Genomic DNA, 144,179 nt, shown 5'->3' on the forward strand with positions numbered 1-144,179 from the left:
TCTGCCGGGATCAAACTCAGGTCATGAGCAGAGAACTTGGACTGCAGGACTGCAGCTTTACCACTCTGCGCCACAGCGCTCCAACTGTCATTGTAGCTAGTCCTAATATAAGGTGTTACATGGATAGTGGGGTTTGTTTTTGGCTTTCTCTAAGGCCTTCCATGTCACTGTACTTACTTCAAAAGGAGAGTTGTTGTTCCATTATAGAGCAAAGAAGAGATGTCTTGCCTGCTGACTCTAAATAATAAATTTATAGATGTGGATACTAATTTTTCAAAAAACACTTCCAGTTGATTTCTTTCTTCTGATTTTTTCAATACTGTTTTCATTATTTTTCCTCAACCACCGGGCAGTCTAATTAGAATAAATGATGTTAGTCTTTAAGATGTCCCTGGACTGTTGTTTTATTCTGCTGCTATAGACTTACCTGGCTGCCCATCTCGAATTACTAGGCTTGCCAAATTCATTTGTTGTGGCAGGTGATCTTCCACTATCTCATGGATTCTGCCACAGCTTGAACAAACAGAAGGGGGTTAAATGGGGAAGTGTCATGTGTGTGTTGATGAAACTGCTGGCAGAAATGCAGAAGTGACATCACTGACACTGTGGGATTGAAATCCTCAAGAGCTGGTGATCCCCTGCCAGTGATCTTGGGTGACCTGGCAACCCTACTGGTGACCAGAAGTGAAGTCAACAAGTACACAACATCCTTTTTTCCCCATGTCCTGCTCCCACGAGTCTCTTGGGAGTTGCAGACATGTGCCTAGAAACCCTAGGAATTATCTTTTTGAACTTCATCTCTCCAAAGAGAGCTGGTTTGGTGTAGTGGTTAAGAGCAGTGGACTCTAATTTGGAGAACCGAGTTTGATTCCCGACTCCTCCACATAAAGCCAACTGGGTGACTTTGAGTCAGTCACTGTTCTCTCAGAGCTCTCTCAGCCCCAACCTACCTCACAGGCAGTGTTCCCTTTAAGCTGAGTTAGTGTGAGCTAGCTCACAATTTCTTTAGCCTCCAGTTCACACATTTTTGTCTCAGCTCAGGAAAAATGGCCCTAGAGCAAACTAATTAATGCAGTAGCTCACAACTTTCAGTGCCAGTGGCTCACAACTTTCAGTGCCAGTGGCTCACAACTTTCAGTGCCAGTGGCTCACAAAGTAGAATTTTTGCTCACAAGACTCTGCAGCTTAGAGGAAACATTGCTCACAGGCAGTGTTCCCTCTAGGCTGAGTTAGTGTGAGCTAGCTCATAATTCTTGTTAACCTCTGGCTTACACATTTTTGTCTCAGCTCAGGAAAAATGGTCCTAGAGCAAGCTAATTTTTGCTCACATGACTTAGAGGGAACATTACGAGGGTACCCATTGTGGAGAGAAGAAGAGAAGATGATTGTTAGGTACTCTGAGGCTCTTTTGGGTAGTGAAGGGCAGGGTATAAAACCAACTCTTCTTCTTCTTCTTCTTCTTCTTCCTCCTCCTCCTCCAGCTGAGAGACTTGGTATCTGAATACTCTCTCAATTCCTAAAAACGTCCTTATGTGAGAATCTCATTTATCAAGCGAAGGCCTCAACAAGAACAACTTTTATCAAGAGAAGCCCGCCCCCCCCCCCCATCAACAAGATGGTCTCATGCAATCCTGTACCTGCAGCCCTAGTTGGGTCATGGGTAGTATGAAAGAGAACCAAGAAATGGAATTGTTCTAAATTATGTTAGGGCATAATAAGGCGATCTTGTGAATGTCTGCATAGCTGATGAGGTTTTCAATGTTTATATTAGTTCTATAAAAATGTGTATTAACTTTTTTTTTAAAGAGTGGTTATTATCCTATGGCCACAGTTTATGGCTAACAGACTGACTCTATATTTATCACTTGTGAATGAGATGCTAGAATATCACCACAAGAGGAGGCCTGCTTTGAGAAGCACCATGGCTGATGCTATCATGGTGGAGGAGCCTTTACTGCCTTCTGTCAACACCTAAGCAGTGAGCAAGGAAGTAATATGGGCTGTCAGTGATGTGATCTTTTTGCTGACATTTTAAATCAAAGCTGCTGTCTGCAGTATGGTAGTGATGGTGGTGGTTGGGGGGCCGGTGGGAAATCCCCTGACACCATTTTGGTTTTTCTTCCTTGAGTAAAGAATAAAGGCATTCACATCTCCAGCACTGGCTCAGTTTTTTTCTGCTGTCTCAATAACGTTCCTTCATGTTAAATTGCTCTCTGCCACGGCACTTAGTTACTGCAAGCTTTATTGTTACTACTAGCTTAATATTCCTAAATGATTGGTCCATTTATTATTTTGATGCCAAATTTCAAGGTAATCAGCTGTTTTGAGTTGGCTGTTCTCAGTTCTGTGTGTGTGTTTTACCTCAGGGAGAAATAACTAAAGAACGTTTGTTACTACTATTTTTGGTGAGGGGGGAACAAAAATAGGGGTGTAGAAAAGGGATAAATTGTGCTGCTTTGGACGGCAAACGAGGTCTACATTTCAGGATGCTTCTCTATGTTCAGTGTTCCTGTGGGGGGGGGGGAGGTACAGCAAGAGAAGAGGATAATGATGATGGGTTCTTTCTTCTTCATGTGTTACATTTCTATTGACAGGAAAGTTTTTAATGAAAATAGCCACACATTTTGTTAGTCATTAAGGCGCTACTGGATGCTTGCTCCCTTCCACTAATAAAGATTGCAAGCTGCGCTGTTAAGTTTCTGTGCTGTTAGATTTTTCTAATTTGTTAGAACTGAGAAGGGGGATCTCTCAAAGTGAAATAACATGTTGCTTTCAGACTGGACAAAACCCAATCACTGCTAGTGATAATAAAAATCTTTAAAAGCAACGGGGCAGCTAATGTGAATAAAGGCAACCAGTGAGGTGTGAGGTGAGAGAGGGATACCACATATTGAACTGTAATATATGGAACCATAAATGTGTTTTTAAATATTTAGCAGTTTACATCTAGTCACTAAACCATGGACTCCAGTCCATTTGTTGTAATTCCTAATCCTGGTCTTTTTGGAAAAAATAACATCCCAGATAGGCACATAGAATCTAATCTTTTTTAAAAAAGTTTTTCAGATTAAGTAAAAACAATTTCCTTTTTATTCCCCTAACCCCTTATACCAGGTGTGAGGTGTGTTCCCTCCCTCCCTCCCTCCCTCCCTTCCTTCCTTCCTTCCTTCCTTCCTTCCTTCCTTCCTTCCTTGTGTATGTGAGAGAGAGAGAGAGAAAGCACAGGTCTTGTCAGATGAATCTTCCCCCTCCCAAAAGTGGGCATATACAGGAAAGCTTATACCTGGAATGAAACATGGTTGGTCTTAAAGGTGTTCTCTTTCTTTCCACTTCCCTCCCTCTCCAAAGGAGGGAAGACAGGTTTGCAAACGCAGCAGCAGCCCGGTGGAGGAAGCAGGAGAGAGCGTGTGTTAAATGGGTACCTTGCCACCTGCAGAATCCACTTCAATAATTCCACGATAGTTTTCATTAGGGCATTCAGAATATTTGAATTATGATTATTATAGGAAAGGAGACTTTTAGTATAATGTAGCCATAGAATTCTGATTCCAGGTCATTGGAATTTACAGGAACTATCTAACTGTCTGTGTCTATTATTCTCTTTTCAAAGCCCTGGCTTTTACACCCTTTTGTAGTGCGTACTGTCTTATAGGATAAGAAACCCACAGAGCTTTGCAGAATTTTCTTTAGAAAATCCTTTACATCATGCAATGCAGATTAATGTTTACATCAGTCAGTGCTTGTGGCAAGTAATCTTATCACACATGTCACTAGCCAAGAACATGTATATTGCTTAGGTGAAGCCAGAATCTTCATTTGTGAACAGAGGAAGCCTCACACCAAAGGGATGGGCTGGGCATGTTTAGAAGCAGAAATGAAAGTTGTCATATTGTAGCAGAAGCTGCATTTTTTAATTTTGAAGATATTGTAGCAGAAGCTCCATAAGTTGCAGCTTGTCTAATAGGACAAAATTTATCACCATATATAATAATTTATGACTACCACTTATTTACTGCTTTCAGAGAAAGGCATTTAAGCTGACTTTTCATGTTCCTCTTCTAGTCAGAAATTGTTCATATGGATAATCATTTGAAAATTGCATCCTTTCTTTCTATTAAGAAAATAAATACAACTTTGGTTTTGTGGCAACTGCATCCAGGCAAAGACAAATATAGAAGATTTCACATAAAGCCTGCAGCTGTTCAAAGCACCTGAGAATTTCAGCATCTCCGCCTGCCTACTCAAAGTTATCAGGTATCCTCAGGAAGGAGGGATGGTTTGGCACTCTTATACTTGGATTAGGGCACCAAGGATAAAACAGCTTGCCTCCCACTTTTTCACACTGCCAACTCAGAGAAAAATAAGCAGGAGTGGGAGTTAAACCCAATTCTCTTCAGAAATGGCACCCTCCCAAAAGCAACATTGTTGAAATGTGCGTAATTCATAGTAATTTATTTCATGTTACTTAAACTTTTGTTAGTCAAGGGAAGAAAAAAGAACTGTGCCTGGCAATGAATCCCTGCTCCAGGTATGGAGGGTTCTGGGCAGAATTACCTCTGGTGAGCCCTCCATTTCTACCACTCTCCCCCCCCCCCCACTTTCACTCCATTTGTTCCTTTCTCATTCGGATAGAGGCAGAAGTAGAGGTGTGACAATTTGGGGCTGCCATAGCTGATAACTGCCCCTCCCCCCTAAAAAGCTGTAATGGTCAGTAGAGATAGCAGCAGATACAATGACACAAACAGAAGAATTGCAAAGTGGATAGCCATGTTAGTCTGTCATGGCAGAATAAAATAGAAGACCAGTGGCACTTAAAAGACTAACAGATTATGAGACAGGAGCAGTTGAGACAGAAAGATTTTGGGTTTTTCTTTTACGCTGAGAATTTATACTTGAAAGATTCATGATGGAATTCACACCAAACCTCCCTGCTTCAACTCTACCCCACCTTGTAATCTTCCCATTATGATTTCCCTTCACATAGCTGAAGAAGAGAGCAGGGCTCACAAGACCTCATATTGAAATAAATAATGTTAGTATTTAAAGCTTACTGGACTTTTATTTGATTTTGCAAACAGGAGTAAGAAACAAGAGAATGGTTGTTCCCTTTCCAAGCTGCCATCTTGTTTGTTAGCCCAGGTGATTCTGGACAGGCCCAAACCTTCCATAGTCAGAGTAGATAGATAGGCAGCATTAGCTGCAGGCACTATGCCAGGGCGGCTCAGAGGTTGATGGTGGATCATCTCCTGAAGCTTTTGGGTCTTGGCAGCCACCCAGTGAGGCTATGCCTGCTCTCTGACCACTTTCTACCATTCCTTACCTTTTCCATGCACCTAGATTGTGAGAAACAATTGTGGATATGTATGGCCCTGACTGGATCTACATGTTTTTTGAGGGGTGGGGGGAAATTAAAAAATGACAACCCCTGATGGGCGATTCTTTTATGGTCCCAAAGAATACAATGGACTCCATACCCAATTTGGTACCCCCCTCCATTGGCGCCCGGGACAAGTACCCCCCTCTGCCCCCCCCCCAGATCCGGCCCTGGCCGCTGATAAATTAGTTCCTACTATTATAATTAGAAACAGCAGCAGCAACAATAATAAGAATTATTTAATTGATGCACTTGGTTTTTGGGTTGATAGTGAAATTTCTGGTTTCTATCTAGCTTAAATACAAATGGGCAATTTTTGAAATTTTTTTGAAAGCATGATAGCAAAGGTAAAGTATAATCTTTACTTTACACTTATGCAGGGGTTTTTTTGTAGCAGGAACTCCTTTGCATATTAGGTCACACACACCTGATGTAGCCAATCCTCCTGGAGCTTACAGGGCTCTTAGTACAGGACCTACCGTAAGCTCCAGGAGGATTGGCTACATCAGGGTGTGTGTGACAATATACAAAGGAGTACCTGCTACAAAAAAGCCCTGCACTTATGTTGCCTTTCTTCCGTTTTTTCAGAGGTAGAAAAATAACTTGATGAATACATGTACTCACTTTATACTGAGACAGACCTGTGTTCTGTCAAGGTCACTACTATCTGTTTTGATTGGCAGTGGCTCTCAGACTCTCAGGTCAATGTCCCCGACTCCATGATCCTTTTCCAGCTAAAGATGCTGTGGATTAGGGCAGGTGGTTCTCCTGGGATTACAACTGCTCTCCAGATGGCAGAGTTCATCTGGAGAAAATGGCCTCTTTGGAAGGTGAACTCTATGGCATTATACCCTAATAAGATCCCTCCCCTCCCCAAACCCTACCCTCTTCAGACTCCACCCCTCAGATCTCCAGGTATTTCCCAACTTGGAGCTGACAACCCTACTTGGGGAGTGAACCTGATTCAGAATGTAAGCTTTCATGTGCTCTAAGCACACTTCATCAGACGAGGAATCCAGCACGTTCTGAATAAAACTAAATTGGTCTTAAAGGTGCAATTGACTCCTGTTTTGTTCTACTACTTCAGACCAACGGGGCTGCCTACTTGGATCTACCCAAGGCAGGAAACAAGGATTAATAAAACATCATAAAGACCAATAAAATGCAATGTTTACAAAAGTTTTGACTGTATGCCTCAATTTTACTGTGCTAATAAAACAGTAAATATCTTGGTTCCTAGAACTTGTAAAATAATTTGAAACACTTAAAATTGAATAAAACTTTTTAGCACTTATTTTAGGATTGGGTTTAAGCAAGATTCCTATGTAGAGTATTTGTAACTAGAGTGGATACAATGCTGGGATTGAGCAGGATTTTATTCTTTTTTGTTTTTTGCAAAAGCAATAATATAACAATAAAAAACAGCAAGATTAAAAACAGTTTTAACATTGTCAGCTATTATGACATAAATTGCAGCATATTAAACATCAAGATTAAAGTTTTGCATGAGTCTTCTTGGCAGCCAATGCTTAGAGTGACACCATATAGGTGTCATAATGATCCCCAGTCAGATAAAAGATTATTTTTTTCTGCCACTGAATGCAGGACAAGCCTAGCTAAAATGGCTACAAGCAGCATGGCCCTGGAAACTGAGTAAAGGTCACAGGACAGGACACAGTGAGGAAGATCCTCCAGTTCCAGGGCTCCACAGATACATACTCACTGGGCAGCTGGTATATGCTGATAATGGTCAACTAACATGGCAGTTGTCATTGTCTGAGGGCTGCAAAGGCTTCTCTAAGTTTTCAGAAGGTGATGCTGGACAAATAGGAAGCTCTGGTGTGGTTCTGTCTGAGCCATGGGGAAAATCAGGAACTAATAATAGTGCACTATCAAATGGCATCTGTATTAAATATCTGATCCTGAGTGTTGAGTCCATCCAGAGGAAAGCCTTTGGCGGGGGGGGGGCGTCATAGCAGAAAAGCCTGTGATAACTGGCAACCCCCAAAGGTGTCAAGCTGGATAAAGCGCTGCCTAGAAAGATAAGGGAGAATTCCTCAACTTTCCTCAGTAATTAATTAAGGCAATATGAACATGAGCCCTAATGGAAGACAAGTCAGTTTCAGCTCACAACAGGGCAGCTGGAGTGCCATGAGGCAAGATCAAGATTCTCCTAAGTAAGTTTTGTGTTATCTCCAGGCCTGATACAATATTGTTGTTCTTGGCCCTGTACAGGGGTTGGGCAATGACTTTACTCTGGTACAATTCCAAGGTGAGATCTATCAAGAAGTCACCTGTTGAGCAATAGAACTTAAGGATGGCCCCAGTCGATCTTGCAGCTGAGGACTTTGTTATTGCCAAATGAGCCTTTCAAGAAACATTATCTGAGAATGTTACCCCAAGGTATTTAAAGCTGCAGCACTTATCTAGTGGAGTATTGTCTATATGCCACCAGAACTTGTGTGGCTTCTTTCCAAAAACCATCATCTTGGTCTTAAAGTGACTGATACATAAAAATTCTTATTTGCAGAAGTTACTGAGCCTGTGCAGCATCTTCATAAAGCTAACTTGTGTTAAGAGACTACAGAACCATGTCATCAGCATACAGAAACATAGATACTTTCTGTTGGCCAAGTGAAGGTGAGATAACCTCTGGGCCAGTGTTCCCTCTAAGCTGTGGAGTCTTGTGAGCAAAAACTGCACTTCATGAGCTACTGGCATTAAAGCTGTGAGCTACTGCATAAATTAATTCGCTCTGGGGCCATTTTTCCTGAGCTAAGACAAAAATGTGTGAGCTGGAGGCTAAAAAACTGTGAGCTAGCTCACAGTAACTCAGCTTAGAGGGAACGCTGTTCTGGGTCTGTCAATCTCACCACTCTATAATAGAGGAATAAGTTAAAGATCAGGGGAATTCTGCACCCCTGGACTGGTGCTCCAGGACCGGCAACACCCTAGGTGATCACCTAAGTCACCTAGTCTGTGATCACAAGCAGGGCTTTTCTTTTTAGCAGGAATGCACAGGACAGAGCTCTGGCTGGCTTGGTGTCAGGGGATGTGGCCTAATATACAAATGAGTTCCTGCTGGTCACAAGTATTTAATATTTGTGACCAAAGGTTTATAACTTTAGTCTCTCTCTCACACACACACACTCTCCTTTGGCACCTGATCTCAAGGGAAGAATTAACTCACACAGAGACTGACATGTGACACACCCTCACAATCATTAATCAAAGATATAGGTGCACTATGTCTTTCCCCATTGTGCTGGAGGGGTGATCTATGGCTTCTTCTGGCTGCCAGCAAGGTCTTATTCCTGGCACAAGGGTTGCTAATGCAAATAAATTAGCTGCATTAGAAATGACAATTTCTGTATCACATTTAATCCATAGATTACTAAAAGCCTGAAATTTGTGGCCTATAAAGGAAGATGTTCTGGAAGTTCAGTTGCCATAGCAACTGCTCTATCCCATAGCTCACAACTCAGTTTGTAAATCCCTTTCTGCTCTCCAGGTTAATGTCTTTGCAAAGTGAAACTTCTTGCAAGATGGACAGTGAAATAATTGGATGAGAAGAGGAACTGAAATGCTGGCTGTGGTTCACTGCACATTTGGAGAGGGACTGAAATGCAAATCTAAACAATATCTGCAAAGGCTGAAATATGTAATTAAGGCATTGCTGGAAAGAGTTTTAGGAGCCTGAGGATATAGGTCAGTGTAGAACATTGGTAGAAATACTTTATAATGGCACAGAAATTGTGTATAGAGAAACATTTTGAGGTGGAGGATACATCCCAAGGTTATGAACATTTTACAACTCAAAGGACAGTTATTGTGCAAGCCTCCTTTAGTGCAGAATGTGTCTGATAAACACAACATTTCTTACCTTCCTTTTAGAGTTGCCAACTCTTTGGGAAAACCCTGGACATTTGGAGGGCAGTGTTTGGGTAGGGTGGGGTTTGCAGAGAGGAGGTAGCTAGGCATTTCCTTCAGAGGAACTGATCTCTGTGGTCTAGAGGTGAGTTGTAATCCCAGGAAAATTCCAGGAGAACTCCAGGGCCCACCTGTAAGTTATAGGGAAAATATCATATAGGCATCATAAACCCTAGATTAGGAGTTGTGTTGAGGATACAATGGAGTATGGGAGAGCAGTGTTGTAAATTGCTTTGGATTCCCATTGGGAGAAAGGCAGGGCATAAATACATAAATAAAAAATGAACAGTGTGCAAAGCGTCAGATCTTACAGAGATCTTTGTTTGCAGGGCAGCTCCAGTCTATGCAGGATTACTGCTGACTGCACTTCCCATATATCTCTGATGGAGAGAAGTACCAAAGTGGAGAGAGAAGTTGTACCAAAGTGTATGAACAAACATGAACTGTGGGTGATCATAATAGAACTTATTTGAATACACATTCTCTGCCCTAAAGAATCAGTGTCCGACTCCTAGCATGTGCTGAATTAGACTATTTCCCTTACATGTTTCACCTTGAAGATAACCAGGGCTTTCGTTGTAGAAAATGGCCAGCAGGAACTCATTTACATATTAGGCCACACCCCCTGATGTCACCATTGTTTCACATAGGGCTTTTTTGTAGGAAAAGCTCAGCGGGAACTCATTTGCATGTTAGGCCACACCCTCTGACATCAAGCCAACTGGGACTGCGTTCCTGCTCAAAAAAAAGCCCTGAAGATAACACTTGTCTTCTGAAATTAATTCAAGTCAGTAAAAGAGCACATCAAGGAAGGCTGAAGTCCCTTCCACATCAGGCATCCCACACTTGGGAACCAAGAAGAACCTGCAACTTATGTCTGCTAGCTCTACAGGCTGGGCACATCAGACCCAAGCAATGCATGTATGAACCAGCCCCTCAGCAAAAGAAACCATTATAGTAGGACACATGCCCGTTATTTCAAAAGCTACTGCCACTATCCTTCTTTTACCCTCAGCATCCATACATCAGGGCTAATTTTTGTGCAGGAAAACATAATTGGATAGCCACATATGACTGATTTCCTCTCATGTTTCATCAGGCCAAAGCACATTTTGCTTTTGAGACACCCTCTTTGTGATGGCAAGAGTTTGCCATCCAAAAGCCTTTCACGTCACCATAAACAGTTCTAGCCATTTAGATATACTTTTGGGTCCAAAAATAAGCTGGCATAAGGATTTTTTTAAATTATCTTTTTTAAAAAAAGGTTAACTGGTTTTGAAAATAGGCACATTTCAAAATGGAAGGGGAAATGTATTCCTATAACCAATACTTCCTCTAAGCTATGGAGTCTTGTGAGCAAAAATTCTATGTTGTGAGCTACTGGCATTAAAGTTACTGCATAAGTTAGTTTTCTCCGGTGCCATCTTTCCTGAGCTAAGACAAAAATGTGTGAGCTGAAGGTTAAAAAACTGAGCTAGCTCACACTAACTCAGCTTAGAGGGAACACTGCCTATAACCCTCTTCCATTTACAAAGCGAGAGTATTGGTTGAACATTTTAACTCATTTTGACATAGCTGTTCATGTCAGCCATGGGGAATACCTTGTTCAGTTAACCTGGCTGTTGCTGTATGGGCTGTTCAGCTACTACTGAAATAGTTCAGCTACTATTTAATGGAAATTCACCCAGTGGCTGCTGTTCAGGGCCTAGAAATGGGCATTTCCTGTGTGCCCTCTGGGAACATTTGATTCTCCCGACCATAGGACCACAGCAGATGCACAAGTTATCTGGGAAATGTATTCTGTTGCTTGCTTATCCGTGGACTGAAAGATTGTAATCACTTTGTACTTATTTGGCTGTACAAGGGTAGAGGGGATACAAATCTGCAGATAAACTATATTACAGTCAAGGGGCAGGCCTTGCAGGGCGGGTGTTACCTTTGACCTCGACAATATCTGATGTCCCTTTGTTACTAAGAAAGGAATGTAACCCTGTAACCCTGCAACATTCAAGGGTGACAAAAGAGTGTTACTCAGGGAACCAGGGAAGTGGTGCAGGCATGTAGCTTAATGTTGCCTAGCAACTGCCAAGAAAAATGTGAGGTTCACTGCAAGTCAAGTTGAGAAGATATTGGCAGACCCTTCCTCCTGGGATGATGCCTTTGCACAGGAAAGTGTACTTGAGTCCTGGGATTGTGGTCCTAGCATATGCTTTCAATGCTGTTGGCAATATGCTTCTATCTAATATCTATCTTTAATCAGTCTCCCTGCATATGCATGAGGGTTTGTGTGTGTGTGTGTGTGTGTGTGTGTGAGAGAGAGAGAGAGAGAGAGAGAGAGAGGCTCCCAGTGTTGACCTGAGTAGTTGAATTGCAGTTGAGTTTCTTCTTTGGACATAGGCAGGCCCAGTCTTGCTGCAATCATCCCATCTCACACTGCTTTTGTTGGGGGTCCCCTTAGCAGCCCTGTAAAGAGTCTTGGAGACAACGTGCCAATGGAATGCATGAAACTGGTCATACAGCTCAGGGCTATTGTTTCAAGCCCTTGGAAAACTTAGAGTGACTCTCCTTTCTTTAGTTACAGTTGGTTAACTCCTTCCAGCTTTTTCTTCACTTCCACAAGCATTCAGCAGTTTTGTTCAGGGAGTGAAAGAAGAGTTTCTGATACAAATCGCATGACGCTAGAAGCACCATCGGCTTGAAAGTGGGTCCTGTTGAGTCCTGGGGAATTTAATCCTGAGTAATGTGGTTCATGGTGTCAGCAGAATGAAAAGGCCAGAGAATAACGATGAGAATTCAAGAAAATAGGTTTATTTTACAAGAAAGCACAGCAGGAGAAGCGAAATATTATGAAATTAGATAGTAAAGATCACAAATTTCAGGGACTTTGTTTTTCTAAGATTTTGGAAGGCTGTATCGGTTCTTGAGCTCTGTTTATCACATGGAAATATGTTTTACACAGCTGTATTATTCTACCCTTCTTTTCCTGTTTTACTCAACTAGACTAATCTACCCTTCTTTTATCGTTTTCCTGATTTTTATAGAACACAGTTACCAGTGCATACAGAGAGGTAGAGAGTGAGCGGTAAATTGGCATACAGTACAGTGAAGATGTTTGACGGGTGCACTGCAAGGACCAAACACTAATAACAAGCTTAGTTTAAACCGTCACCATTTGTTTGGATTGAATTCCAGGGGAAAACATAGTGAAGCAAATAAATATATTAAAATTGGAGATTGTTGTGTAAATGTACCCATTTAAAGGTACAGCTTCCTCAACTGACTTGCATTTGAGGTCTGGTTCTTGATGGTTCAGATTACAAACAGCCCTGCAAAGTCAATTGATTTTTGAGGCTGTTACTTGATGTACTGAGAGAACATGCTACATGTTATTAACATTTGCATGAAATGGGCAATGTATTTTTTGAGCTTTGGTAGACTTGAGTGACTCTGACCTGGTTGGCCACCCCAGCCCAATCTCATTAGATCTCGGAAGCTAAGCAGGATTGACCCTGGCTAATACTTGGATGGGAAACCACCAAGGAAATTGAGGTTTGCTACGCAGAGGGAGGTAATGGCAAACCAACTCTGAAATCTCTTGCCTTGAAAATCCCATGAGGGGTTGCCCTAAGTCAGCTGTGATTAGAAAGCTGGTTTTGTTGTGTGTACTTGTTGAAAACATGCACATTGGCCCCTGTTCACACAAAATGGCAAAATGTTCATATCAGGCAGGTTGCAAGAAGTGTGCTTTCAGACAGAAGCATCAAAAACTGAGCCCTGGCCTGGATAGCCCAGGCAAGCCTGATCTTGTCAGATTTCGAAAGCTAAGCAGGGTTGACTGTGGATGGGAAATCTCCTTGAAATACCAGCAGTCAGAAGGACAGACTCTATTCAGCCACCTCTCTGAATATCCTCCAGGCCCCCATTAGGGGACAGTCACCAGAGGTCACCATGACTTCCAGGTGCACACACACCTAATATATACAAAAATACCCCCCAAAAGTTTAAAAACTAAGGACTGAAAAGGGCTGGTATTGCAGTTGGATCTTTCAGGAGAATCCTGTTCAAAGGTGCAGAGCAGAAGACTAAAACCTATTGCTTGCCTATGAAGCATGGCAACCTAAAACTTTCTAGTGGTTTTTATTAATAATAGTGTTAGTCAATAAATTAATATTAATACAATCAATAGCAAGAGCTGGTACCATCATGTTGATTAAAGTAGACTGGTACATTTAGTCTGTTATTATGAAGGGTAATGCAAGGGTTCTGATCAAGTAGGAAGAACTGCATGTGAAAATGTGTATGTGCAAGGATCGTTTTGTAGAAAAAAAAGGTGGTGGAGCTCATCCAGGGATTGTTATGCAGCTGCACCTACTAGGCTTCCCAATCCCTAGGTCCCAGCGGGGGATCCCCCGGTTTTACAGGCTTCCCCCCTCCCCCAGCCAGCTGGCCAGCGGGGGAAGCCCCACCTCCACAGCCATTATGCACCTCCATGAACGATTCCCATAGGGAATGATGGGGAATTGATCCACGGGTATCGGGGGCTCTGGGGGGACTGTATTTTGAGGTAGAGGCACCAAATTTACAGTATAGCATCTAGTGCCTCTCCCCAAAATACCTCCCAAGTTTCAAAAGGATTGGACCAGGGGGTCCAATTCTATGAGCCTCAAAAGAAAGTGCCCCTATCCTTCATTATTTTCTGTGGAAGGAAGGCATTTTAAAAGGTGTGCTGTCCCTTTAAATGTGATGGCCAGAACTCCCTTGGAGTTCAATTATGCTTGTCACACCCTTGTTCCTGGCTCCGCCCCAATGACTCCTGGCTCCACCTCCAAATTCTCCTGGCTCCACCCCCAAAGTCCCCAGATATTTCTTGAATTGGACTTGGCAACCCTAGCACCTACTATTCAATGGACAAGGTGGGAAGGAGGAGGTGGAACTGTCAGAAAGCTTCAGGAGCTGCATTCCTGTGAGCTCCCGCTGAATCCAAGGCCTGTGTGTGTGTTTGTGTGTGTGTGCATCATGTCCTCCACCTGAACGTCTAATCCAGGGGCTGGGGCTAAAGACTGACAGTCTCTTGTTCAGTGACATTAATGGAACAGAGGGGGAAGTGGTGTGCTGGAGTCAGCTCCAACCCTGCAAACAAATGGTCAGTGTATTGGGTGTATGTTGAGAGACACCATGGTGTAGTGAGATGATACTTAACCTGAATAGATACAAGTTCAAATACCAGCCACAGTCTCTCATTGTCCTACTTCTTGGGGCTGCTATGAGGATAAATTGGAAGAAGATAGAATACTATATGACCTCCTGTTGATTCCTTGGGAAAAGGCAAACAATACAAAGGCTAGATTGTAGTTACTGGATCATAGGACTGCCAACAATCTGGCACAACCTGGAGATCTCCCAGAATTACAGCTGGTCTCCAAGTGACAGATCAGTTTTCCTTGAGAAACTGTTTACTTTGGATTCTATGGCATTATACCTCTCTGAGGTCCTTCCCTCCCCACGCTTTGCCCTCCCCTGCCTCCAACCCCAAAGTTCTTGGAATTTCTCAACCTGAAGTTGGCAACTTTACTGGACTGAGTTTTCTGACCACATGATGGTCATGCAGCCCCCTTCCCTGGAACAACATAAACATTTTCCTCAACCCAGCAGAAGAAAAAGTAACAGCAATTCAAGGGAGGAAAAAAATTAACTTAATTTGCAAATGGTTTAAAGCTGGATTTTTGATCTCCTACCATTACAAGCTGTTGGTGTGTGAAAATTATGATGATCAAGGGTTTAGTGTTAAACATGGAAGTACTGTCTCTTGCTTCTGATACTAGATCTAAACCTCCCCCCCCACCTCCAATGTCCTGCATCCGCTCTGGTGACTTAACACTCAGCAATTGTGCCTTTGTTGATAGGTCTTGGGCCATTAATAAAAGTCACTTTATAATTAGAGTGGGCTTTTCAAGTTTGGAAAATAAAATAAGGAGCCTAGAGCAGCAGGCAGGAAGTGAAGATGGCATGGGGCAGGGGAGGAAAAACAGCAAAAGAAACCCCAGCCCAAATCAGTAATAATGAATGGCTCAGAGAGAGCAGCCCTCTGCAGAGATGGATTTGCTCCTCTGCTGCTGGAGGCCCAGCAAAGGCAACCTGAGCTGGAGAGAAAAGCAGTGTCGGAACAGAGCTGAGGTCGTGACACTTGACCTTTCCATTCCTTTTCCTCTTTGAAACCTGATTATCTCTATTTTAGGCACATGGATGGGGGAGGAGCGAGGAAGCAAGGGCAGCTGACCCTGGCACACCAGGCACTCTCAAATTTTCGAGCCCACTGTAAGCTCATTGTTAATGAGGAACTCTTGAGTTGCTCCCCCGCCCCCCAAACAAGCTCCAGCTGCATCAAAAACTATAGTCTGGATTCCCAGGTTTGCTCCTTGTACTCTCTTCATGCCCCTCAAATAATCTTTTGCTTGGTGTGGGGGGGTGGGGGGGATTGCATCCACACATGCAACATTAAAGCAACCCATTAAATGTATCTAATTTTCAGTTGGTCTCTCAATCTTGAGTTTGTCCAGCCTCACAACAACCCTAGGAGGTAGGTTAGTATTAACCCTATTTTACAGATGGTGATGTAAGGTTGAGGAATGAGTATGGTGCAGTTGTTAAGATGCTGAAGTAGGACCTGAGAAAGCAAGGTTCTAAACCCACACTCTCATCCCTAAAACTCACTGAAGCTGTGATCACACACACTAAATAATGCACTTTCCAACTGGATTTTGCCAGTTCACACAACAGTAAAATCCAGTTGGAAAGTGGATTGAAAGTGCATTATTTCATGGGTGTGTGATTGCAGCTTGGCTGTCCTTGCACCAGTTGTCCTTAGCCTAGTCAACTTTACTTGTTTGTTTATTGATTTACTTCACTTCTCCCCTGCCTTTCTCCCCAGTGGGGACCCAAACCTGCTTACATTGTTCTCCTAACCTCATTGCATCCTCACAGCAACTCTGTGAGGCAAGTTAGGTTGCATGTGTACAGCTGGCCCAGGGTCACCCAGTAAGCTTCCACAGCAGTGTGGGGTTTGAACTTGGATCTCTCAGATCCTGTGGAATTACATCCCTACACTGAACTCAAGGTTCGTGCATCTCCTCTCTGATGTTGCCATTTTCACTCATTCCTCCCTCTCGATACTGACCCCTGCATCATACACCCTCCTGGGCAGCCGGGGGGACGGGACATTATGGGGCTGCAGTGAGAGAGGGAAACTACAAAGTCCCATTTGGTGAGTGGTGCTCCACTCCCTCTTAGTTGGATGCCAACTCATGGTTTTCCCAAAGCAACATAGACACATTTCTTGGAGAAAGGAAATGATGGCTAAATTAACTTATTCATTTAGGGACACCGCTCCAACCTTCTGTACAGGTATCTCCAGCTGGATAAAGAACCTTAGTTGCATATGGTTCTCCTCTCCAACAGTCAGCTAGTGTGAAAGCCATTCTTAAAAGTTCAGCCCTCCTCCTTCCCCCTCCAAGCAGCTGATTGGCAGATTGTGAATCTTTTGAAAGGGCTTCTTGTACATAATCCCAACTCCTTTCTTGAACTGCGGTGTCCATCAGAAGTACATACATGCCAAGGTGGAGGAAATAGCCAAGTTCATCAGGAATGGGGGATCATTTGGAGACACTAAAGTGAGGAAAAAGTGGAATGAGATTCACTTCTTTAGTAGCAATTACTTTAATTTTTATTTATTTATTTATTTATTCGGGATTTATATCCCGCCCTTCCCACGAATGGCTCAGGGCGGGATATAAATCCCGAATAAATAAATAAATAAATAAATGGCTAAAGGAATCTAACTAGGAAAAACTTGTGCAAATATAGTCATTCCCTCCTACACCACTTTGTTTGGAATCAGGTCCCATTGATTTTGACTGGGTTGAAAGTTAGGTAGGTTTGTTTAGAATTCTAGCATCAAACCTCACCATTGTACTGCTTTTCTTGTTATTTAAAATAATCTATGGCTTGGTTTACCATTTCTGAAAATCAGGCAAGTCTCCATGTTTCAACAAGACTTCAAGTCACTAAGGTTGCAATCCTAAGAACACTTTCTGAGGAGTAAGCCCCATTGACTAAAATCAGACATTTCCAAGCAGATTTGCTTAAGTTTGCTGGCCAAACCATGTGGATATGAAACTATGTATGCCTAATTTTCTAGGTGATGATACTTGGCCCTCCCATGTGCTTGAGATGACTAAAAAAATTCAACAGACCAATGAAAATGGAGCCCCCAGACCTTACAATGATTCTCCATCCTTGATTTACAGTATTTTCTGTGATGGTATATTAAGATGCCTTCTACTCTTTCTCTCACACAGGCACACACTTTATTTAAAGTAAACTAGATTATGGGCAACCACTTCTAGCTGCTGCTTAGCAACAAACCACTGAGGATGCCTATCAATTCTCCATTTATAATAACCTGAGACAGACCTCGTTTTTCCTGTTTTCCCCTGAGAAAATTCCCTCACCCTGGGCTCTGTAATAAATGTGGCATAGCTATGCATCCCAGTACATGGCAGGAAAATATTGCCATGGAATAATTTTCATTGCTATTTGCTGAGAATTGCCTCCCTAGCTGTTGAAAGGCTCCTTTCCTTGTTTTAAACATGTAATAATTCATCCAGTTGCTGCAGATCTGAAAGTCTACTGAAAACAAAACATCCTAAAAAGAGGCCCTGGGCAACTAAAAGGGCATTGTCAGTGCCTCTCTCTTTTTTTAGGTCAATAAAGATTCTCACTTTGAATTAATGATAGGTTATGATGTAATATAATGGACCCTCTGAGAATTTCCTTTGGCCTACATTTTTATCAGTAGCCACAGTGGCAAACACACCTGATTTTGGTTAAGAGACAAGGATCGACTGCTAAGATTGTTTCCTCTCTGCTACCCTCTAGTGGCCTGGATGCAGATAGATCAAGACATTCCTGAGAAACAAATCACTTCCAAGACTGCCTTCAGTGCACAAAAGGCTGCAGCTTACAGCACCCTTCCCTAAGGAAGTCCAACAAATTGGTATTCAGAAAATGGGCAAGGAAGCTTTGCTGTTTTCCTCTTGGGATGGAAACATTACCTTCCTGAGGATTGTTTCTCCCATGGTTGACCACAGCATTGTGTTGACCCTGACTCACACCTTCAGGATTCTTTTGGAAATTCTGCCCCCCACAGGCTAGACTGGGGACAGCAAAAGGCATGCTTGAGCTCACACAGCAGAACTAGTTGTTAAATTAGTTGAGACTTTTGAGCTTGTTCAGCTTTTAAATAAGTGGCACTATTTCTCACTTTCTATTAGAGCAGCTACAAAGTCAGCTTTCTTTTATATGAATAACAAAACAGCAGCAGAGTTACATAGGCAAATGAAAACCCTCAAGGCCTGTATACTTTGGGTAACCTCTTGCAAACTACTGGTCACATGGTCTACTTAATCCCCCCCACTCCATCCCATTTTGTACTCCAGGCACATAGCAAAACAAGGTTTAATGAAACCCTTGATATCTTCCACATTTTTTATCCCATCCTTCCTTCAAGGAGCTCAGGATGCAGATTTTGTGCATGGGTTTCCTTAAAGGGATATGCTGAAAAATAATGACTACTGAGCCCACATCACCCACGTTAAATTTTGCAGCTGAGCAAAGATTTGAATCCAGCAAAGTTGGTGGGCTGCAGGGAACCCCCACCCCCACTATTTTGTTCAGAATGTTTGGCCAGATGTGGAGAGCTCTGAGGAACCTGAAAGCTACCTTATGGTCCTGTGATATTTTAGGAAGTCCTAATGAAAAACAATTATATAACTTTTTGCAGGTTTTGAAAAAATGAACCAACCTGAATATCTGTTCTGGCAGCAAAATGTTACATTTCTACCCACCTGTATCTATGATAGTTGAAAGTCTGCAACTTGTATGTGAAAACTATCATTTTATAGAACGATACCTGTCTACTAAACACCTTTGCAATTACAAGGCCACCTATATTGCAATGACAGCTTTCAGGCAAAGTTAGTGCTCATAATGGCAAGATAATGTTTTAAATTGTTTCCTTTTTTGATGTGTAGAAGTATCATCCTGCACTATGCAATGGGTCCAATAAATTTAATTTTATCTGCAACTAATCATCTACAAAACAAAACATTTTTGGAAAGAGTATTTGGTCAAATCTCCATTTATATATGGAATCAATGGGACTGCATACAGAAATGGAAGGGCCTCCAGTTTAACTGCTTTTTGAATGAAGCTGCGTGATTTCTAATTAATAATACTTACATTTTTAAAAGAAAGGTTGTCCAGGTGATGTTGGTGCAGAATTTTGAATAGATTTATTTAAAATCCCACTGTTAACAAAACTTGACACTTTGCCAACCCTGAAGAACCATAAGCAGCCATGCAGTCTTAGGACTCCATTTTATTTGGGGGGGGGGGGGAAAGCAGACATCTCATCACAAGTAGTTTAAAAATCCAGACCATTGGACAACTGAGCTATCACAATACTAACAGCTAGCAGCAGCAAAACAGATACCCCTTAGGGATCATCCAGTGTGGATCTGTGTGCCATCCAGTGCCACTGTGTTCACTGGGAACAAAAGAACTCCACTGTTCACCCAGCAACATTCTTTTCCCATGCAGAGATTTTACCCATTTTGATAAACACACAGATACTTCCATAAATACTGAAGGCAACTTAAAATTTTAAAATAGTTTTAAAGACACACAGCTATATTTTACCTCAGGGACATCTGAGGGAGCAGGATTCAATCATTTTTACAGTGAACAGTTTCACACTAATGCCTTGCCCCTTTGCTTAAGACGCACTCAGGTACAGTATTGGAAACAAGCATGCCATGAATCTCTCATTCTTGCTTAACGGTACTGAAATAACTGGATGACTTCACCAACATAAAGATTAAACACAAGGATGCATCTTCAATGATTTGAGGGACCTGGTCGAAGAATCAGGCCAAGAGTTGGTCCCTGTCTCATCCATACAGTGCATAGGATAGACTATAGTCTGTCCAAATGGCTTCCTGCAGTTGATATGGGAGTGCCTTAAAGGGTGGGAGCCCTTCTAGATATTATACATGTTTCTGGCGGAGTTCTACAGCATTATATAACTTTTTGCAGGTTTTGAAAAAAGGAACCAACCTGAATATCTGTTCTGGCAGCAAAATGTTACTGCATGTCTAAACATGGCAGTTTGGCTGCAGTAAATTGCAAGCCCCTCCCCCTTCACCAGTGCACCTATAGAGTCACAAAGCAGGGGATTTTTTACAAAACGGAACAGTTTGCAAATCCCATATGGACGGGAAAGTGCAAGGTAGCTGAATATTCTTTGCAACTCTATCAAAAAAGTTATGTGCAAAGTAGGTGGCCTAAGGGGTAAAAGTTCAACATTAAAAAACACCTTAAGGTGCACAATAATTTTGTAAAATAAATTATACTAAAGAATATTCTCCCATCACACACACATACGCTATATATTACATGTGAATATTTGAACTAATAATCTATATCACACGTGAATGTAACAAAACCATTGGCAACAATGGATGGCCTCAAATGTGAATTTCCCAGCTTTTCGAGTTCTACCCTTCTCTAATGAGAAGGAAATTTGCATCATAGGTTAGGTTCAATCACTACTTTTAATCAGTAGGCACATTTTCTTATATATTAAAATTCATACCAGGGAAGTTTGTCATAATTCACAATTTTATAATATATAAAACTCATGTTTGTGCTTTTTAGATTTAAGTCAAGTTTTCTATAACACTGTCTCCAACAAAACCCTTTAATTAATATCCTCATTCATTCCGGATTTTGTACAGAAAACCATTTAGTCTTTTAAGATTTAACAAACCGCTTTGAACAACTGATCATTTGTACCTTCTTGAACAACAGACAGTTAAACTTCTTGGATAAGACTAACATAAAAACACGCATTTCAGTAATTTAATCTACAATTTCTATCAGTGTTCATCTTCTCTTACACATATACAGATTTTTTTGGTAGGTGGGTCAGTTTTTCCAGTTCCAAGGAATACAGAGGTCTCCATCCTGCAGCACCGAATAGAAGTGGGAAATGCAGAGACGCATGCCTTGCAGATAGGGCAGTGACTCTTCTAGCAGTCTTTTGCATGAACGAATCATCTGCATGCTGGAAACGCTAGGCTCTTTGTACAGCTGGTGAAGGGAAAACTTCTCTGTGGAAGCCTTGATCAGTTCTTTTTCAAGCACCATTAATCTGAAATAGCATCCCCCAAGTAATAAATAAAATGCAAAATCAGTTTATGTTTTGAAGTCTGTCTCCTACTATAAGCTTATGTTCTAGACCCTACCCCTCCTGCAAACCAACTGTTTGGTGAGTGAATGCATAAAAATAGGTATACAAAGGTGCAGGGACTGGGGTAAAGGAGCATTTTAAGGATTTCATAGAAGGAATATCTCTGTCTCTGCTCTCTGGGGCCAGCTCAAATGCCACTTAAGCCATGTTTGGGGGGGGGGGGAAAGGAACAAGGCAAGGCTGCATTGGGGCAGACTGGGACTGATGCCAGCTGGGGAATATTCCATTCATTCTTCCCTGTTTGGGAACCCAGAGCAGTTGAGCAAGATACAAACAAGCTACCAGGGTGCTTGGCATGTTCTAGAAACAGAAGGATGTAACTGGTTTAGTTGATGCTCACTTTTTACATGCTTCTTTGTGGAGCTCTCCTTGGAAACTTCCAAAGAGGTCAAGGATGAACACAGGACACAACATGAACAGTGTGTCTACTTACTTTTCCTTTCTTTCCAGTTTAGCTCTTGCTTCTTGGGCGTTGGTGATGATAAACCATTGGAGGGCTGCTGGATCACAGACTGCTGGTATGATAAAATGCCCAAGTTCATGCAGCCTTGGAGCGTACCTGTCACTGCAGTTTGGAGAGTGTAAACGTGTTAAAGACAGCACAAAATAAGCTGATCTTTGTTCCTGAATTTATGGATGTTAACATTAGGTTTTGTTCTGCACATAACCTGGAAAAGAAGTGTCTCCTTTGTCATTTTCTGTCAGTGGGTGAAGACTTTTTCTGTTTCTTTGGTGTTCCCTCACTATTAGCTACCCTCCCTGTTTGTGCATTTTATGCATTTATATCTTATGTATTCCACAGTATCTTTTATTTAATTGTTTCAACTTTTAAAAATGTATTTGTATTTTGAATGCTTTTTAATGTATCAAATATTTGAATGTTTGCTGGTTTGGGAACCTGAACTGAGTGGAAAGGAGGGGGAAAATGTTTTAAATAAATAAATTGGTTTGTCTCCTTCAGAAGATGTGTCACAATTGCTTGCATTGTGAAAGAGCAGCTCTTTAAGTCTAAAGCTGACATATATTCATCAGCTGGTGCTCTCTGTGCTGACTATATTTGCCCAGTAGTGAAAGACGTCCCCCAGCTTCCAGGCTGTTTTTAGGCAGAGCTGACCTTCAAAGCCCTCAATGACTGGATGATACCTGCAGCACCACCTTCTCCCTTATAAAACTGCCTGCTGATCAAGGTCATCCCTGGAAGCCTCGCTTTAGGAACTGCCTTCTCCAGAGGCACTGAAAGTTGTCCCTCAGGGTCAGGACTTTCCCCATTTGGGCAGTTTGATTACAGAATCTTCTCCACAAGCCTGATTACCAGATGTCTACACTGCCATATTTAAAACACCAGACAAAAACTTCTCATCCGAAGCCTTCGTTCGGTTTTAATTTGGACTATTTAATTACTCATTCACTGCTTTAGTTTGGGATTTTTATTATTTCAAATTGATTTAAAATATTTTGATGTATGCCACTTTGAATATTCAGTTAACAAAGTCAGGATGTGTGTGCGTGTGTGTGTGTGTGTGTTTAATAGTGATCTCAAGTGCCAAATGTCTGTTCTTTAACCTGTCTTGAGTTGTTTGCTGAAAATTTATATGCGAATGGTTGCGTAATTCCAACTACTTGAATACCTTTTGGATCAAGCTGCAAGTACTTATTTTTTTCTAGCAATGCAACATTTTTGTCACTCAAATTATTCTCAGTAAAAAGGGGGGGGGGGTTGCTACTGGAAATAACAATTTCCCTTTCCTAAATAAAGAACTCTCCCTGTGCACAAGCATCAAGTGTTTCTGTGTAAACACAGCATGTATGATTATTTATTCCAGGGGTGACCAAAAGTAGCTCTCCAGATGTTTTTTGTCTACAACTTCCATCAGCCCCAGCCATTGGCCATGCTGGCTGGGGCTGACGGGAGTTAATAATAATAATAATAATAATAATAATAATAATTTATTTTTATATCCCGCCCTCCCCGCCAGGCGGGCTCAGGGCGGCTAACAGACATGGGAGTCCCATGATTCACATAAAACAACATAACAGACATGGGAGTCCCATGATTCACATAAAACAACATAACAGACATGGGAGTCCCATGATTCACATAAAACAACATAACAATTTAAATATCAGTTACAAATAAGTTATTTAAAATAGATAAAACATATAAAATAGGTGCTAAAATGTTGTAATCATGATGTACACAAGATGGCTAGGTGTCTGCTCGTTAGTTAATCAGGTTCTATCTCGAATGCCAACTGAAAAAGAAATGTTTTGCAAGCCCTGCGGAATTGGTTCAGGTCCCGCAGGGCTCGCACCATCTCTGGAAGGTCGTTCCACCAACGAGGGGCTATCACCGAGAAGGCCTGCTCCCTAGTAGCCTTCAACCTAACTTCTCTTGGCCCAGGGATTGTTAGTAAGTTCTGGGAACTAGACCTCAGTGCTCTCTGGGGTACATATGGGGAGAGGCGGTCCTTTAGGTAGGCAGGTCCTCGGCCATATAGGGCTTTAAAGGTGATAACCAGCACCTTATAGCGAACACGGTATACAACCGGCAGCCAATGCAGATTCCGCAGCCCAGGCCGTGCAGGCTCCCACCGTGGTAGTCCCTCCAGCAGCCTGGCCGCCGCGTTCTGGACTACCTGGAGTCTCCGTGTTCGGTACAAGGGCAGCCCCATGTAGAGGGCATTGCAGTAGTCTAACCTCGAAGTGACCGTTGCGTGGATCACAGTTGCTAGGTTGGTGCGCTCCAAGAAGGGAGCCAACTGCCTCGCCCTCTTGAGATGAAAGAAGGCGGATCTAGCAGTGGCAGCTACCTGGGCCTCCATTGATAGGGAGGACTCCAGTAGCACTCCCAGGCTCTTGACTTTGCGCACTGGTACCAGTGGCGCACCGTCAAAGGCCGGTAAAGTAATCTCCCCTCCCGGTCCGCCGCGGCCCACGCAAAGGACCTCAGTCTTCGCCGGATTCAACTTCAGCCCGCTCAGCCTGAGCCAGTCAGCCACGGCTTGTAGTGCCCGGTCCAAATTTGCAGGGACATCACCAGCCCGGTCGCCCATCAATAGATAGAGCTGGGTGTCATCTGCATATTGATGGCAACCCAGCCCATACCTCCGTGCAATCTGGGCAAGGGGGCGCATAAAGATGTTAAACAGCATCGGGGAGAGAACTGCTCCCTGAGGCACTCCACAATGAAGTGGGTACCTCTGAGACAGTTCCCCCCCAATTGCCACCCTTTGTCCCCGACCCTCAAGAAAGGAGGAGAGCCACTGTAAGGCTAGCCCCCGAATTCCTGCGTCGGCGAGGCGGCGGGTCAGCAGCCGGTGGTCGACCATATCGAACGCAGCCGATAGGTCTAGCAACAGCAATACCGCCGAGCCGCCTCGATCCAGTTGTCGTCGGAGGTCATCCATGAGGGCGACCAGGACTGTTTCTGTCCCATGGCTCGGGCGGAAGCCGGACTGGCATGGGTCTAGGACGGAAGCGTCCTCCAGAAATTCCTGTAACTGCACCGCCACGGCCCTCTCGATAATTTTGCCTAAAAAGGGCAAATTTGAGACCGGCCGGTAGTGTGCCAATTCGGCCGGGTCTGATGACGGTTTTTTCAAGAGAGGGCGGACCAATGCCTCTTTCAGGGGTGTTGGAAAAACACCTTCTGAAAGGGATCGATGTATAATATCCCGTATAGGATATCTTAATTCCTCCTGGCAGGCCTTAATTAGCCAGGAGGGGCATGGGTCCAGGTCGCAAGTCGTGGAACGTGCAGTGGCAAGAATTCTGTCGACTTCCTCCAAGCTGAGCGGGTCGAAGCAATCCAGAGTTAAATCAGAAGACACGCATTGGGCTTCGAGTCCACTTACTGCCTCCAAATTGGCGGGGCAGTCCTGGCGGAGCGATTGGACCTTGTCCGCAAAGAATTTCGCAAAAGCCTCACAGCCAATTTCCAATTCCTTAGCTTTTGAATTGCCTTGAGGCAATGTAGTCAGATTCCGAATTATTCTAAATAATTGGGCTGGGCGCGAATTTGCAGATGCAATCCTAGCCGCAAAGTATGTTTTCTTTGCGGCCTTGATTGCCATCTCATAGGACTTCATAAACTTCCTATAAGATGTTCTAATCGCCTCGTCACGAGTACGTCGCCATTGCCTCTCTAGCCGTCTAAGCCGTCTAAGGCTGGCGTAATTCCGGGGTATACCACGGAGCCAGCTTAGTCCGAGGTCGCAGAGGGCGCCGAGGTGCGATCTCCTCGATGGCCCTAGAGAGCCGGCTATTCCAGGTCTCAATCAGGCCATCGAGGGAGTCGCCAGAGGGCCAGGGGTCCCGCAGAGCCATCTGGAACCGTTCCGGGTCCATTTGGCTCCGCGGGCGAGCCATAATCGGCTCCTCGCCTAAACAGGTTTGGGGGGGCATATTTACACGGGCCTTGAGGGCGAAGTGATCTGACCATGGCACTACCTCTGCGGTTATATCGCTCACTACAATCCCGGCCGCGAAGATCAGGTCTAACATGTGTCCGGCCTGGTGGGTGGGGGTTGCAACAAATTGAGAGAGTCCCAGTGTCGCCATGGAAGACACTAGGTCCGTCGCCTGACTAGAGGACGGGTCATCAGCATGGACGTTGAAGTCACCCAGGATTATCAGCCTTGGGTGCTCCAGCGCCCAGCCTGTCGCCGCCTCGAGCAGGGACGGTAAGGCGTTGGCTGGTGCGTTAGGCGTACGGTACACCAGCCAAATTGCCAACCCCTCTTCATCCCCCCATGCCAGACCAGCACATTCAATGCCCTCAATCTTTGGGGCCGGGAGCGCCCTGAAGGAGTAAGCCTCCCGTGCAAATAATGCCACTCCTCCCCCCCGCCCGCTAGTCCGCGATTGGTGGAAGACCGAGTAACCTGGGGGAGCTGTTTGCGAGAGGGCCACTGTATCACCCTCCCGGATCCAGGTCTCGGTCACGCAAGCCAGGTCCATATTCTGCTCGAGCATAAACTCTCGGAGAATTGAGGTCTTATTATTAATGGACCTGGCGTTGCATAGCACCAATGACGGAGGCGGGTTACTCCTGGTCCTACTACCTGTCACCCTTGGGATGGGCCGCAGATTCGAGGGGGGCCGAGCACCGACTTGTCTCTGTCCTCCTCCCTTATAATATCTGCTCCCACCGCCATACCTCCCCCTCCCCAGGAGCACCGGAATCCCTGAGCCAGCCATTCCTCGCTGGCAGCAGCTGCAATAAAACCACTATCAGGCTGGTATCTAATTGCTCACCCTCCTCACTCCGTCTAACTAAACCCTAATTCCAATTAACCCCAAAACCCCCCTCCAATTCCTTATATATATTTGATAATGAGTTGATTCCAATAGCAATTAATTTACCCCCTCCCTGATTCCCATCAATTTGCTAAGCAAAAAACATCTGGAGAGCTACCGTTGGTCACCCCCGATTTATTCTGTGGCAGCCCTCACATCTCATGCTGTGTCATGCTGGAGAGAAATCCCTGCTCTCAGAGTGCTTCTCAGATATGTGCAAGGCTGCTCTTGGAAAGGAAAGAGCTAAAAAGCACTTAGATGCAGCACTGCAACCACGGCCAAAATAAATCTGTAAGCTCAGTCAATTGTTGGACAAATAAGGGGGGGAAATGGTCAGCCTCAGGAACAAAGCCTATTTTTGTAGCAACGCACCTTTCCAGTATCATATGTAATCCACGCAGACTGCGAGGGTGAAATGGAAGCCTGCTATTGCGCACTCTGTTATAAAAGCCATCTAGGACAGCATAATACTCTTCCAGGGTCAGCATTGGCTGCAGCTCTTCGATGTATGTTACTTGGATGCCTCCCAGAAGATGGCTTACACGGTCCTCCAAAAACAGCAGTTTCCTCTGAAGTGCAGAGTAACTTGGCAACCTCTCAAAAATCTGCACACATTAAAGAGTTCCTTAAGTACATGACGAAACCCAAAAAAGCCCCTAACCACTGATTTTTTAATAGATGATCTCAGCATTAAGCTGGCAACAGAAAATCTAATACAGTAGCCCTGAAGAACAAACATGTATCTCAATCACTCAAAATGTTTTTATTACCACTGATTATTGTTCAAGAGTATTTAATGCTTAACTCTTCAAGAGAGATGGGTGAATGCTGGCTTGGTTCCCACAAAAAATCTCCACTGATGGAAGGGGTTTTCCTCAATGGAGCGAGACTTTACTTTCTTCCCTCCTCTGTCCTGCCACTGCCCCAAAATGTGCCCCAAATGTTGCTCACAATATTAATGAGCAGGGCTTTTTTTGGTAGAAAAGCCCAGCAAGAACTAATTTGCATATTAGGCCACACCCCGATGCCAAGCCAGCTGGAACTGCATTCCTGCTAAAAAAAAAAAAAGGCCTGTTAATGAGTAGATGATGAGAGTACAGAAAATTGTCCTCGTATCTAAAATGAAATACTGAAGGAGAAGTTCAAAGGAAGATTTACAGTCTCATAAGTTTACAGAAAGATGGGCTTTGCTTATAATGTCATGGAATGATAGGTTAAAATGCTTGTTTCCTTTTTAAAAAAAATGGAAATGAATAATTTTATTTGTCTTGAAGGTGCTACTGGGCCCAATTTTGTTCTACTACTACAGACAAACATGGCTACCCATCTGAAACTTTCTTTTGTAACTTTCTTTTATATTTGTTCTCCCTTTTCTTTCCTTGTTTTTTTTAAAACTGTTTCCCCAAATGCTGGTCCTGGTGGCCCCTGTTAAGAAAAATCCTACATTGGCTCTACTCCGTAGTCTAGACCAATGCTCCCTCTAAGATGTGGAGTTTTGTGAGCAAAAATTCTGCTCCATGAGCTACTGGCATTAACACTGTGAGCTACTGCATAAATTACTTCGCTCTGGGGCCATATTTCCTGAGCTAAGACAAAAATGTGTGAGCCAGAGGCTAAAAACCTGTGAGCCAGCTCACACTAACTCAGCTTAGAGGGAACACTGGTCTAGACCATAATCATAACTGCACAGTGCGTATACTCTTTCCTACACCACAGTGATTAAGTACTAAGCAGTACTAATGAATACAAAGCCATCATGTTAGCTGAAAGGATGGCACAGATGCTAGCTTAGCAGTGGACAAGAAGCCAGGAGCCAGTCATGGAACCATGCACTTCTATATTCTCCACCTCTTGGGAATGAATCTTGCTATTCTACCTTCAATACAGTTAAGAAATACATCAACACAGATCTTAGCCACAGTTCCTGTTTTAATCCAGACTTGAAACTTATGTATTCAAGAACTGGTTAAACAAGAACCTTGGTCAGTGTTAACTGCAGTTAGAGTGTCACAGATCAATATGTTTTATGGAAGGAGGACTGAAGGCTTGATCCTCTGGTCTACTCCTGATTTCTTAACTAGAGCTAGGAGGTAGCTGGCCAAACGTATGCACTATGATAGTATATTGTTTGATCCACAGCTATAGAAACTTATGTAAGAACTGATACCAAGACTATGACCCTCTAAGAGCATTATGCTCATCAGAACAAACAGCTGCTGGTGGTCCCTGGCCCCAAAGACATCTATTTAGACTCTACCTTTTTGGCTCTGGCTCCAGTCTGGTGGAACACTCTCCCAATAAGTGAAATCAGGGACCTGCAGGATCTGCTTCAGTTCTGCAGGGCCTGTAAGTGGAGAAGTTCTGCTGGGTCTTTTGTTGAGGCAAAGAGTGTCCCATTGTTCTGGCTTCCCCCACCTTCTGATAGCTTTTAATTACTGGGAGGGGGGGGGAGGCCCACTGCCCTTTTTGATCTTGGGCACTTATAGACCTGGAACCATCTAGATTTTCTTAAATACTGAATTGTAGAATTGTTTTATTGTTTTTATGTTATTTATGTTTTAGATTTGTTGTAAGCCACTCTGAGCCCTGCATACAGGGAGGGCTGGGATATAAATCCAAATAATAAATAAAACAAATAACCATTTTCTGGACAAAATAAAAACCCAACATGAAGTATTTGGTTGTTTCATTATATTTTAGATTTGGCACAAATAACCAGTGCAGAGGAAGTGTTCATGAACAAACATATATAATGCTGTAACTCCACTTTCCAGAAGCAAAAGACACCATTTAATTATATTGCAGATATAAGTGCCAGGTTTTTGGCAACAGGTTAACTGTTGCATGGCCATCTAGTTCAGTAACCTTTAATTGCCAACTTCCTCAAAGTTTCCCTTTTGCTCCACAAATGCATGAATACTTGCCGAGTGTCACAGCAAAACAAGCTGTCTTTCACTCCCCAGTTCTTACTTTGGTCCAGTGATGGTGAACATCCATCGTTCCTAGCATAACATGGCCTGTTGCACTCATGCCTGAACGGTCCGTGAATATCACTGTGCGTCCTGTTGGAAAAGGGATGGCATATTAAGTCACTATCCATAGCCATTTTATTTGTATTTTCACAACAGTGTGAGTTAGCCTAGGGATTCCCAAATGTTTGCAGTGCATCTCCTGCTGGAATTGGGCATCTCAGTGTTCCCCTCTTTCCTGTGACTATATGCAAGAAAATTAGCTAAAACCAAATTATTGTAAACTGCTTGCAGTCATCCAAAAATATCAAATTATTTATTTTAAATGCTTATACCTCATTTTTCTCCCCAGTGGTGACCCAGGCTTACAACATAATTCAATCCCCTCCATTTTATCTTCACAACCCTGCGAGATTGGCAAGGCTGAGAAAGAGTGACTGGCTCAAGGTAACCTAGGAGTGGGAATTCGAACCCAGGTACCCCATATCCTAGTCTAACACAAACTACTGTAGAGAAGGCAGCCTTGCAGGCATTGTGTTGGGCTTTCTAGCATCGTGAGCTCTGCCCCGAAGGAAAAAACTATGCCAGATCTGGAGCAGTTTCAAGTTCTGAGCTACTGAATAGTTCTGAACTATTATCTGATAACAACATTCTCTATGAATAAATTGTACAAAATGACAGCAGAAAAATATATACCTTTTGCATTCCTTAGTGCTTCTGGGCTCTGCTGAGCCAGCCGACTTAGACTATGCAGCTGGCTACACCGATGTGCAATGCCCCAGCTCCTCTGCCATCTGAAAACAACCCACAGGAGGCCTTTTTAAAAAACCTCTCTAAAAATTCTAAAAACAGTGTATTTAGACACACAAGATGAACACACAAGGCTGGCCAAACAGATGGTGTTAACAGTCAACCAGGGTGAAATTCTTGCAGGTGTGATCTACAAATACCTTATAGGAGCCAACAGTTCAAATTGATTTTTTTTAAAAAAAAAATGTGTATGTGATGTTGCACAGTGACACTGCGGAGAGTCAAAGAAGAAAAAAAAATATTTAACCCAAAAGGAAAGGGTAGTGTATATGAGACATTTCCCTATGTTTGACTGTGTAAAGCTTTCTTACCAGAAACAGCAGCATCTGACGCCTCAGGTCCTTAACCCCATGGCTACAATCCTAGGCAGGCTTACATGGAAATAAGCTCCAGTGGGCACAATGGCATTCCCAAGGAAACAAACACAGAATCCAGCAGCCAGTTGTTACATTTTCCTAGCTAAGATTAAGCTAGGCAAACTTATAATTAACTGCCAAAATAGGCAGGGCCAGGCAAAGGATGCAGAGTCCCAGGCCCTTCCTCAATCACCATAAAGCACTAAGAGTCTTGTGTAAAGAAAAGGCATTGCCCAGCCTGTTTTTCAAAAGCTGTTCCCCCCAGCTCCAAACTGAGAAGCTGCTTTGGGGATAAAGGCAAGAAGTAATAATACACTGTTTTGCCTCCTCCTTCCCCTAAGCAATTTGTGTGTGTGGGAAAGGGAGTGAAATATATGGTCTTGCCCCCACAATTCAGAGTGATCCACACATGATCCACAAAGTGGCCCCAAACAGCATCATTCCAACCATCTTCCCAGTCCAGGGCTCTAACTATAATCCCACAATGGATGCCATTTGAACTGAAATATGGGCTTTTATTTAAAGTTAAATGTGGCTAGTATCAAAAAAGCATCATTAAGTTCATAGTTGGTTCCTGGCTTCATTATTTCAACCATTGCGACCTCTTAACACTGTTGTGATCCTGTGTCTATTTTCCTTATAAAATCACCAAGGGAGCAACTTCCTATTTATTGCCTAATGCAGAGTCCCTGTGCTAGGAATATTGCATGCTCAGGACATGTGCACAAAACCTCACAGGAAACACCAAGTCAAGCAAGAAACCCTTTTGAATCAGAGGCTGCCACCAAATGTTACATATTTTTACTATATACTGTGGCCTCAAGAGAACACACATTTTAGGTCTACGTGAAATAAGTCTGCCCATCTACTGTGGACTGTACTGTTCTGTCCACCATGTGTCCTACCCAGACATTTGGTTTTTCACCCAGTGCCGTAAAGTTTATTTGTTACCTAATATCAAAAAGCTGCAGCTGATGCGAAAGTTCACCTTTCAAGCGGTCCAATTCTTTCCGGAGTGGCAAACTATTATTCAGCTTCTTTACTGCACTCTCTTCATTATTACATAACCATGAACTGGGGAAAAAATAAGATGGATCACCACGACATTTTTAAAAGCAGCAATGCTGCATAATTAGGGAGAAGATTAAGTTACTGCTTAAAAGCTTGTTACTGAAGTGCTCAAACATATTAAAAATGGCAAAGAAGGAGCAGAGAATCAGCTGCTTTTCTGGAGAAAAGAAATAATATTCACACAGTATAGAAATGTGAAACATTCTTCTGATACCCAGGTATAGTTTTTGAGGTTTGTACCATTTTGTTTTTCTGGTGATTTTAGGACACTTGTATGAAAAGGGGAGACACAAACACAGTTGCTGCCTCAGCTCTTCTGCCTTTAATAGCAGCCCAAAAGGTGAAATAAAGCAGAAATAAAACAGGTGAATCTTTTCATGTGATTCAGTTTTTCTGCACATTTCTGCTCCAGTTCCTGATGCTTAAACTGCTGTCGGAACACAGCTAATAAAAATAAGTAGCAATCCATACCATGTTCATTACGCAGCTCAGGAGGTTAAATTACAATTTTCTATTCCCCTTCAAATTGCACATGTAATATGTCCTATTACAAAATGTATAGTGGATCTTCTCTATTTATTTTGTACACTATTATCCCTTTCCTATGCAAGGAGCTGAGGGAGTCTGACATCATTCTCTTCTCCTCTATTTTGCCTTAACAGCAGAGAGGCAGAGAACGTCTGGCCCAGTGTCTTCTAGCAAACTGCATGACACAGTGGGGATTTCAACCTGGATCTCCCACATATCAGTCTGACACTCGAACCACTACATCCCTCCAGACTGATGTACTCTTTCAATGCAAGACACAATCTGCTCCTTTTCAAAAAAGACACCCACCATGCTATCCGCTAGCGTTAGGAAATCACTACTTTTTTTTGCTTCCCACACTTTTGCATCAACATCTGAAGCACTTTCTCCTTCCATAAGCCCCTGTGGGCCAACTACAGTAATCAGGCAGTCAGCTGTTAGCTATTCTACCACTTGAGGTGGCCTGTCCAGGCCTTTTCCATCATGGTTTCGGCTCTGTGGAATGGACTTCCTTCTGGGAGATCTTCAGAAGGCACTGCAAGGTATGCCTGTTTGCCAAGGTTTGTGAGGGGGTTTAAATGGCAGGCATATTTTACGTGTGTATGGGGGGGGGGGGAGACATTTAGGGTTTGCTATTTTATTTTTGGTTTTAACTGAAAAGATTTTTAACTATTATTGTAAGCTGCCTTGAACCATGAAGAAAAGGGGCCCCTAAATGTATTAGTAAATATTCTAAAGCCTTTAGAGGACCTAGATCACTCTCCTCCTGTCTTTCCTTTTCAGCCTTCTTGCCTGGAAGCCAAAGACAGGAGGAAACATTGTATTGTGAATCTTTTGATACATATATTTGGGTACTGGGATATTGTTTCCTAAATTGCAAACCCACTCCAGCTAAACTTAAGAATACTCCCCTACTTTCCCTTTATGGGGCATCATACTGATCATTGTTGTATGTTTTAAAGGGCTTCCAAGAAACCCTTTCTTGCTCCATTTTGAACCAGAAGTTATTCTATTGTGCAGCTGGATACATTGTATAGTAGATAACAAAAAAAAAGCTATGCAGTAAGAGCCACACTTCTGCAATTGGGCACATGGAGTTATCAAGGAGCAAAATGGCTTCTTAAAAATAAATAGATGAGAAAAAGCAAGATTAAAAGAAAAAGAAGATGAATATTGCCTCTGCATGTAGGTTAATTTTCCTTCCTTCCTTTGGATTGGTGCACCAGAACTCTGGATTAAGGAGAGATGTGATGAATGCTAATAGTATGGGTGTGGAGAAGATTAAAATACGTATACTATACTTTTCTCTTCAAATAAATCCCAACTTGAATGGTTTAAGATTTAATAGCAAATTAAAGTCTTTCCCCCCATTTTTGGATGATGCTAAATCAAACACAAAACACTTGTTAAATAAAAAACAGATACCTCAGAGTTGTTTCCATCCTCTGAGCTTGTTCAAGTTCTTCCTCAGGATCCTTGAACCCAGTAAAAGAGTAATAAGTCTTGTCCCATCTGATAGGCCTTCGTAATGCACTTTGTGCTCCCCGGTTAGACAGAGTCTCCACATTGCCATATAAACTCTGCACATGCTCAGTAGATAAGCTACAGGAGTTCAGGACATCCAATACTGTGCTTAGTAGGTCCTTGGTTTGCAAAGTAAAACTGACTGCTCGAAATCCTGCAATGCACAATCCCAGAACAAGGCAACCGTCAACAGAGCACGATTATATTATTTTTATGCTTGGTTAACAACCAGTGCAAATCCAGCTACTGATTAATCTCCAGGTGAACTTCAGCCACTAAGCTCATGGACAGACTGGCCTTTTAACTTACCAGGAAAACTCCTGGTGGGCTTCTGACAGTCAGAAGCAAGCTAAACCAAGTGGTCCCAGTGTTGCTGGCAGTGCTGCAGAAGCTTCAACTCAGCAACGAGAACAAAGGTGAAGGCTCAGCCATCTGAACCAGCATTGCAGGGGCTGCTGGGCTCAGCAAACTCCTGGGCTGTTTTAGAGAACAGATAAGAACAAGCTGGGGACCCACAAGGACTCATATATCATTTTCTCCTCCTCTCACTGTTTACCCTTTTACTTCCCTGCAAGTCCCTAGAGCCACTCCCCATTTCCTACTTCTGTCTTTCCTTCCCACCCACAGAGCAACTGCTCCCCATCTTCAGCTATATTTATTATCCATTTACTTCATTTATACCACTTTATCCATAATGGAGATCCAAAGGCGCTTACATCATTCTCTTCCATTTTCTCCTCACAACAAACCTGTGAGGTAGGTTAGGCTGAAAGTGTGTGACAGGACCCAAGTCACCTAGTGAACTTCCATAGCACATTGGGAATTTGAATCTGGGTCTCCCAAATCCTAGTCTGAATCCTAATCTCTACACCACACCGGCTACTGTAGGGTAGCTGATGTTGAGCAGTAGTGAGAAGTTGGATGAGTTATGGAACTCATGTGCTACCAAGTCATGTGGTGCTTGCTGCTGGCCCTGATGAGTCTCCCTCAAAGGCTGAAACAGCTTTGGAAAGGGATCTTCCTCTGCCTTTTATTGACAGAAATCAAGGCAATTCACAATACTGTTGCCTAGCAACAGCCACTGAGGGTACTGGTTTTCTAAAGCTGTAAGTACTCCTCCTATTATTGTGTGTGTGTGTTTTGATTCCCAAGTGTTTTTAAAAATATTTCAGATTTTTCTGCAAACCTGGGGCTTTTCTCAGATTTGTAAAATCTCCAGTCTCTGTATTCAAGTATCCACAGCTGTGAACATGTTGAGAATTAGGTATACTGATATGTCTTCAATTAATTCCCCCCCTCCCAGTTATTTGATTTTTTTCAGTCTCCGCTCACCCAATCGGTCTTGTGGCAACTTACAACATTAAACCCAACAAGGTAAAAACAACATAAAACAAATGAATATATATTAACATAAATATTAAACTATTATTTCAATTAAATATGTAAATATTTCCTACAATAACACTTTACTAAAGAAAACATGTAAAACAGAAGATGGAAGGAAATATTTCACACTTTTCAAATACCACAACAGCACCTTTAGACATCAGTGGCTGCATGATTATCCCAAGTCCATACATTCATTTTCCTAACAAAGTTCTATTAGTCTACATAAAAGCAGTACTGAAGTTTTATGTATTGTGCTATGGCAAAAGGGGAAAAATTATATTATACAAACTAACTTGATCATTAATTCTAATTTAAACAACAACTCCTTTTTATAAAAGGAGTCTTGATCATGGTTTAGGGCCTACCGATTTCCATGATGCTCTAAAAATCTCCATAAGCATCTTAAAAGGTCCAATGCTCAAGAGTTATGAAAGGATCATGTACAATTTAAATTCAGAAGAGGAAAAGAAACTAAAGGTAACAAAAATACCTGAAGTTCCAAATGATTCTTGGACATCTGAAGGGTTTTGCTCTCTCTCTCGTACGTAAAAAGTGAGTTGGGTTGGTTTAAAAGAACTGGAACCTGGCTTCTGGAGATTCTCCAAATACCCATTTAACCTCTTCAAAGAATTTTCATTGACTTCCTGAAAATAAATCACCAAAAAGAAATTACCAAGGATTTTAAAGCAGGTATTCCAGAGGGTAACAGTGCTTGTTCACAACAAGTTTGCATTGTAATATATTAACATGTAAACAACTACTCTGTTTAATAATATTTTCTTCAGTTGCATCTTGTAATTTTTGTACGGTCCATACTGAATATCCGACAGTACAAGAAAGGAACAATGCAATGAAGATCGAATTTAAATTAAATTACTTGCCTTAACTGTGTGACAACTATGAAATTCAGAAAACACCTTCCATATTAATTTCTTTGATACAGAAACCCAGTGTGTTACCAAGAATTCTCGTGAATGTCCCAAATGCACACAAGGCCTGCTGGACTGCACTATGACCCTACATGGTCAGAGAATACATTAGAAAACACACAGAACACACATCCCTCTAACCTTCGTATTCCAGGATAAGGTCTGTAAATAAGCTTCCTTTCAGAGAACCTTGCTGACACATATTCATTTTTTCACTGAGAAGCCCCTCATAAGCATCCAATGGACCCAAAATGTAGCACAGTTTGAAAACCACCATGATAACATAAAACATATTCAAGTTTGCTCATTTTTAGAGTACCACACAGAAAAGCAAAGACCTAGATATAATTTCAGGCAGGAAGTCACAGCATATAACAATGGCCATTAATATTTGGCAGTGGATGGAAAGATGTGACTGTATGTATCTTATTAGGACATTAGGTATCAATGTCTTATTAGGTATCAAAAACTGCTGAACCAAAAGGAAAAAGTGTTTTTACCCTCTCTCTTGGATGCTGGCCAAAGAAGTCTGGATGCACAGCAAAATAGAATGGCCGCAGAGCATTGACAGCATCAGCCCCTGATAAACCTCTCACCTGGATAAAAGCCCGCAAAGGTAATTTCTCAAGAGACAACCTATGTAAACAAGAATATTGTTAAGCAACTTAGCCGCTTCAATAAACAACAGATACTGGCCATAGTCAAGATTGGGCTTGTGCAATGGCTCAGGAGACATATCTGGCTCTCCAATAAGCTACCTGTGGCTCTTCTGAGCACTGTTCCCCAATGTGGTTATAATGACTCTTTGTTTCCCCAATTCCCTTTTTCTATTTGTTTGGCTGGGTCATCCCTTTTTCTTATTCTTTGTTTCACTGCCTGTCTCACACAGTTTCCAAAATATATACAGATAAACGCTAGCCCAGATTAGGGAACTGAGGGACTGACTAAAATCCTTCTTTTGTCTTGGTCTGATAATGATAGACGAGAGGCTGATGGTAATTCAAAACTACCAAACTACTTTATTTCAGTTTTGAGGGGAAATGATCAGGTAGATATCAGGTTTGGGACATAGAAGGGGAACAGGCAACAGAAATGAAATAATTTTATATAAACACACAGAATAGATAGGACAAATTTTGAGTCCAGTAGCACAAAAGAGATAGCTTGTCATAATCAAGTAGTTGTTTTGTTAAGAACATAAAAGAAGCCACGTTGGCCAATGGTCCATCCAGTCCAACACTCTGTCACACAGTGGCCAAAAAATCCAAGCGCCATCAGGTCCACCAGCTGGGCCAGGACACTAGAAGCTCTCCCAAGCAGCAAGAATACAGAGCATCACTGCCCCAGACAGAGAGTTCCAACAATAAGCTATGGCTAATAGCCACTGATGGACCTCTGCTCCATATGTTTATCCAACCCCCTCTTGAAGCTGTCTATGTTTGTAGCTGCCACCACCTCCTGTGGCAGTGAATTCCATGTGTTAATCACCCTTTCGGTACAGAAGTACTTCCTTTTATCAGTTCTAACCCGACTGCGCAGCAATTTCATTGAATGTCCATGAGTTCTCGTATTGTGAGAAAGGGAGAAAAATACTTCTTTCTCTACCTTCTCAATACAGACAGACAGATCTGTATATATAGACAGGTCTTTAAAACTCTGAAGGGAGTTCAGATATGTGAATAAATAAACAGTGACTCACAAAAGCTTATATCCTGCCACAAATTTTGTTAGTCTTTATGGTGCTACTGGACTCTTTCTCTTTTCTACTGCTACAGACAAACACAGTTACTCATCTTGATCTACTGCTTAAATAAACAAGCATATGCCTCCTTGTCTCAAAAACACTTAAGACTATGAAGGCAGGCACATTCACACAAGTTCCAATTTCTCTTCTTAAACACTTAATAGGGATTATCTTAGTTTACTACAAGCTATTTCAGGAGTGGCCAAACTGTGGCTTTCACACATATTGTATGGCTCTCAAAACCCCCACCGCCACTCCTTAGAGAAGGTATTTCCCTCTTTAAATCACTTTACCAAGCCAAGCTAGCCAGCATTTAAAGGTAAAGTTGTTTTTCTTTCCACCTCTATTTGCCTGCATGCCTGCCTACCTACTCTCAAACATCTGACATTTATTCTATGTGGCTCTCACATTAAGCAAGTTTGGCCACCCCTGAGCTATCTCCTTCAGGGAAAGGCTGCTTCCTTAATTCAGGATCTCCCTTGATCCTTTCATTCTGCTTAATTCTCCTTCACTCCACTCTCAACTGCTGCTCTCAACTGCAGAATTCAATTTGAATCCCCTGTCACTTAAGGTTTTCAGACTTGGTTAAAGCATTAATCATTTACTGTCTGTTACAGTGGCATCTACCCTATATTTCAGAAAAGCGGGCAAGGCCCTTGCCCAGTGCGGCAGCTGGCTGGCAGACAGTTTCCACTTTGAAACAGCTGCTGCCAGAGGAATGAGTGTGCTGTGAGCCTCCCTGAGGTGCAGGCCTCATGCCAGGGATGGAAGTAAATGTGACTTTTGTGGTTGATGGCAATTGGAAATGGGGCTCTCTGTTAGGATCACTCTGTTAGGATCACTAGTGGATGCACTAACCCACCTGCTGGGCTAGTTTGTTTCATCTAAGTTAAGAAGCTGTATGAGTTACGAGGTGAGAATCTGTGTTAAAGTTCAGTCCTTACAACTGGAAATTACAAAAGTTGTGTGAGCATGGCACAAGAGGGTATGCGGCCCCAATAGAAGATGGAATTGACAAAGAGCTAGCCCAGAGATCACAACAACTGGCTTATCACCAAGGCAGCGAGCTGGTGCTCATAGGATAAGAACCACCCCATTGATTGGTGGTATATTTAGCCTCTCTGGGACCCAAGGATTTCCCACAAGCCATTTCAGACAAAGGATGAATGTCATATTCAGCTAAACTGTTCCTGTGTAGCACTCTTGCTGTGATCCACTGAGTGCCTATGGGTTCAATGCATACAGTTTCTCACTTCCACAGATGAACCCAATCTGTACAAGCAAAAACAATATTAAAACGAGAGAGCTACACACACATCAGCATGCATAACTGACCATATTTGGGTCTAGATGCAGGTGAATAGGTATGTTGGTCTGAAGCAACAGAACAAAATTTGAGTCCAGTGGTACCCTAGAAACCAACAAAGTTTTATTCTGGGTATAAGCTTTTGTGTGCATGCTCACTTCTTCAGATTCAGGTGGGTAGCTGTGTTCGTCTGAGGCAACAGAACAAAGTTTGAGCCCAGTGGTATCTGAAGAAGTGTGCATGCACACAAAAGCTTATACCCAGAATAAAATTTCATTGGCCTCAAAGCTGCCACTAAACTTAAACATTGTTTTCATATTTGGGTCTATTAATTAGGGAATCTTATTAATACGGTGGTTTACTGTCCCTTTTCTGATTATTATAGTTGCAAGATACAGTCCAACTTTCATGGTAAATGGCGTGCTATGTGCCAATAGATTTCTATCTTCTGATTAAAAAGAAAGGCTGCTTGCAAGTCCATTAAATACTGCATTAAATTTAGGGTGTTACTCCATTAAATTTAGGGTGTTACTCCATTGAAAGAAATAAGAAAGATTAAATGCAATGAATAATAAATTTGTTATATGTCAAATGAAACTCCTCCCCCCGCTGCATGGTGTAGTGGTCAAGCGCAGTGAACTCTAATCTGGAGAACAAAGTTTGATTCCCTACTCCTTCACATGCACCCTGCTGGGTGATCTTGAGTCAATCACAGTTCTCATAGAACTCTCTCAGTCCCACCTACCTCACAAGGTGACTGTTGTAGGGTGAAGAAGGGAAGGTGATCGTAAGCTACTCTAAGGCTCTTTATGGTAGAGAAAAGTGGGGTATAAAAATTTAATCTTCTTTTTCTCCTCATTGCTAAATGAAAAGAAATGCTAACCAATGGAATGAAAGATTTAAAACAGAAATTGGAAGGAGAAACAATTTGCAGAAAGAGGAGGGTACAATGCTGCAGAAGTAGAACCATACCAGAGTCACAACATCATGCATCTGGGCAAAAATATAAGAGCAGGCCTGATGTTACCAACATTATTACTGTTGCCCTACTGGAGGGCACAGGGCTATTCTATCAGTACAAGATTAACCAAGATCCAAGAGAATCTCTACAAACTGGGTGAGTGGGTGACAATCTGGCAAATTAAGTTCAATGTTGATAAGTGTAAGGTGAGGCACACTGAGACAAAAAAAAATCCCATCTTCAAATATAGGCTAATGGGGTCTGACCTTCCTGAGACTGAGAGGGAAAAAGATTTTGAGGTTGCAGTGGATAGCTCAATGAAAGTGTTAACAAAGTGTTAATCAGTGTGCTGCAACAGTGAAAAAGGAACATTCTGCTTTAGGGATCATTAGGAAATGGACTGAAATAAAACAGTGAATATTATAATGTCCCATAAAGATCTAGGGTGTGGCCTCATTTGGAATAATGTGCAGAGTTTGGTCATTGTACCTCAAAAAAGACATTGCAGAGCTGGAGAAAGTACAGAGGAGGAGGGTGACCAAGATGATTAGGGGGTGAAACACCTTCCCTATGAAGAAAGGCTGAAGAGTCTAGGACTCTCAGTTTAGAGAAGAAACTAAGTGAACCCATGTTGGATCAGGCCAATGGCCCATCCAGTCCAACACTCTGTGTCACGCAGTGCCCAATATATGTGTGTGTGTGTGTGTGTATATATACTGTGGCTAATAGCCACTGATGGACCTCTGCTCCATATTTTTATCCAATCCCCTCTTAAAGCTGGCTATGCTTGTAACTGCCACCACCTCCTGTGGCAGTAAATTCCACATGTTAATCACCCTTTGGGTGAAGAAGTACTTCCTTTTATCCATTTTAACCTGACTGCTCAGCAATTTCATTGAATGCCCATGAGTTCTTGTATTGTGAGAAAGGGAGAAAAGTACTTCTTTCTCTACTTTCTCCATCCCATGCATAATCTTGTAAACCTCTATGTCACCCTGCAGTCGACGTTTCTCCAAGCTAAAGAGCCCCAAGCGTTTTAACCTTTTTTCATAGGGAAGGTGTTCCAAACCTTTAATCATTCTAGTTGCCCTTTTCTGCACTTTTTCCAATGCTATAATATCCTTTTTGAGGTGCGGTGACCAGAATTGCACACAGTATTCCAAATGAGACTGCACCATCGATTTATACAGGGGCATTATGATACTGGCGGATTTGTTGTCAATTCCCTTCCTAATAATTCCCAACATGGCGTTGGCCTTTTTTATTGCAATTGCACACTGTCTTGACATTCACAGTGAGTTATCTACCACAACCCCAAGATCTCTCTCTTGGTCAGTCTCTGCCAGTTCACAACCCATCATTTGTAGCTGGGATTCTTGGCCCCAATGTGCATTACTTTGCACTTGGCCACATTGAGCCTCATCTGCCACATTGACGCCCACTCACCCAGCCTCAACAGATCCCTTTGGAGTGCCTCACAATCCTCTCTGGTTCTCACCACCCTGAACAATTTAGTGTCATCTGCAAACTTGGCCACTTCACTGCTTACTCCCAACTCCAGATCATTAATGAACAAGTTAAAGAGCATGGGACCCAGTACTGAGCCCTGCGGCACCCCACTGCTTACCGTCCTCCACTGTGAAGACTGCCCATTTATACTCACTCTCTGCTTCCTATTAATTAGACAATTTTTGATCCACAAGAGGACCTGTCCTTTTACTCCATGGTTCTCGAGCTTACTAAGGAGCCTTTGATGAGGAACTTTATCAAAAGCTTTCTGGAAGTCAAGGTAAACAATATCTATTGAGTCCCCTTTGTCCACATGTTTGTTCACCCCCCTAAAAGAACTGTAGCAGGTTAGTGAGGCAAGATCTTCCCCTACGGAACCCATGCTGAGTATTCCTCAATAACTTGTGTTCATCAGTGTGCCTACTCATTCTGTACTTGATAATGCTTTCTACCAACTTTCCTGGTATTGAAGTCAGACTGATTGGCCTGTAATTTCCCGGATCTCCTCTGGAACCCTTTTTAAAGACGGGGGTGACATTTGCTACCTTCCAGTCCTCAGGAACGGAGGCAGATTTCAATGAAAGATTACATATTTTTGTCAGGAGATCCACACGTTCAACTTTGAGTTCTTTCAGAACTCTTGGATGTATGCCATCCAGACCTGGTGACTTATTAGTTTTTAATTTGTCAATCAGTTGTAGCACCTCCTCTCTTGTCACCTCAGGTCTTTCAACACCCCTTCCAAAATTAGTGGTTCTAAAGCGGGCAAACACTTCTCATCTTCCACAGTGAAGACTGAGGCAAAAAATGCATTCAGCTTCTCAGCCATTTCCCTATCCTCCTTCAGTAATCCTTTTACCCCTTGGTCATCCAAGGGCCCCACTGCCTCCCTGGCTGGTTTCCTGCTTCTAATATATTTGAAGAAATTTTTATGACCTTACTGAGGACATGACAGAGGTTTATAAAATTATGCATAGGATAGAGAGACAGGATGCTGAACTAAATGGACCATTGGTCTGATCCAGCAGGGCTCTTCTTATGTTAACAGATACAAGGGTAGGTATATCATAATGTATTATATGCATAGCTTAAAACAAAATTAGATTCATATCAATAATTAGGTGGCAGCAGTCTCCTCCACCCCAAAATAAAACAATATAGTTCATCTGGTTCTGTCTCCCATGAGAAACATAATACAGAAGCACCATGATTATCTATTCCGATACTAAAGAAAACAGTGTTCTCCTTGAAGACTTATTTAAACATACACTATAAAGAAAGAGGAGGAAAACATAAATTGTGAGAAAATATTTCCATTTGGCCCTCAACCAGTATTTCTAATTTACAAAATTAATTAACTAAATAAAAAAACAAACTTTACATTTTTCCAGAACTGAAATCATTTTTACACAAATAAATATTCTGTTTTTTTAAAACTGAGGAATACTTGCATCTTACCTCTTCACCATCCCCCAATGGTAAAACATCTCAGTGTTTAATCTTGCTTCCAAACAGCCACTAAATAGCTATAAGAAAAAAGATACGCTATTAATACATTTTATGTTAATTTTTAAAAATTAATATTTATGCTTACAGGCTTTTCCACACCATTACAATGTGAACCTGACAAAATCAAAAGAAAAGCACTTTCCAGTCTAGACAGTTTCACTATGGGTAACCATATTTACCTAGATGGCCCACGCTAGTCCATTCTCATCAGATCTTGAAAGTGAAGTAGGGTGGGCCCTGGTTAGTACTTGGATGGGAGACCACCAAGAAAGTCCAGTGTTGCTATGGAGATTCAGGCAATGGCAAAGCACCTCTGTTCATCTCTTGCCTCTGTTCATCTCATCTCTAACCCTACATGGTTGCCATTAGTCAGTTGTGACTTGATGGCACTTTCTACCATCAAATGTATGGGGACAGGATAAAGGCACATGTTGAACATCAGAGGCCTTACTGAGGACAGTTCGCTCTGCTTTTATTTATATAGGACTGTTTATGCCAGTGGTGGCCAAACTGTGGCTTGGGAGCCACATGTGGCTCTTTCACGCATATTGTGTGGCTCTCGAAGCCACCACTGCCCCATCGGCCAGCTTGGAGAAGGCGTTTGTCTCTTTAAATCACTTCTCCAAGCCAAGCCAGCTAGAGTCAAGACAGAGATAGAAACAAAAATGGAAATTGCCAGTCAATACATATAGGTAGAGGGTGAGCATAATGAGGACGTTTAACAGATTCAAGAATCAAACAGGAACAATAAGCTTAGTTTATATGGTTACCATTGGTTTGGGTTCAATTATGTACGCTGATAATTTGCTGCTCATCTTCTACCTAGATGCATGAAAACGAAAATACCTTGCAAAATAAACCGAGTGTTAAGCTCCATTTTAACCAGTGTAAACAAATTATGAAAAGTATTCACAGCTGAGCTGCTAAATACTTTAAGGTAATATGACAGAATCAGACAGATTTCTTTACACCTTTCTAAGGACAAGATTTTAAATGTCTCACAGCTGCATTCCATAAATTTAGCCAAATCCTTTTTACTTACTTGAGTTTCCCATTATGCAATAACCATCTCATTGATTAACATGTGGCAAAACTACTCTCAAATGCTCAGTGAACAGACTAAGCAACTTCATTTAAAATTGGGTTCACGTGAGAGAGTCAAAGAGAAACCTTGATATTTAAATAATCAAGAAAACATGTTATACTGACTATCATACAAACTCAACTTTCCTAAACATAAAAAGTTTGCTATGGCTCAAAACAGAAGTGTGGGGAAAGCAAGAGGCCAGAATCTGACCATGTTTGAAAACTAGAGAGTTAAAAATGCTTCCTTTATGCAATCAGATCACACTGTAAACAAGTGACACTCTGCCTTCTAGAGACTGTACTGGGCATGACAGACAGATGGTCAAGGAAATGCAGGGCCAGAACAAAGCCAACTAGTCCCTCGTGAAAAACAGACCTTAAGGGAACCTTAAGTTAGCCTCTCTGACTTGGAAAGGAGCAGCAGCACATACTGATTTGCTGGGCAACAAGTTACATTTTAACAGAACAGCAGCAGTTTATAACAACACAATGCCATACCAACTAGACTGCTGCCTATGCATTTAGGTCTTTTACATGCCAATCATCATTATACAAGTATTTCCAAGAGAACAATAATATGCTGCCTGTTCCCAAGTATCAGGCAATATTTTCACAGGGAGTGAATCCCTCAAAACAGGAGACAACAGAAAAGTGTGCAGGTGAAGAAGTGTGCAGGTGGAGAGGCCTGTTTAAAACAATACCTTGATAGGATATTGCTAGGATAGGCAGATTAAATTTGAAAAATATAGAGATAAAGCAGAAATAATAAATGAGCACAACTTGTTTTTTCAGCTGACGCAAACAGTTGCTCATCCAAACCCCATTCCTTTTCTTAACCCAGTCTCCGTCTTTCAATTTGCTTCATTTATTAAACGTCTTTCAAAACCCGCCACTGCTGCCTCTGAGAAATGCCTGCAGCCCCCATTAATGAGCTAAGAGATTTTGTTTTGGGAAGGCCCAGATTATAAAAACACCAGTTGCGTTACACTCTCTGCAGCACAAGAAGCATTGGAGACATTCCTAGCATTTCCGAGACTGGCTTCAGCGTGCCTTCAAATCAAAATATCAGGCACTTCTCTCACTTCCCCCCTCCCTCCAAGCAGACGGAACCCGTCATTCTGGCTAATTAGAAGTAAATTAAAACCGCCCCCCCCCCCCCCCGACGAACACTTTGAGATTCTTTCAGGCCACCCCCCTCCTCCGAAGCATCCCAGCGAACTATCCAGTCTCCTTCTCCCTCTCAGCAAATTTGACCCGCGCCCCTCCAGTCAACGGCGAGGCGCTCTCACAGCAGCGCCCCAAAGCAAGTCTACCTCCGCTGGCGACCAGCTGCCGCTGCTTGAGGGGACTCACCCCCCATCGCCTCTCGCCGGAAGGGCAGCGGGGCGGGAAAGTCTGACTCCGTCGCCAGTCGGGTGACCTCCCGGCCCACAGAGGCACCTGAGCCGCAGGCAGGAGGTCCACAACGGGCGGAGTCGGCGTCGTCACGGCTCCACCTACCTTGACGTCACCGCCGGTCGCGCGCCCTGCTCAATCCGCTGGTCCAGAACCAGGCTCTGGCGGCACGAGGCTAACTTTGGAAGACGTGAAGCGTGAGCCTCGGCTTCTTTTCTTGCGCTGTGCATGGGCGGCACCGGCGGGAAAGGTGCTCCCCTTGCCCGCTGGCGTTCTTGGAAGTACCGGTTGAAGCAAACCGCCAACCGGCTGCTTGGTCGCTGAAGGGGTTGGTTTTTTGGCAGATGCTTCACGCGGAGTTTCCGCTACGCTTCAGGATTGTGCTGGTGGTGAGCCTCTAGCTATAGAAATCGTGGGGGAAACCTACCTCTGATTAATCTTTTTCTCTTCATGTACTGCTAGTGATTAACTTAGGTGTTCCAACTCCTGTGGGGACAAGGTGTTGCACAGCAGGTGAAGCGTTCACTTCTGCCTTGAGCCTTAAGCAAAGATTTAGCCCCTCCTCCCCACTGCAGTATAACTTTGGAGAGGCTGAAACTTTCAACCACATCTGTTGCAGTCCCTTATTTTAGTATATTACACAAGGATTCATTCTTTTTCCATGCTACAACTTCTGTTCCCTTCTTATAAAAGATTTGTGGAAATTTTGTATTTAATATCATGTGTCTCAGAACAGTGAGATCTGATTCACAAAAGCTTATCTGGTGAAATAAACCTGCCGTTTTACTTTGCTACAGGTTAACATCGCATAGTATCATAGCTGCTTTTGAAGTAGCTGTAAGACAGCTCCTCTTCCGGCTGGCCCACAACTAACGGCCCTGTATACCGACTACTGAATACTGTATACTGAATTTGTATCTGAATAGAGTGTAGCTCCACGACCGCTGTCTGTTTTAATGATGTACATTTATAACAAATGCTTGATTTTACTTATATATTATGAAATGTTAATTTTAAAGTGTAATTTTATATTTTTGTTAGTTTTATATATGTTGTAAGCCGCCCTGAGCCACTCAGTGGGAAGGGCGGGATATAAATCCCAGATAAATAAATAAAAGTACCACTGAAATGCTTTGTTAATACTGTACTGTACTATACTCTCTCTGTATATATTACATACTTCCTTCTGCCTTTCAAATAAAATTTTCAATAAAATATATTACAACTTTTCATAAAGTTTACATCCAGAACTAAGCTTTGTAGGGCTAAAACGCACCACTGGACTCAAACTTTGTTTTAGTAACTATAGTTATTACAGTGGGTTGTGCAGCTTTTTATATATAGGACTGTCAGTACATACAGAACACTGATGCTGCATTTTTCCAGCTTCATTATCAGCAATCATTAGAAGCAAATGCATAACCAACTATATCCAGTACCAAAAGTGGGCTTATATATGTTGTTCTGTAGCCCACCAAAATTCATATGAATAGTGACATTCCTTGGTCCCCACTTATGTAATATGGCCAGAGAACATTTGACCTTGTGTTCAAAAAGGGAGAAGCACCATGGCCTTTAAAATCAAGGACAACCAACAGAAAATCTTAATTGTTAATTTATCCTATGAAATATTGCCATAGTAATCCTACAGGTATTTGTTGTTTCCAATCAGAAAGTATTTATTCAAATACACAATTCCTACTTAAATATTTCCTATTTAGTTGTTCCATTCAACTCTTATTATTTGGTGAGATTTCAAAATAATCCCAAAAGTTCTCTACGCTTTTATGGTGTCCAAAAGATTTCATGTAGCAGTGGGAATGGGGCTAGGCTATGTAAAAGATAAAATAGCTGGAGATTAATTTCCTTTGTGTATGAGACTTTTATTAGGATGGTTTTCATATGATATTGTGCACTTTCAACACTCAAATGTTATTTCTATGATCCTAACAATAGTTCTGCAAGGTAGGTCAGTTATGTAATCTCTTATTACAGAGGAGGGGTAGGGCTAATCTGAGAAGCTACTTCCTTCAGGCTACCTAGCAAATATTTCAGCCAGCAGTGCCTCAGTTACTGCTATCAATTTCTGTTTATCAAATGATAAAAACAGGTTAATTTATGTAGAGTTGACTATACGTTTGAATGCTTACTATTAGGACAAAGATGCCATGATGGCAGCCTTTTTACATGATTCTGTATCTTATGTTGTATTATCATTAGTGGTATGTTAGTATCAGATTTCCTGACAGAATGATACAAGAATAAACGTGATTGTCGTTTGCATTCCTGGAGTTAACTGGGGGGCGGGGACTCCTTTCAGAGACTACTTCTAGGTTCCCAATATTTTGTTGAACGGTCATCTATGCAATTTTATGTGTTAGAAAGTTGAAAGGCCAAATTACAGAAATTAAGAACAATAAGAGTCTGAACACAACAAAATATTTATTCATTATGCTGAACAATTCACTTTAACTGAAGTTTTGACATCAATGACTACTGAAAAAGCCAAACTTTCCCTGCCCATTTCATATTTTCTTTCAACCATTTAAGTACCCATGCATGTTCCAAACTATAAACTTGCTCCTGGTTAACGTTTACAGTCAAATGCTTTAAGAAAAGCTTTGGCGTAGCTAATTGGGTGGCTTGAATTAGTCTTTCCACGGCACTTTGATAGTCATCTTTGTTTCGTACACTGTTGCCTTCACATCTGCAAGAGATTTTTCACAGTCACAAAAATGAGGACTAGTGTGTCATGCTCTTAATTGTTAATCTTTTTCTCTAAAATCCATCTTTGTGGAGTCAGCTAAAAACAAATATTAACTAATGCAATACAACCTTCTTAGCAGAATCTAAACCATGACTCAGAGGAATGAACTGCTCCAGTCTTTCTCAAATTAAAAAACTACTAAAGTATCAGCAACTGAGTGAAGAACCAGGCACTGCCTACAACATGCATTAGCTGTCCTGCCTTGCCAGTACAATCTATTGTATCAACTAGTATTGTGTGTACTTCCCCATCCCGTAAAAAGTCTGCCGTGAAAACGTTGTGAAAGCAACGTCACCCCAGAGTCGAAAATGACTGGTGCTTGCACAGGGGACTACCTTTACCTTTTTTTGACTTCATATAACTAGGTATTTGCTGCAGGTAAATGCTGGCAATAACATGACAAATCATCCATAGTGCAAACAGCAGTAACTTTTAATGGAGGCCAAATTAAAAACAACTAGAGAACAGGCCTTCTCTATAAAGGCTCCCCAAAGGTGGAACCAGCTGCCAGGTGCGGGCCCTATGGGATCTTAATTCCGTAGGGCGTGCAAAACCGCCCTCTTCCAACTAGCCTTCTGAGATGGAACCTGGCATAAGCATCACGCCATCTTTAATACAACTGAGATAGTACCACCACTAAATTATATTGTTTTAGACTGTTTTTAGATTATTTAATGTTTAATTGTGAATTGCATTTAATTGTATTATCCTGTTTTTATTGTTATAACATGGCTTATGCCATGTCCTGAAAGCCGCCCTGAGCCTGCCTCGGCAGGGAGGGCGGGGTATAAATAAAAAAAATATTATTATTTATTAATGTGTAGTTTCACACTGACCATTAAGTACTGAACAATTACTAGAAAGTCAGAGAGGGATACTAGCAATTAGCACTAACTCTGACAAGTCTGTTGGCAGTAAGGTTGTTGAGCACACAAAAAAAGAGTATTGTGGCACCTTAAAGATTTAATGGATTTATAGAAGCGTAAGTTTTCATGAGTTAGGAATTGTGTGTGAACACAGTCTAGATATGTGAATGCAGTCCTGGAGAATATGATCGCAATGTTTGCTTTTATCATGTACAATCTGAGGCTATACAAACAGGCCATGCAAATGACAGAGTGCTTCCATTTAGTGGAAGCTAAAGTTTATGGGAACTGCTGCATTTAGCACAGCAGGTTACATCGCTACCAAAATATTTTGTCCTTTGTATCCTGAACTCTCACTGCACTTGGTTCCCTTGCTAAGCATCTTTCATATAAGATGGTCAAAAATGGCTACACTACTCCTTACAACCTAACTGGTTTAATGACAATCATCAAGCTTTCCAGTACAGCAGGCTTTTTATGCCTCCACTACAAATGTGTTGAGGCATGTGCTGTTACTTTGCTGTGAATCACGATGATTAGCTAACTCTTAAATAGACTTTAAATGCTGGAAAGTTTGTTTCTCCAACCTCGCCTTATGCATCTATCACATTATTTCCTTCGTACAAAGTGCTATTGTAAATTTTACATTTTACAGATTTTTTTCTGTGGGATATGCAAACTGACACACAATTAACAAGATTTGTTAGGACACTGCCAATCACATGTTCTGGACATGTACTAACCTTTTTAATACTATTTGAAGAATCTGATTAGAAGCACCAGGACTTTGTATACTACTAGCATTTGAAACCAAAAAGACTTCAATCGCTAACAGCATCTCAATCTCTGTTATGTAAGATGGAATCAGGAGAAGCTTACGGTACAGATTTCCTTCCAGTGGTGGGTAGCAACCCAGTGCTAAAGCACCTAAAAATTACAGTGAAAAAGTGAAAAGATAAGTTAATGTTGAACACACTTATTAAGTCTGATTTTAAATATAATGTAGTTTGCTTTTTAATTGTGTTTAATGATATGTTCTTAATAGTGCTCTGTTTTAGATAACTGCCTGGGCTAAAAGGCTGGGATATAAATCTTCTAAATAAAATAAAGAAATCTGTGAATAGGCACTTACTTATTCTAAATACTGGAAAACTTGAGCTTCTAGTTAACACAGAACTTTCATCTTAGCAGCTAATTTAATGTTCTTAGCAGATGGAAATAGGGGTAATGTTGCTTTTTCAAAATGTATGTTCCCTACAAAATAATGACATTTAAAACAATTTCAAAGTTCTGCCACAAATGATGCATTAATGTGGCACCTGCCATTTTGTTTCTTCCTCCCTTCTATGGTGATCAGCCTTTGTTTTTATCCTCTTCAAAGAAGACTAGATCTAGTCTAAAAGGACGGGTGAAAGAAAACTAAACAGATGGGTTTGTCGGGCAATGTCTACACATATAGGAAATGCTTCCTATAAAAGCCATAAAACCTTTAACAAATTAATCACAGAAAATCTACTGCAGTAGATATTGTTTTTCAGTAGCTCAGTCACTTTAGAACATTCAGTTACATAATCAAAATCATAATATGGGCAATAATCTTCCATATCAATAGTTATCCATGCACAACTGTGAATCACACTGCAGTTTCAGCTTTTTCTAAGTGAAGTTTTTCAAATCACTCAGTGCAGTAAATATTGATTTAAAGAGAGCTTACTTTTATAATATGTCCTTGCTTTAAGCCAAAGACTACTTCTTCCCAGTGCTGTGATAAATGCTCTAAGTAACTGAAAGTCAACAGGGATGTTCTTTGCAAGCATAAAATCTATTACAGCTGAAGATATTGCAAGGCTTTTGCTTTCTGAACTAGCTCCTAAAAGTTTGTTAAACAGAAGACTGTACTGGGATACATCCAGACTACCTGCAAGAGGAAATCATATTAATGATGTAAGTATGTTAACATTAAACCATGGAGATAATTCTGTAAGTAACACCAATGAGATTTTTTTTTTAAAAAAATGAAGCATATTCCTGGTTTAAAAAAACAATGGAGGAAACTACAACAGCAAAGATGTTTCCACTCTATCATGAAGTTACTTCCTTCAGACATAAGGCTCATGCAGTTACTTATGAGAGAATTCTTATGAATAAATCCCAGCAACTACGTGTTCCTTGTATTTAAGACATTTGCTTACTGAATGTGTACAGCATAAAACTGATGTTGAAGGAATGCATGAACACATGTAGTGTGTATATCCATATCTTATAATTGCTAAATGGAAGCAGATTTCAGTAAAAAATGCAATGAAGATATACCTGCAATAAACAGTACTTTCCATTCCAATATACACAGCTAGTGAATTTATCATACTTCCAACTTTTCCTCTCTTTAAAGAATTCAGGATAATGTACACAGGAACATTCCACACCCTTACACACTTGGGCCATATACGTTAAACTAGCTAGTACACCCCCAGAGCAACCCAGCAAGCTTCATGGCTGAGCAGAGATTTGTGCTCTGGTTTTCTCTTGTGGCCACATACCATGTTGGCTTTCTGCAGTACAAAGAAGTTGGCTCCAGATAAATCTAAAATTGCTAACTGAACTTTGGGCACTGTTCTCTTGAATGGATGTCCCCATCTGTTCTTTCATCTTCAGTCTCTGCTCTGAGCTTTCCTGATACCCCAGGTCCTATCCTTCTCTGTGCTTCTGAATAACACAGCAACCAGAATCGTGTCGATTGTCAAAAGCTTATACCTGCAAAGCTTTAAGGTGCTACTGAGTTCAAATCTCGTTCTTAAGTTCTACTGGCAGTGTCTGTCTCAAAGAACAAGAAGATCAAGTGCCCAGCTGGATGTTAGACAAAGGCCCTACTTTTACAGAACATAAGAAGAGTCAGCTGGATCAGCCCAATAGTCCATCTATTCCAACGTAACTGTTTCACACAGCAGCCAGCTAGTTGCTCTTGTGGGCAAACTGACATGGAGACAAGTTCTTGACGCTGGCTCTATGCACTGGGATTCAGAGGTTTGTTGCTTCTGTAAATGAAGGCTGCTTTCAGTCACTCTGTAGATGAAGGCTGCTTTCCATGTATCTGTCTAACCCCCTTTAAAATCTATGTTCATAGGCATCACTACATCCACTGGCAGTGAATTCAACAGTTTAATTACTCATTCAATAAAGCAGCATTTCCTTTTGCCTGTCCTGACCTCTGTTCACGTGTTACACCCAATGCATAATTTAATAAATTTCTATTATGCCTCCCTTCAGTTTTTTTCTAGACTTAAGACCAATTTCCCACTAGCATTATGCCACTCTCATGCTTCTCTTTTCTGCGGGGATTCCATCGGATTTCACACTATCTGCTCCAGGGCTGCAACCAGCTTTGCCTTTTTTGTGCGGCAAACAGAAACTGGTTTTTAGAGGATCTTGTTTGCTGCGTGAAAGAGGTGGAGTGAGTTGCAGCCTCGGGGCAGCTTGTGCGAAATCTGAAAGAAGCCCCGCTGAGAATCTGCTTTGGTTTCTCACATCCTGAATAATTTGGTATCATCTTCAAACCTGGCTACTGCATTGCTTAGCCCACAATTCTACATAATTTATGAACAAACCAAACTGCATTGGTCTCAACACCAATACTTCATTATTTATTTATATCCCACTTTTCTCCCCAATGGTGGACCCAAAACAGCTTACATCAGGGGTGGCCAACGGTAGCTCGCCAGATGTTTTTTGCCTACAACTCCCATCAGCCCCATCCAGCATGGCCAATGGCTTGGGCTGATGGGAGTTGTAGGCAAAAAAAAAACATCTGGAGAGCTACCGTTGGCCACCCCTGGTTTACATCATTCTCCTCTCCTCTGTTTTAACCTCACAACAACTGAGTGAGTAGGCCAGGCTGAGAGTATGTGACTGGTCCAAAGTCACCTAGCAACCTTCCATGGCAGAATGGGGATTCAGATCCTTGTCAGACACTTTAATCACTACACCACACTGACTATTGTGGGATCCCACTGGTTGCTTCCCTTCACTGTGAGAACTGTCTATTTATTCTTACGCTCCATACCATTTAACCAATTTTTAATGAATGAGAGGACCAACCCTCTTATCCCATGAATGGCTCAGACAAACTATATTGTTTTGATAGCTTCTTTACAACCTTAGGAAAAGTATGAATGTTACTTCCTAATTCTGTAGACTTCAGGAAAGCAGAGATAAAGTTAGAAGCAGAAAGGAAGGAACACAATTGGCAAATTTCATCTAATGAAATATATTAACCCAAAACAAGCACTTGCAACATAAACAGAATGTCAAGTGACAGCTAAATGAAAACCATACAAGCTCACTATTGAAAACATAAATAAATAGCACTTACCACAAGAATTCTGAAAGCCTGGTAGATTTCGCAAGACTTCAAATGCTTCTCTGTAACGGTTTTTAGTAATATATTCAGATGCGATTTTACACAGCAGGTTATGCCTATTCAGCACATCCATTCTGTCACAAGGCCATGACAGTGTGTTGATCACCCATTCTGATTCTGGAGAGATTAACACTATCTTAAAAATACGTCAAAGGAACATATGCACATGGTACTCTGCACTACTGTACAGCACTGTTGTGGAACAGGCCATAAATCTCACTGAAACGTGAATAATTAGAAAAACACTGGCAAAAACTTTTTAAAAAGTATTGTGGACTTAACACCCCTCTACCCAGCAAACACAAAATACATTCAATACCAGTCTTTAATTCAGTTTATACATTCAATACCAGCCTTCTATTCCGTTTATTTGATCTAATCTTATTAATCTTCCAAATAATCCAGGGTTTCTTCAGTAATTTTCACATCAATCCTAGGAGATAGTCTGACAGATAGCTATAATTGCAGAATGCGGATTTAAACCTGTATTTCCTAGTTTTACCTAGACTAAAAGCAAGAATGAAATCCATGCATATGCAACTTTTACTAGGACCAACCTACTTAGACCAAACACACCAATCATTACACTATATTACCTCCTCTGGATGACTGAGTCCCCCCCCACTTCCTTTCCCCAGCTGCTCTTTTCAATGTATTTTAACTATTTTTCAAGCCTAGGTCAGCAAACACTTAGAAACAGATAATGGGAACCTAAGCTATACAATTAACCTTTTTTAAAATTAGCATCTGCTTCAGCTATAAATGTGTGACTTTACTGAACTGCTATTAAATCTAAACATACAAAATTGCAAGCCTTGTTTCATATGTTAAAATAGCAACTTACCTTTCAGAATCCATACTGCCCCATCTAGGCTCCCGCTGTTGAGAAAGACCTCCACAGCAACATTGACAATTTCACATCGTGGTGCAGATTGCTCTGGACCAATAAGCCCTTTCAAATATGTGAAATGTATCTGTAAAGCATGAAATATGTCCAGTACCTTCCTGGCCTATGATAAAAGGGGGAAAAGCAGGACATACAATGAAACCTACATCACCAGTTGTTTCCTTTAGGAATACACAGTGTTATCTGTGGTCTAAGACACAGGTTTCTTATCTTGGAAATCACCTCAACACACAATTATGTCAAGTCACAGTTTCTGTCAAGACATTTTTGTATTTTTTTTCTACATCTAGAATATACAACTAAACCTTTACCCCAGTGATTTCATCCATGCATTTAAATATTGTTCATCAAACCTAATGGGAATTAAAATTGCCTAACTTTGCTGGATTGTGCCTAAATTTCTATTTTGCTTCATCCTGAAAACAGGATTTGTTTTGGTAATTATAATATTTAAATTCAGCAACAAATTTACAGCTCATTCTGTTTCTCCCTCTCCTCCAAGTCAACAGGATACCTTTTTGTTCCACAGCTGGAGATCCACAACTGGGCAATGCTAAATGAGATTACTTTTGGGAGGTACCAGTACAATAATTTTATTATATATCCTGTAGGGGGTGGAGAAAGTATGGCGATCTTGTCATCACAGCTCTTTCAACATACAAAACCTCAAAGGATAGTTTAAGGACCTGTTGTCCATCCCAAGTTTATTTCTATAGCATTAACTCTTCCAACTCTTCTCAAGCTCTTCTTTAGAAACTAAAATACTTGACCACTGATTTCATAAATGAAACGTTCTATAAATATAGTCCAGAAACATTATTATGAGTCATGTTAAATTTGCACATGAAGTTAGCAACATACCATGGTATCAGGATATGCAAATACAGACTTTAACAAACAGAATTTTAGTGGCACTTTGAAGAGCAATGCAATTTTATTTCAGCATAATTTTTTGTGGTATAAAGCCAACAAATGCTTTTGCTGAAATAAAGTATTTGTTAAGTCTTTAAACTGCCATGAGATTCCAATTTATTTTTGATGGAGACAAACACAGCTACTCCTCTAGTATTACTAAAGAATAACGGAGGAAGGACCCCCTTTGACAACCCAAAAGGACTATGCTCAGAACAAAATTTACATGAGACAGAGTTGTGGGTAAGGAGGGGAGCTGGGCATGACTGAGAGGGGAAAAAAACAGTTGGACAAAATGTAACAGTTAATTTTAAGATCAAGGAAAAGCCACAAATGTTATAAAACTCATCGCATGCAGATACATTTTAAAGACATACCTGCACAACCCTAAGTACACTTTTGTGTAAGTCTCACTGAACAGAGTATAGTAGAATTTTGAGTAGATCTGCTTAGGCTTGCTCTCATAGTTACTCTACTGTACAACATATTGGGACCACACAAACAGCACAATGAACAAGTATATTAGAACCCCCAGACCAAGGAATCAAGTCCAAGCCCAACATATGGCTAAAAATCTAGAGCTCTAGGGCTCAGAGATTATCATGATTTAACAACAAAAAACTCAAAGGGATATTATGCTGTATCTATAAAATAATAAAAGCCCTTTTGTCTTGTCAAAACCGAACAACCTGATTGGTTGGGTGTGGCTGTGGTGCATCAACCTTTGGCCCATCAAAATATCATTCAAGAGTACTTGCATGCCATTGGTTGAGCCTGCTTCTCTCTCCCAGCCTGAGTGGCTGTTGCTAGCCAGCAAAGCTGATTCTGTCAGTAAAAGGCAAACAACCTTAGTTCTGGCTCTCCCCACTCTTCCATTGGCTGAGCAACCTGTCGCACTGATTCACAAAGGAGAAAAAGAATCCCTTCCCTTGATTGGCTGAGGGAGGGAGAAGGAGAGGAACAACCAGAGAAAGGCTTTCCTTGATTGGCTGAGGACTCCTCCCCATCCTCCTCTGGAAAGGGGAAAAAATGCAACAGACCAGATACAGAGAGAGATACAGAAGGAAAGTGAGACACAGATTGAAGTCCTGTGCTTAAGACCAACAACGTTATCAGAGACAGACTCCTGGTCTGAAAGGAATCACTAAAGGCTTCTGAGGCAGGACTCACTAGGACCAGTCCTGACTACAGCTAACAGTTCCAGATTGGTGGGAATTCTTGGAGATTCTGTGGTGGAGTTTGAAGAGGGCATAGGAGTTAGGGCTTCAGAGCGTGGTCTGCCAGACCCAGGTTCTTGCTGTGAGAGGTGACGGGGTGATTTCAGACCAGTGACAGACTTCCAGCCTAACCTGCCTCACAGGGTTGCTGTTCAGATCAAAGGAAGGAAAGGGGAATGATGTAAGCTGTTTTGGTCCCCACCACTGTGGAGAAACACTCCTTTTCCTATGTAGAGGTTGCAGGGAGGGGGGCGGCAATGGAAAACTGGAGTCAGAAGGGGAGATAAAGGGAAGGATAGGGCTGTCAATTCCAGGTTAGGAAATTCCTAGAGATTTAAGAGGTGGGGCCTGGAAAAGGGTGGGGCTTGAGGAGGGGTGGGCAATGGTACATTGCCATTTCCTCCTGGGGAACCACTGTTGCCAGTCTCCAAGTAAGGGCTGAAGATCACTCAGAATTACAACTGCTCTCCAGATGGCAAAGATCAGCTCTCCTTGAGGTGGGCAGGGGGGAGTGAATGCCTTCACTTCAGTGAGTGGGAAGACAGCAAGCGGGGGCACTCACCCAGAGCCTCTTTCTAGTGCCCACTGTATTTTTCTCCACAATGGGCCTTATTCCTAGTCTTACATATTATTAATCATGTATACTGTAAGGGATGTAGGAAAAAGCCAGACCTGTATGTTGGCTCATTTGAAGACTACAAATAGTATACAAACTCTTCTAACCCTGCATCTGTTATACTGGGACACAGATAAAAATTTCTCCCATGCAGGGATTTTTTTCTGGTAGAATACACTGGAATGGAGTTCTGGAATCTCTTTACAGAAAGAACATTTTCAAAAAACGTCTAAATGTTCATGGGGGCATCAGGTGAGTATGTCATCCTCCTTGTCAGTCAAAACCATAATATCTTCATGGTTTATAAAAATTGTTGGGTCTCTCTTAACAGTCTTTGATCCAACAAAGAATATTAAAACACAGTTGCTTCAAGGTCATCAATTCAGCATTAGGCACCAAAAGAAAGATCTGAAAAAGAACTGAGGAAGTTGGTGACATGTCTAAAATAGAGGTAAGTCTGTAGTGCATGAAAATATTGTTTCAAAGAATCCCATGTGTTTCTCCTTCATTTCCCTCTTGAGAGTTCCAGCACCGCTTTTTCTGGAAATAAAGTCCTGCTCCCATGTTTAGAAGCTCCACTGTCAACATGCATGCCTCTACAACTCAAGGATCTTTACTCACTGGGGCCACATGTCAAGTGGTCCTGAGAGTATTCAAAATAGCTTATGTTTACTCTTTTTCAATGTAGAACATTCAGCTATAACTATAACTTAGTAAAGTACCTTTAGCCATTGATGTATTTTATAGTACGCATATAAAACACTGATACCAATCCTTCCCAATAACGCTTTGTCTGCTTCATTATGCCTTGGCTCCGCATTTACTAGAAGAAGGGGAAAAAACTCAAAGTCAGTAGTTGTTGCTTTTGATTTTTTGAAAGAATTTTTTCATTAATTGTTTAAATTGAATGTGTCCATTTATGTGTCCTATAATATTGTATTTTATATGTTGTACTCCGCCCTGAGCCCTACGGGGAGTGGGCGGAATAGAAATTTACTAAAATAAATAAATATGTAAAAATAAGTTACTGAAACTAAGAAGTTGCTTGCACTGAACCCTTATTTGAACGTATTTATTTCACTTTATACCTTGACTTTCTCTCCAATGGACAGCCAAAGTGGCTTATATCATTCTCCTTTTCTCCATTTTATGCTCACAATAAACACGCTACAGCGATCCAGTTTGGTATAGTGGTTAAGTGTGTGGACTCTTATCTGGGAGAACCGGGTTTGATTCCCCACTTCTCTACATACACCTGCTGATGTGATCTTGAATCAGTCACCAGTTTCACAGAGCTGTTTCCTCTCAAGATCAGTTTCTGTCAGAACTCTCACAGGCAATGTTCCCCGTAAGCTGTGGAGTCTTGTGAGCAAAAATTCTACTTTGTGAGGTACTGGCATTAAAGTTGTGAGCTCCTGCATAAATTAGTTTGCTCTGGGGCCATTTTTCCAGAGCAAAGACAAAAATGTGTGAGCTGGAAGCAAAAAAACTTGTGAGTTAGCTCACACTCACTCAGCTTAGAGGGAACACTACTCACAGAGGGAATACTACTGTTGTGGTGAGGAAAAGGAAATTGTAAGCCGCTCCAAGACTCCTTCAGGTAGTGAAGGGCAGGATATAAATCCAATCTCTTCTTCTCCTACATAGGTTAGGCAAGCACATGTGACTGGCCCAAGGTTACCCAGTGAGCTTCCATGACAGAGTGGGTAACTGAAACTGCATTTCCCAAATCCTATGCAGACACATTAACCATGATACCACTCTGGTTCTCTTGGTTTAGAATAGATGAAGGACGGCCTCATTGTAAGAACATGCCCATTCAGTAATATCTGCAGCAAAAGCCCCTCTGAGTTCCCTCACCATCAGAGGAGGGGTTTGGACTAGAGAGGCCTTTTCTGTGCAGAATGTGATCCTTGGGAGGTTTGTTTAGAACATTCACTACTAGCGTTAAGAAAAAAAAATCTTTACTTGCATTTAAATGGCTTTGGACTGTTATTAGCCTTATGTCTGAATTAGCTGCTTTATAGATGGATGTCTTAGTTTGTATGGATGGTTCATTTTATTAAATGTTTTGGGAAAACTTGAGATACAAATGTTTAGCAAAAAAAAAAAACCTTGCACAGAAGATTATGAACAATACATGGAAGGCAATTATGCATGCTTTGCTGGTAGTCGCATCTACCAAAAAGATGCAGGGTTTTATCATTCTTCAAGTCAAGTGACATCTTTAGAAACAATTTCTAGAGTTCAGACTGTGTTATGTGATTACACATACATGGTTAGTTTTTGAACTTTAATCCAAGAATCTTAATCAACTTCTCCAAGTGTTTTGTTGTACAGAGTTGCACACATAACTCAGAAGATGGGGCAAGAGTCCATACTTTTTTTAGTTCTGGAAACTAAAAGGCATGGGTGTCTCTATTAAGATAAGGGTCAGCTTTAAAGGTACGGCCCCGTGGCGCAGAGTGGTAAAGCAGCAGTACTGCAGTACTGTGGTCTGAACTCTCTGCTCACAACCTGAGTTCGATTCCGGCAGAAGCTGAATTCAGGTAGTTGGCCCAAGGCTGACTCAGCCTTCCATCCTTCCGAGGTCAATAAAATGAGTACCCAGCTTGCTGGGGGGAAAGTGTAAAAGACTGGGGAAGGCAATGGCAAACCACCCCGTAAAAAAGTTTGCCGTGAAAACGTTGTGAAAGCAACATCACCCCAGAGTCGGACACGACTGGTGCTTGCACAGGGGACCTTTCCTTTCCAGCTTTAAAGGGCAAATCCTACAAGTCAGAACTTGTATTATGTTAGATGAAATCATAAAAAACCTGTGAAGACAAGATGATTTGGCACTATGGAACTAGGTCATCATGAGAACATATCCTTCTTTATACCATGCTTCTCAAGTATTCCTCTTAACAGACTGCATTCTATGTTAGAGCCAATGTGACAGTGATTTCGGATAACCATTTTGTTGGGCTATGCCATTCATTTCCTTCTGTCATGAAAGAGCTAACCTATTTGTTCATGTATGCTAATTCGTAGCTAGATAGCTTAGAACTGATTAGATGCTAGGCATGTTTTTCTTGCCAGCGAAAAGGAGGTATTATTCATAATTAGTTGAACTTGGGAACTGCTATTGGTGGATCAATATATTGAGGATGCTACATATTGTTTGTAACAAACATAAAATGCTGGGGCTTTGGGGAAAACTCTCTCTTTGTTCTCATATACAGACATGAGTTTTAGCAAACAAACAAGCAAGATGTAGAACTAGGAAGCTAGCTGGGACCTTGTTATTTTTAACTCCATGCAGCCCTTCCCTATTTTATAGTAAACTTTTCTTAAAGCTAACTACACATGTGCACTGTGTTGCTTATCACCCTGCTAAGCATACAACACATTTGAGATATTTTCTACTTTTAAAAACTGATTTATTTTAAAGCCTAGAGTGCTCTTAAGCGCTGAAATCTCCAATACAGCCTGTGATGCTGTCACCACAATCCAATTGTTTTCAGAGTAATCATGTCTTCCGTAGAGAGATTACAAGTTGGATATGACAGCATCAGTCCCTCAAATATTTCTTCTACATTTGCAGGGATAAATTTGGTAGTAAGTATTTCGGGTGCGGTTAGTGTAGTATAGCATGAAGTGTCATTAAGCCATCGACACCAGCAAGGTGGAGGTTGTATCAGCTGTTGATACTATTTCATACAGTGACATCTAGACAGGGCAAATGGGCTGGAATAAAGCAGGAAAAGAATCAGAAGTTATCAATGATGCCGATTCCTTTCATCACTACCACCAAGTGATTTCCTGGTTGGGGATGAAGCCTAGTAGGCAGACAATGTATCTCTTGGATTATGCTTCCTTTATTCTTAAAGTAACAGTGTGCTCAATGAACAATCTGTAACTTTTATACAAGCCTTACCTGCAGCTGCAAATTCACAAAAAGGAACTCCTGGTCTGTCCTCCTTCACAGCACTGATTAGGATGTCAGCAACAAACAGTGAATACTTTTCAAGATCATCAAAGTTTTCACACCCTCTCCTCACATGAATGTACACAACCCCCAGTTTTGCCCAGTCTCCTTTTTCTTTACAATGCTGTTCAAAAAATAATAAAATGTTTAAAGAACTATATACACACATATATATTATAGCAGGGGTGTCAAACTCATTTGTTATGAGGGCCAGATCTGGCATAAATGAGACCTTGTCGGGCCAGGCCATGTTTGTACTTATTTAAGATTAGGTTTATAAACTTTATAAAGGACACAAACACAATTAAAGATTCTTTAAAAAAAACCTTAAAACATGATTAAAACATTAGCACTCATTGATTTTAAAGGTGCTTTCTTTGTATTTCTTCCATGGGATCCAGGGAACTGGGCAAAGGAACTGGCTCTTTCCTTCCTTCCCCAGGGGATCAGGAGGGGGAGGCGCCTCAACTAATAGAAGGAAGAGAGGCTTGGTTCAGTAGCTCTGCTTTGCAATTGAGAGCCTGGCAAAGCAACTCTGCCTCCCTCCTGCCTCCCCAAGGGAGTAGCCTCAGCCAATGGAGAAAAAAACAGGTTGCTTACCTGTAACTTATGATCTTCGAGTGGTCATCTGTGCAGTCACACACATGGGTTTTCCCGCTGGAACGAACCCGACCTCGGAGAATTCAAAGCTAGCCTTAAGCGTTATTTTTGGCGCGCACTTCCTCCCACTCTGGGGAGCAGGCATCGACTGCGCATGCCTGGAGCGGGGGGAAGGCGCTCCACCCACCAGTTTCTTTCTAGCCGCCGTTACGTGCAATAGAGTCTATGAGATGTGAAATCGCAGAACAGCAGCGGGGACGGATGGGTGGGCGCGTGTGACTGCACAGATGACCACTCGAAGATCATAAGTTACAGGTAAGCAACCTGTTTATCTTCTTCGTGGTCTCTGTGCAGTCCCACACATGGGTGACTGATGAGCTAACCTGCACGGAGGTGGGTGCTGTTTCTGAAAGAGAAATTCAGAGGTTAGGTTATAAATAACAGAGCGGTAAGGTACTCCGGCTTACCTTGGCAGAGCATGGCAGCTCAGTTGAAGATGAAGCGGAGTATGGCTTGCCCGAAGGAAGAATCTCGCCTTGCATTAATGTCCATGGCATAATGCGTGGCGAAGGTGGACGACGAAGACCATACTGCTGCTGCACAGATGTCTTCAATGGGTATGCCCCTCGCAAAGGCGGAGGATGTGGCTAGTGCCCTAGTAGAGTGTCCCTTTAGGGGCTTTGGAACTGGCTGTTTAGCTAACTTGTAACAAAGTGATATAGCCTCCACCAGCCATCTAGACAGTCTCTGTATAGAGAGTTTCTGTCCCCTCTTGTGGGTTCCGTAGGAAACGAACAATGTCGGGTCCTTGCGAAATGCAGCAGTCCTGTCCAAGTAGAAGGCAAGGGCTCGACGCACGTCGAGATTATGGAGGGACTTCTGTCCCGAATCCGAGGGATGTTGAAAGAAAGATGGCAGGGTTGTTACACTTTGAAGGTGGAAGGGTGACACCACTTTGGGTAAGAAATTTGGGTCCGGCCTCAGAACCACTCTGTCGTGATGGAAGACAGTGTATGGCGGATCGGATCGAAAAGCGCAGATGTCACTGGCCCTTTTAGCTGAGGTGAGTGCCACTAGCAGGGCTGTTTTCCACGACAACAGGTGCAAAGGGATAGACGCCATCGGTTCGAAAGGGGGTTTCATCAATTGGCTGAGTACTACAGACAAGCTCCATGCAGGGTAAAGTTGCCTTGTCGGAGGTTTAAGGTGAAGGATTCCCTTCAAGAAGGACTTTGTAACAGGGTGTGCGAACACTGTACGGCCCTCTATGCTCTGGTGGAAAGCAGAGATGGCTGCTAGATGTACCTTAAGTGAGGAGTAAGTAAGACCAGATTCCGAGAGAGAAACGGTGTAAGTAAGGATCTGCGAGATGGAGGAGGACGCAGGGTGGAAATTATTACGCATTGCATATTGGGTAAAGCGTTTCCATTTAGCTGTATAGGATTTTCTAGTAGAAGGTTTCCTGGCGTTTAGAAGGACGTGCCTGACGTCGTCAGGTAACTCTAAAAACTGATCCTCCAGGCTGTTAATTTGAGGACTGAGGGGTTGTGGTGCAGGACCCTGCCCTTCTGTTGTGACAGGAGATCCCGTACCTGCGGGAAACAGTGGTAGGTATTGTCCGATAGGAGAAGCAGAGTGGTGAACCACGCCTGGCGCGGCCACCAGGGTGTGACCAAGATACAATTCGTGCGGTCCAACTGCAACTTCTGAATTGTCCTTGTTATGAGCGGAATCGGTGGGAAAAGGAAATGAAGTGGGCCGTTCCACATTTGTAGGAACGCATCCCCTGGTGACAGGGAGGAGGGAGGGCCCCTCATGTAGAAAATGTCGCATTGAGCGTTGTCCGGGGACGCAAAGACATCTATGGTTGGGGCACCAAACATAGTGAAGACAGGGAGGAGGTACTTCCTCTTGATTGACCATTCGTGGTCGTTTACTGTCATCCTGCTCAGAGCATCTGCCTGGGTATTCTGTACCCCTGGTAGGTGCACTGCAGTCAGATGGATTTTGTGAGCGATGCTCCAGTGCCACAAGCGTAGGGCCATGTTGCAGAGGCGGGAGGATACAGTCCCTCCTTGCCGATTGATATAAAACACAGTCGCCACATTGTCCGATGTTATTTGTATGTGGCGACCGTGCAGAGAGGGCAGGAAGGATTTCAGTGCCCTGTGAACAGCAAGAAGCTCGAGGCAGTTGATATGCAGGAGCTTTTCGTTCGCTGTCCACTGTCCCTGGACCATCAGCGAGTCGAGGTGGGCTCCCCACCCCCATCTCGACGCATCTGTGGTGACCACAGTTGAAGGTGATTGTTTTAGGAAGGGCATCCCTTCTAGGAGGTTGTGTCGACTTGTCCACCACTGCAGGGACGGTAGAATGCGGTTGGGAACTGAGAGTAACGTCCGTTGTGACTGTTTCTGTGGGTAAAAAGTTCTGACAAACCATAGTTGTAGAGGCCGCATGTGAAGCCGGGCATATGAGAGAACCGCGGTTGTTGCTGCCATCAGACCTAGCATGCGCTGGAACACGAACGCTGTTTGTGTTGGGTGCAAGATTATCGTGTTGGCCAGGGTTTGAATATTCGCAACTCTGTCTACAGGTAAGTAGGCCTTGTGGTCCGTGGTGGATAGGTATGCCCCGATGAATTGTATTGTCTGCGAAGGAGAGAGTTGAGACTTTTGATGATTGACCTGCAACCCTAGAGTAGCGAGGAGGTGAAGGGTTATTTGAATGTGATCTCTGAGCTGTTTTTCGGAGCTTCCCACCATCAACCAATCGTCTATATAGGGGTAAAGAGTTATGCCCCGTTGACGGAGGAACGCTGCTACCACTGCCATACATTTTGTGAAGACTCTTGGAGCGGTTGAAAGGCCGAAGGGGAGTGCCCGGAATTGGTAGTGGGCGTTCCCTATGGCGAATCTCAGGAACCTTCTGTGGCAGCTGTTGATGGTAATGTGGAAGTACGCGTCCTGGAGATCTATCAGCGCCATCCATGCGTCCTTTGGAATGAGTGGCAGTGTGGACTGTAGGGTAATCATGCGGAATTTTGTAGGACGTATGTACTTGTTCAGTCTGCGTAAGTCTAGGATTGGGCGCTGGCCCCCGTCTCTCTTCGGTACCAAAAAGTACCGGGAGTAGAACCCCGTGCGATGGTATTGAGGGGGGATTGGTTCTATGGCCTGTTTGGCCAGAAGGATGTCGATCTCGTCTTGTAGAACCTGTGAGGGGGGGGTTACCAGGAAGTGAGAGCTCTGTGGTTGGGAAGTGAACTCTATGAAGTAACCTTCTTTTATAATTTGCAGCACCCAAGAGTCCGTTGTTATGGACTGCCACGTCGGTAGGAAGGGAAGGAGTCTGGAAGTGGAGGGGGCGAAGTCAAAGAGACTGCTTGTTTGGAGGGGTGGTCTTTTTAGAAGGTTGCGGCCTTTGGCGTTGCTGGAAGGGCTGCTTCGCGGGGGGTGCCCTCTTTCTCCAGTAGTCAGATTGCTTGGGAGATCTAGTGCGTTTATAAGAGGGGGTTCTCCAAGGTCTCTGTCTGTTGCCTTGAGGTTGTTGTTGGTTTACCCCCAGTCGCTTTGCTCTTTTTCTGCTGTCATCCACGGTGGTAAGGATGTCATCCGTGGTGGCATTAAATAAGCCCTGTCCATCAAATGGTAGGTCTTCTATTTTGTACTTAATGTCTTGTTGTAAAGTGGAAGAGCGGAGCCAGGCATGCCTCCTAAGGGCTATTGCGGTCGCCATTGATCTGGATGTGCAGCCGACTGAGTGGCGGACAGTGTTAATTTGTTGCTTGCTAAGGCGATTAAGCTCCTTTAGCAATTTGGTGGCCTGACGTTGAGATGGTTCAGGCAGCGAAGGCACTAGAGTAGTAAGTTGTGCTGCAATGTTGTGTGCATATGCCGCGAAGTGGGCCATGTAATTATTGATCTTTGCTGATGCTGTAGAGATTGAATAAAGCTTTCTCCCTAGTGTATCCAATTTACGCCCCTCTTTCTCTGGTGGTACAGGGTGGCGTGTTTGTTTAGTTTTTGAGGAGGAATGTACAATCATAGAATTAGGTGCTGGATGGTTGTATAAGAATTTGGATTCCGGAGCATGTATCTTGTACAGTGACTCAACCCGTTTGGACGTTGGTGGTATAGAGGCTGGCTTGTCCCAAGCCTCCTTCAGTGCCTCTAGATGGACCGGAAGCATGGGCAATGAAGAGCTAGCAGGTAGGTCTGCGTTAATCAAATCATGGACGACATCGGTAACTCTAGGAAGGTCAGTGGTCAGCTTAATGTTCAAAGCTGTGGCCATATCGGTTATGAGGTCCAGATAGGACTTGGCCCCTTCTGAGGGAGAGAGGTCTGCAGGCTTGACTATGTCGGAAGCTGGTGAGGCCGGTTGAGATAATGAGTGTGAAGAGTCCGACGTTTCAAGGTCCGACTCGTCTTCATCCCGTGGGCCCTGTGGATTAGGTGTAAAAGGTTCCGATAGCAAGGGTACTTTGGTCTGCTGGTCGGTCTGTTTAGATGTTGACGGTATAGGAGAGACTGGGACCCGACAGCGAGGCGATACTGCCTGTGCGGAGTGACGAGAGGTCTGTTGTTGGTACCGTGGTGGGCTTTGCTGGTGTTGGTACCGAGCTGAGTCCTGCGGCTGGTACCGTAGTGGGCTTTGCTGATGTTGGTACCGTGCTGCATCAGAATCCTGTGGTTGGTACCGTAGTGGACTTTGCTGGTGTTGGTACCGTGCTGGATCTTGTGGCTGGTACCGGCCCAAGTCCTTTTGCTGCCGATGTTGGTACCTTGTCGAGTCGTGTCGTTGACGCTGGTCGTGGTACCGATCGTGGTGCCTTTCGTGACGCCTTTCGTGACGTCCCATATCCTGGTACCGTGGGTCACGGCGCCTACGGGTGTGGTAGGATTCTACAGAAGGAGATCTCGACGGAGTGTAGCGTAAGTAGGGAGATCGGGATGGAGAGCGTGATCTGCTAAGGTACCGACTCCCTTCGTCTCTACTGGAGGATCGATCGCGGTATCGCTTGCTCTGCTCCCGGTATGGGGATGCCTGGTACCGATGTCCCCGTGCATCTCTGTCTCTAGAGAGTGATCTTCCGTGACGCCTATCGGGCGCATGGTCTCGACGGCGTGGGGAATCAAGACGGAGAGGAGACACCATAGCGTCCTTGTAGGTACGCGGAACAGTCACATCCCGGAAGGAATCGAGATCGAGCTGTTGTTGAAGTGGCTGAGATGGCTGAGTTGGTTCCTTCGTCAAGAGGTCCTCCGGTAGGAACTCCTGTACCGATGGTGATCGGGAGCGAATTTGTATAACCTCGGATTCAATGGCATCCACCAGAGTCAGGACTGGAGTCAGAACTGGAGGTGGCGGTGGAGCCGTGAGCACTCGGAGTGAAGAGACCGCCATGGCGGCTTTCGCGTCCGAAGCCCCTTGATGCGGCGAAGAAGATTTCTCTTTTCCCGCCGATTCAGCATGTTTATTGGGATCGTGGTGCTTCTTCACATGCTTTGAGGGCTTAAGCTTCCTGGGAACCACAGCCACAGAAGCTGCCTGGGCCGTACCGACCCTCTGAGGTGTGAGGGTAGGTGGAGACTTCCTAGGTTCGGAAGCCTGCGACATAGCCGGGCGTAAAGACGTCGTCAGTAGGTAGCTGTTGAGTCTAGCGGCGTGAAGACGGATGAGGAGGCTAGTTGAGAAGAGACGCAACGAGGAAGGACTATCCCGGGCGGCGGTCGGAAAGAAACTGGTGGGTGGAGCGCCTTCCCCCCGCTCCAGGCATGCGCAGTCGATGCCTGCTCCCCAGAGTGGGAGGAAGTGCGCGCCAAAAATAACGCTTAAGGCTAGCTTTGAATTCTCCGAGGTCGGGTTCGTTCCAGCGGGAAAACCCATGTGTGGGACTGCACAGAGACCACGAAGAAGATCAGAGGCTTTGCTCTGTGGCTCCTGTGCAATTGAGCAAGTCTTGCAAAGCAAGCTGTGATGCAGAAGGAAGCAAGAGAGAGGGAGAAGGAAGCAAACAACAGCAAATTCCTTGGGGGCCTGATAGGAGCACTCCAGGGGCCTGATTCGGCCCCTGGGCCACATGTTTGACACCTCTGTATTATAGCATTAAAACAAATATGACTGATTTAATAGGCAGTTCAATTACACTTTGAAACTAAAACAAGAAACTGAATTCAGTAACTTTGGCTTTTATTTTCTTTTTGGCTAGCATACAGCTAGTAAACTTTACAAGACCTCTCATGGTCTTATATAACTACTACTGTTCAATGTGGCCCCAAAATATAATACATTTCCAACAAACTGTTTCTCAGCAATGGAAAATTATGACTAAACAATAATTGCCATCAATATATTTACAAAAGTAGCATTCCAAATACTTAACCATATAAAGAGTACAATGAATTTCTAAAGAAACACTTCCAATTATTACACGTCATGAATTTTGATCACATTTCATTCAGGTCTTCCCTGTAAGCACCTATCTCTTTTGGAATGGGCACCTACGTTGTGGAATAGTCTGAGGCTACACGTCTTTCGTTTGTAAAATGTGCAGAATGGAGCTGTTTGGGAAGGACTGCTTACTGAAGGAGCAAAACTGCAGTGAAATGGTTCAGCTCATGAGGCTAGTTTTATAAGGGATAAAATCCTTCCCACATTAACTGTCCTGTCATCTCTTCCCGCTCCATTCTACAATCCCATCCAAACTGCATTTCTGTCTTACTAAGAATCCTTGCTGTAAGAGTCAAATGTTACCCTATCTTGTCAGCTGCTTACTGAATGACTTCTAAAAATATTATCAACTTTTAGCTTTGATTTTCACAAAATGCATCTGTGAAAGGACTCCCCCCCCCAATTTTCACAAATAAATTCTTAACTTACCAGAACCATTATCTTATCCTATAAACACTCCAATATATTATACAAAAGTAGATCCAACTTCCATATAATTTGGCCAGAGTCATAACATTTTCCAGTCTGTTTACAGACAAGAAGTACATTACCTGAAATTCTGCTACTGCTGAACTGAAGTCACAAATGCCAGGCTTGTAGAAATGTCTTGTCTGAAATCTTAAGAACAAATCTTGTTATCACCTGCTTTTATGAATTCTTACATTTGGGTTCAACATAAACAATGAGAACATGGCATAAAAGACTTTTCATAATAAAGCAAGAAATTTCAGAAAGAAATCTCCATTGCAAGCATTTCATTGGCTTTTATGTAACGATCTGCCAACAGAAAGGAAACTGGTTTCCTTTGTGTTCCTCTCATTTCCCCTTCAGTCTAATTGTTGTGGTGGAAAGATTATTCCTAGAGTCTGGGAATCTGCATGAACAGCCATGTGGACTGGAAGTTGCAATGAGGAGATGAGATTACCTCCTCTTTTTTCTGTCAGTGAATCTGCACTGACTGGAGGAGGAACCCCCCCCCCTCCAAGCTGCAACCCGCACAGCAGTTCGTCCATGTGGGTTCTGTGATCCCACAAATAGTCTTCCCAGTAGGCAAAAGAAACCATGGAGGAAAAAAACCCACTAATGTTCACCTGGCAGTTCATTCAGCATAAGTCATTGTCAATTTTAAATTCCCACATCGAACTTAATGTATAGTTAATCCATACTGAGCCTGTCTTGGTGGGATGGGCGGGATAGAAATCCCAGAAATAAAATGAACAAATACACATGGGCAGATGTTCCCTTAGACTGTAGGGCAATCTCCTATTGTTCTAGTATGATGGACTTCCACAAGACTTGTGCTTGCATTGTATTACAGGAATCCGTAAGAATGCTACCCATATCACAAATGGCACATGCTGGACTGATACAAGTAAACGCACATGCCACATGCATACTGCTTGAAATTTCAGTGAAAATTCTTGCTTTTAGGGCAACACAAGTGGTTAACTACAAGACAGTGATTATATCATAGATTTAAATTTCAAAGATATGCTGGGACATCGCTACATAATGGTGCTTAGAATTTTCCTGAACTGCAGTTTTGAAAAACACAGGGTAAGAAGTCTATTTACATAATTTATTTTTGGTGTGCAGAAGAGAAGATCCTTGTTTTCCCAGTTACCTGCCCTGTCTACTTCCTACACCTATTTTCCATCAGATGTTCTAGGTATCTTCCACACACAATTGCAGGAAATTATATATAGCTCTTGCTATATATAATTACTTTGTTTTCTTTCTCTAATTCCTAGTTTTCACTTCCCACAGCTTCGAAAGTAAATTGCTCCGAGAGTATTCAGTAGGACAAAGAGAAGGTGTTTTTTTGTTTCATATAATTTTATTTATTTTTGAAACTTGCACCCCAAATAAGGCTCACAAGAACCCTCAGGGAATTTTACGGCTTCAAGTTATATCACATCATCAATAAAATCATATTACTAGCATAGCAAATTACCATATTACAAAATATACTTAGATGAGAAATAGTTCATTACAAGTATGGAAAGACATTTCCCCAAAATTTTAACCCCCTCTTGGAACCACATCTTAACATGGTGAAGGGTTTTTGTACATGACAGCAACGCTGAGAGCAAAACCATAAGTTTAGACTTTGTCAAGAAGCTAAACTCCTAGCAGAGTTGCTCAAAGTGGATTAGTCACAGCTGAGACACCAGAACATGATGCATCCAGCTCCTTCAGGAATCAATGACCACATCAGCAGAAGAGAATGGACAGTTCTACTAGTGATGGGATAGAGGAATTCTTGAAGGGCAGCAGCAGTTGTGGAAGGTGACACTAGCATAGGATCTTTCTTAGAAAAATTGCAGTGCCACTTCAGCTAACCACTTGTGGTAAACCACTTGTGATCATTTACCTCGAAAACCCTATGATGAAAAAGAAGTCAAAGATTGCAGCAACCATTGCATTAATTTTTCATGCAAGTAAAGTGATGCTCAAAATCTTACAGCAAACACTTTTACTATATATGGAACAAGAAATGCCAGATGTTCAAGCTGGATTCACAAAAGGTAGAGGCACCAGAGATCATATTGCAAATTCACACTGGTTACTAGAGCATATGAAAGAATTTAAGAAAAAATGCATTGCTTTTCATAGATTACAGCACAACTGTTGACTGTGTGGAAAAGCTAAGATTAGTTTTAAAATAAATAGGTGTATCACAACATCTGAATGCTTTGATGTGCAACCTATACTCTGAACAAGAGGCTACTGTTAAGACAGAATATGGAGAAATAGAATGGTTTCCAATTGGTAAAAGTGTCAGACAAGGATGTATTTTATCTCCCTATCTCTTCCATCAATATGCAGAACATATCATAAAGAAAGCTAGATTGATTTAGATGGAGGTGGAGTGAAAATTGGTGGAAGGAACATTAACAGTTTGAGATATGCAGACACCACCACATTGTTAGCAGAAAATATTGATGTCTTGAAATGTTTACTTATGAAGGTTAAAGCAGAAAGTGTCAAAGCATGACTACAGATGAAGATGAAGAAGACAAAAGTAATGACTGCTGAGGAATTAAAAAAATTAAGTCTGATGATGAAGGGATGAAATTATTAAAGATTTTCTGTACCTTGGCTCAATGATCAACCAAAAGGGAGACTGCAGCTGAGATATCAAAAAGCGACTGAGATTGCAAGATCAGTCATAAAGGTGCCAGAAAAGATTCTTAAGTGTAGGGATCTGTGCTGGCAACTAAGATCAAATTAATTTATGCCATAGTATTACCATTATTATGTATGGGTGTGAAAGTTGTACAATGAATAAAGCGGACTGGTCATCGAGGCTTAAAGACGATAAGCATCAAGGAGATATACTAAGGAACTTGACTCAATTTGAAAAGATAATTTTGAACAATAAGGATCACCTCTTAGGTCACATCTATAAACTTCTACTACAATGTGACACACAAAAAAAGAACAAATGAAGACACACGTGTATGGTAAAATGTTCAAAAGTTTGGGAAAGAGATCCTATTCCAGCAACGAGGAGAGCTATGGACAAAAGGCATAAAACTCACAGCGAGTCAGACACTTAGAGAAAACTGGTATAAAATGTTTTATCACTGGTACATCACTCCAAAAGTCTTTGAGAAGATGGGTAAAAATGATCAAGGGCTGTGTTGGAAGTGTAAAGAGATAGACGACCTTGCATATGTGGTGGTCTTGCAAAAAAACGAGCAAATATTGGAAGGAACTACACACTGGGAAAAAAATTGAAGATTAAATTTGCTATGATACCAGAGACAATGCTATTAGGCATTTTACCAGTGAATATGGAAAGAATGATGCATGAACTGCTCAGATATATGCTAACTGCAGCAAGAGTAGTATTTGCAGCTTACTAGGAAACTGAGGGTTGCCCAACTCTTAAGAATTGGATAAACAAGATGCAAGAATATGCAATTATGGCAAAACTGACAAACTAAATTATCAAAGATGGAAAGATGAATTTGAAAACAATTGGCAATTTTTTAGTTATTGTAATCAATAATTCTAGTTACACATTTGAATGGCTTAATATAATTTGATATGACAATTTTAATAAGAAATAATACGGGTATTGTATCTATGTGACTTTTATCATGATTGTTAGGATGTTAACAATAGGATGTTTTGACTTGGTGGCACTTAATGCACACAGTGAGGCCACCTGTGTCAGACTCTGGAAAGCTTTACTGTTATGATATGATGCTTTACTATTATAATGTGATGCTTTGCTCAAACTGCTGTGAGCTGCTTGACCTGACCTACTCCATTTTCTAACATCTGCTACTAACCCCAATGTAGAAACCCTGCATATCAAAGTAGAACTGAAGTTGTTATTAACCCTGCTGTGAGTTCCTGTCCTTGGTACTAACAATTGCAACAATCCTTTGAAGATAAAATGCCTTAGGGGCAGCTAGAAGCTATTCCTGTGAAAACGGGAACCACAGCGAGATAAGAAGGACCTAACTTGTGAAATGTATCACCATACTGTGGGAATGTAGTCTTGTTTAGAAAAGCCTTTGATGTACTCTTAGTTAAAATGTCTATGCTCCAAAGGGAGGGCATCAGTTCCAATGAATCCTTGTTCAGAACTTTTGGATTATCAAAATAAAGTCTTAACATTGTAACCAATGGAAGCCTGCTTACTTTGAATTTCCATCATCTGACGACCTGTAGCTGGGAAAATGTATATTAAGTTACATGTTGAATTAGTTCAAATGTATTTTATTTTAGCTGCACTACAAACTGCATTAAGTACATACCGGGACATAAAAGTAGTTATTTCTTGACTGGAAACTTGCAGTTGGTTAAGGAACTTTGTGATATAGCCCAAATGCTCATAGTCAAGAACCATTCCACCATCAATAAACTACAGTAACAAACAAAAAAGAAGAATTAATATAAACATCTCTGAAAGAAGACATACTAAACCTAGAGGTCAAGGTGTTCTATGTAAGAGACTGAGTAAACATAGCTATCTATGTCTTGTGCTAAGAGATACAAAGCCTGGTGGCAGAATTCCATGCATAAATATGTGCAGACTTTGGTGAAAATATCAATGAAATTCCCAACACAGATTTGGCAATTGCATAGTTTTCTCTTCGCTAACGCCAGTTGTACTACAACTATAATAAAGTCAAGACTGCATTTATCACAAAGTTATATGAAACAGCTACTGCAGACAATGGATTCCAATTTCTTGCTTTCCAATATGCATACCTATGTGGAATCTTAAAAACATGGTACAGACAGCTCCAATGGAATTTGATTAAGTTCCCCAACACACCTGGCTCCCTGCAGCTGAACTGTCTCCAAATCCATCACAAATATACAGTATTATATGGTGGGGGTCCTCATTCCTCCTCCATCAGTCCTCAGAGGAAAACCTCTTCTTACAGTGGGAACTTGAAAATTTAACAGATCAACTTCCCTGCCCTGTCAAGCCCATACTACAAAACAAGATAAATATTCTTTGGGATGGAACCCATATCCAAAGAATGTTCTCTTTCTCCACAGGTCACACATGACCCGTGTATCTAAGATGGCTTTTGGGTTGGGGTTAGTAGTACATTCTAAGTAAACTTTTTGCCTGTTCATTGTCCCTCACAAATGAGTAGCAGGCATTTCTCCAAAGTATTTTCTGCTAGTCCTTTCACTGGCCCACTTTTCAGTCACAGCGTATTCAGTTGTCATCACATGAACTGAAGTATTAGAAAACCTGTAGATAGGTCAAATAAGCCATGTGTATTTATTCCCAGAAGCCACTCCCACTCCAGCCAGGCCAAGCCATCCATCTAGCTGTGGCAACCACTACAGACCACATAGTTAGGCTTACTTAGCCTTGTTCTTGGTGAAGTAGAGGCAGTTAGATGGCTGGCCTGGCCTTTTCAAAGTATCTCCCCCCCTTGTAGCTTGGAACCCACACTGATCTCTCTGGCCACACAGGTCTTAGATGAGAAGAAGAGTTTGTAATCTTTGTTATTTGCTCTGATAACTGGATTCAATGATTGTATTGTATTAACAAATGAATTCAACTGAACTTACAAAATACTGAACAATTGGCAAGAAGGAGAAACTAGCTTGAGGTGCCCAAATTGGAAGGTCAGATTTAAGCACCCCACAGATTGGAAGGACAGGTTTAATCCAAAATGACAATAAGAAACAACTATGTATAAGCATACTCTAGAATTATTTAACAAATATATGTTTCTTTAATAAGGGTTCTTTATCACACTTAGATCTCCCAAAGTTAATTTTTCCAGAATCACCCTCTCCCCTTTGTCTTCAGTAAGAAAAAAGGTGGACTGAAAAAAAGCAAAAAAGTTGTTACAGACCATCAAGGGTTAATGCCTAATTGAGTGTGAGAACCTTTGAGTGACAGGTTGCTTGAATGGAATTCTGTTGAGAGTGTCAGTTAAGGAATCATGGTTGGGAAACTGACAGTTGAAGAAGAGACAGTTAAGCACTGACTGTGGACTAGGAAGAAGGCTGAGTGGATCAAGGAGGATCTTCATTCTAGCAAAAAAAAAATGGAACTAGCTTCTAGTAAACCAAAGTGATCTTGCCCAGTTAAGAAGGAAAATAGCTTCTAGGAAAAAAAGAGTGATCCCCAGTTTGTGTATAAAGGAGGATTTGGGGAACTTACTGTTCCTCCCTTCTAAACATTGTGTGTTGTGAAACTCAGAAACCTAAGCTTGAGTGTTTAAGCAGAAACTGCACAGAAAAGTGAAACTGAAAGAAAAGAAAAATGAAAAGAGTTTTAAAGACCTTGTTGAATAAAAGAAACACTTACTTGTTGGCAACACATTGTTTGGTGTTTGTGTGACTACTAAATTACCTCAGTTTTATTATCTGTTCACCTCATACATCCTACACCTGATTCTGCCTGACCTTTTCTCCTCCAAGTTAAATAAAACATTTTATGTTGAACTTTCAAAAGTCATAGACAAACAAATAAAAAGAAAATAAAAGGGCTGCTCAGCAAAAAAAACCCCCAAAAGACAGAAAATCTCAAATGTGAGGGAGGGAAGTGGGCAAGATCATCATAAATGCCATTTTGGATAATCAGTAGGAACAGAGATACTAGCACAAGTAGCAGAAGCACTGGAGCAGAAGGTTTTTCAACTTTTTAGAAGAATGTAAACTATTTGCCATACCTTAGAAGAGATATCAATTAACTCAGGCACTACTTCTTTTAATTTCAGGGAAGCCACATGTTCAAACACTTTGAGAAGAACATCTATAGTAGGCTGAACAAAAACAAAACCTTAACATTAGAGCTAAATATGTGAAGTATAAGCAATTCATCAGCAAAATTTAAAACAACCATATTTCAGGTAGCTGGGAACAGTGGAAAAATCCATGTTTGGGGATCATCAGCAAGTTGTGGGAAATAACTACAGTTACAAAAGATATATTGCTCTGGTATATGACATGGATAGTTTCCAAAGGGGAACAGATTTGTTTGGTTTCCCCGCTGTTGCTGTGGATGCTGATACAGCACAGCAGCAAGGGGGGCTTCCTGCAGCTTCCCTGCCCCAGTATATTGGCAGAGGCCATCCCCCCTCCTTCAGTCCACTTTTTTATTTTTTAAAAATCTACAATAGGATATATAACAATACAAGACTCATATTCTTTAAAATCCCAGCTTTCATTTTAAAAGTATAACCCCTTTTGTTGCAGAGTCATGCCTTTCCCTTTGTATCTCCACAATAAAAGGGGCTAGAGACTTATTTTTAAAAACCTATTCCAATTCACGAAAACCAGGGGTAAAGCTGTAAATTAAAGACCCACACCCTTCAGATTTGACTAGTTTGGGGCTGCATCCACGCACAAAAAAATCAATTTTTGTAGATTTTAAAAGGCAGATTTGACAATTTTTAGATAAATAGCTTAGAACTGAATACCCAAGTAAATAGAAGTGAGCATTTATTATAGTATCTGAAAACACATTCACTGATTCTGAAGGACTTTTGAAGTGTTTCAGAAGATCTCCTACCTGAACTTTAATCAGTAGGCAAGTGTGGAGTACATGAAATAATTCTTTCAACCAACAGCACTGGAGCAAAGATATTAGCAAGTCATTCAGCATTTGTAAATCCAACTGCAACCCACGAGTAACGTCTTTATAGTAATCTGTGAATATCTGGACTAAAGAGAATAAGCAATTTAAGTAGAGAGGATTTTTAATGCTTACAGCAACATTCCTCACCCCAACACAAGTCCAGGTTATTTCATATAAGCAAGCATTATTTCAATGAGCACTGTAAGAAAGCAGCCCTGTCAGATTCATAGAATCACAGAGTTGGAAGAGATCTGAAGGGTCATCTAATAAAAAAAAATTACAGCAACTTTCTAGTAAATTCCTGATCTGAAAATAATGGAATACCCTAGTCCTACCCAAACCATGAATTAACTGAGCATCTCAGCCTCTCATGCCAGTTTAATAGTTATTGGTTCATAATATCACCCAAACTTGAAAAGTGATAATATCAATTTAATCTAACTTGCCTTCATATGTACCAGGTTATTCAAGTGTTTCCAACACTATTCAAGATGTTAAGAAATGCCATTTCCCTGCCAACAGAAGCTTTACTTACAAGCAATGTTCCCTCTAAACTGCGGAGTCTTGTGAGCAAAAATTCTATTTTGTGAGCTACTGGCATTAAAGTTGTGAGCTACTGCATAAATTAATTTGTTCTGGGGCCATTTTTCCTGAGCTAAGCCAAAAATGTGTGAGCTGGAGGCTAAATACCTGTGAGCTAGCTCACACTAACTCAGCTTAGAGGGAACACAGCTTAGAAGAATAATGTCCAGATTTTCCTCAACAAGTTATATGTATGTTGCCGTGCCCCCCATACTTTAAGCCTCCTATCCTATTTCATTTTCAGCATTACTAGTCAAAACCACTCACAAACTCAAAGAACTTTAAGAACTAACTTCAAGAAAATGCTCACTAGTCTATCATAAAACAGCTGCCCACAGTCTGAGCCCAGGCAAGCCCAATCTCGTCAGATCTTGGAAACTAAGCAGGGCCAACTTGTCACTATTATATGTAAAGAGACAGCTTATAGCATGTGCTGCAGAACTGAAAGTAGATCTAGAGGCTTAGATGATCTACATGACAGCAGGTGGCTGGCTGCCAGAAGGTATTGCATCAGCCAGCAGAGTCAGCATGACACAGCAAGTTGCTGATTGGCTGTCCAATGTATAAATGTACAGAGTAACTGTGGTGATTGTGGGTTAATGGAGTTAGAGTGCAGCGGAGCATATTGTCAGTCAGAAGAGTGAGTGGTGTTGTAAATAAATGTATATAGTGGTTTTACAGCTACTGTGTACAGCCTTCATTCTTGCGTCGCTAAGAATCACCCTCTTGGTCTCTAAGCGCATCGACACAACTTTGGTGAGTACTTGGATGAGAGACCTCCTTAAAATACCAAGTTGGGAGGACAGGGGCAGGTTTTATTCAGCCACCTCTCTGAATATCCTTCAGGCCCCCAGTAGGGATCAGTCACTAGAGGATGACATGACTTCCAGGTGCAAGCATGCACACACAAAAATACAAAAAAACCCACACCATTTTGCATAATGTGTAAAACAGAATTGTTTAGGAGAGTCTTTTTATAATGAGAACAGGGTCATCATTAATGCCTGACATTTTAAGTGGCTTTCATTGTTTTCCTTATATATACTGTTTCTCTGATTTTGTAATAAGCGCATTTTTTGTTGTATGTTCTGCAGGTCAGTGACAGGGCTGCTCAAAGACTGAGGAGTAAGCCTGCCCTGAAGGGGAGCTGTACTCCCCTTGAAGGAAGAAGTTCATAGCTTACTACTGAATCCTGGGGATGCAGAGCTCCCCTATGGCATTTCGTGCCACTACCTTCTAACAGCTTTGGCTGGTTCTTGTAAAGTGTGATCTGGCCATAGTGATCCATGCTTTGATTACATCCACATAATTGTATGTCATGGGTCAGCAAGAGACAAGCAATGTTGTGGACTCCTCAGGAGCAGAGAAGCTTCATGTAGTCAGCTCTGAAGTAAGGGTGGAAGAGCTACAGACAAATCAAGGCTCATAGCCAGCAGCTGACCCAGAGCCACCAGCAGCTAGCTCTGATGCAGCAGGTGAAACCCAGTTAAGTGAGATCAGTCCACCAGGCTCTCCTCCACTCTTTGAATGCCAGAGACAGAAGCTTAGAAGGGAACTGCAAGTAAGAAGAGAGTGCATGTCTTTTAGCCCATCGCCAGCTGATGAAAGCCTGGAGTAGTTGCAGCAGTACTCCCAAACAGCTGACTGTTAATAAGGGTTTGTTAGGAAGTGCCTATAAAACCAAGTGCAAGGAGCCTGCATGCTGCAGAAGCAACAAATCACCAACCTCTTGACTCAATGACCACGGCTGTGAACTCTATTCCTGTGACTCTTGGACTGGCTCTTGACTTTAACATTTTTCTCCCTGCACTAGTGAATGATCTTGGACTGCTGGACTTTGCTTCCTGTATAATGCTTTGAACTGGACTCTGCTTGCTCCGTAACTGACCTTTGGACTGAACTTTGACTCTGGCTCTGGAATTTGGCTTGGACTGACACTAGGCTCTGACACTGTAATGTACTTTATATCAGACTGCCTTTGAAAACAGTCTGGAAACTTCAGCTCATCCAAAATGCAGCAGCCTGGCTATTGTCAGGTGCAGGATGCAGGGATAATTTCAGCCCAGTAAAATCAACAAAATAGGACATCCAATAACCAGTGCATTAGCATTTGAGAAGCCTGGAACCACTAGAAAGAAGCATAGTACAAGCATAAATACTGAGAGTTATAGAAATTATATAAAAGATCTTACTTAACAATAAGCTATACACAGCAGTGTAGTCTTAATGTTTCATAACCTGCCTTGGGCAGGTTCCTGGAGAGAGACAGCCTAACATTTTTCTAAATAAATAATGTATACGGTTTTATTGTATGTAATGTATTGTGCTTAGTGTGCTAATCTTTCTAGTTTTGTAACCCCCTGTTATTGCATGTTGAATGTATTATACTGCTCTGACTACTATTCTTACTAGCACAATTCACTTTAGGTCTCAGTAACAAAGGCTGCCTAGAAGTAAATAAATTCAGGTGTTGGTCTGAAGCAACAGAACAAAATTTGAGTCCATTCCACAATTAAGCAGTCCATAGTTCAGAAGGGTATATTTACAAACAAATCTCCAATTTTGGTACATTATGTTTCCCCCCCAGAATGAAATCCAAACAAATGGTAACCATATAAACTAAGCTTGTTATTCCTGCTTGATCCTTGCATCTGTTAAACATCTTCATTATGTTGTATGCTGATTTACTGCTCACCTGCTACCCTATATGTATGGACTAGTTAATTTCCATTTCAATGTATCTGAAGAAGTGTGCACGCACATGAAAGTTTATACCTTGAATAAAACTTTGTTGGTCTTAAAGGTGCCACTGGACTTGAATTTTGAGTTCTATAAATAAATAAGTCTTGAGATGCAATTAGTTGTACAGCCTTTTACATGGATTCATGCAAAAATCAGTATGTTAGTCTTCAAGCCCAATATATTGCTTATCAAAAAACAGTAATTATATGCACTGTATCATACCTGCTCGTTTCAGAAGAACTATTTCACCAATACTTATATATTTCTTAATTATTTCACTGCAAAGCTAGAAAATGAAAAGAAACCAAATATATTACAAGCTTCTATAACACAGGAACATATTCTCACGAACAAATAATTTAAAGTTCACTGATCCTGGTTTATAATTACTGAACATCAATATATAGATTAGCTAGCAATCAAAGAGAATGCCGCTGTTGATCAAGCAACAGATTAATACACATATAACACCATGTTTTCTATAGAAACGGTTATGCTCATTATTATATACAAACAAGCAGAAACCCACAATTGGAGGGGGGGAGCAGGGGGCCACTAATAACCCCTTCTCTACAGTAAGAAAACCCCCAATGCTGCCCCCTGGCACTAGGACAAAGCCTCCAGCAATGGCAGAGCCTCTGGCAAAAGGAGGGCTGCTGTTTCCTAAGTGCAATTACAACCATAATTTGTTAGAACAAGATTTTTAAAAATAATTTTATTCAATTTATATCCCGCCCTCCCCGTAAAAGCAGGTTCAGGGCATCCTAAGTCTCATGTGCTGCCTCTCTCCTTCCTACTTGTTCCCTCTGCATGTGTTTCAGAAAATACTTATACTTCCGTGGAAAGCTGTAGTTTACCATTCCCCACTACCCCACAAATTATGCCCTGAAAGGAGAGAACAAGCAATACTTTGTATGCTGAACGAGAAGATTTCTCAGATTCACTGAATGTTAAGAGCTAATGTAGTTTGGCTCCTGGCCTATTGTCTTGTGATCTGTACTCTGCCTTGGCACTTTCTCAGTGGAAGGAAATATTTTATACAAAGAACAAAATAGTTAATTTTTCTCCTCTCAAAAATATTTTTACCTTTGCATCCCCAGCTTCTGGAACATGTGCATACCAGCACTTTGGTCTCCCACAGCCATTCAATGAATTGAAATGTAACCGGCAATACCTGTGGGGTAGAATCAGCCCAAAACAAGTCTGCAATGCAACAGAACAGAAGAATTCAGTCAGGTTTTCCTCAGTTTTTATTTGAAAAGCAATACTTTTTCTTCATGTTTCAGCTGTCTCTTTATGCAGGCCTCATTTTGGGCAGGAGCTCAGGCGTTCCAGAACCTCTAAATTTTATTGTGTTCTTTCTTTCTTACCACCCCCTCCCCCACCCCCAGAAACAAAAACTTGCTTCTGGGCTCCATTCCCTGTAAAAATTTTGCTGAACTCTTAAGATTTGACAAACTTTCTAATATTTTCCCCCATAAAAAATGGGAAAATAACCAAAACATATAAAGCAGACAGAGGGAAATCTTAATCATGGCACTGTGGCCACATAGAAGAAAGCAATTTAAAAATATGATGGGAGTAAGGTTTTATTATGTCAATTATAATTCAAGAAGCATTTTAAGGTAGCTGCTGAGCTGATATAATTTAGTATACCTTCTGGTGATGTCAGGGGTGTATGGCATACGCAAACAGGCTCCAGCACCCCTTTTTCTATTAAATGACCCCTGGTTGTATGCATAGACACACAGTGTAGCAGAGTGGCAAACTAGGATCTGAGAGACCTCTGCTCAAATCCCTACTTCCTGCCCACTGAAGCTTGTTGGGTGACCTTGGGCCAGTCTACTTTCCCAGGTTTCTTGGGAAGATAAAGCAAAAAAAGAGCCAAGCATGCTCATCTGTCTGAACTCTGGAGTTGGGGACACAATGGCTTAGATCCCATGGTAAATCTCCATTAATAGAAATTGTTTGTTGGGAGTATGATTTCCTCACCTTTCCACTCCTGCTGCAGTGCAAAATGCATTCTGAAATGCTGCTCCAGGGGGACAGAGGAGCTGGAGGGTTGCAGAAAGGGGGAAATCTGTGAAAATCACATCTAATTCCATCCACAGAAATCCTCCAGTGAATCTAAGCCATTGCTTTGCATGAATATAGTCTTAAGAGAATTGGGATCTATACCCAAAAGAGCCTGAAAATACTTGGGTAGGATTGTAGTTGAACTTTTGATCACTGTCATTTTGATTTTTTCCTTTAGCCATATTTAGTTTTTAGGCTGGTAAAAAATGTACTACCCTGATTTCAGAGTTGTTGCAATGTTTTTTCACCAAGTTAATAGGTATGTTCAACCCAGGCTAACAATAAAGACAATAGCTCAAACACCTGTGAACGAAGTAGAAAGTACATGGCCATAGGGCACAAATTCAGCACTAATAATAGCAATTTATCAATACATATAAATAACTATTGTAAGATAACAAACAATAATATCTCTCGGCTTGGCTTCGCGAACGAAGATTTAAGAAGGGTGCAATAGTCCACGTCTGCTGCAGGCTCGCTGGTGGCTGACAAGACCAATGCGGGACAGGCAGGTCTGGCCACAGTGGCTGCAGGGAAAAGTCTGATTTAGGGTTGGTGCTGTAGCAGTGCGATTCTTCCTCAATCTCCTTTTGTCCTCAAGACCAGCTATGCGTGCGTTCTCAAAAGAAGAGACAGCCTGGTGGATGGTGTGCCTCCATGCTTTGCGATCTGAGGCTAGGTCAGACCACTGGTGATGGTTGATGCGACAGGTGCCAAGGGATTTCTTCAAGGAGTCCTTGTACCTCTTCTTTGGTGCCCCTCTATTTCGATGGCCGGTGGAGAGTTCGCCATACAGGGCAATCTTGGGAAGGCGGTGGTTTTCCATCCTAGAAATATGCCCTGCCCAGCGCAGCTGCGTCTTCAACAGCAGTGCCTCGATGCTGGTAACCTCCGCCCGCTTGAGAACTTCAGTGTTGGTCACAAAGTCACTCCAGTGGATGTTGAGGATGGTGCGAAGGCAGCGCTGATGAAAGCGCTCAAGGAGTCGCAGGTGATGACGGTATAAAACCCACGATTCGGAGCCCTAGATGAGGGTTGTCATCACGACCGCTTTGTAAACATTGATCTTTGTGCCTTTTTTCAGATGCTTGTTGCTCCACACTCTTTTGTGCAGTCGGCCAAAGGCACGGTTTGCCTTTGCCAGCCTGTTGTCGATCTCCTTGTCGATCTTAGCATCTGAGGAGATGATGCACCCCAGGTAGCTGAACTGCTGGACTGTCTTCAGAACTGATTCACCCACAGTGATGCAGGGAGGGTGATAATCTTCCTGGGGTGCAGGCTGGTGGAGAACTTCTGTCTTCTTCAGACTAACTTCTAGGCCGAATAGCTTGGCAGCCTCTGCAAAGCAGGACGTCATATGCTGCAGAGCTGATACCGAGTGGGAGACGAGTGCAGCATCATCAGCGAACAGTAGCTCTCGGATGAGTTTTTCCATTGTCCTTGAGTGGGCCTTTAGTCGCCTCAGGTTTAACAGGCTGCCATCGGTGCGATAGCGGATGTAGACACCATCGTCATCATTTAGATCTACTGCGGCTCTTTGAAGCATCATGCTAAAGAAGATTGTAAAGAGAGTTGGCGCGAGAACGCAGCCTTGCTTTACACCTGTGCCTATTAGGAAGGTCTCCGAGAGGTCGTTGCAGTGTCTGACTTGGCCTCGTTGGTCTTCGTGTAGCTGGATGATCATGCTGAGGAACCTTGGGGGACATCCTAAACGTTCCAAGATTTGCCACAGGCCTTTCCTGCTAACGGTATCGAAAGCTTTGGTAAGGTCGACAAAAGTCACATACAGAGCCTTGTTTTGTTCCCTGCATTTCTCTTGGAGCTGCCTGAGAACAAATACCATGTCGGTGGTGCTCCTGTTAGCTCTGAAGCCGCACTGGCTCTCTGGGAGGAGGAGTTCTTCTGCAATGGCGGGCACCAGTCTGTTCAGGAGTATTCTGGCAAGGATTTTGCCTGCGATGGAGAGCAGGGTTATCCCCTGGTAGTTGGAGCAGTCTGACTTTTCCCCTTTGTTCTTGTATAGGGTGATGATGATTGCATCGCGAAAGTCCTGTGGTAATTTGCCTTGTTCCCAGCAGGCGACAAGTACTTTGTGAAGTGAGCTATGTAGTACTGTGCCCCCATGCTTCCAGATCTCTGGTGGAATTCCATCAACTCCTGCTGCCTTGCCACTTTTCAGTTGCTTGATGGCTTTAACAGTCTCTTCTAGAGTGGGGATCTCATCCAACTCTGTTTTCACTGGTTGAAGTGGGGTGAGGTGAATTGCTGAATCTTGAACTACGCGGTTGGCACTGAAGAGAACCTGAAAATACTCCGACCACCGGTTCAATATGGATGCCTTGTCTGTGAGGAGCACTTGGCCGTCTGCACTACGCAAGGGACTCTGAGTCTGATATGATGGACCATATACTGCCTTCGGGGCTTCGTAGAACCCTCTTAAATCACCAGTGTCTGCACACAGCTGGGTTCTCTCAGCAAGCTTGGTCCACCACTCCTTCTGAATGTCTCGAAGCTTGCACTGGAGGTTGCTACATACAGCGCGAAAGGTTGCTTTTTTCCTAGGACAGGAGGGCTGAGCAAGATGTGCTTGGTAGGCAGATCTCTTTTTCGCCAGTAAATCTTGGATCTCTTGATTGTTCTCATCAAACCAGTCCTTGTTCTTCCTTGTGGAGAACCCGAGGACTTCTTCAGAGATCTGCAGGACGGTAGTTTTTAGGTGTTCCCAGAGTGCTTCTGGAGAAGGGTCTGTGGGGCAACTGGTGTCCTCAATTCTTGACTGGAGTTCTGCCTGGAAGGCAGCTTTAACTTCGGCTGACTGGAGACTGCCAACCTGAAACTTCCTCCAAGGGATACCTCCTCTCCTGGGTGTGGGTTTAAAGTGAAGACGGAGATTGCAGCGTACAAGACAATGATCCGTATGACATTCTGCACTGGGCATTACTCGGGTGTGTAAGACATCTCGAAGGTCTCTCTGGCGCACCAGAATGTAGTCGATAAGGTGCCAGTGCTTGGACCGTGGGTGCATCCAGGTTGTCTTCAGACTGTTCTTCTGCTGGAAGATAGTGTTGGTGATGGTGAGCTGGTGCTCCATGCAGAATTCTAGCAGGAGGCGCCCGTTGTCATTGCAGTTGCCAATGCCATGTTTGCCAAGTACTCCTTTCCAGGCTTCCGAGTCTTTACCTACTCTGGCATTGAAGTCGCCAAGGATGATCACCTTGTCCTCTGTAGGGGTCTTCCGTACGAACCCTTAAGGTTCCGTACGAACCCTTCCGTAAGACCCCTTCCTCTGTAGGGGTCTTCCGTACGAACAAACAATAATATACATGTATTTCAATCCATCCATTCAAAATTCTCCTCAAGAATGACACATCAAGTGTGGCAATTCCACATATTTCTTCCAGTGGGAGAGAACCCTAATACAGTAACAAATCTAATTCACAACTCCTCTTTATTTATTTTATTTTATTCCACGTATATCCCATCCTCGCCGAGATAAGATGAAGATGGGCTGCCAGTTCCATTTCTGTTTTGAGTTGATCTTCATCAGAGTCACTCTTATCTTATAATTCCAAATAAAGTGCATCAGTGAATTCTCACACTTCAAATAAGCCTTCATGCTTCATCTGCGCACAGCAGAACTTCACCTGTGCACTTTATTTCAAATTGTAGCAAATAGTTCCAGCCTAAGTTGTAACAATTTATGGCAGACTCTTTCAGCTCACTGGCCACCAAAGATCCCAATAGAAAGGCTACTTATGGAGAATACAGCTAATTTCAGTATTCCATCTTCACATAACTGATAGAACTGGGATTAATTTAGGAACCTTAAACCACTGGTAAGGGAATCAAACTTCTCTCATCATTTAGTATTCCAGCCAGCTGAGTTGAAACATAGACTTTGCACTGCTAGCCCCAAACAGAGTAATATGATTTACAACCACAAAAATGAGGATGGGATAGCCTTAAAGGCATGTAGCTTAAGACAGGGAATTAAATTTTGACTGATTTTAGAGCCTATTTGATCTATTTACTTACTATGCTAGATTAGGCACATGTACACTTTTACAGACATCCACTGGGACTTTTAACATATTTTGTATATTGAACAGCATTTGAGCATATTTTGTATTTGAACAACTCCTATTTTGTATTTAAACAGTCACTGAGTTTGAGATTCACTTCAGTTCAAATAAAGCTTGCCATTCAGCATGGGGATGGAAGAGACTCCAGTTAGAGAACCATATGTGCAAAACTAACAAGGACACACAGAACCACTCACAGGTCTTCAAGACCTTGACCACAGTTTTTAATCACACACTGTTCTCCAACCTAAGTCGCAATATTTTTAAAAGAGTCTGGATAACAATTAGGATTTTGACAGAGACAATCAAGACTAACTCTGAATGTGACAAGTTGGCATTCTGATATCTTCTATTCCTGAAAAAGCAGTCTTCCTCCATGCCTAGCAAGCCACTGTGGAGACAACTGCAATCAGGCATGCTATTTCCCCTGTTCCAAGGTCAAGTGTTATACCAATAACCAGAAGTATGATTTTTAAAAGGAGAGTACAAAGCAAGGTCATTGGAATAGGGTGGGGGGAAGAAAATAGCACAGGTCATCAGGGATATTGTATCAAGTTAACTGAATTTAACAGTTTAAAATTGTTCAGCAAGCTCAGTATTTGTTAAATTTTAAATGCTTAGAGGCAACAGAAGTTTATGGTGTAACCATTTATGCATTTAGGACTTACGCCTGTGTTCTTCTCTACTTGCAAAGATCCACAGCTGTTGAGATATGTTGAAGGCACAAGAGGACCCTTCCAGGAGAATCTGAAATCTAAGATAAATACCATGCTGAAAAAAATGGCCAAATTTATTACTTCATTACAAGAGTTATTTTCTGATTTTCTCTGCCCTTTTTTCAGAAATAATTTGACAAATTTTTTTGCATTTCTGTCTTACTGAAGTTTTAAATTGTGATAAACCTTAGAAGCGATGGCATTATCAGGATTCCAAAGAACACAACTAACACTATACAGGCAAATAAATGTGTCTTTCTCAAAACAGTGATGCTGAAGTCACTTAATTCAGGTGTATTTCCTACACTGATGTCACACATGTGCAGGAGAGTGTGTACATTTTACACACACAATCATTTCTTCATACATACATATTTTGTCATGTTCATATGCTCCATGGAGGGTACATATTTTATTTTTTACACAAAAGTAATGCACCTATAGAAAAGGCATTTTCAGCAAAAAGGCACTGGTACAGAAAACAAATACAAACAACATTCTAAAGGGAGAACAGTAGCTACAGAATTATGTTCCCAAGGCTCTGCTAATGGTGTAGTGGTTAAGTGTGCGGACTCTTATCTGGGAGAACCGGGTTTGATTCCCCACTCCTCCACTTGCACCTGCTGGAATGGCCTTGGGTCAGCCATAGCTCTGGCAGAGGTTGTCCTTGAAAGGGCAGCTGCTGTGAGAGCCCTCTCCAGCCCCACCCACCTCACAGGGTGTCTGTTGTGGGGGAGGAAGATAAAGGAGATTGTGAGCCGCTCTGAGACTCTTCGAAGTGGAGGGCGGGATATAAATCCAATATCATCTTCTTCTTCTTCTAATGCCAGTTACGGCAACAGTGCCTTTTGGTATGGTATACCATGTGTTCAAGCTGCCTCATACTGAATCAGACCCTTGGTCCATCAAGTTAAGTACTGTCTACTCAGACTGGCAGTGTCTCCCCAGGGTGTCAGGCAAAAGTCTTTCACATCACCTCCTGCCTGATTCTTTTAAACTGGAGATGCCACGGTAGCCTCTAACGCTTGCTGTTTGACAGCCACATATTTCTACACAGACCCCTCTGTACACCTTGATGCCACATTTCTATGTTAACAAGAAGAATTCTACACTAACCATCTTCTGCATTTTCAGAAGTCTTAGAAATATGACAAGGTATGAACAGTAGCTTTGCTGATTCAATCAATACTACTCTGACCTGAGAGCCTGTGAAGATTTCAAAATTCACTGCAGAACAAACACTATAAACACAAATTACTATGATTTGGAACCCAGCAAATTCAGACCTATGATCTAGCACTCTAAGTTTCAAGTTACCTTTGGTACAATATACAAAACAATGGGAGCTTTCCTGCTTTCCCCCAAGGAAACTAGACCACAACCCAAATTTATGCAAGGCATTACCTAATTAGGAAAACAGAACTTTGCAAAAAAAAAAAAAAGAAGAATCAAATTAGGATCTCCTAAACTGCTTAGCTTTTTAGCCCGGGGTACTGAACATGGTTAGCAGAATTTTTTCTTATTTAAAAAAGCAGACTCACATGTATAATATGACTGTTAAAACTCCCATCTCTTTCAAAAATCTTAACGCGAAGGGTCTTCCGTTCATAAATCTGAATTCAAGTCCCTTGGCCCATTAAACTAGCTGCATGTCTCAACGCAGCAGATTACATGCAACATATTTAATCTTATATATCTGTTGTATCTATTCAGTGATGCATTTAGCTAGATGAAAGCTAATAAGATAGTTTATTGTGTAGTATCTTAATCAAACTGACATCTCCGCATAATCCAAAGGCATCTATTACAATTCCCAAACAAGCTGAATTCAGGCTAGTAAAAGCAAGTCCAGAACTCAGGAGCAACTATAGAATGCAGTAGCCCTCAGATCTGAATGCAAAATATAGGATTACAAGCACAAACATTTTTAATAGAGCCTGAGGAGTCAGGTGGAAGGGTTTTTCAATTAGATTTCACTTATCTGACCACAAATTAAACCCTTTGGCCCAGTTCACATGTTCATTTGCCTACCTGAAATGTGCTGAGGGCTTATGTTTCCATATATCCATTACAAACGGATCCTTTTTTCCATTTTCCGATCCACAGTGGTCTAAGTTTGTTGTGACATCTGAAACAGGCAAGCTATAGCACATCTATGTGTTGACTCACTGTGCAGGGAGGAAGAGCAGGCACAAGTGTGCTGGCCCCGATGGTGCAAATGCATGGAGGAAGTGCTTGTGCATTTGCCCTTCCAACAATTAGAGATGCTAGTTTCTAAGCATAGCTGATGACGGAGGCAGAAGAGCACTCACATACGAGCACTTCCTCCATACGTGCAAACTGTGCAGAACGCTTGGGATTTTACAGAGACAGGGCCAGCACACTTCTGCCTGCTCTCTCTCTGCATGGTGAATCAACACATGGATGACTTATCTGCACAGGGCTTATGAATACTGCTAATCAGTTTCCCATTCTGATTTTGGACATCATGGCAAACTATGGCTACTATATATCATGAACCAAAGTACATGAGAGGGAAAGAAGGGGGCACACAAATCCACAGCTTATTCCTGATAGTCAAAAGTACAATGACTTCTGAACTGTGCTTTACATGAACAACAAAATCTATACTATAGCGAACTAAATATTGGGGTATTATGAAATAATACAATATCTTACCATTCATCCATGGCTTTACTACTGTACCTTGCCGCTGGGAAACAACTGCTTTCACAGAAGGAAGTGGAAACTCATGCTTATCAAGGTTCACATGCTGATGTTCAGTATTCTCACTAAATTTTATGCAGACAAAAAACTCATGTAACTAGTGATGCAAGAACTTTAAATTCAGTATTCAAATCTGAAGGACGCTGTATTTTTGCAAACCAATCACCTGTCCCTCAGCTAACAGTGGTTCAGACCACTGGTCCCTTGGACCAGTGTCATCTAGTGACAAGCTAATGTTTTGGACTGTATGTCCTTGATAAATCTGGGATGTTGAAGCTGCAACATATAGGGATCTATCACTGTGCTTTGACATTTTCCTCTGGTCTCTTCTAGGCAACAAGAGCAGTGGTCCAAGCATCTATTCACCTGACTGAAGAGGTGAACAGGTGACTTTCTTCAGTCAGATGTATTGGAGGCTATTGGAGTGATCCCTAGAATTAATCTTTCATGCACACCTTAGTACAAAACTGTTACCTTAATTATATCTAATCCAGTTCTCTACTAAGCTGACCAGCTATTCTTATCAACTCTAAACTTTCTATTCAAAAAATATGGGGGCAAAAATGACAGATTACACAGCAGTGCAACCTGTGAGGGAGAATGTGGGGTGTGTTAAATTTACATTAAGTGACGGGCATGAGTGTATCTGAAGGGTAACATAAACATCTTCCCCACCTGCACTCCCATCTGCAACTACTTTTCCATTTTGGTCTAAGGTCCTAGATCTTTCCAATACAAAATGTTTGAATATTGTGCATCCCCAAGCATTCGAATTGTGGACTGCATTAAAGGTAATGTGACTGCTGTTAAAGCAAAGATGACGTGTTGGCAACTACAAGGCTCACCAGCATGTTTTTTATAGCTATTGGGCTATAGTAATGTGGATCAAAAGTTCCCTACAGGAAAGGGGATGCTGCTGCTGCTGCTGCTCCTCTCATGCCCATCATCATACTTTGTGGCATGGTTGGACATCTGCCATGACTTACTCCCTGCAGATGTCTATTTCTGACTAGTCACAACCTCCACAATTACTTTTCCTGTAGCAAGAAGGAAAAGCAACCAATAAATTATCACCTCATTAGACATTAATTCTTCAATGAGAAACAAAAACGGGGGGGGGGGGGGGGAGGAAGCTAGTCAGTAGCTTTTGTTGCTTCTCCTGTCAGTCCACCTGACCTCTCTTCCTTTTAGCCAGTGAAGGCATCATTTTCTGATAAATGATCCTCTTTCTCCCTTGGGGCTTTGCTTTCACAAAGTTGGGGGGGGAGTAGCAAATTCTTCCGTAAATACAAAACCTCAGAGTGGTCAGAAGCCACAAACCCTTCTATGAAAATAGGCTCAGAGGGTTGTGGAGATTAAGTGAGTAGGCAGGAAACAGTTACTGCTTCCTCTTCTCCTGCTTGCCTCTATGTATTGCTGATAAGGAACAGCCACAGCCTGGGTTAAGGGGTTGGACTTATTTAAGGGCAGCTTGTCTGAGGGTTCACAAAATTCTGCAGTTCTCACTAGCTCATCCCTGTTTCTTTATTCACCACAGATACTTGTTTGTGGACAAGGGAGGGGGGGAAACAATGGGTATTCAGTGTTGGCAACTGTGATGATGCTACAATCATGGATGTTTTCTGCAAGCAACTATCAAGGGGGCATGTAATGTGGGGATATGTGTGCGAGTTGTGACATGAGGATTAGCCTGACATGCTAAACTAAGGGTTCTTAACTTCTGAGCCCTTGGGCACCTTTGAAATTCTGCTGGAGGAAGGAGCCAACTGCCGAACACAGGGAGTGGGGACCTGATTAACTCTAATAGTAACTCTTAAACAGAGAGTCTACCTGAAGTGTTGAGCATGTTGCTTTTTAAAATGATCATATTGTTTAAAAATATTTTTTTGCACACACAGATCCCTGTGCCGTGGTGGTGGCTGCTGCTGAAGCAACTTTTTAAAAAACCTGCACAGCAGCTCAGAAATTCTGCTGGGCTAAAGCCCCACCCACTCTTTAAACACACTTGGCTTGGTAGGTGTCAGGAAAGGTGCTGGTGGGCGCCACTGCGGCCACAGGCATCATGTGAGGGATACTTGAGCTACCACCGCTGCAATGAAAGTGGCTGCTGTGCTATATTTGTTTTTTTGAAATAGTTACGGTGTTGAGCTCTTGTTGAATGACAGAAGACTGACAAAGAGCAGCATAAAGGTGGACAGATGGCCAGACTACCACAGTCCTCATGCACACATCAGTTTAATAACTGTTATTAAGAAAGAACAAACTATTTTGGACTGTTACTTACTGGTCATGGTACTGAAATATAAAAAACTGATCAAATATTATAAGTGATATAAGAAAACTATACAGGCTGTGAAGAGTTCCTAGTCCCTGACAGCCAGGGTGGTGTACCGGTTGTCAGACTAGGACACAAAAGACCCAAATCCTCACTCTGCCATGGAAGCTTACTGGGTGACTTTTGGCCATTCACAAACTCTTAGCCTAAATTTCCTCACAAGGTTGCTGTGAAGGCATATGTGTCCCCAGTGGTTATAAATGAAGTAAATATACAGCCAGATGCAACAAGCAGTCATTCTGTCAAATTTATCTAATTTTGACATTAAGATAAAAGAAAACTGGAAAGAAGTTTTGGTAGAAAGAAATGTTGTTCCTTGCTGCTCTCTTCATGCAAATTAGTTCACTTAAGCATTATTACTTGAGAGAATACATACATTTTCTCAGCTTCCAAAACATCTGCTTTTTCTTTTACAGCAGTAATTTCTTCTGAAAAATTGTTCTACAAAATGAAAGTTACAGTTCCATTGAAAATAAACCAGAATGAACTTTCCATACTGTAACAATCACACAATTTATACCAATCCTGCTTATTGTGTACTTTTTTCCAACAAATCCTCTGTAGTGTGAAATTACTCTAACACACTTAATTATATCTAATCCAGTTCTCTACTAAGCTGACCAGCTATTCTTATCAACTCTAAACTTTCTATTCAAAAAATATGGGGGCAAAAATGACAGATTACACAGCAGTGCAACCTGTGAGGGAGAATGTGGGATGTGTTAAATTTACATTAAGTGACGGGCATGCTTATATTATTATGCTTTCTTTACTGTACTGCTTTTTTGCACTAATGCATTAAGAACTACCCAATCCTGTTTACACTCACAGACTGAGAAGGAAAACAGTAAAGTTAGAAAAGACTAACAACTTTGGGCCTATTTATGACTTTATCTAGTCAGGAAATCCTGCACGCAGAGAAGGCATGAGACATATGATGTACCTAAATCAGGTGATCTTTCATCCAGCATTTAATTAAGAAAAAAATGGATATAAACTTCATAACACATTATGTTGTACATGTAATGTGGAAATACCCAAAGGATATCCAGAGAGATTAGTACAAACTAACCCTTTGCTTATCATTTGTTTTACACAGCTTATGAATCTTTCACATGAAAAAGGAAAATCAGAAATTGTTTTGGAAAGACACAAATTTAGAAAAGATTGTTCGGAGTCTGGTACATTAAACTGATATTTTTCAGCTGCTACTTTTCAAGTAAAAAAAATCACAACTTTAATAACTTATTCTACTATCCAGCCCCTGCTAGCATGCAAAGTGCTCAGGGTACTGCTGTTTGAGGAAACCGAGAGGAAGTAGAACCCCTGCTGGCTCTAGAGACCAGCTGTGGGAACTGATGGAGGTTGGTTTGGAAAGTAGTCAGCCTCACTTCAGCTCCCAGGAGAACAAAGAAAGAGAGAGCAAACTGCCTTTTTGTTGAAGTGAGAAAAAAGTCTCCTAATGTAGAGAAGCAGAAAAGCACCAGCCATATAACAAAGGATTTCCTTCCGACTCTGTTGCTGGCCTAGTCATCCCAGACTGGATCCTTCATGCTTGCTCTCCGTGCCCCCCCCTCCCCCCGGTCGTAGAGCCTGGGGAGCAGCTTGTTTTTGCTCTGCCTTAAGTGCAAATCATTTCTCCAGTTGTGTGTGGCTAAACCTAGTTGGCCAGTGGCCACGGGTGGTCTACAAGGCTTCCCTTCCCCTGAGGCTGGCAAAGAGTGGTAACTACCCAGTGAACAAGCGAGCTCAACAGCTACAATTTTTGTTTGCTCTGGCCATCTGTTGCAGTGCTTGGCTGGGGTGGTTGGAGATGTCACTGGCTGAGGTGTGAGGAAAGAAGGTGTTGGGCATTGATGGCGAGGATGGCTTGTCCAGCATAGGTAAAGAAAAGAGCTGCGTCGCCCTGTGTCCTGGAAGGGAAGGGAGGCTGGAGTGACTGCAGTTGCAGCACCCCCTGGCTTACCAATGGGGTTGTTGCTCACTCTCCCAAGCGATTTCCTGTTCCCTCCCTTGCACAGTTGTGAGTGCACGATGGATAAAAGCAGTGGGTGGGCCAGTTCCATCCCACAGGCCATCTGATTGACACCCCTGCTCAAAATTTCTTCAAGGAAGTTAGCTACAGCAACAAAAAATCCTATATACCTTTACATCCAAATCAGAACACCTGCTAAGATCCTCCAATTCAGTCAACTGTCCATCTTTAAAAGACAACTCTGTTGTACCTTTTCTGCTGAAAAAATATGATTTAGTTTTATCACCTAGAAAAAAAATCAAATGTAATACGTTATACAGAGCTTTCTGTACAGAAATTCTTATTTTCCCCTGATATTGCTACATTATAGCAAAATTAAGACCCGATTGAGAAGTCTGCCATAATATTTCATTGGTATTTAGAAAGGGGCAGCTTCTTAGGCTGCATTGTAACTGAACATGACATTTATTGATGGGCTACTGCTAAAATTGTACACAATACTGTACAATTGCTCATCATGTGACTAATGGCAGCAGTGTCAAAGGTTGCAGTTCATGAATAAACCAAGGCTAACCTAATTCTAGAATTAAAATACAAATAATGTCTTCTTTATGAAATATACCTATTACAACAATTGTAATTTTTAAAAATGCATTCAGATTTAAAAATGCAATCTTGATAATCAGCCATGCCACAGAACTGCATGGAATTCCCATCAGATTACGTAAATCTCCTCATAGTCTGCTTCTCATCCATTCCTGACTTGCCCCCAATAGCATGGATCATTCTTTCATCTGTCTATTCTCTTTCACTATCCAAGCACAGATTAAACAGTGGCCAAATCTATATATATGATGGCAGTAAAATCATTTGACAAAAACAAGAGGCATACCAACCATGCTGAAAGCAGAATAAGGTGCCCAGTTTTAAGTGACAAAGGGTCACATGTGAGTGAAAGGAGTTGAACCCTCCCTCTGTTTCTATGATTTAATATCATGTAGTCCAGTGCCTAAACTCCTGTTTCCCCATCTGTGTTCCAGTAGCGGCTTGGAAAAAAAGAGCTCAAGACAGGAAATCTAAGGAAACATTTGGCAGAATACTCCAAGCTGTAGAGTCTTGCGAGTAAAAATTCTACTTTGTGAGCTACTGACATTAAAGTTATGAGCTATTGCACAAATTAGTTTGCTCAGGGGCCATTTTTCCTGAGCTAAGACAAAAATGTGTGAGCCAGAAGCTAAAAAAACTATGAGCTAGCTCACACTAATTCAGCTTAGAGGAAACACTGGTAGGTTGTGGGGGAGGGTGCCTCTTTTCTGGTTTAAAACAATTTTATTGGTAACATATGGTAATAAATCTATTTCTTACATCTTTAATAACTTCTTTTATCTACCCCATATATTACTTTCTACCCACCCCTCCCCCCGTTACTTGACCCCCGCCAGTGTTATTTACTTAAAATGCTAATATTTAAAGGTACCCTTAACTAATAAAACAAAAAATTATATTCTTCTTTCTAAAACTTAATCATTATCAAAAATTGTCCAATGTCCTTTTATTTTCCACTCTATTTCTACATATCTTCTAAACTTTTTCCAGTCCGTCTTAAAAATTTCTAAATCATAGTCTCTTAATATTCTTGTTAATTTGTCCATTTCTCTCCATGTCATAACTTTTATAATCCAATCCCATTTTTCTGGTATTTTTTCTTGCTTTCACAACTGCGCATATAATGTCCTAGCAGCTGAAAGCAAGTACCAAATTACAGTTCTATCTTCTTTTGGAAATTTTTCCATTTGTAATCCCAACATAAAAGTCTGCAACTTTCTTAAATTCATATCCCAAGATCTTAGAAATTTCTTGCTGAATCATCTGCCAATACTTTTTTGCTCTTTCACAAGTCCACCACATATGGTAGAAAGAACCTTCATGTTTTTTACATTTCCAACATCTATCTGGCATCTTATTGTTCATCTTTGCCAATTTTTTAGGAGTCGTATACCATCTATGCATCATTTTAAAACAGTTCTCTTTAATACTATGATACATCGAAAGCTTCATAGAATTTTTCCACAAGTATTCCCAAGTTTCCATCTGTATTTGTTTATTTACATTAATTGCCCATTTAATCATTTGAGATTTCACTACTTCATCCTCCGTAGACCATTTTAAAAGTAATTTATATATTTTGAATTTAATTTTTCATTGTCTCCAAGCAGAACTTTTTCAATTTCTGTTTGCTCTTTTCTTATTCCCTCAGTTTTAATATCATTTTCCACCAAGCTCTTTATTTGTTGCATTTGGAACCAATCATATTTATTATTCAGCTCTTCAGCAGTTTTCAATTCTATTTTGCCACTATGTATTTTTAATAATTGATTATATGACAACCACTTTTCTTCACCTATCTCAGCCGTTATTTTTATTACTTCAGCTGGCATTATCCATGTCTTCTCTCATCTCCATATTTCTTATATTTCATCCATGTATTTAGCAAATTATTTCTTATATAATGGTAAGAGAAAAAACCGTCCATCTTCTTTTTTCCATAATACAAATACGCGTGCTAGCCAAATTTATTTCCGTGACCTTCCAACACTAAGAGTTTTTTGTTTAACAGCGTTATCCATTCTTTTATCCACACTAAACAAACTGCTTCCTGATATAATTTTAAATTCGGTAGTTGAAATCCACCTCTCTCTTTTGCATCTGTCAAAATTTTCATTTTGATCCTTGGTTTCTTCCCAGCCCACACAAATTCTGAAATTTTTCTTCACCATTTATCAAATTGTTTATTATCTTTCACAATGGGAATAGTTTGAAACAAATACATTATTCTTGGTAGAATATTCATTTTAATTGCAGCTATTCTACCCAGCAATGACAAATTAAGTTTTTTCCATTTTAACATATCTTCATCCATTTTACGCCATAGCTTTTCATAATTATTTTTAAACAGATCAATATTCTTCATTGTTATATCCACACCCAAATACTTTACCTTGGAGGTAACTTCACAACCCGTTAGCCTCTGTAATTCTTGTTGCTTATTTATTTGCATATTTTTACATAAAAGTTTTGATTTTTCTTTATTAATACAAAATCCCGCCAACTCCCCATATTCTTGTATTTTAGTTAACAACAAAGGTATAACTTGTATGGGGTTTTCATACAATGTAAAAGTGATTACGCCACTTGGGAGCAGTGACCATAATGTTATTGACTTCACCGTTTGTATAAATAGGGAGTTGTCCAAAAAGACCGCCACAACCACGTTTAACTTTAAAAGGGGTAAATACACTGAGATGAGGAGGCATGTGAGGAGGAAACTGAAAGGAAAGGTACATACGGTCAAAACCCTTGGGGAAGCTTGGACGCTATTTAAAACTATAATCCTAGCTCAGATAAAATATATACCACAAGTTAGGAAAGGCACAAACAGGCATAAGAAAAGGCCTGTGTGGTTAACAAACAAAGTAATGGAAGCTGTAAAAGGTAAGAAGGACTTCTTTAAGCGGTGGAAAACCAGTTCAAGTGAGATTAGTAAAAGGGAACACAGGCTGTAGCAAATCAAATGCAAGACTGTGATCAGGCAGGCAAAAAGGGACTATGAGGAGTATATTGCAAAAAAACATAAAGACCAACAATAAAAATTTCTTCAAATATATTAGAAGTAGGAAACCAGCCAGGGAGGCAGTGGAGCCCTTGGATGACCATGGGGTAAAAGGATTACTGAAGGAGGATAGGGAAATGGCTGAGAAGCTAAATGAATTTTTTGCCTCCGTCTTCACTGTGGAAGACGAGAACTTTTTGCCCGCCCCAGAACCACTAATTTTGGAAGGGGTGTTGAAAGAGCTGAGTCAGATTGAGGTGACAAAAGAGGAGGTCCTACAACTGATAGACAAATTAAAAACTAACAAGTCACCAGGTCCGGATGGCATACATCCGAGAGTTCTGAAAGAACTCAAAGTTGAACTTGTGGATCTCCTGACAAAAATATGTAATCTTTCATTGAAATCTGCCTCCGTTCCTGAGGACTGGAAGGTAGCAAATGTCACCCCCATCTTTAAAAAGGGTTCCAGAGGAGATCCGGGAAATTACAGGCCAGTCAGTCTGACTTCAATACCGGGAAAGTTGGTAGAAACCATTATCAAGGACAGAATGAGTAGGCACACTGATGAACACGGGTTATTGAGGAAGACTCAGCATGGGTTCTGCAAGGGAAGATCTTGCCTCACTAACCTGTTACATTTCTTTGAGGGGGTGAACAAACATGTGGACAAAGGAGACCCGACAGATGTTGTTTACCTTGACTTCCAGAAAGCTTTTGATAAAGTTCCTCATCAAAGGCTCCTTAGAAAGCTTGAGAGTCATGGAGTAAAAGGACAGGTCCTCTTGTGGATCAAAAACTGGCTGAGTAATAGGAAGCAGAGAGTGAGCATAAATGGGCAGTCTTCGCAGTGGAGGACGGTGAGCAGTGGGGTGCCGCAGGGCTCGGTACTGGGTCCCATGCTCTTTAACTTGTTCATAAATGATTTAGAGTTGGGAGTGAGCAGTGAAGTGGCCAAGTTTGCGGATGACACTAAATTGTTCAGGGTGGTGAGAACCAGAGAGGATTGTGAGGCACTCCAAAGGGATCTGTTGAGGCTGGGTGAGTGGGCGTCAATGTGGCAGATGCGGTTCAATGTGGCCAAGTGCAAAGTAATGCACATTGGGGCCAAGAATCCCAGCTACGAATACAAGTTGATGGGGTGTGAACTGGCAGAAACTGACCAAGAGAGAGATCTTGGGGTCGTGGTAGATAACTCACTGAAAATGTCAAGACAGTGTGCGTTTGCAATTACAAAGGCCAACGCCATGCTGGGAATTATTAGGAAGGGAATTGAAAACAAATCAGCCAGTATCATAATGCCCTTGTATAAATCGATGGTGCGGTCTCATTTGGAGTACTGTGTGCAGTTCTGGTCGCCGCACCTCAAAAAGGATATTATAGCATTGGAGAAAGTCCAGAGAAGGGCAACTAGAATGATTAAAGGGCTGGAACACCTTCCCTATGAAGAAAGGTTGAAACGCTTGGGACTCTTTAGCTTGGAGAAACGTCGACTGCAGGGTGACATGATAGAGGTTTACAAGATAATGCATGGGATGGAGAAAGTAGAGAAAGAAGTACTTTTCTCCCTTTCTCACAATACAAGAACTCGTGGGCATTCGATGAAATTGCTGAGCAGACAGGTTAAAACGGATAAAAGGAAGTACTTCTTCACCCAAAGGGTGATTAACATGTGGAATTCACTGCCACAGGAGGTGGTGGCGGCCACAAGTATAGCCACCTTCAAGAGGGGTTTAGATAAAAATATGGAGCAGAGGTCCATCAGTGGCTATTAGCCGCAGTGTGTGTGTATATATAAAATTTTTTGCCACTGTGTGACACAGAGTGTTGGACTGGATGGGCCATTGGCCTGATCCAACATGGCTTCTCTTATGTTCTTAAGTTCATTTATAACCATTATATCATCTGCATATACTCTGTATTTGTAGGTAAATCCTTTTATTTTTAATCCTTCTATTTCTTTATCTTCTTGGATCTGCATCAGCAATATTTCAAGAGTCATTATAAACAATGGGGAAAGTGGACAACCTTGTCTTGTACCTTTGCTAATTATCGTATCTTCTGTAAGATCTGCATTTATACATAGCTTTGCACATTGTTCAGTGTATATTGCTTTTATCATTCTTATAAAGCTTTCTCCCAGCTCCATTTTCTCCATTACTGCAAACATAAAGTCCCAGTTTAAATTGTCAAATGCTTTCTCTGCATCCGCAAAGAATAATGCTATTTCCTTTTCTGGATGTCTTTCATAATATTCTACAATATTTACAACAGTTCTGATATTGTCTCTTATTTGCCTTTTGGGAAGAAACCCCACTTGATCTTCCTTTATAAAATTTATCAAATGTTGTTTAAGCCGTCCTGCCAAGATTCTTGTATATATTTTATAGTCATTGTTTAATAGCAAAATTGGTCTGTAATTTTTAACATTTGTGACATCTCTTCCTTTGGTATCAACGAAATAACAGTCTCTTTCCATGTGTTTGGTATTTTCCCTTTCATTCTTATCATATTCATCAACTTCTGCAATTTCGGTATTAACTCATCTTTAAAGGTTCTAAAATATTTAGCTGTATATCCATCTGGCCCAGGTGCCTTTCCATTTTCCATTGCATTAATTGCTGCTTCAATTTCTATTTTTTCAATTGGATCATTCAAAACTTTTCACATATTTTCTGTTAAGGGTTCTATTTTTATCTTTTGTAGATACTCATCCATCTTTTCTTTATTTATTTTAACACCTTTAAACAACTTGGCATAATACTTAAAAAATTCTCTTTTTATTCCCTCTTGGCTAACCATCTCTCTTCCATCTACCACAATTTTATTAATAATTTTATTTTCTCTCTTTTTCTTCAGTTGCCAAGCCAAATATTTTCCAGGTTTATTTGCTCCCTCAAAAGATTTCTGCTGCAGTCTTTTCAAATTCCATTCCAATTCTTTATTTAACAAATGTCTCATTTGCGTTTGTAATATTGTAATTTCCCTTATAATTTTCTTTTTCCCTGGCCTCTTTCTCAACTCCCTTTCTTTTTTCTTTATTTCATTTTGAATGTCCAACAGCTGTTTTTCTTTTGCTCTTGTCTTTATTATTCAAAGTAATCAATATTCCTCTCATTACTGCTTTATAGGCATCCCAGACTGTCTGAAATTCTATATCCTCTTTTTCATTCACTTGAAATAAAGCTTTAGTTTCATTTTCTAGGAATGTCACTATTTCTTTATTCTGTAGTAATTTACTTTATTCTGTAGTAAATTCAATCTCCATCTTCTCAACTTCTTAGACAATTTTGTAATCCACATTATTGGGTTATGATCAGCCCCAATTTTGGGTAAAATCTCTATTTTTCTTGTTATAAGACCTAAATCTTTAGTGCCCCACAACATGTCAATTCTGGAAAAAGCTTTATAAGTCTTGCTGAAAAAAAGGTATAGTCCCGCACTTCAGGGTTAAATTTCCTCCATATGGCCTCCAAATTTTCTTGTTTAACCAATTCAAAAAAAGACTGGCAATTTTCCTTCTTTGTTATTATTCCACCCCCCCCCCCCCACAACCTATCCAGTGAATTCTTAATTGTTCCATTAAAGTCTCCCATTATCAAAACGTGGTCATAAGTCAGTTCATCAAATTGTTGTATAATGTCTTTTTAAAAAAGCATCCTTTGCACCATGAGGAGCATACAGACCCAATAACAACTTTTTTTTGCATTTAATATTATTTCTACTGCAACAAATCTTCCATCTTTATCTTTAAATACTAATTTTGGCTCCAATTCTTGTTTAATATAAAAAATCACTCCCCTTTTCTTCTGTTCAGCCAATGAATAAAATTCTAGTCCCAGTTGTTTATTCCATAAAAATTTGTAATCCTTTTGTTTGATATATACTTCTTGTAAACAAACTATATTACAATTTTGCTTTTTAATCCAATGAAACGTTGTCCTTTTTTGTGGTGAATTTAGTTTATTTACATTCCAAAACAATAATTTGTAATCCATCATGGTGCAAATTCTTTATGTTCTTCATAAAATCTACGTTGTTCCTGTGCATTTGTAATTGTAATTCTTTTCCCCTGAAGTTCAAAGCTCAAACCTTCAGGTATTATCCATCTAAACCTCATTTCATTGTCCTGTAATTTTTCTGTCAGTTTTTTGTATGTTCTTCTATCATTTATCACTTGCCTTGGCAACTCCTCCATAATTCTTACTCTGCTGCCTCCCACTATCAATGTCTTTTCAAAGTTTTTGTTCATGATCTTTCCCACCATTTCTTTTGTCATATATCTTATGACAACATCTCTTGGTAAATTATTTTTCTTGGCATAGAGTGAGTTCACTCTATACATATAATCATTCATATTTTTAGTCTCTTCAGAATCTTCCTCCAAAAATTCTGCAATTATTTTTATTATATAGTCTTTCAGGTCACCATCTTCCTTTTCAGGTACTCCTCTCAGACGTATCTGAGTCTCCATCAGTTTGCAGTCATGGATTGTCACTTTTTCTTGTATTTTCAACAAGGTGGAGTCATGTACTTTCATTCTCCCTTCTACCTCCTGCACTTTCTTAGATGTTTCCTCTGTCTCCTTTCTGAGATCTTCCATATCTTTTTAAATCTCTTCTATAATTTCTTTTTTTTGATGTAGTTATCATCTCTCTCATGCCTTTCATCATTCTGGCCTCCATTGCCTCTAATTGATCCTGAATTTTCTCCAATGAAGCAGCCCCTGTACAGGTTTGTTTGTGTTCTGACATTTAAAAACACCAAAAATTTTGATCTCACCAATTTGAAATTTAACTATCAAGTTCAAAAGATTAGAGCTTGCTTTTTACAGCAAGCCTAATTTCACCATCCTCAGAGTTTCCCAGACCGAAATATTAATTTTTAAAGTTTTTAAATCCTTCAAAATGGCGGTTGCGACTTTTTGCTTCTCTCTAAAAAAAATTTTCCTTTCAAAGGCTTCTAAAGTCCATTATAAACAATATGTCCAATAGTATTTATCCTCTTATCATCATCTCAATTATTTCCAACAGTTTTTAATGTCCAAAACACTTTAAAAATATTTTAATTTTGACCTCCTTGCAATGGCCGCTGATGTTTCTCAATGGTATTATAATCCTAGAGTAGGCTTTTTGTCAGCTACTTCCTGCTTTTCTTGCCACCAAATCTCGTTTTCACTGGTAAAGAGATCTCACGATGCTTGACATACCTCCTGTGTTGATTGTATATGCTGCAGGTCTGTGACGATGGTGCTCTTTTTTCAAAACTGCAAGCCCCACCAAAGCCTTGTATGTGAATGAGGAAGAAGCTGTCTATTTCTGGCAAGTGTAGACTAAGCATTACTTTTTAAAAAAATGATGGAAGTTAACCAGGGCTCAATTTAGACATAATGAATCTGTTTGGTGGTCTTGAAAGAACATCTGGCTCATTCTATCCCTTTCCCTTTTGCATAAGACACGTGAATTATTTATCTTTGCTGCAGGCTATCATGAACTAGTTGAAAGTAAAATTAGTTAATCAGCTCACCACTACCAAGGGGAAAAAAGGGAATCAGAACCTGATGGAACTTCTCTCCCTTTATTTGTTCATGTAGCATCAAGCCATGCTTTGGTATTGTGTCAGAGAGCCAAACCACATATTATGTAAGAAATCTGTGATCAAATCTGACATTATCTTTAACAATGAAAATACCTGCTGGGGGTGTGTGCGGAGAAGAAGCAGGGTTACAGCACTGCAAGGAGGATTTATTGTACTTCTCTTCCCTCCATCCAATGTACTAACAGAAGCTGAGAGGCAAGTGAATTCTAAGGGGAAAGTAGGCTGGAAGATGGATAACAATTACAGCCTCTCCTCCCCAGCACTATGGTTCCAATCCAAACATTAAAGGAGTCCTGCTGCTTTTTAAAGAACGCTTTAGGAGATCAAATCATGGATCTACCACATAATGTGTAGCTTAGCACTGAATTATACAGGTTGACTGTCTTAGCAGCCTAATCAGTAAGAAGATAAACTCCAAGATATTATCAATGTCTTTCTCGCTTGAAACTGAGCTTATTTTCTTATCTACATTAGCCTTTTGAATTTACATCAAGAATTTCAGGGCTCTGAACCAGATATTCAAATTTCTGCACTGGCCTGATCAAACTATGCTTTGTATGTAGTCAAAGTATCTAAAATATAATTTATAAATTGGTGGGGATGTACTTCGCATCATTAAAATCCAGAAGTGATTCGTGACAAAAATTAATAATAGTTTTCTGCTTCAGAGGCCCAACTACGGCTGTTGCTGCTGTACCCCATTATCTATATCCTATTTCTAATCTACTTGCTATTCATATGTCAAAGCCTCAAATTTTCATTACATAGCTTTTATTATACTAAAGCTTAAGATGTGAAATGTTGTCCCCTCAGCACGATACATCTTGTACAATAAATATCAGCTATCTAGCATTTTTTGTTGTATTTTTGGCATTTTTTGTGTGTGTGCCTGGAAGTCAAGGCAATCTCTGACCTCTTCTACTGGGGCATGGAGGATGTTCAGAGAACTGACTTGATAGCATGCCTCTGCCTCCCGGCCTTGGTATTCTCTGGAGATCTCCCATCCAAATACTTGCCAGGTTCAGCCCTGTTTAGCTTCAGAGATCAGGCTTGCCTGGACTACCCAGGTCAAGGCAACTGTCTAGAATTATTGATTAGCCTGAGAACTCCACCTTAACTACTAGCTGAGTGGCTCCAACTCCAACAGCTAGGTTAGGGATGTGGAAGAGGAGATCAAAAAGGAAGCTGCAATACAGAACTTCATTGAAGCCAGAGTTGACTTGAGTGATTCCAAATTTCTTTTCAGTATCAGCCTGGGAATCACTGAAGCAATAAATGTACATCTGAACATGCAAATTCTCTCTCTTCACAAGACCCCACATAGTCTTGTGCCTTCAAGGCAGACTTGAAACTTCCAGTTAAAAATTTAGCACTTCCTACACATGTGAAAACAAGGGCATGGTAACAGAAAACAGAATGAGTTGACGGCTAAGGAACACTGAAGATTTAAAGCCAAGATGGGCGGAAAATGTACAAAAAACCTGTTATGTATTGACCATAAGGGATCAGGCCGCATGGCGATTGCTACTGAAGGCGACCCTCGGGTCCCTGGATGGAGCTCACCAGTCGCCCCGCCCATCGAGATCTGTTTGACCGACCAGGATTGGCCTGGTCAGATGAGGGGACTGTTCCGGGTAATGTATATAAGCGGGGCCCGACCCGCGTGTTCCCTCTCTTGTAATGTGCTACTGAATAAACTATGTTGCCTTCAAACCGCCTCGGTTCTCAGTACATTACAGTGGCGACGAGGATGGGATCCTAGCTAGCCCATTCCTGAGGGGCGTCGCGGATCCGGCCGGAGACGTCGAAGGCATATTGGTTGTAGACCGACACACCCGGCGCCGCAGCCACCATGGCTAACCAGAGCGGAACCACAGGCCGGCTCAAAGAATTCAACCCCGCTACCCCGGAGAGGTGGGAGACCTACATGGAGCGGGTCGCGTGCTACCTGCGAGCGAACCGGATAACGGAGGACAGACTGAAGAGAGACGTCCTCCTGAGCGTCTGCAGAGAGGCCACATTCGAGATCGCCAAGGGTTTCTCGGCCCCCGCGAGGATCACGGAGAAGACGTACGAGGAGATAATCAGACTCCTCACCGGACACTTCTTGCCCCAACCCTCACTCATCGCCCGCAGGTTCCTCTTCCACCAGAGGGACCAAGAGGCAGGAGAATCGGCAGCAGACTACCTGGCTGCTCTCCGCCAAATCGCAGGCAACTGCAGCTATGAAAAGCTGGAAAAGACCCTGAGGGACTGCTTCGCCTGGGGCCTGAGGGACGAAAGACTGCAACAGAAGCTGGCATCTCCAAAAAAGGGTCCAGGCAAATAGGTGTGAAAAACCTCAGCTTGAGATCCTGGAGAGCCGCTGCCAGTCTGAGAAGACAATACTGACTTGGATGGACCCAGGGTCTGATTCAGTAGAAGGCAGCTTCATATGTTCAAGCTCTTCACGAGGGAAGAGCTCACCCTCCAGAGCGCCTTCAACGAGGCCGTTGTGTTCGAGCGGACCACGAAGACCTTCCCCAAAACGAGGAGCGAAGCCGTCCATCAGGAAGAGATGGGCCCCAGCCAACCTGACGAGGAAGAGGCCCTCCAGCTACGCCGCCAACCGGGGACGGGACCACGAGCGTCCCAGCGACCCTGAGCGACCGACAGACCAGCCGCCACCAAGTGCGCCAGCTGCGGAGACCAACACGAGCAACAGGACTGCCCCTACCACAACGTGGTCTGCAGGAGCTGCGGCAAGATGGGCCACATTGCGAGGGCCTGCCGGGCCAAGAGCACCCGCCGCCGCCAGTCCACCAACCAGGAATCGACCGAGGACCACTCGATCGCCTCAACCTCCGTGCAGGTAATGAACTTGCCCGACGATACCCCCCAAAAGGTCAAAGGTTTCGGTCAGAATCAAGGGCAAACCCTGCCTGATGGAACTGGACTCGGGTTCCTCCAACTGCATAATTTCGGAGGAATCCTTAAGGAAGCTGTGCCCACGTGGCCTGCCCAGACTGCTACCGGCATGCTTCGTGCTACGGGACTTTCAAAGGAACCCCGTGGAAATCCTGGGTTGGGCAACAGTGGGGGTGGAGTACTACGGGTTTAGGGATAAACGCGACATATTGGTGGTTAAAAGGAGGCAGCTCACCACCTTGTTGGGCCTGGCCTGGTTCCGGCCACTGGGAATAAAGATTGTGGGGGTGCAACAGCTGGGGACGCGGGGATTCTAAAACGTGTGCCGGGAGTTCCCGGAGGTGTTTGATGGGGCCCTAGGGTGCTACAAGGGCCCTCCCATATCCTTACCTCTAGATCCCCACGTGCGACCCATAAGGCTGAAGGCCTGGCAGGTTCCATTCGCTCTGAAGCCTAAAATCGAAGCAGAGCTAGACCGCCTCGCAGCCCAGGGAGTGCTGGAGCCCATGGCCTACGCCACATGGGAAACCCCAATAGTTACCCCGGTGAAGCCGAACGGGGAGGTGCGCATATGCGCCGACTACAAGTGCACCATTAACAAGGCGCTACAGGACAACCCCTATCCCGTTTTAGTAATCAGCCACGTTTTGGCAGCACTAGCGGGGTCCAAAATTTTTGGAAAACTAGACCTGGCCCAGGAGTACCAGCAGCTGCCAGTGGACGCCGCCACGGCAGAAGCACAGACCATAGTAACCCACAGGGGGGCGTTTAAGGTGTGGCGGTTGCAGTTTGGGGTGAGCGTGGCCCCGGGGGTGTTTCCGAGCCTGATGGATTCTCTCCTCAAAGGGATTCCCGGGGTGCAACCGTTGTTCGACGATATTTTGATCGCCGGAGCGGACACAAAGGAATTTAGCAACCGGCTGTGAGAAGTCCTCCGCTGTTTCCAAGAGGCCGGTCTGAAGGCCAAGCCGAGCAGATGGTGCGCACTACGAAAGAAGCACTGGGCCGTATTGTGCAGGGGGACTGGGACCACCGCCTAGCCGCCTTCCTATTCGATAATAGGATAACCCCCAACCCAGTCACGGGAGTCAGCCCAGCCGAGCTGTTAACGGGACGGAAGCTAATCACTAGATTAGATAGGCTGCACCCCAACCGAGCCACCGACATCCGCAATTCCCCAGAGATCAGAGAAGCGGCCAGGGGATTCTTCCCAGGGGATCCAGTATACGCTAGGAACTATGCGTGCGGCCCCGAGTGGGTAGAAGGCCGGGTGCTGCAAGTAATAGGGTTCCGCCACTACGATGTGTCCACGGCGGGAGGCAGTGTATTGTGGAGGCATATAGACCAAATACGTCGCCACACCTTGCCGGACGAACCGGCCACGATACGGAGCGAGGAGGAGCTCACAGCCGCGGCCCCGCAGAGATATACCCCAACACCGCTGACCGCCCCGGCCGATCGAGAGGTAGAGCCCAACCATCGCGAGGCCGACCCCCAGGGAGCTGGGACACCAGACGAGCTTCAAGGCGCGGACAACCCTAGGCCGGCGGTTCCCCCACGGGAGGAACCCGTTGCCCCGTCTGCGGCAGCGGCCGTGGCTCCGGCGGCACCAGCGACCGTTCCGGCTCCACCTGCCATCCTAAGGAGGTCTACCCAGGAACACACGGCCCCCGAGTACTTGCGGGACTATGTGTCCTGAGCTGGGGGGAGGAGTGTTATGTATTGACCATAAGGGATCAGGCCGCATAGGGATCGTTACTGAAGGCGACCCTCAGGTCCCCGGATGGAGCTCGCCAGTCGCCCCGCCCATCGAGATCTGCGGCGGGAAGTTTGACCGACCAGGATTGGCCTGGTCGGATGAGGGGTAATGTATATAAGCGGGGCCCGGCCCGCGTGTGCCCTCTCTTGTAATGTGCTACGGAATAAAATATGTTGCCTTCAAACTGTCTCGGTTCTCAGTACATTACAAAACCCATCATGGATACCTCTGAACTATTATGCTGTTACATAATGTTTCATGTACATAGCTACCACTAAAACATTTAAAAAAAACTGCTACTATGCAATCAACAATGACCGGAATGACCTGTAGGCAATTTTTCCCATGATCTCTTTTTGCTTCTATAGTTTTTGGCACTCAAATTACCGTATGTGTAAGAACAGACTGTACTATCTGTAATCCTCCTAATACATGCAGCCACCATTTTGTGTAAACAGAACAATGCATGTATAGTCTCGCTCCAGTTCTAGTACATCCAACTGGAAACCCAGACTTGTAAGTATGCACCAGCATGTACCAAAGCTGGAAAAAACAAAAAGGTGCTTTGGAGTTCTTTTTAGAAGAATAGCCATGTTAATCTTTAATTTCACTTTGGGGGTATTTGCAACTTTTGGTATCAGATAACAAAACAGCTCCATTTAAAACAACAGGTTACTGGCAGGAGAATACCTATTTGGAATAATGATTTTAGCCCTCTGGGCTTCTCAAATTCTGCATTCCTCTCAAATTCTGTATTTAAAAAGCTCTTATTCTTACCTTCTGGCAATGAAGCAGAGCCATCTGTGGTAAGCCTCAGTGTGTCATGCACTTGAATGGGACTCTCTCTGTAAACAAGTATATTTTATAAAGCACAAAAGAACGTGAAAAGGATTTTTCCAAACCAGATAATATTAAAACACTCGTAGTGTACAAAAGCTCTCTGTTGGTGATGACAATGTTTTTTTCTAGGGATTATTCCCATTATTGCTTACTTAGACTGTGGCAGCCAAGATCCCACAACAGCTTCCCCACTTTCAGCAGTCATTATGGTAAACATTCATAACTAATGTAATTTTGCAGGGAGGAACACCAGCTAAGAGGGTGTCTCACAACAGAATCTTATGCAGAGTTAACTAGACTGATCATATTGATTTCAATGGACTTAGATTGGAATAACTTTGCGAAGAATGGCACTATCAGCATCAAAATAGTTATGCTATTAGTAGACTTCAATCGCATCCAACTTTTTAGCCAATCTGTACAGCCCAGCTCAATCGTTAGGAAGTGGGCAACTGGCTGGAAAGGGCTATATGAGTGCCAGAAATTTCTTAGAAACTTCTGAAGAGACCAAATTAAATACTACATAATTTATGGCAACAACTCCAGGTCCAGTACAGAGGCCTCAATTCCCAGCAAAAATTCTATCACTTTGCTGGCTTGCACTCCTCCATATTTTATTGTGCTGAAGTATCTAGCAACAAGAATCTGCAGACCCATTTCCAAAAGGAGATCTTATTGGAACATTAACTTTTACTCAGCTGAAGTAGTCTCATTTTTTTCTGGGACTTTGACTTCAAGTTAAGGGCATTAGTTATTTGTTAATAATGTACAATATTTATACCTAGCCCCTAGTGCTTAAGAACTTGAAATATTCACACACTGCAAAATATTTCTGTTCATATTTTGAATTCTAAAAGTTTGGGTTGATGGCAAGAAATTCCAGCGTGAACAGAGCTCCATATGCAGATAATCACAAATTATCAACATTAATATGCAATGCGCCCAGTTAAGGGTTATGCTCATGTAGAACTATTCAAAGTAGAACCGTATTTGTTTTCTGTAACTGACACAGAAAATCAATCATGGATTCATGTCTGCAGTGGATTCAATTTTCACAAAGAATTTTCAACACACTTAAGATGTGGGAAGTATCAAACAGCTAGCAACTACTGAATGACACAAATGCTGATTCACAATGCAAAATAATGTGTGGTATATAGACTGGCTTTCTTTCCCTACTGATTTATTTCATTTATAACCCACCTTTCTTCCAAATGTGAACTTTTCATGTAATTCTAAGAAATTAACCATTTTACTCCTGTATTAAAAAGTATTCAAAGCGTCATTAAGTACTAACTTTGACAAAAACCCAATTGATAATCATACAGGCTGCAAGACCAATTTTAAAGTATTTTAAAGTTAATGTAGCCAACAATAAAAAGAATTAGAACTATCAACCATTTAATGGTAGTCCCTAGCTGCCTCCTACATCCACTGGGACTCCTAATTTTTTAAAGCCTCCAAGTATTAACAAGGAAATCTTATTACTAGGAATGGTTACTTCTCTAAATTCTAACCCATACTCCTCTTTAGAAGGCTTAGAACTGAAGTAACAACCAGAGTTCAACCTTATGATTCAATATATTAAATTATTTACACACAAATTATTCATGAAAACAACTGAAATATGCTCACTTAGGCCTAAATTTTGCGAGGTTGCTTCTTGGAAGTGGTTTTTCCAGTTTATTTCCTGATAAAGTGGTGATGCTACAGTATTTGTCATTAACATGCTCCTTTGAACCTGTGGCTTCCAATTCATCAGTATTTCCAAACAAATCAGGATCATCCTGAATTACATCTATCACAAGAGCATCATCTTCATATGCCTTAAGAACATCTGCACAGAACTTATCCTTGCCCTGAGCCAAGGTATTGCTCCAATTATTTTCATTAACTTCTGATGACACAGGGATCTCAGTTGGTTTCTTTGTACATCCAATACTCAAAGAGTTAGAAATATCTTTCAAAGTTGACGATTCTACATCACTCTCAAGAAAAGTTGTCAGATCTTTATTACAAACACTATTCTCCCTAGGAAAGCTTCCAGAAACACTACTGTCAAATTGGTCTGCATGTTCTTCCACTGCAGCCATAGAAATGCCATTAATCTGTTCGGAGTGGAACAGATGTTCAAACTCAGATGAAACCCTCTTACTTCTGTCTTTCTTTACAGAAGCAGCGCTTAAATCTATAATGCTCTGAGAATTACAATTTCTTTCCTTTCTCAATACACTCTTGTCCTTAAGTAGAGGTATTCTATATTTTGACAGATCCCCCATGCTTAATGTTTTTAGTACTTGTGGAATTGCAGTCTCTTGTTTAGAAACCAATGACTTTGTCTTATTTTTACTACGGTCTGCAAACATGCCTGTAGAAATATTTCTTCTCACCATGCTTTCTTCATTTTTAGTATCTTTCGCAGGTGAATTTGAAGACATTTTGTATTTCTTTGCATTTTTAGTCATCCTAGATGGGCAATGTTTAGGCCTTTCCATATCTGTAGAGGAAATACCATTCTTATTTCCAACATCTGAGAAAGTTTTGGGTATATCAGGTTGGGATTCTGGAGCTGGGCTTTTGATAGAATGATCTGTTTCACAATCCACCTCCTTATTTGCAGGCACTGTGCTAGTATCTACCAACAGTTTATGTAGCTCCATTTGGACAGTGTTAGCAAAAGAATCAGTACCTGTTAAAAATTCTGAGCCAGACACATGATCTTTACAAAACCACAAGGAGGTCCTTGCACATGATTCACGAGGCCAAATATTTTTACCTGAAAATGGCACTATTCTTTGACAGCTGAACTCTAGTATCTTCCCAGTTTTACTAACTGTTTTTCCTTTGGGTGCTGCTTTTTCGCTTTGCATGTAGCCAACGATATTATTGCTGCAGTTAGTGATTTGTTCATAATCATCCTTTGCTCTACTGAAGTTTGTGTGTGGTTCTACAGTCTCTGACTCAGGAGTATCATTTTCCTTATGAAGCTCTGACTTCTCAAAGTCACTGAAGTCTGTGTGTGGTTCCATGGTCTTTGACTCAGTAACATAATTTTCCTTCTGAAGATCCGAGTTCTCAAAGTCACTTGCATTGTACGAGGCAAAGTGTGAAATGCTCTTTTGTTTATTACCAGATAAGGTAACAAGTTCATTTGGATGTTCTTGAGCATCTCTCTTTAGAAGGAAATCAGGCACATCTAAAGAAGGTAAGGAAACAGATTTATTATACTTAAGTTCTTCTGTAATTACTGAAGGATCTGCAATGGCATTTTCATCTATTTGTATTCTGTATTCATTGTAGAGCTCCATGTTTGAAAGAACTTCCTGGATTGTTGATCTTTTCAGGTCCTCAGTCATTTTAACCTTTTTACTGTTTTTCAGACACCATTTACTAAATCGTTTCTTTCCATTTTGACATCTTTGAGACATCTTCCTGTTTTGGCACATTCCTTTTCCAATCAATATGTTTGTCTGAAAGAATGATTGTCTAGCTTGAACTATGTTAGAGCTATGATTCAAATCATTCTGTTCCATACCTTGGTTAGGAGACAGATCCTTCCTCTGACTCTCTGCAACATGCAGGCATTTACAATGAAGTTTATAATTTTGAAATGTTTGGTTACTTGTAGGATTTAACAGTGCCTTTATGTAACTGCAGTCAAGCAACGTCACTACTGGGTTCTTTCTTACTCTGCAAGGAAAGTCATTTAGCTTAGTAAGATATCTGAGTTTGTCATCTTGGTACACTACCAGTGTGTCCTTTTCCACTTTATTTCCACTTATTTTTATATCCCAAAGTTGTGAACATTTAGAGTTTGTAACAGGTAAAGAACTCTCATCACAAGGTATTGCAGCCTCTCTTCCAAGACAACATCTTACAGGCTCCTTGTGTTCAGTTTCATCTAATTTAGTTATCTGAAGACATGTGGACTCTACTAGCAGTTTCGGTATATTGCAATTTTGAGAGGCGTTTAGATCAATCTCTGGCAGCTTTTCACAATGAATATCTGAAACTTCTGTTTTCTGCTCTCCTGGTTTTAAAAAAAGAGAAGTACCTAATGATTAATGCAGATGTTCTAGTATACGAAGTCACCAATACTAGATCTGTGTGTGTTTAAATACACACACACACCCCTTTTGATTCTCCACTCCTCCACTTGCACCTGCTAGTATGGCCTTGGGTCAGCCATAGCTCTGGCAGAGGTTGTCCTTGAAAGGGCAGCTGCTATGAGAGCCCTCTCAGCCCAACCCACCTCACAGGGTGTCTGTTGTGGGGGAAGAAGATAAAGGAGATTGTGAGCCGCTCTGAGACTCTGAAATTCGGAGTGGAGGGCGGGATATAAATCCAATATCTTCATCTTCTTCATCATCTTTTATAAAAGCACTCTCAATTTTAATAGTAGCTAGCTTATTAAAAGGTTTTATATCTAAAGCACCAGCTCCAAACTGCTAAAGGTGGCATTAATCAGTAAGTAATATGTTTACTGCTAGACAATATTTGGTTTGTAAGGAATGATTTTTGACAGAACAATTTTACAAGCATATCCAGAACAGTAAATTACCTGATGTTTAAATTTTGTACACTAAGATAATTTAGATAGTTGAAAACAAAATCAAGCAGATTTTCCCACAGTTATTCTTACTGTATAATCAAGAGAACCAATAGTGGTGTGGGTTTTTCAGGAAAATTTGAATCAGACAGTTCTCCAATGCAAATAAATATTAGCAAATTTAAACCTTAGCAACAGGTAGCAAACACACCGTGCACAAGCCTGGATCATGTAGAATCACTAGGTTTGCCCACACTTCATGTCCAATATTTACTCATCTAACATGACTGATCTGCAGCATAGATCCATATATGTGAGGTGCAGAATATATATATATTGGAAATATATATTGGAAAATCTCCCCCCCCCCCCAAATCATTTAGGAGCAAAGGAGAAAATATCTATATAAACATTTGAAAACGAAAATTACTATGCTGTTCCAATTGCATTCTCAGGATGAGCTACACATCTCATATTTTTCTTAGTGAAAATTAATTTTAACACAAAAAACTAAATACAAAACATTTAAATGGCTTTTTGCAAAGCATTAGTGCAACAAGCATTGCTTCCTAACATGACCGCTAAGTTGTTTTTTTAAAAAACTCATTGGAAGCATGGCATTTTATCCTGGCTCCTGTAAAAAAGATTACTTTCTGAAATGTTTCAACAAAAATTATACATGCTAGCTGCATATTTCTAATAACACTGTTCAAAATCATGAACATGAGTGATTTTTCCTTACAGCTTTTGGATTCTGAAAAGGCAACATGATAGACTGATTCAGATACAATCACATAACAAAGCATAGGGGAAATACATGCCAAAATATGAGAAGAGAAATAAATATATAATGAATATGAAATGCATTCTTACTAGATGATTTGATCTTTATTTTTAGTTCAGGCACAATTTCATCTTTCCCACATTTCTCACTACAGCCTGTTACCCTGGCAATTAACTGACCTTCTGTAGGTGCAGAATCCACTATCTGTCCCCTAGCCATTTGCTTTTCTAGGGTCCTTATCCTGTACCAAGGAATCTCCATAGCAACAGACTTTTCCTGCTTCCAGTCTAGCTTATCGCTATCATTTTTACATATCTTTGATTTCAGTAAGGCTCTAGTTACCATCCTATGCCTCCCCTCTTTTGCTATGCTTCTGAACTTTTTCCTGTCTTTTAGACACCCTACATTTTCCAATAAACATCTGTCTTGTTTTAGAGCTTGTAAATCCTCACAGGATTTTGTTTGGGCCAGTTCCAGGGAACAGCGTTTATAGTTTTGCTGCAAGGCTTGTCCTTCCTCCTGAGGCTCTGACAAAGAGCTACGCCTTTTCAACCTAAGGCACGATGCAAATTTTTTTTGCAAAGTAGTTTTAGAAGCAGCACAATGTTGCTGTTTCCCCATACTCTGGGCAGCTTTTTTTGAACAACTATCTTCTACCAAGTTCTCATCTTCCTTCAGGTTTGTGTCCACAGCAAAGTTTATCTCTGCTTTGTAGTCCAGCACTACTGATACACATTTCCCACAGCTTGTCCGTTTCCTTCTTTCAGAGAAAAGCCACTTGTTTTGTTCCTTCTCCTTTGCCTCTGAAGAACCCTCAGAATTAGGAGCAAGTGGCTCAGTTAAGTCAGTAGGCTGCTCTAGTAAGGCCTGGTCTTTTGGGCAGCCTTTAAAGGCAGACCCATGTTCCTGCTTACTCTTCCGGGTCTTCTGTACCATCTTGGAGGCAAAACAGAAAACGTTCACTCATTAGAAAAACTCAGAAAAAAATGAGCTTTTTCTCACGTGCTTTTCTCACCTACAACTTTGTTTTAAAGTTACTTTGTGCTTACCAAGCATAAGCAACATTTCTTAGCTAAAACAATAAGAGTTCCTAGCATTCCCCAAGGAGACTCAACTTAAAATTCAGTTTTGAGACAAAAAAGGGCGTTTCCCAAATACTTTAGTGCACAAGGCTTAAGCAGCCGAGCTTTAAGACTCGTCTTCTTTAAAGACGCTGCAATGAGAGGCAAAAATCCAGAAACCAATGCATACTGGCCCTGCTCTCCAGCACGAATTAGTTGCCTCCTAGCATCTGAACCCCTTTTGGCAGCGGAGGTCGACTCTGGAATCCTTCTCTTCCCCAAAACTGAAACACAGGCTACACCCGCGCCGGCTCTGAACTCTGCATTTTTGCTATATTATCTCCCCCACCCCCAAACAGGAGTGAAAAAATCTCTATTGAAATCTCTAACTCGAAAAAAAAGGCAAAGCCCCCCCCCTTTGAACCCCCTCCCCTTCCTCACAACGTTTCAGTTCACCCAACGCACAACCCTAGGAAGACAGACTCCAGCAGAGCCCCGCAGACGTTCAATCAACACCCCAACCCTACACCGGCCATCGAGTAGAGCCTTTTGTAACCCCTCCCTCTTTCCTTCCCACACTCACATTATCAGAGGCCGAATAGGGTAAGCGTATGAAGTAAATTAGCGGGAAGAGAGGCTGGGGGCGTGACACGCAGGCGCCTCAGGAAGTCGATCAGTGAAAAAGGGCAGCTTGGGACTGGGAAGGGGATGGTCGTTTTTCGGCGCGCGCGAGGGAACTATCACTTTATCTTGCAAGCGGGGCTGCTTTAAAAAACCAGCATCGGGATATTGAGCTAGTTTTCAGGGAGACAGAGCTAACAAAAGTCGCATATATTAGTAGAGACTGATATTTTCTCTATTTTGTAACGAAGCTGCCGGGGGGGGGGGGGGAGAGAACCAGTCTCAAAATGGCACAAGTGCGTCTTTTCCATTCTTTTATGCAGCTGTTTCATAAAGTTACACCTCCAACTGATGGGGGTGTGTGTCCAGAAAAGGGCATTCTGCACAGCAAGAGTCATTCAACCGCTTCTAACTCCCCAGTACTTAATTTCTTAAAAAAAAAAAATTAAAATTGAGTGCCACGCCTTATGCGTTGGCTAAAGAGCTCAGCGGCTTTATCCCAGACTGATGGTTGTGTTTATTTGGGGAGGCGGATTCTGGAAGCCTCAGGGTTCTGCAATACCATTTCATGCCATTCAGTGGCATATTTTGCTCTGAGGTTCTGAGTGCTTATTATATATGAATTCTTGACAATAAATGTGTTGGTTGTGAATACGTCCCCTGGATCCCCTCACGCCAAACTCCAAAGAAACCTGTGCTCTTGTGCAATAGGAATTTCCTACTTTTAGAGTTGTTGATCTGAAAGACCCAGGTTTGAGGGCCCACTCAACTACAGACCTTGGGCATACCAATCTCTTTGAGTTTCACCTACTTTACAGGGTCGTTAAGATGAAATGGAGGAAGAGTAATACTGTAATCTTTGAGTCCCTATCGGGGAGGAAGAGGAGTATAACTTATTAAAAATAAAGAAATGCAAGGCCTTTGCTTTCTTGGGTTTAAATACTGATGTTTGGTGCTCAGTTTGGTCTAGAAATTTGAATGTTTATTTAAAAAATATATGTTTATACAGTATTTTATGAGAAACTTAAGCTTCTTTTGAAGTAAACAAGTACATAGGTAGATAAGTAGAGCTTTGTCCTTGAATATTTATTGGGCCAAGAAAATGCGGGGACAGAAGTTCACAGCCTCTTAAATTCAGATTAATGGAATGGTTGCAACAAAACTTATACTCCAAAACATTAAAGGGGGACTTGGCTATTAGTTCCAGCTACAGTGAGCCATTATGCTGTAGCAGACTGCCTTGAATCAGTCAGGAAAAGGAAAGGTCCCCTGTGCAATCACCAGACGCTTCCAACTCTGGGGTGACTCTTTCACGCTTTCACGGCAGACTTTTTATGGGGTGGTTTGCCATTGCCTTCCCCAGTCTTTTACACTTCCCCCCAGCAAGCTGGGTACTCATTTTATCGACCTCGGAAGGATGGAAGGCTGAGTCAACCTTGGGCCGGCTATCTGAATCCAGCTTCCATCGGATTCGAACTCAGGTCATGAGCAGAGAGTTCAGATCACAGTACTACAGTACTGCTGCTTTACCACTCTGTGCTACGGGGCTGCAGAGTCAACTCTCAATCTAATTTAAAAATCTTGTGAGGATAAAATGGGAGGGGAGAGATTATATATGCCATTCTGAGCAGCTGTTTGCACTTAAGGAGAAATGCAATATATAACCTACATTTAACAATTATATATCCACCTACACCATATCGCATTTACTACCCATAGTCTGGGTAATTCATTTGCAATCTTAAGGAAAAAACTGAATAGCTCTATGTACAGTTTGGTATAGCCAGTTTGATGTAGTGGTTAAGTGTGTGGACTCTTATCTGGGAGAACCGGGTTTGATTCTCCACTCCTCCACTTGCTGGAATGGCCTTGGGTTAGCCATAGCTCTGGCAGAGGTTGCCCTTGAAAGGCAGCTGCTGTGAGAAGCCCTCTCAGCCCCACCCACCTCACAGGGTGTCTGTTGTGGGGGGAGAAGATATAGGAGATTGTAAGCTGCTCTGAGTCTCTGATTCAGAGAGAAGGGTGGGGTATAAATGTACAATTCTACAGTGACTCAAGCACTTTGAAAGAAAGCAGAATACAAATTATTAAGTAATTATCTTCCATATATCCAGACTCATGAACCTATAGTCGAAAAGGAGTGGTTATAGTACAGTTGACCATTGACAGACTCTAACTTCTGTGTTCAGTTTATCCAGTGAGATCATAAGACTGTCCACTGTATGTATTCCATATTCTCATTCACATTGAAAGCCAGTGTCTGCAATAGAGTGCTGGACTAAGATCTGGGAAATTCGGGTTCAAATCCCTACTTTGCCATGGAAGCTCACTGGGCAACATTGTACTGGTAACTCAGCATAACCTACATCACAGCCTTATTGTTGGGAGAAAACTGCTATAAGCGTTGGGGAGTAAAGTAAGGCATGAATAACGAACACACACATGCACCTGTTCCCAGTCAAATTTCTGACAACCATTAATGTTCCTCCAAAGCACATCCCTCACTCCTACCCGCAAACATCTCAACAGGATGGCATGGGTCCATTGTGTCAAAGGCTGCTAAGTCTAATAAAAACAGCAGAGAGAAATTAGCTTTTGTTTACATGTCAATGAAGGTCATCTTCTATGACAGCCAGCACTGTCTCTGTCTCATAGCACAACCTAAAGCCATCGTCCTTACTAATGCCTTACCACTTAAAAGGTGAAATCCATAGTAACCATTTTCTTGCTGTTTTACTATTACATTCATTGACTGTAAGGAGACACAAAAGCAGTTAAAAGCACACAGGTACAACTACAGCCAATACATATACTTCAAACCCAATGGGTTGGATGCAGTTAACTTTTCTACTGCTGAAAAAAAGATGTATCGGGTACTCTGACCACAAAAAAAGGCTATTCTGGGGATGGGACCGCGCTAGGGTTTTTACCACCCTAGGCTGCTACCCCAACCGTGCCCCCCATGGGGGGGGGCCTTTAAAAGGGGGGAGGGGTTGCAGCATGCTCTCTTTCCTCCATGACCTTGTCTTCACTTTCTGGCTGCTTTCCTTTGCAGGGGAGGCAGCCCAAGAGCAAGGCTGAGCCGCCTCTTTCCTTCACCCAAGTCTCAGGCTGGGGAAAGAGGTAGTGTGGGGCCTCGTCTTCACTCTCTAGCTGCCTCCTGTTGCAGGGGAGGCAGCCCAAGAGCAAGGCTGAGCCGCCTCTTTCCTCCACCTGAGTCTCAGGTGGGGGAAGAGGCGGTGTGGGTCAGCTGGCATGTGGGTAGGGGGTGCCTAGCGGCGCCCAGTAGGCCATGGAGCACCCTAGGAAGCCAACTATATGGCCCATTCCCACCTGCTGACCATATCTGGGAATCACGAGTGTATGTGAGATGGAGCTACAATAGAGAGGGCAACAGAGTTAAAAAGCTGGGTGGTTCTAACCAATACTCCCTCTAAGCTGCAGAGTCTTGTGAGCAAAAATTCAACTTGTGAGCTACTGGCATTACAGTTGTGAGCTATGGCATAAATTGGTTTGCTCTGGGGTCAGTTTTCCTGGGCTAAGACAAAAATGCGTGAGCTGGAGGCTAAAAAACTGAGTTGGCTCACACTAACTCAGCTTAGAGGAAACACTGGTTCTAACCTAGTATCCCTTTTAGGGGCTCTCTATCTATTATGCCACATAACAGGGGTGGCCAAAACTTGCTTAACGTAAAGAGCTACATAGAATAAACATCAGATGTTTGAGAGCCGCAAGACATGAACATCAGATGTTAGAGAGCCACAAGGAAGGCAGGAAGGCAAATAGATGGGGGGGGTGGGAAGAGGGAAAAAGAAGTGGAAAGAAAGCAACTTTAAAGGAATTATCCAAGCCACCGGCTGGCTTGGCTTGGAGAAGTGGTTTAAACAGAAATGCCTTCCCAAAGTTGACTGGCGGGGTGGTAGGGGCTTCGAGAGCCATGCAATATGTGTGAAAGAGCCGCATGTGGCTCCTGAGCTATAGTTTGGCCACTCCTGCCACATGAACTAAGATAGCTGACTGAATGATCACTCTTGAATGTCTTCAATATTTGCTGAACAGAAATAACTCTTGAAGACTTGTGACTTAAAAGGACATACGTACATTATTTTAAAAGAACCCTTACAATATTTTTCTTAGTGTGCCACTAGATGGTGCCATACTGGTGTGCCTTGTAGGAATTGACTGCTGCAGAAATCACACAGTTTAATTGTTCAAAATTCTAAGGAATAGAGCAGGGGTGGCCAGCGGTAGCTCTCCAGATGTTTTTTGCCTACAACTCCCATCAGTCCAGCCAGAGCTACCGTTGGCCACCCCTGGAATAGAGAATGAGGTGTTTTTTTGGCGGGGGGGGGGGGGAATACATGAATAAAACACTGCTTAATGTATTAGCTTTATTTTGTTCTTGAACAATGTTTTTAATTAATCTGAATGCAATCTTCACTATATATTTCTATTGTATTGGACTCCACAGTAATAATATCATTAGCTGCTATTTGCTGTGCAATGCCATAAAAATCCCTTCTGTTTTAGGAACCCAATAGTTAATGCAGGTTAGAGGGAGAATTATGCTCTGAATTTCATCAGTTTGGGAAGAAAAATCTGTATGTTGAACCCAACCAGCTGTTCTTCCTGTGAAAAAAAAGGAAGGATTTTCTTTGACCATCCAGAAATATTGTGCCGGGGGTCATAGGACTTGCATGAACAAAAGTAATGTGGGTTGAGGGCTGTGGTATGGATTGGAATTGGGTGAATGAAAAGGGTGGCTGGATCCAACTTTGTAAAGGCACAGAATGAAGATTTCTCTGGAGAAACATTCCAGCTTCGAACTCCTTTCTAAAAAATGCCCACCAGAGCCCTATTTTGAAGTCTTAGTCTTAAAACCTTTTTACTCAAAAGTTTCACTGGATACTCAGTGGTGATAGGTTCTAATTAGAGATAAATGTTTGGGGACTAAGCAGATCTTTAAAACCACCAAAATATAATCAATAAATTAAAAATGCCAAAACCAGAGGAAGGATATAGTCTGCCCAAATGGAAAAGAGCTTAGTATTACCTTATCTGTATTTCCTTCTAAATGTCAAAAGTGGTCAGCTTCTCAATGCTTAACAGGATGGCATAAAGAATAATATCACAGTGAAAGGCATCAGAGAAACCATCTAGTCGTAGAAACCAGTTGCAGCTTCTGGCAATCTAAACCCATATTTAGGAAAACTGTCCAAGGCTCTTTATCTTCTCAGTGGTTAGGATGACATGAGGTAGGACAACCTTAATATCCCCATGTTAGAGAAGGGGGAAGGTTACTGCTGCTGGCAATGATTTATTGATTACTAGGAATAAGACCTGTTGTGGAGAAAAATACAACAGGTTCTAGAAAGAGGCTCTGGGTGAGTACCCAATTTTGGTTATGACCTTCAAGGCCTTGAGTGGTCTGGGACTGACATCTCTACGGGACCATCTCCTCTGCTACATTCCTGGAAGAGCATTACACTCCACAGGTTGAAATCTGCTGGTGATCCCTGGCTCCAAAGAGATCCCGCTGTCCTCAATGAGGACCAGGACTTTTTCAGTCCTGGCCCCGACCTAGTGGAATGTTCTGCTGGAAGACACTAGGGTCCTGTGGGATCTTCTACAATTTTGCAGGGCTTATAAAGCAGAGATGTTCAGCCAGGCTTTTGCTTGAGGACAGTGATGGTTGTGGGGCCGGCACTTCTCTGTTTCCCCCCCTCAAGGGGAGGGGTCACTGTTCACAATGCAGTGTCTAGAAAGCAGAAATTGATAGCACTTTACAATAGATGTCATTGGGTTAGTAATTTGTATTTTGTCAATTGGTTTTACTGATTATTATATGTATTTTATTGTTGTACATCACCTAGAGCCCGGCACTAGCTGGGAAGAGGCCATTCATAAATCAAATAAATAAATAATACCCCCCACCACCACTGTTGCTGTCTTCCCACCCACCCAAATGAAGGCATTCACTCCCCCCAAATCTCAAAGGAAGCTGATCTCTGTCATCTGGAGAGCAGTTGTAATTCTGAGTGATCTCCACTCTTGGAGATTGAAGACCTGGACTTCACTGGGAGATTGGCAATGGTGGAATTGGCTGGTTTGGAGGGTGAAGTATATGGCATTGTACCTGTCTGAGGTCGCACACCTTCATAAACCCACCCTTTCCGGGTTCCGCCCCTCAAATCTCCAGGAATTTTCCAACCTGGAATTGGCAACTGCTAAATCACACTGGCAGTCATGGGGGATGCTGCTGCTGAACAGGAGCAAGCAGCCAGGCCTAGTTAAGTCACACCAGCCAGGTGGCATCAAGTCATCCAGAGGGTGCTGCTAGGTCTAGGGTAGCCAGCCTCCTGGTGGAGCCTAAAGATCTCCTGGGATCACAACTGAACTCCAGGCAACAAATCTCTCTACCCATCATGGAGAAAAGAACTGCTTTCCAGGGTGGACTGTATGCCATTCTGTTCACCTGAGACCTTTCCCTTTACTGGCAGAAGTTGGTTGCCTAGCAACAGCTTCTGGCTTGGGGTGGGGCTGAGGGGAGGAGAGAGACAGGGAGTGGCAAGAAAGAGGTGGCAGCCATTGCCTGTGAGGAAACACTCCCAGTGAAGCCAAACCTTGCCACCTAGTTGCATTACATTGGTGGCGGTGGCTCCCTGACTATTTATGTGACCTTTGGAGGCTGCATGTGCTGGGAGGCCATCTGTGTGGGCCGTTGATGAGGCGGCAGAAGTCTATTGCCAGTGATACTTTTCGTGAGGCTGGTTGACAGAGAGGATACAGAGAAGAGTTGGAGATGTGTCTGTCTCTGAGGTAAGACTGTTTTGGTGGTTTGTTCGACATATCCAGGCCTGCAGTAGGTGGTAACAGGGAAGTCAGCCAGTGGGAGACCAGAGACACTGAGTGAGCTGTGATGGGCCAATTATTTGCCAAGTGCATGGAATGCACTCATTAGCGAATGGGAGAGCTCCATTTGGCCACCAGCATGTTTTCATCATCTGGACACATGATAAGGAAGCTCTGGAGAGGTTCCATCAGAACTGCAACAATTTTTGTCCCAGCATCAACTTACCATCTACACAACAAGTACACTTCCCAGATATCACTGTGAAACTATTCAATGGACACATAAAACACCACCTTAAATTGAAAACCCACTCGCTATCTTTGGTCTCAAGCAGGGTAGCGCTCTTTGCTCTTGCAGCTAGAAAAGTTAGATCCAAGGTGGCTTCTAGTAATGCATCACACTGAACTCTATAGTTCAGCATAGTTAATATTATTTAACTATTTCAAAGGTATTCTTGAAATTTTAGAAGCGTCATACAGTTTTAACCTGAAGACTTGGGGCGATTTCCCACACAGCTTACCGAGGAGCGAAGTCCCTCCTCACCGCGCAGCGTCTGCTCGGATTTCCCACCAACTGCTCCGCGGATTCAGGAAGTGCCGCACCTTTTGCGTCTCAAATGGAAATCGCTAAAACCCTAGTTTACGTTAGCAACGCAAAAGGTACGGCACTTCCGGAATCCGCGGAGCAGTTGGTGGGAAATCCGAGCAGACGCTGCGCGGTGAGGAGGGACTTCGCTCCTTGGTAAGCTGTGTGGGAAATCGCCCTTGGTTTTTAAGCTGGGTATTTTTTAATGTAAATTCTATATTGTGTTTTTGATAATGTGCTTTTATATTGTAACAGCCAGTGGCCATGTACAATAAACCATTTTCACCCACTATCAAACATACCTGCATGCTTCCAGCTACCATTTGGAACATATATAACAATCCATATTTTACAGTCTAGGACTGTGTTAACGGTTGGATTTGTTCTGGCCCTTTTCACTAACACCCATGGACCACCTTATAGAGACACAGACTCAGGAACCAAACTCCACAACAGACCTAGATGCCAGTGTTGTCCCCATATACTCTGGGATAATACTGTTATGGGACCTGCTATGCCATCCTGGGCTCATCAACTTGCACATCATCCAATTTAATATGTACCATCATATGCCAACAGTGTCCTTCTGTTGTCTACATTAGACAAACTTATGGGTCTCTGCATGAGAGAATCAATTAACACAAATTGGGCAGAAGAAACCTCAACATTCAGAAGTCACCGGGAGAATATTTTAATCTCCTTGGTCATACTGTTGTTGTTGGAAAGTGCTGTCAAATTGCAGCCAACTTACCGTATGGTGACGTAGGTTTTTCAAGGCATGAGACATTCAGAGGTGGTTTTCTATTGCCTGCCTCTGCATAGTGACCCTGGACTTCCTTGGTGGTCTCCCATTCAAGTATGGACCATCACTGACCCTGTTTAGCTTTCAAGATCTGACATGATTGATCTAGCCTGTGCTGCCCAAGTTATGGCAAACATATCGTTACAGACATAAGTTTTACACACAAAGCAAAGAGAATATACAATATGAAACTGCTGACTTAGAACTCATCAATAAATTAAATACTACCTGTCATGCTGCCTTAAACAGAGGTTTAGATTTCCTTACACACTGCAGTTTCTAAAAGCTCTACAAGACTCACTTTATAGAAATTGCAATTGCTGTTCTTAACATGTTTTACCAGACTATAACGTTATACCAGTATCTGTAAATTTTCACTTAAACTTACCACTGTGCTTACCTGTTTGAACTTCTGATGACTTTCACAGTCTGTTATTTATAACTTCTGTTCCATCTCAGACACGCAGAACTCACACTTCAGAAGTTTTATGAATGGATCATACCTATATTTCTTCCTCTTTTCCTCCCATGTTGGTTGAAGTGTACCTCATTCCTCGTCTGAAGAAGTGTGCATGCACACAAAAGCTTACATTCTGAATAAAAGTTTGTTGGTCTTAAAGGTGCTACTTGACTCCTGCTTTGTTCTACTGCTTTAGACCAACACGGCTGTCCACCTGGATCTATCATGATGAAATATACTCCCTGCCTTAAGTCCTCCTTCCCACCCACTTGTGATTTTCCCACTTACGCAGGATCTCTATATATTTGAAGGAGTGATCTGTGATTCACCAAAGCTCATATTGTAATAAATATTTTTGGACTTTAAGGTGATACTGGACTTTTGGAAATTAGCCTGCCTAAGATTAGCTAGTGAGTTAGTAACTGAGCATAGATTTGAACTGAAGAGCTTGAGCACATTACAGTACACTAAGCATGTTGCGATTTTAGAGGGAGTGTTGGTTGCTAATTAAAAAAAAATTCTTTCACTTTTATTGGACAAATATTTTGAAAATAATTTTAAAGTCAATCTTACCGTAGTTTTTAAATACTACTGTGACTTGGGTCTCCAAAGAACACTACACAGTTATTTCATTTTGTTTCTCTGTCTGTGCTACAGAGTCTGGACCAATGTAAGAATGGCCATGTTCAGAACTGCAGAACATTCCTCCCAGCAGCTCAGCAAGCTATCATTTATTTTTAATTGCTCCCCACAGTGGAGGCCAATTAAGGATGAAGACAGCAGGGTAAGGATCGCTCACAAACCCTTTGAAGGGCACAGACTAAGCATTTGCTTTGCCGGAAGGTGGCCATTAACACATTGCATTTGTATAAGAATGCAAACGCTTGGACACACTCTATAGGATCAAGTGCGATACAGTACTCCTTTAAACTAAGTTTTAGGGCAGATGGCAACAGAAATGACAGAATATCACCCCTGGGGTTATGAACTTTGAAAATTAGATTTATGTTCTTTATCTGTCCCATTTTCTGCAGGAAGCACCTGCTATAGTATCTCTAAAACCTACGTTATTTACTCTTTTGCTCTGAAATACCAGATTTTCGTAGTATAGTAATGTTCAAAGGATCCTGAGATGCTCAAGAGAAAGGCTGACATGTAAATATTTTAAATAAATAATGATATTATAGAGGAAATGGTATGTGTTTAGGCAGTTAAACTTTTAAGAATTCTCTGGCTAGCATTTCTATTCAGCTCTTGAACGCTGAAAAAATTGTGGTCATTTCTTTTCCAATTGGGACAATTTGGAAAACAATATTATCAGTTCCAGTTTGTTTAAATCTAGATATTTATAATTGGCTTCTGGATTGCAGTCTATGTGTTTAAATAGGAAAAAGAATGCAATAATATAATATAATGCACTGAAATCTTAGAACTGTTCTGATTGTGATTAATTTTTCTTTACCATCCTATTTACACAGAATGAATTTGAATACATTAAACTGTTACTGATTACTTGATGAATAGATTAAACTAGGCTTGATTATTCTAAGATGAGTTCCAAAGGACCTGTGACTTTAAAACTTCTTGTCTTCACAGCAAGAATATTGCATACTTTTTGTGGAAAAGCTGAAGCATTCTCAGTTTGTTCACGTGCCACTAAAGGTAGCTAGCCTAGAATGACCACTGGACGCTTACCATGAAGGGTCCTTCTCCTCTGAGGATGCGAGGACATCTTGTGGGTGTTTCCCCAAAAGCTATTAATTTTAGCCTTAAAAGGGGGTGTGTCAAGAAACTGACCTTTGTGACAGCCATTTGTGTGTCACATGTGTGTTCTCATGTTTGTAAGTTGCTGAAGTCTTTCACTGATAAATGCAATATCCCATGTTTAAGTGTTTTTTGGATTGTATCCAAGGTATCTGAGGTAATTACTAACATCAGCTGGTAGCAGTTATTCCTATGTACCTGCAGGTAATAGTCATCAGCTAAGGACTGTCAAGTCAATTGGTTTTGACAGCTAGCTATCTGAATCTAGTGACAGTTGGTGATCTAGATCTATCTTGTTTTTAAGATCTTAATTAAGCAAGGAAGGTGATTGGCTACCCAATTGGGAAATGACAGCTGGGCTACTATAAGGGGAGCCTAGGTTCAAGCTTATGTATAATGTTAGGTGCATACACAGCACCAACATGAAGCTGAAGACACTCCGATGAAGATAATTTCAGAGATCTTCAGGACTTCCACTCTGTTACACTGCTGATTATGCTGCTTCTCCTGCAACTTTGAAGCGGTAACATGATAAGAATAGTGAGCAAGTGAGATAGTTTTCTTTGTTTAGGAGTTCATCTCTGAAGGGTCCACCCACAGTTCAGATTTTCTGCCTGCAGGCTAAATACTGTCTTTTCTGCACTCACAAAACACCCTTTCAAGCCCATCAGGGACATTCCCTTTAAATGGTTAAGAGTAGAGACTTTCCCCCTCACAATCATTGTTTTGATGAGGAGAGTTTCAGAATCGGGAGCCTTGTCCACCAAGCCTGGGTTGTGCATTTTTCATCGTGACAAGACAGTACTCAGACTTGACCCAAACTTCACAACCAAAATAGTCTCCACATTCCATAGATCTCAGGAGATCAGTCTTCCAACCTTTGCCCCAATTCTTCCCATCCCAAGGAGAAGTTTTGGCACACTCTAGACCAGTGGTTCCCAAACTTATTTGGCCTAACACCCTCTTCTCAGAAAAAAAAAAATTTACTCAGCGCCCCCCTGGAAATCTACCTTTAAGAAGTGGACTAAAAGATGCAGTGACATATTTGCACACAGGGTAAACAAAGATGTTGTAAAGAAAACACTTTGAAGCTTGAAATTCTAAATTTATTTTATAAAATCAACCATAGTAACATTTGCATACACAGAGAATTTTTGAAATGTCTTTATAGCTATTATCCCACCCTCCCTGCAAGTAGGCTCAGGGCAGGTAACAGCAGTTGAAATATAGTATACAATGCATCACTTTCATCATACAGAACAATGCAACAAAACCAATGAAGATAAAATATGCATGTAGCAGTAAACAAGAAAAAAAACACAGGCAGTCTGAGTTCAATTCACCAATTAGTTCTGGCTTGCAAAACATTGTGGTCAGTTAAGTCCTACTTCTCAGTCTTGCTCATCCACTTCTTTTTCAAATAGATTCAGTTCCAACAAACTGGCAGCCCTGCAGTCTCCAACCTGAAAAGATATACACACAGAAAATTAAGATAACAAAGGATAATATTAAAATAAAAATAGGGTATAATGGAGAATTGATCCATGGGTATCTGGGGCTCTGGGAGGACTGTTTTTGAGGAAGATGCAACAAATGTTCAGTATAGCATCCAGTGCAACTACTCAAAACACCAAATTTCAAAACAGTCGGACCAGGGGGTTCATTTCTATGAGGCCTCAAAGAAGGAGCTCCTATCCTTCATTGTTTCAAATGGAAGGAAGGCATTTAAACAATGTGCAGTCCCTTTAAATGTGATTGCCAGAACTCCCTTCAGAGTTCAATTGTGCTTGTCACAACCTTGCTCCTGGCTCCACGCCAAGGTCTCCTGGCTCTACCCCCAAAATCTCCAGATATTTCTTAAGTCAGACTTGGGAATCCTACCCCCACATGAATAGTTGGGAAAAAGCCACCTTTGCAATTTCTTTAATTTTAGAATCATTACTTACCATCAGCAGGGCAGATATTAGAGTGGTATTTGAAGCAGCAGCTGTTTATCTCTGTTTATCTCATTCAGCTCCACAAGACGTAAGATCAGAGTGTGGGAAATATGAAGTAATGAATGAAGCAGGCAGCCAGCAGTGGGCTCCTGGCTTCAAGCAATTCAGAAAACACTTAACTGCTTCCGGAATGACATAAAAGAATAAGGAAGTTTCTTTGAAGAGGCTTTACTACTATGGAGATAGATAGATAGATAGATAGATAGATAGATAGATAGATAGATAGATAGATAGATAGATAGATAGATAGAGAGAGAGAGAGAGAGAGAGAGAGAGAGAGGCTTCTTAGATGTAATGCCAGTTGGTCATTGCTTGGTTTTTTTTATGACTGTCATAGCTACAGGACTGGGTTGGAAGGGCAGACTAGGCTGCCCCATCCACAAGTCGCAGAAGCCTCCTGTCAAGAAATTGAGCGTTTCATCAACCATGTGTGCATTTGTCTGCATCATTACCTGGTACCTCCCAGAAATGATGTTTTGACACCTACCACCCTCTTCTCTTCTCTTCTCTTCTCTTCTCTTCTCTTCTCTTCTCTTCTCTTCTCTTCTCTTCTCTTCTCTTCTCTTCTCTTCTCTTCTCTTCTCTTCTCTTCTCTTCTCCCTTTATGCTTCCACTGCCCCCTTATTTTTATTCATTGCCCTCCAATTGTACCCAAGGCTATTACGGCCCCCCTGGATCATTCTAGCACCCCCCAGGGGGCGATATCACTCACTTTGGGAAACACTCCTCTAGACATTCACAGAGCCCACAAGACATACTTACTTAAGACTGAGGCCATTTGGAAGATGGACTTGATATTCATAAATATTTCTCCACCAAATGTTGGAAAGAAAATGCCAAAGTCAGCCATTCGGAACATCAATGTTAGCCAAATTGCCCTCATAAGAAAGGTATAGAGGAATTTAATTAGGTGGGCAAAGATGGCAAATTTGTATGGGAGTGATAACCTGCGTATACAGGAGCCAGTCCTCCATAGGAGCCCCTTTGAATAACAAGGAGATTTTAAAACAAAAATATTTTTATTGGAAAATGCTCAAGCACACAAGTATTCAGCACACATAGAGATCTAGGAAAAATAGGTAGGAAATTGATAGGGACATTTGCATAAGCAGGAAATCGATGATGGGTGATACTAATACCTGTCGATGATGGAAGGACGATTCCTCAGTGAAGACAAGCAGGGAAGGGGTAGCAAGAGATGAACAGTGTTACCTGTAATAAGGGACCCAAAACTGATCAGGATTTAGGGGTGGATCACATGGGAAGGAAGGGGGGAGGAGGCAGTGGCTGTGGCTGCTCTTTCGGCAGCTTGTCTTTCCCACTGCTGCTGCCCCCTCACTCCGCACTGATAGCAATCACGCCAGAGGGCCAGCATAGGAGCTGTGAGCCTCCAGAGCCATTTTACCTGCCAATCACCTGATTGGCGGGGAGGGTGGGGAGGGGATTAAATAGCCACTCCACTGTCCCTTCCCAGGCATTTAAATAGTTGGGAAAGGAGGGAGAAAGAGACTGGGGAGCGCAAACTTCGAGCCAGCTGTGAGGGGGCAGTTGGGGGGGGGGAAGCTTGAGTGCCCTCTCAAAAATTCCAAGGCCCCCTGACTCCAAATCCTGCCTACAGCTCTGCTAACAACCCAGTCACCCTTGCCAAATCTCTCTTCCAATACTGATATCTGTAGAAAGCAGTTTTTAGCTCTCTAGACTGAGAATCGCAATTCTCCCTCAGAATAGTTCTTATTCAATTAGGGCAAAGGAGTCTCTTCTCTTAGAAGAACTTGTCTGACTGTTCCTGTCAGAACCACTGACTCTAGCTGTCTCTTTCTCTGTCAGAAGCCAACTCACCAGCTTGCTGTCTCCAGATGAAAAGCTTTTTGCCTCCAGTACACAGCTGATCATATACTTATCTCAGGCCAATGAGACAGCGTGTAGAGCAGCCTCTCAAACAAGCTCTCCACTGCACTCCAGGGGAGGAATTTATTTATTTTATTCACTGCAGGAGGACTGGATGGAAAGAAGCGGAGGCTTCAGAAGGCACTCTGAAGCCCCACCCCCTGAAGACGCACCTAAAGCGCGCTGAATCGGCTGCTCTTCTTGCCAAGAGGGGCAAAATCTCCACAACAGCCACGCCGCGATGCAGCGGGCTGCCGGAGGCTCCGTTGCCCCCCAAAGGCGAAATAAAGAGGCAGACACAAATACATTGGTAAAACTATGGGCCATTTTATTAAATAACACAACCACAGCAATGGCAACCGAACTGCGGCCAGGTCAGGGCCAGGGGTCTCCTCAGACTGCTCCCCTGCCTTTTTAGCGGGTAAGAGACCTGGCCCCCCAGCCGGAGCTGTGTATCACAGCTCCCGTCAGGCAGGCCTAGCAGGGAGGCTTGCACCGGAGTGCCCAGACACCAGATGCGAGTCTCAGTGAAAGGCGCCCATCCAATCGAGTCTCTAGGACAGTCTGCATTCACACACCTCGGGTCACCAATACCCAAGGTTGATCCTGCCGGACCCCTAACTCCCCAAAAGGCGGAGGCTAACCGGTCCTCCCCAGGCCGCATGGCGCCAACAACCCAGCAAAACCTGCCACACTAAGGCCAAGTCTCTACTTAGGGCTTAGCACCCACCAAAAGGCCCAAGGCCAACACAAGCCCTTGCCAAAGACCTCTCAGGAGAAGCATATTACCCTTTTCCGAGAGATGCACCCCATCCCCTCTGTAGAGGTCAAGACATTCCGAAGAAATATCTGGATGAGGCAAATAGTGGCCCAAACCACCCTCCAGTGCCTGGCGAATCTCCTTATTCGCTCTGTAACGAGCCCTCTCTATCCCAGCTGGATTCCAAGCACAGCACCACACCCAGCATGGAATCATGGCCGACCAAACTGTAATGATACCGGGCCATCTCTTCCTAATGTACTTGAAATCATCTCGAGCTTGCAAGATCAAAGCCTTGCTTTTAATCAGCCCGAGATCGTTCCCCCCCAGGTGAATAATTAAAACCTGAGGAGGAGGGCCAATACACCCATGAAATAAAAGTGGAAGCAAGCCGGGCCACTGAAGACCCCGGCGCCCCCGCCATTCGACTGTAACATATTTGTTGAGCCCCAGCTGAGAGCCAATGGCAGTTCTCCGAGCTTGATGTGCTGCCCAAAACACATAACTGTGCCCACAGATGAGAACTCGGCTCCTCTGGCCAGGAACAACAGCATCTAAAAAGAGAAACAAACAAGTTATAAAACCCAAACCTTAAACTACCCCTAGCTCCTAATAACAAGGCTAAGACTGGAGCAAAGGGCGAATATAACCTTTATAAGCCTGAGACGCCACCAGCCCAAGCGCTGGATAGACAAAGACGAATAACCCAAGGCCGCAGCCATAGAGGCCGCCCCAATCCTAAAAGAGTGAGTACCAAACCTCACTCAAGACAACCCCAACAACTCTAAAGCCCTAGAAGTCACTGCCCAAAACTGCTGTTTTGTCAGAGGGCTGCCCCCAAAATGACAAAACAACAACCCTTCGCAGCCTCCCTGCACGGCCAAATAATCGGCCAATGCAGAAACTGGGCAAAGTTCCACCTCAGAACATGGACCCAACTCCAACACGGTCCCAATGCCCTCTTGATCCATCTTGGATTGGCGAATGGTAAGCACCGCCTTACCCCCCGTTAACCTAACATCCCTTAGTGACAAAGCCCTGCCAGAAACATCATTCCTGGAGCTCGCCACCAATTCACTAATCCTCAACGCCCCAAAGAAGGCTACCAAAGAGGCTGTGTGAAACAAAACCGCCTCAAAGTGAGACGCACAGACTGCTCTCCACGCCCCTTTCAAACCCCTAAGAATCTCAGGAGACATAGGGTGCCTGGTATCAGGCTTAGGCTCAACCTCTCTGGACCACCTTTCCAGCATCTTTTGAATATGAAAATCTGCTGTTTCCTCCTTATACCCTCATGTCTTGCTAGCGAAGGCCAGCGCAGACATGCGCCCCATAATTGATCACACGGCCAATCCCTTACCTCTTAAGGAAACACAATAATGGAGCAACTGCTCCACCGGGAGCGGCCAAACAATGCGATACCCTACTTTGGCCCTAAAGTCTTCAAACTGCCTTACAGCACGTTCGTAAGACTTCCTGGTGCTAGGCGCGATGGCTAGGCCTATCGCTGTGCAGGCCTCAGCTCTCCAATCAGCCATAGCTCCTGGGGCATTGGCGCCGCTTCCAGATCAGCGTCCGGGGCCAGCTGACGAAACCTCTCCATCTGTTTACGAGAGAGAGCGTCAGCCACCCCGTTATTCACCCCAGGAACATGCCTGGCCAAAAACAAAATGTTAAGCCGTAGGCAACGCAGAGCGAAGGCCCTCACCAACCTCATAACCCGCTGTGATTTCAATGAGAGGGAATTAATAACCTGAACAACAGCCATATTATCGCACCAAAAATGAACAGTGCGATCGACCATATCGCTCCCCCACAGCCAAACCGCAACCAAAATGGGAAAAAATGCCAAAAACGTGAGATTTCGGCTCAACCCGGCCTGTTCCCACGACTCTGGCCACACCTCCATGCACCAGTGCCCACGGAAGTAAACCCCAAAACCTAATGACCCAGCAGCATCGGGCATGACCTGAAGCTCCACATCAAGCCTCATGTCCTCCCTCCAAAAAGAAATCCCATTAAAGGATTCCAAAAACTCCTGCCACATCCGCAGGTCCTCCCTCATGCTGCTAGTAACCCTGGTCCTGTGCTGAGGCAAGCGAAGGCCTGCCATAGCGTCACAGAACCTGCGAAGAAAAGCCCTACCTGGGGCAACCACCTTGCAAGCAAAGTTAAGATGCCCAACCAACTCCTGCAGCTCAAGAAGTGTAACCTTTTTGAGGAGGAAAGTACTAATCCTTTCCTTCAAATCCTCCAGCTTCTGAGGAATCCTGGACGAATCCTGGACGATTGCGCTACAGTATCCAGCTCAATCCCCAAAAACATGAGGCATTGGGCCAGGCCCTCAGTTTTTTCCTCAGCCAATGGCACACCAACTCAGTGGCCAGCTCAATAAAGCCAGACAACAACTGAGCGCAGCGTCCAGAACCCACAGGGCCCACGAATAGTTAGTCATCCAAATAATGAACAACATCCTGTAAACCCACTTTCTCGCGCACAGCTCATTCAAGAAATGTGCTGAAACACTCAAAAGCAGCACGCGATACAGAGCAGCCCATAGGCAATGCCCTGTCCATATAAAATTGCCCTGCGAAAGAGAAACCCAAGAGCTCAAAATCAACCGAGTGGACAGGGAGAAGGCGAAATGCAGATTTGATATCACATTTAGCCAACTCAGCCCCCTGACCACAGCGTCGAACGATGCCCACCGCCTGATCAAAGGGCTGGGGTTCTTTTCCAGTTTGGGACGGACCCCCACCTGGTCTTTTCTGACCCTTGTGTGGCCGAACCCTTGGACAGTTGTTAAACGAGTGTGGGCCAGCACGCAGGGGGCATTCATGCTTGAACTGGCAAGCTTTATGACTGCATGCCCCCTGCGACCCAAACTCCCAGCAAAGCAAGCGGGGTTGAACTGCCTGCCCCGCAGAGCTGTGGGAAGATGATGATGAACTGGAAGGAGAAGAGGAACCCTTGGAAACTAAGTGACCGCTGTCAGAGCGGTCCCCCAGATTGGGCTGGGCCGGAGACATTATCTGCAGCCACAACTGCTGATGAATCCGATCCCAAGGGAGAGAAGGATACAACGCGGCCCTCATCCTGAATTCCTGGTCATATTGAATCCAGGCAGGGCCGCTGAACATCGTATACCCTTTGTATTTGATGTCCATGTACTGAATCAGCGCTGCCGCCCACCAGGGCTAAGCACGCACTATTACTCCTGCATATATAAAAAACCCTGGAAGCCAATTGTCCCAGGTCCGATCGACCTTCCTCTTCTTAAGCTTCTCCTTCTCTTGTCATCAAGCTCTTCCTTATCCTTTTTTTCCAATTCCCTAAACAAAAGGGAGAATATGTCCACATATTCCCCCTTAAGGAGTTTATCTCTCGTAGCAGGCAGCAGGTGATCACCCAAAGGTAAGGCAACCTCACCAAAAGGCATAGCACCAAATGGGACCGCCCCATATGGAGATGGGAAACCCCATCCGCCATTTAAAGCCGCCGCTGCCCCCTGCTGCCCGGCCCCAGGCCAATTACTGAAAGGGCCAAACTGACCCTGAGACCACGTCCAGCTATTCTGCTGTCCCACACCTAAAGTTGAAGAAGTCCCGAAACCGCCTGAAGTAGCACCAGCCCCATTAGGTGCGGCAGATCCCCAGGACCCCCAGGGCCACACAGGCCCAGTAAAGGGCAAAGAACCATCCCCCAACTTACCAGGAGGAACAGCAGGCACCAATGCAGTTCCCGCACCAACCGCACTGGATGACGGGCCAGATCCAGCATCCGAGCCGACCAGCCCAACAGCTCCTCCATTAGCAGACGTAGTGGACCTGCCCTCCAAAATAAACAAACGGGTCAGTATATCTGCCTGCAAAGCCCGCTTAGGAACCCGCCCTTTCCCTGGCATCTGAGAAGGTGGAAGGCCAGATGCCCATTCCAGGGCTTGCAGTCTCTGAAAAATGACTGCGTTCACCTCATCCTCTCCCTCCTTGTCTGAAGACGAGGGGGGCAGAGGACGCTTCTGGGGCAGCTTAGGAGCCTTACGTGCAGGCTGTTTACCCTTTGATTTTCCACCACCTTTACGCCCCGACATGCTCGCCACCCTTAAGGATCACGGCACGAGACAAAATTAAAGAAAGTATGAACTGCAGTAAAGCAGCTTACTACTCTGTGATGGGGCAGATCCTCACAAAACCCCCAAGAAGCCACTCAAATTTCCTTACCAGAAAAAAGGGGCCAAAAAACCCACCTAAAATGGCCACCAAGAACAATGAGGGAGGAAGAAGAACCAACCTAAAATGGCCGCCAAGAACCTGTGATGTTTTGGGGTTGAGTTGAACTCTATGAAATAACCCCTGTGGATGATCGCCAGGACCCATGAGTCTGATGTTATGGACTCCCACATGGGGTAAAACGGTTGAAGTCTGATGTCTGGATAGTGCTCTGGACGTCTGCAGGGGGTAAGGGAGTCAAAGAGACTGCTTTGTAGTTGGAGTGGTCTTTTTTGAGGTTTGAGGATGTGCTCTCTGCTGAAAAGGTTGTTTGGGCTGAGAGGGCTCGCGTCTCCAGGGTTCAGCCTGTCGCGGGGAACTGGTAGGTTTGTAGTAGTTCAGCCTCCAGTTCCTTTGTGATTGTGTGACCCCCAATCTCTTGGCTCTCTTTCTGCTATCATCAACATTAGTTAGAATGTTGTCTGTAGTGGCATTGAATAGGCCCAGCCTGTCAAAGGGTAAGTCTTCTATTTTGAACTTTATGTCTGGCTGTAGTGATGAAGACCTAAGCCATGCATGTTGGCGCAAGGCTATTGCAGATGCAAAGGTTCTGGAGGAGCATTGGGCTGCATGGCACGCCATATTAATTTGCTGCTTACTGACTCTCGCGAGTTCTTGCAGTCTTGAGAGGCTTGTTTTTGTGTTGTTTTGTCTGAGAGGCTTGTTTTTGTGTTGCTTCAGGCAGAGAAGGAACCAGGGTGTTTAGATAAGTGGTTAGGTTAAAAGCGTATGCAGAGAAGTACGCCATGTAGTTGTGGATTTTTGTGGTAGCAATGGTAAGACAGTAGATTTTTCTCCCAATCGTATCCAGTTTCTTGCCTTCCCTTTCTGGAGGCGAGGGTGTCTAGTCTGCTTCAATTTAGATGAGGAGTGCACTATCATGGAGTTCGGTGCAGGGTGGTTAAAGAGAAATTTGGACTCAGGGGCATGAACCTTGCAGAGTGATTCGATCCGTTTTGAAGTCGGTGGTACTGATGCTGGCTTATCCCAGGCCTCTTTCAGGGTTTCAAGGTGGACTGGGAGCATCGGGAAGGAGGAGCCTGCAGGCAGATCCGCATGTACCAAGTCATATACTACGTCTGAGACTCTGGGTGCATCAGTGGTTAGTTTAACATTGAGGGAGTTCGCTATATTGGATAAAAGATCCAAATAGGATTTCGGTCCCTCTGATGGTGATAGGTCAGTTTGCTTAGCAATATCAGACGCTGGAGAATGGAGACCTGAAGTTGAGGAGTGTGAGGAATCAGAGTGCTCTGCCTCGGATTCGTCATGGGTTTCCAAGTCCAGAGGTTTGGTAGCTAGCTCCGTCAGCGAAGGCTGTGGTTTGGTGGGGCCGATCGAGGTTGATCTGGCTGGAGAAAGCGGTTTAGGCTTAGATGTATAGTGAGCGGGGGCCTCTCAGTACCAAGGGTGATCTTCATAGTAAGAATGATCCCTGCGTGGAGATGTCTCGTGGTGCAGAACACGGTCTTCTCTGTGTGCACGGTCTCGGTATTGAGATTCGTGGTGTCGCAAGTCGTCACGGCACCTAGATTCGGTGTGTCGATAAGAACCCGAGGATGGCGATCTTTGGTGTCTTCGGTACCCACGAGGGGATGGTGACCTAGACCTCGATGGTGAATAGTAGTAGTAGCGTCCTCTATGACCGCTTCGGGACCTCTTTGCTCGAATACGGACTGGCAGTTCCTTCGGAGTCGATGGCTCCCTTACAAGGGAGGTAAGGAGACTTCCCGGAAGGAGCGTGCATCTAGAGCATTGAGGCGCTGGCTTCTGGTCGAGTTCGGGGAGTCGACTCAAGGAGATGGCTTCTGAGCCATGCGGCGCGATTTTTTCAGGCTTGCTTGCCGAAATGGCTACAGTGCATGCAAGTATCAATATGGTGTGCTTCGCCGAGGCAAAAGAGGCATAGAGAATGGCCGTCTGTCGAAGGAATTTTAGCGGCGCAGCAAACACACCGTTTGAAAGTGATTTTGTCCTTCCCTTCCATCCGCCCGGAGGGGGGCAGGCGGGAAGGGAAAAAGTCCGAAAGGATAGTAAAGCTCTTTTTTTTTGTTAACGATACCAGTAGAAGGAGATGAAAGACGAATGAAGAATGAAGACATGGAGGATCAGATTGCAGTGAAGAAGCAGGACACTCAGCAAGGTAGGTGTGTTCCGGATGGCGGTAAAGAAGAAACTGAGTGGGTTAGGCGCCTCCCCCTTGTCCAGGCATGCGCAGGCGATGCCTCCTCCCCGGGACGATGGGAAGGCGCGCTAAAATTAACGCTCAAGATTGCTTTGAATTCTCCGAGGTCGGGCCCGATCCTGGCGGATTACTCATATGTGGGACTGCACAGAGACCACGAAGAAGATCAAAGGGGTTAGGCCTCTCCAAAAGAGAAATTGTGCAGTACCTTTGATATATTAGGAATATTGCAAAGTTTTGGTATGACAGAAAAAGCAGGGGGAAGTATCCATGCTGGCTGAGGCTGATGGGAGTTGTAGGCAAAAACATCTGGAGAGCTACTGTTGGCCACCCCTGCTCTAGATACCCCTTGACATGTGGGGTATCTTAGAGGGTGCTTCTATCCCCAATGTTGTTTAATATCTATATGCACCCCCTTGCACAGCTGGTGTGGAGTCTGGACTTGGGTGCCACCAATATGCTGATGTTACCCAGTTGTATCTGCTATTGAATGATCACCCGGATACCACCCCACAAAATTTGGCCACAGGTTTGGAGGCCAAGGTTGGATAATTGAACAGAGCCCATTGAAACTGAATCCAACTAAGTGGAGGTTCTGAGGCTGGGGGAGGTTTTGGAATTGGGGCATAGACTGCTCGCCCTTAATTGGGTGCTTGGGAGTGATATTGGATGCCTCCTTGAATATGGCTTGCCCTTAAGACTGACCCAGAAGTTTCAAATGATCCAGAATGTGGTGGCACAAGTCCTGATAGGAACGTCACAGATGGCACACATCCGGTGCTGCACAAGCTACACCGGATCTCAGGCAAATATTGAGTCAAGTTCAAGGTTTTGGTATTGACCTTCAAGGCCTTGAGCTGTCAAGGACCAATGTATCCACAAGACTATCTCCTCCATTATGTCCCTTGGAGAGCGTTATGATTCTTGGACAGCAACTTTCTGGTGGTCCCTGGTCTGGCTGTCCTCGATCAAGGCCAGGGTCTTCTTGGTCCTGCCCCAACCTGATGGAACTCTACCAAGTACCATCAGGGACCTTTTGCACTTCCACAGGGCCTGCAGGGAGGAGATGTTCCACCAGACTTTTGATTGAGGACAGCAATGGTTGCCACCTTGGCTGGCACCCTGTTCTGCTTTCCACATTCGCCTTGTCCCTCTTCCTTCCTGCCCGTGATGTGGCTGGCCGTCTGCAACTAAACCAACTAGAATCGCTGCCTGACTTTTTAGACTGTAGTACAAATGTTATTTTAATTTGTTTATTCATTCATGAGCCCTGTGGTGCAGAGTGGTAAAGCTACAGTACTGCAGTCCAAGCTCTCTGCTCATGACCTGAGTTCAATCCTGGTGGAAGCTGGATTCAGGTAGCCAGCTCAAGGTTGACTCAGCCTTTCATCCTTTTGAAGTCAGTAAAATGAGTATCCAGTTTGCTGGGAGGAAAGTGTAGATGACTGGGGAAGGCAATGGCAAAAAAAGGTAAAGGTACAAGCACCAGTCGGTTCCGACTCTGGGGTGATGTTGCTTTCATAACATTTTCACAGCAGACTTTTTATGGGGTGGTTTGAAATTGCCTTCCCCAGTCATCTACACTTTCTCCCCATCAAGCTGGGTACTCATTTTGCTGACCTCGGAAGGATGGAAGGCTGAGTCAACCTCGAGCTGGCTACCTGAACCCATCAGAGAACATTAATATTTCCATTATGAACATTAATGTTTCCATTATTACTAATATACTGGCTACCCGGCTTCTGCCAGGATCAAACTCAGGTTGTGAGCAGAGTTTGAAACTGCAGTACTGCAGCTTTACCACTCTGCACCATGGGGCTCTTTCTCAATGGCAAACTACCCCGTGAAAACGTCCTAATGCAACTTCACCCAAGTCAGAAATGACTGGTGCTTGCAAAGGGAAATACTTTTACCTTTTCAAATGTTGTTTTAATTCCTTATTTATAGTTGATGTTTTTATTGTTATTGTAAGTCACCCAGAGCTCTGCAAGCCGCAGGGATTGGGCAATTCATAAATCTAATAATAAATAAAATACTGTTTGCAACCACCCCTTTTTATATAGAAGGTTGTACTATGGTCAAAGAGATGTGATAGGAGGATTTGCCTTTAAGTATTTGTCTTCCAGTTTGCACATAGGGGAACCAAGCACCAAAAGCGGTAAGGATGAGGAAGAGATAGCAAATTTTTACCCAAAAAAATAGACCCTTCTGTCCCTTGCTTTACATTTGAACAGAAGGGCAAATGAATAAAGAGATGTGGTTCTTCCCATTGCATTTAATTTGACCCCTACTTGAGGTTGTCAACTTCCATTGTTGTCTCTCAGCAAGTCTTCAGCCTTTATACATAAAACATGTGGGGAAGTCATTTAAATGACCATTTCTACTGAATAGTGTCTGTGTTATGAAAATGTTTCTCATAAAACCTATGCAACAAGAACACAAAAGGAGTCAGTTAAAAAAACACTTTACAATTGGGTTTTATTGCCAATAGCTTTAACGTGGTAAACAGCTTATATGGCAGGTTTATAAATGGTTTGTTTGGAGTTGTCTTTGAAATGTAGGAAAAAGATTTATGGAAATATGCACCATTATTTTAGATTGAGGGTAATATTGCATCTTTTAAAATAGAAAAAGCTATAAATTGATAGAGCAAAATGTGTATCACTTAAATCTGAATTGACTGCCCTTCTATTGTTTTAAAATGTATATTACATTCTTTAAATATGCATCATCAGGGACTGTCTGAGAGTTTATATGGCCTGTAATTGGTTGTGTTAATTTGGAATTTAAGTGAAGAATCTCTGTCATTTTGTCACTGGAGCCGATATTAATTACCCCATTGGACTTTTCAGTGTCCGAAGTGTTTCATACTTGTTCCCTAACACTTTCTCAAAACAACCTTGAGAGAGGTGAGGCAGACAGTCATGTGATTCATGACTGAGAGGGGATTTGAACATAGGCCTTGAATATGCAAACCCAATACTCCATCCTCTGCATTATACTGATCGTGTAATTAGCATGATTACTCAATCTTGTCTTCAGGGATATTAATAACTTTATGCTATTTGAATATATCATGAAAGAAATATGTTCATTAAAAGAGATGCATAATATGGTAATCGTATAATATAAAGCCAAACAAAAGCAAGGTGTCAGCTGAACTTGTCAAATGTATGCCCCATTTTGGACCTCATTCCCCCCCCCCCCCAACATATGGATAGTGTTACCATGTGTGGTGTGAAAGCCCCTGGATATGATTCCATGCAAATGAAACCCACTTTCTGGTTTATCCCAATTCTTACAGTTAAGCCTGTAGAAATCTTCGTTCTACTGCTTCTCACTTTTACATTAAAAGAGCTGCGAAAATGTTGTGAAAGCAGCATCACCCCAGAGTCGGAAACGACTGGTGCTTGCACAGAGGACCTTTCCTTTTCCTGACAGGTTTTACACCCAATTTGAAGGACAGCATTTATCCTGAAGAGATAGTAAATAACTGTAAAGTAGTCTTTGTAACAAAAGTGCTGAGGGTCCTAGCATAAGTTTAGAAGAAATACTGAGACATTAGTAGGATGATGCAAGAATAAGTTTTATTGAGGGGAATCTATAATATGCTCAAGTAGTACCAAATTCTAGAATGCCCCCTTTAAAATCCTCTTACAAACTTTGTCTTGGAAATGTCTCCAGAATTGTTTTCAGGACTTCATATGACTGGCAGAGAAATGTTGGCCTCAGCACAAAGATGGAGCGGGAAAGCAAGAGGCCACCAAAAACGGTTTGAAGGCAACAATAACTCTGGATACATCTGTGGCAGTGGTTCACCCAGGCAAGTCTGTGGTCTGTAATGATATTAGAAACTGTGATGGATGGGCACAGGTCCTGCCTTTTTCTGTTAGTCACCAATCTGCTCTGTGTGTGTATGCATGCAGAGCAGCTAACATGGAATGCTGAAGAATCCTCAAGGTCCTAAAAGCTTGGTTGATAACAATTACTGGGTTGGAGAGCAGTCAATTGAAACATTTTAACTGAATGAGCCCAGAAAAGTATGTATGTTACACTTTTAAATGGTTTCAAGCCTCTTTCCCAAATATCCTTACTCCATTACCCCAGGATGTTTCTCTCATGTTGCCTGTGACATTCTGTTGGGGAAAACAGGAGTGCAGGACTCCCTTCTTCACCCAGCTCAAGTTTGGCCACCCCTGGGATGCTAGGCCAAAGACCTGATAGAATAGAGGCCAGGACAAGAGCTAATTAAAAAATGGCTAAGAACGAACAGGACCCAATCTCACTTAACAATAAGTTCCCTGACAAGTTCTACTGAGGGCAAAGCAGGGGGTTTTTTTGAGCGGAAACAAACAGGAATGTAGTTCCGGCTGGCTTGGTGTCAGGAGGTGTAGGCTAATATGCATATGAGTTTCACACAGCCCTGTGTGAAACAATGGTGACATCAGGAGGCAAGGCCTAATATACAAATGAGTTCCTGCTGTTTCTCAAACATAACCAATCCAATCCTTTTATTAGATCATTTGACCAAAAGTCTTAATCCAAAATCTCAACAATTAGCATAAACATTTAGCAAATATACACTAGTTGTCATAGGATTATCAAGTATCGAAATCAGAAACCGCATTCCAAGATAAAATATTCAAAACCTAAAATAATATAAAAGATGGTTTAAAAAGCTAGAATATCTCTAATAACATAAAATCAAACTAATCACTGCAATTGCAATTGGAATACAAGTAAAACCCTTCAGTAAGTTAAATATATATAGCAAATCCTTTTATAGTTATCATTAGAGCAGCCCGCTTCTTTGACGTTTTACAGAAAGTGCTGTGGTTGGGAATTTTGTAACAAAGCAAGTGGTTTCTGGAGTATTTCTCAAACATAACCCAGGAATAACTCAAATTGTGAAAATGGTAACTTCAACCATATGCATCAACACCAAGTAAGCTTTGGTAAATTCCCTCATATGGCCTCAAATAACTGCATTTAGAAGCCAGTTAGGTTCAGTCTGTCAGGTGAAGGCAGGGATGCAGACCACACTGCTGTAACATTTGCTGCCTCTACTCTAATGTTATTTAAAACCCTGACCTTCATAGAAACCCATTAATGTTGTCAAAAAATGAGGAGGGGGTCAGCCAATCCCCATGCCAAATAATCTAACTAATGCATATAATAGTCTTTCAGTATTAAACATTACTATTTGTAGATTTCAAGCTTTGTCGCATGGGTGACATAGTATTAGATATTTAAGGAGAAGACAAATTCAAATTAATGTAGATTCATAATGTAATAATATCAGCATTTGGAATCTTTTGTGCTTTCCTATTTCATATACAAGAAAGGAAAGGTCCCCTGTGCAAGCATCAGTTGTTTCCAACTCTAGGGTGACGTTGCTTTCACAACGTTTTCACGACAGACTTTTTACAGGGTGGTTTGCCATTGCCTTCTCCAGTCATCTACACTTTCCCTCCAGCAAGCTGGGTACTCATTTTACCAACCTCGGAAGGATGGAAGGCTGAGTCAACCTCGAGCCGGCTACCTGAAAACCCAGCTTCCGCCGGGGATCAAACTCAGGTCGTGAGACTGCAGTACTGAGCTTTAACAGTCTGCGCCACAAGGCTCTTAGTATTTCATATACAAACACTATCACAAAATACCATGTGTCAGATATTAGCATATCTAACGTAAAAACGTGTGTAATGGACAATATCTAGGAGAGAAAAGGAAAGATAATGAACCAGAGAACAGGCTGTGCTGTATGCACTGAATAAAATACAAACAGGAAGAATTCCTGGACTGTTCACACTCAGAGAAATCAAGCCATAGATTTATGTCACATTTCCCATTTTACAGCCAATGATTTTTCCATTATTACAATTTTCATATAAATCAGACTAGAGTAGAAAATGCAAAAATATAGCTGGTGCTAACATACTTGGAAAGATCTTTTAATGTTAATACCTTCTAGTCTAGGGACCCTTTAGTTGCACCATGTTTGAGGGTAACACAGGCTATTCTTTTCCTTTACCCTAAGCTCTCCATCACTATTGTAATTCCTAGATATACTGTGTGTCCTTTCTGATATAATCAGCCTAATTTGTCTTCAGCTTTGAGCAAGTGAACCAAGCTTCGTGTACTTAAGCAAGCTAAGCACAGTTTATGCATCACAGACGGGTAAATCAAACAATCTCCTCTGTACAAGTGAGGCTAGCCAAGAATTTGTACAATTAAAGGGGAAGAACAATTAAAAAGACCTCCCTTTCTGGTGATCTCTTTTACCAAGTCAGAGAGGGATCCATGGACACTGCAAAGAACAGTGCTAAATAATATTGATGTCTTACATTCCCCCATTTATTTATGAAAACTGGGGATGCTCACTGTAAAGTACTGGGGTCAGCACAGTAAGAGATCAGAGTCAGAGAGTGATTTCAGCAAGCTTTACTTCAGGAACACACACACACACTGAGCTCTGTTCAAACTTCCTGCTCCTTTATACAATTCTTGCCCCCTTCTGATTGGTCCCTAACTGTCTACACAGATTGGCTATTTACAGGGCCCTAAGGGCCTATCAGGGTACAGTATGAGCCTGGATGTTGATTGGCTGCTTATGTTTCAATCCTTCCCCTGATTGGGCACGCTTAGGACTTCTCTGGAACCCTGGTGTGGAGTTCAAGCTCTGGCTTGTTCGGCTTCCCTCCAAAAGTAACAGTTCTCCCATTTGAGCCTAGGATACAACACTCACTCTTTGGGCAGCTTAGCAGTGAGAGAAAAGGTGGTGAGAGAAGAGGTGTTTT

General features: G+C 42.4%; 2 protein-coding genes across 2 annotated transcripts; both read right to left on the reverse strand.

Moving 5' to 3' along the window:
* Positions 1 to 19,724: 19,724 nt before the first annotated feature.
* Positions 19,725 to 46,131, reverse strand: TCAIM (T cell activation inhibitor, mitochondrial). Its single transcript, XM_060248839.1, has 11 exons — positions 45,974 to 46,131; positions 43,524 to 43,591; positions 37,046 to 37,181; positions 36,107 to 36,260; positions 34,129 to 34,381; positions 32,056 to 32,178; positions 30,635 to 30,732; positions 29,940 to 30,031; positions 27,342 to 27,574; positions 22,105 to 22,236; positions 19,725 to 21,572 (listed from the first exon to the last, which is right to left on the reverse strand). Exons 2-11 carry the CDS (start codon positions 43,550 to 43,552, stop codon positions 21,347 to 21,349), a joined length of 1,476 nt encoding a protein of 491 aa, XP_060104822.1. The 5' UTR covers positions 43,553 to 43,591; positions 45,974 to 46,131; the 3' UTR covers positions 19,725 to 21,346.
* A 2,347-nt stretch (positions 46,132 to 48,478) lies between these two features.
* TOPAZ1 (testis and ovary specific TOPAZ 1) lies at positions 48,479 to 115,745 on the reverse strand. The gene is made up of 21 exons (XM_060248840.1): positions 115,666 to 115,745; positions 114,229 to 115,075; positions 110,442 to 112,836; positions 108,744 to 108,811; positions 94,266 to 94,381; positions 92,497 to 92,561; positions 89,738 to 89,850; positions 87,011 to 87,096; positions 81,271 to 81,387; positions 80,407 to 80,470; positions 76,795 to 76,946; positions 75,953 to 76,045; positions 73,559 to 73,665; positions 69,335 to 69,401; positions 61,677 to 61,851; positions 58,480 to 58,580; positions 54,950 to 55,115; positions 54,058 to 54,222; positions 51,403 to 51,606; positions 50,432 to 50,615; positions 48,479 to 48,762 (listed from the first exon to the last, which is right to left on the reverse strand). The coding sequence occupies exons 2-21, from the start codon at positions 115,073 to 115,075 to the stop codon at positions 48,549 to 48,551; spliced, it is 5,499 nt and encodes a 1,832-aa protein (XP_060104823.1). The 5' UTR covers positions 115,666 to 115,745; the 3' UTR covers positions 48,479 to 48,548.
* Between the last annotated feature and the right edge of the window lie 28,434 nt (positions 115,746 to 144,179).

This window comes from Heteronotia binoei, chromosome 10, assembly GCF_032191835.1.
Source record: "Heteronotia binoei isolate CCM8104 ecotype False Entrance Well chromosome 10, APGP_CSIRO_Hbin_v1, whole genome shotgun sequence".
NCBI lineage: Eukaryota > Metazoa > Chordata > Lepidosauria > Squamata > Gekkonidae > Heteronotia > Heteronotia binoei.

Coding starts and splice junctions, on each gene's coding strand:
- TCAIM (XM_060248839.1), bottom strand. CDS start 43,552: ATGTTTTACCATTGGGGGATGGTGAAGAG. Junction 37,182..43,523: donor CATTGGGGGATGGTGAAGAG/GTAAGATGCAAG, acceptor TTGTTTACATAG/GTTGTCTCTTGAGAAATTAC. Junction 34,382..36,106: donor AGAATCATTTGGAACTTCAG/GTATTTTTGTTA, acceptor TGTGCATTGCAG/GATTTCGAGCAGTCAGTTTT.
- TOPAZ1 (XM_060248840.1), bottom strand. CDS start 115,075: ATGGTACAGAAGACCCGGAAGAGTAAGCAGGAACATGGGTCTGCCTTT. Junction 80,471..81,270: donor CAGAAGCTGGGGATGCAAAG/GTAAAAATATTT, acceptor TTCATTTTCTAG/CTTTGCAGTGAAATAATTAA. Junction 76,947..80,406: donor AGTTCTTCTGAAACGAGCAG/GTATGATACAGT, acceptor TATTCTCTTTAG/TCCAGATATTCACAGATTAC.